The sequence below is a fragment of the Acartia tonsa genome, chromosome 2 (assembly GCF_053477335.1).
Source record: "Acartia tonsa isolate MP-2025a chromosome 2, ASM5347733v1, whole genome shotgun sequence".
NCBI classification, from domain to species: Eukaryota; Metazoa; Arthropoda; class Copepoda; order Calanoida; family Acartiidae; genus Acartia; species Acartia tonsa.
This window is the reverse complement of record NC_137261.1, coordinates 53,852,015-53,996,193: the sequence shown is the minus strand read 5'-3', so window position 1 is coordinate 53,996,193 and position 144,179 is coordinate 53,852,015. Positions and strand designations below refer to the sequence as shown.

The 144,179-nt window shown below is 34.4% G+C and overlaps 3 protein-coding genes and 1 long non-coding RNA gene across 4 annotated transcripts; 1 reads left to right on the top strand and 3 right to left on the bottom strand.

The window, feature by feature from the left end:
- Positions 1–40,288: 40,288 nt before the first annotated feature.
- On the bottom strand, positions 40,289–47,908 carry LOC145312614 (uncharacterized). Its single transcript, XM_080151873.1, has 8 exons — positions 47,803–47,908; positions 47,100–47,156; positions 46,403–46,467; positions 45,294–45,331; positions 44,636–44,679; positions 44,288–44,336; positions 43,212–43,337; positions 40,289–40,409 (listed from the first exon to the last, which is right to left on the bottom strand). The coding sequence occupies exons 1-8, from the start codon at positions 47,906–47,908 to the stop codon at positions 40,367–40,369; spliced, it is 528 nt and encodes a 175-aa protein (XP_080007999.1). The 3' UTR covers positions 40,289–40,366.
- A 1,731-nt stretch (positions 47,909–49,639) lies between these two features.
- Positions 49,640–87,551, bottom strand: LOC145312613 (uncharacterized). The gene is made up of 20 exons (XM_080151872.1): positions 87,423–87,551; positions 74,418–74,491; positions 74,202–74,255; positions 73,889–73,942; positions 72,203–72,277; positions 71,403–71,491; positions 70,590–70,674; positions 69,918–69,959; positions 69,152–69,196; positions 68,423–68,500; positions 67,275–67,387; positions 65,957–66,118; positions 61,050–61,150; positions 60,261–60,350; positions 58,324–58,404; positions 55,054–55,098; positions 54,418–54,470; positions 52,466–52,573; positions 52,093–52,167; positions 49,640–49,803 (listed from the first exon to the last, which is right to left on the bottom strand). The coding sequence occupies exons 1-20, from the start codon at positions 87,491–87,493 to the stop codon at positions 49,640–49,642; spliced, it is 1,659 nt and encodes a 552-aa protein (XP_080007998.1). The 5' UTR covers positions 87,494–87,551.
- On the bottom strand, positions 62,650–65,433 carry LOC145312172 (uncharacterized). Its single transcript, XR_013876933.1, has 2 exons — positions 65,059–65,433; positions 62,650–63,949 (listed from the first exon to the last, which is right to left on the bottom strand). It is a non-coding gene; the product is annotated as an uncharacterized LOC145312172 (long non-coding RNA).
- LOC145312336 (uncharacterized) lies at positions 75,227–81,324 on the top strand. Its single transcript, XM_080151580.1, has 3 exons — positions 75,227–75,335; positions 75,636–80,012; positions 81,314–81,324. Exons 2-3 carry the CDS (start codon positions 75,914–75,916, stop codon positions 81,322–81,324), a joined length of 4,110 nt encoding a protein of 1,369 aa, XP_080007706.1. The 5' UTR covers positions 75,227–75,335; positions 75,636–75,913.
- Positions 87,552–144,179: the final 56,628 nt, after the last annotated feature.

Genomic DNA, 144,179 nt, shown 5'->3' with positions numbered 1-144,179 from the left:
GGAGTGTACTATCTAGGTCATGTCCTTAATATATATTTTTGTTTTACAATTTTGTCTTGTCTGTCTTAGGGTGAGTCTTAGTGTAAAGTTTGCTTCACAAGTAATGATAGTCTTTTAGACAAAGTCCCAGTGGTATTTTGGCACTGTTGATTGTTCAGGACCTTTTCTTTTGTCTACACGTGAATGTATGAAGATTTTAGAATTATGCCATAAAATATTAGCTATATTATTATTCAAGTTTCTCTCTCTTTTTTTTTTTTAAATAGTATTGTGTGAAATTTTCAATCTTGACCATACACCTTAACCTAATTTCTACATCATCATCTATATGTTCAATGAATTTACTGTATTCAGGAGTAGATGAGACTGGAGTTTTTATTTAGCATTAAGATGATAATCAGATTAAGATCACTCATGATATGTGAGTGCCCTGTTTGATAGCTGTATGAATTAAAGTGTATCTATCAGCTTAATAAGTTAATCAATGTAATAATTGATTTTGTGTTTCAGATTGGTATAAGAGTATTATTGGGTTGGCTACTAGTAACTAGAGTGATCTAATTAATAGCTGGCGTGTTTCGTGCTATGGCAAGTTGATCCAATTCATCATCAGATTCGTCTACTTCTGGTAGCATAGGTAGTCCATATATGAATGATCCTGAGAAGTCAAAATCAACGACTACCTCTCTGACAATAGATTGGTCGCTGGACTCTATGTAACCAGTGATAACTGTGTTGGTGATAGTGTGATCGGAGTTGTTGATTATTAAAGCTCTGCCACTGAGTTGTCCATCATCATTGATAATGAGTTGTGTTTGTCCAGGTAAGATTTTGATGCCTGCATTTTCGTTTGAAATATGATCGTCGCTGAGGATTACTTGTGTTCCAGGTGCTAGGTTGAAAAAGTGGTTGATATTCATTACTATCACTTGGGTTTCTTTAGCTTTGATCTTTTTAACTACTCCTGTACAGAGCTGGAGCTCAAGTTCAGAACAGAAGATACTGCTCAGCGGTCCTTCAGGGTGAAGAATAGAATACAAACACGGTGTTAACCGGTATTTATCTGTGACAGGCGTCCATGTTAGCTGTAGGCTTCTAATACCGTTTAGTCCAATTATCATAGGTGCGACATCCTCATGGTTTTCAGCTACAATTGAGAAGGGAATTGGGTAGTGACGGCTTGAGAATGATGTGGGGCGAATCATGAGAGTTACTTCTCTGGGTTCGGGGATCTTGTGATCTGCACGTGTAACTGATAGATCATGACTTTCTTCTAGCTGATTTTCATCATCGTTCATTACTATGCCGAACAACTTGCTATAGTACCTGGCTGATATGATGTTTTTATCTGTTGCTGAGTCAAGTAAAGCTGTCATGCATACATCATAGTCATATTTACAATCTATTTCTTCTGGCATACAACCAGAGCAATGAAGGTACAATTTTCTTTCTTCCTCTTTTGCTGGTGTAATGTTATCTCCTATTTGATCTTTAGGCTCATTGGGAACTATTTCTGCTGTGGCAGCTGTGATTCCACTGAGGTTACAATCTCTAGATGATTCCTCCGCATTGGCTTTAGCCCAGTCTTCATATGTTTGCCTGAAGACACCACTAGGTCTCACCTTACCACTATGGTATAATTCCATCATGGCTGGCCTTCCAGGACATAAGTGTCGAGAATGGTATAACTCTTTACCATATGTCTTATAACAGTTTGTACAGAAAGCTGATGTCAATACAGTTGGGTATAATCGCCCTGTATCATCACATAATAATCTACATCCATCAGATATGTCGTGAGAATATTGTCCACATGCTACACAGTAGCGTCCAGGTGATAACCTATAAGAAGCCTGATAATCCCGTTTGGTATTCCTCTGAGAATGCCTGTCCCTGTTATCCCTGTGATGAGGTTTGGGATTGGGTGACTTTGTAGCCATTTCTTTAACGGTGGATTTTCGTCTATGATAATTTGAGATGGCCTCTATTTTGGCAATTTGTCTGTCTCTGTAGTTAGCTCTTCTCTCTTTAGATTTCGAAGTGTTGGTGGTGTGGATTCTCTTGTGTTCTATACTCGTTGTACAGTTTGTGCAGAGATGCCTTCCAACTTCGAGTGAACCACTCGTGTTAGGTCTACCAAGTTGTATTGTGTTCAGTTTCTGTGAGAGTAGAAGTTCTTCTGCTGGTTCTGCTACTTTTGTCCGTCTGTGGGAAACAGTTTTCCATGAGTCTGATAAGTTAGCTTGTGTTGATAGTGAGGCCAGAGATATCGCATTCACCTCAGGGCTCATATTCCTCTTGTCAATTTGTTCTGATTCTTCTAAATTGGATATTTGTATTTCCTCATAAGCATCGGAATCTCTAATGTCTGTATTAGCTGAAGGGGTGTTCACACCAGGTGTTGTCGAGCGTCCCCGACAAGGAGTGGTTTCCTTACCAGCTTCATCATCCTGCTGGCCTTGCTTGCGAGCAGATGACATGATAATAGTTGTAAAGTCTTAGAACTAACTGTAAGTTCTTTTAGATGCCAGTGGAATGTTGTACTATTTTTATGATAAAAATAGCGGAAGTTCGAGAGGATTACAAATAATGGGTATAGTTTAAAACAATCAAGAATCTGTTTAAGTTAACAATTCTTTGCTTTAACTTGTGTTTAGCTATAGATGGGTATGATATATGCTTCACCTATAGTTGTTTCTACGTCGTATATACGTACGTGTGAGCTTTTGATTGATATTCTAAAGATGTGCGCTAATGCACCCTTATCCTTAATTAGGCTCAACTGTAGAAACACTTCTACTTAACTTTTATATAGTTTTATTTATGGAGTCAATTTGAGCTAGTTAGCTATTCAAATTGGTTATTAAGTTAAGTAATGTTTGCAGCGGAGTTAATTTGGGTATGCTTATATACTATCACAAATTAACTTTTAGTTTGCTCAGGAGTCGACTTTCCTAGCAAATTATGGTTGTCGAGAAAAGAAAACAGCAATTTATAATCCTTGTTGAACTCTTACTTCACTCCAAGGATATGTGTTTATAGCTTACGATCTACTTATTCCTGTAAGGCTATTATGAATATAACTTACTAAGGTTCACTCCCAAAGGATCGTCTATATTCTAATAATATTGCAACAATTTTGCCTGAATGTCAAAGATCTCGCCACCTCTTACTTATAGTTGTATTAGGGGTTTCCTTCCAATCCTATAACGTAATTTGCGCAAAATTGGGGCTTCACTTATGACTTCAATTCTTATAACTGTAGTGGGATATACAATTTAGATATACCTATATTTATATATGTAAAGATTGTTTTCAAAATTATCTGACCGGATGTAATCTAATTATAATTAGTAGTATTACAATATTCAAGTGCAAGTTTACTCTGAGGAAGTGTGAGATCCTACACTAGGTGGCCAACCTATAATGTGGAGGTTGTCAATCAAACTTCAAAGGAGCCTATCAACTTTGAATTAAGCAGTACTTATACTTTTTTTTCTGAAAACTAATCTGACTGATTTTAGTGCACTTTTTTTTCTTAACTTATCTAAAAGTAATTTGTTAGGTTATAAAAATTCTGGGCTATATGTAGACACACTTTTATGTTACTTGGTTATAGTCTATGTGCTAGTAAGCCTAAGTAAACATACGTTTTCTCGATATAAAATTTTATGATTCCGGATATTTAAAGACAGTAGGGTACTTTTCCGTAGTACTTCTGCTACTTCTTTTAGAGACGTCCTACTCTCCCAAGGTAGGCTGCTGCAACCTCCTGCTGCGTTTGGTGTATAGAACTTTGTCTCTTAAAGTGTGCTATTCAGTACATATAGGGCCTATATTGTTGACTATACTTTTATATCACTAATGGTCACTATCACTAGTAATTAACTTGTCTTCACTTTCACTGCTGAATCCTGGTGGTACATGAAATAGAAATGTTAGCATTAGCAAAGCAAGTAAAAATTTAGTTTTCATGTCCTACTTATTGTTGAGTGAACTGTTTATTGTATTTATGTATGTGTTTGTAAGGAACATACAAACAAAAAGATTTTCTAAGTTAAGATTGAATTAAAAACTTTCTAAGTCAAAATAAAATAGAATCACTCTAAGTCCAAAGTTGGAAAATTTTGACTAAGTCCAAAAAGTTTCTAATGAAATTATTCTAAGTACAAAATCAATAAATTTTGGCTTGGAAAAAAAAATCTAAAAATATCTTAAGTACAAAAATTAGCACATTTTGACTAAGTCAAAAAAAAATTTTCTTATTGAAATTATACTAAGTACAAAATTAGTGAATTTTGACCAAGTCCATAACCTTTCAATGAAATTATGCCAAGTACAAAATTAGTGAATTTTTTCTTGAGGCAAAAGAAATAGAATTACTCTAAGTCCAGACGTGGAATATTTTGTCCGAGATGAAATTTCCTAACAGTTCATTCACAACTCTACTTTAGAGATTGCCTATAAGTCAAAAGAAATAGAGTCACTCTAAGTCCACTGTTGGAATATTTTGACTAAATGCAAATCTCGCTAAGTTAAGGATTTTAAAATTATAAAGTATTAGAGTGTTAAAATTATCCTTCACCAAAAGAAATAGAATCTCTCTAAGTCCATAATTGGAATATTTTGGCTAAGACAAAAATACTCTAAGACAAAATTTTCTATTAAGTGTGGAAAGTGAAATTTGTTAATCTAGTTGGAAAAATCGTAATTATTACAAGTCCGAATTTTTGGTAAATTTCCAACCAAGTTCACAATTTCATAAAAATTACTATAAGTCCAGAAATTCGAGATTCTCTCTGTAACAAAAGAAATAGAAACGGTGCTAAGTCCAAAAGTGGAATATTTTGCTCAGAGTCTCAGGAAGTCTCTTGAGTTATTTCTCTGATTGCATACAGCAATTTGTCTACACTTATATCATTCCAACCGATCGATGTTGAGAATATCTTTGAGACTTTGAAATATTTTGTTTAACTCAAAATTTTTGGAGGCTATGGTTATTTTGATACATCCGCATATAAATCAGAATTGCATTAAGAATATAAGTCCTAGGCATGTATAAGTAAGTGCAAATCTCAGAAAATCGGTTCTAACGGCACCAAAGTATTAGTATAGTTTAACTTGAGTATAAATGCTACAAGTTTGTACTAATCTTTTGGCCCTTTACTACGACTCAAGAGTACTAACTGCTTTCGGCATATTGTTTCAGAAACATGGCTCCAAAGACAATATGTATCCCAACTAACAGCGTTTCCCGTGTTCTATAGGATTTGCTCCTAAGTTTTCATTTAATAAGGCAGTTCAAAATGGTCCTTTACAAGTAGTATTTTGATAGCTTATAAATGAAAAGTTACTCCATGCTTGATTCTTAATAAGTTCTGGTTTAAGTATCAAAGATTCAAGTATTTCAACACTTAGAGAATTTCCGAATAAGTAAAAATCATACTAAGTCCGAAGATTTATATATATACTCCGCCACCTAGCACAACTCCCAAATTTCAAAATTCTGACCAAGTCCAGAAATCAAAATTTTGCACATAGCTCAATCATAGATTATTCCAACCCAAGTGTTTTACTAAAGAGAGGCGGACATGGAGGTGCCGGTGTGCTGGTATTCTCTAGGGCCTCTAGAGTGTCAACCAGTGCGAGTGTCCTTATAGGGCGGCGACCAATGGCCACAAATATGCTAGCATTCTCTAGGGCCTCTAGAGTGTCAGCTAGTGCAACTGCTCGTACACGAGGCTCTCAATTGCATTTGTGTCGTGCCTTTCAGTCCCTATCTCTTCAAACGCCTCATAGTCCTAACCTTGCTCTCAAATAGTATCACAGGTTTTGGTAAATCCGATTTTGCCATAGCTACAATTATTCGATTTTGGTAAAAATACTTGCCTTAGGCGGTTCGGGTACAGTAAGGAAAAAAAAGAAAAAAATTTATGAAGTAAAATTTTTCTAAGATACAACCGGTAAGTTGCACCATTGTGTGTGCGAATGGAGTTTGTCCAAATTTAGGTATGGAGACCGCTCTTCTATGAGTACTACTAAAACCTAATTTTAATGCAATACACATAGACATTCTCATCGTCGGTTCGCTTGTTTAGAATGCTTAACCCTCTATTCCCACAAGTATAATACGAATTTGGTTGAGCTGGTGGAAGCTCAACAAAAGACCCACGCGAAGTATTATGTTGCTTTAACCTAAGAATAAATGGTTGGTTTTGATATTCGATCAGAATCATATAAGTATATTAAGTATTAAGGAAGGAAAATGTTTTTATAAAGTGTATTTATATCACAAGTGCATAAGTTAAGTATGGAAATATTTACAGGATAAGTGTTGAATTATAAGTAGAGTAGGACAGAAATGTGCCCTAAGTCCCAAGCAGTGAATTGTGCTAAGTGTTAGAGTTCTAACATAAGGCCTGAGCTCAATTCATGCTAAGTACTAAGGGGCCTAAATTTAAACTACAATGCATGCCAAACAACTAAGTCATTACCTTTTTAAAGCCAGAAAGAGAAGTTGATGGTAGGAGAGTTAGTAAATAACTGAATAAATTCAAGAGGTACATGCTATAACATTAGCTCTGGACCAGGATTTTAGTGTTTGTCTGTGCAATTAAATATCTGTGTGTTAATATGTGACGTAAATCAGGCATAGTTGTAGGCATACATATATGTACTGGATGTTTATATGATTACATTAACTATAAACATAATATCTTTAATAAACATATACTATTAGCAAATCACATACAGATTACCATGAATAGGCTTTCGTTACCCATATATGGTGTCATATAGGTAGAGACAGGCCTATGAATGCATAAATTGATACAAATAATGCCTTGGGCCTAGCTAAAGTAATTGTGTCTTGCCCCTGAGTGCTACTAGTTAATTGCAGGGCACGTGTCAATCAAAGGTTCATAATATGATCTATATAGTGTTGATTTTATATCAAGCATAGATAGATAGTTGTGGATGCGAAGCATTTCTGTAAAAGTCTCATATGTACGTTCAAAGAATTTGAAAATTGAGGATCGCATCTCCACCCAGGGGGCTAGGTGGGTGGCCCGCAGGGGTTAAGTGCATTCTTCCCAATATATATGTTGTGATACATCAAATTATAGGTTTTTTAGGTCAAGGAACTCAAATTCAGAGCTAAAATAAGCATTAGACTAATCTGAAGCTAGCCCCAGCTGGCTAGGTTGGTAGCCCGCAGGGGTTAAGTGCATTTTTTCCAATATATATCTTGTTATACAAGGTGTTTCAGAAAATACTGCGTTTTCCAGATTTGGGAAACAACCATTAGAGTACAAAAAAAATAATTATATGTCCATATTCTCTATAAAAATATGCATCAAATTTGTTACAGGCGTTTTTTAATATCTCTTAAAACAACAGCGCATTTTAGAGCCCAAAGAATTCAAAATGTGTGTGTGTTATTGTATTCTTACAGAATTTTATGCTATAACATTGAATTAAAATCCTTTTTTAACTTGAAAACAACATTTTAACATAAACATCAAAATAATCTGATAATTACATTTAAAACTTAATTTAAAATGCCTTTTTTTAAACCAAAAATCAATATTCTTTTTGCTTGGATTTTAATTCTTAGTATTAAAATTCTTCATATTCGTTCCTCGCCCCTCCCCCTTTAATCTCTTAATTTTGATTGACAGATTATAAGAGATCATCTTATAAAACATGAGTAATTAAAGAAAACGCACTTTTTACAGACAATTTCAAACCATGATAACTTGCTTATTTTTAAGTTATTGAAATGAAATAAAAAGTGACTTGTTTTATTTGTCAATGCACAAAGTATTAAAAGAGATTTTTTTTCTAAAAATGACTTTGTCATAGAGAAATAGAAAAAACTGAAGAACCTAAAAAGGTCTTTTCATGGAGCCAGAAAAGAAAATATGTAAAAAATTTCATATGGGGACATTGATTTAACCTTTTACTACTTTGATATTGTACTTTTGAAACAATATGTTGCAAAATATACAAGTTATTTCAATCTAATTGATATCTCATATTCACCATCAAGCATTTTTCCCCTACATGTACCAATCAGTACAGCCACATTTTTAGAGATATCAAAAAACACCTTAAGTAAGTCCGATGTACATTTTTACATAGAATATGAACTTATAATCCTTTTTTCATATTCCTTCTGGTTGTTTCTCAAAACCGGAAAACACAGTTTTTTTTGAAACACCGTGTATATCAAAATATAAGTTTTTTAGGTCAAGAAACTCAAATTCTGAGCAAAAATTAGCATTAGACTGTGGTATTCGGCAGCTCTGGACCATGCAGAAACCAAGACATTATAGTGATGCTACGCACCTAGTTAAATCCTGTTATTTTACAATTATGAAGCCACCTGAAAAGATGTCAGATAACGGTACTGATTTTATCCCTCAGTTGTCCTGCAAATGGAGGGAGGGGTGTTAACCCTCCCTCTCCCATCTTAAGCACCGGAACCTTCCCCTTCAACCACCAAGTTATCAGCACCACCTCAGCCCTGAGGATAAAGGATCTAAACCTGCCCCCACACAGACTGTTGTTGTCACAAGTAATCATCCAACCTTCCCTCTTTAGTACCCAGACCTACCACTCAACCCCTCTATGCTTATCTACCTATTGTGCTGCTCCATGGGCTATCCTGCCTGCCCCAGACAGGGATAGCCATCTACCTACCCATTGCAATTATCTATGTTTTACTGTATGATTTATCTTTAACCATCCTTATTCCTAATCCATATGTATTTATATTATGGTTAACTGTATTCTTAATCCCCCCCACCCTTTCCAGGGATGGGGAATCACGATTGCCCAAACTGACTATTGTATATGTATTATAATGCTTTTATGTTATGATCATTTATTCCTATCCATGTAGTTATTGTTTGTTGTATATAACTTTAGTATCTTACAACCCTTCAATAAAGTGACAACTGAAATAGATGTTGATCATTATCTAGTGAAAGCTAGAGAAGCGTAGCTTCTCTATAGTAAGGTGTCCACGTCTGTCACACTGCCGTAGTCTTTATTCGAACTCTGGTGTCTGCCATTTACCCTAGGCGGATACCACAATTTTGGTGACAGCTGTGTGAGATTACGGCGAACCACAAGTGTAGAGCAGACGCGCATCTGAGGCGAAGGTACTCCCAGCAGTGAATCTGGCAAAACTGACACAAGCAACCTGAATTACCCACCCTGGATAGCAAAGTTTAACTCTGCATCCGGCAGTTGTGGAAGCAAGACAGCGAAATTTGATGAATAACCGCGAGCAGCGCTGATATCTAACGGAGAATTGAGCGCCAAAAGGGCTGAAACAGGCCTGCGGACCGGCTGAAACAAGCCAAAGAAGTGTAAACGGCTGAAAATAGGCCAATTTTACTGCAAGAAATAGCAGGATCCGAACCAGTGGCGCTAGTAGGACGGGACATTCCCTGCCGCCATCAGCTGGATTTGGATAAGCGGCGCTAGCAGGACGGGACATTCCCTGCCGCCGATAGGCTGAAACATGCCACATAGCTGCAAGCTGCGAGCCAACATACGAGTGTAGTGCACCAGAACAGAGAAAAACTACATCAACTCTAAGTGTCCTGAGAGGCTACAACGCAGCCACCCATCTAGAAAAAACAGATATTATATTACAGTGCAAGGATTACCACCCTGGTGTTATGGCCAAACAATAGATTTATGAGCAAAGCTTGGCAAACAAATTGTTGTGTTGTGATAAATCTAAGAATAGAACAGGCTTGGATTATTGGGTATTGTGATAACAACTAAAAATAGGACAGAGTTGGTAAACAAATTTGTTATGCAATTGTGATAAGGACAATAATAAAAGCTAGATGCAATATAAACAAGGACCCTGATACACAATCAAAATATCTCAAGCCCACAGCACAATAACAATACACCCCTTATTCCAAGGGAAGGGGAGAAGCCCCTCTCCATTGAAGGCAAATACAATCAGGGTGATATAATAGATAAACCTAGGATTAAGAAGAAAAGGCAATATTACACCAGCCCACAGTTACCCCTCTCTCTCACAGGGGGAACGGACGGAGTTACCCCCGTCCCCTTGCGCGCTTCCCCCTTCCTACCCACACTAGATTAAGTCCGTCTGTAGTGTGGGGCTAGCGATCGGACACACAGAGCGCCATTCACGGGTAGCGCAACAGAGTGCGGAAAATATCATAAATCCAACGGACGAAGCTGACCAATGAGAGAGCGAGTTGAGGGGTGAGAGCGCGTTTTCCCCGTGTGCGCGGATTTGACGGTGCGGACGCGCGTTGCAAGGACAGGAGATTTCACGCACACACACACACACACACACCCACACAGGAGAGGGGCCATTCTATAGCATACATCAGAGATATTTTTTTAGGAGAAAAACTTGCAAGCTCCTCCCTCCCTGTCTACAGTGTGATAAGGAAAACTAAACCAGTTCCTTAAACCCGCTCAGACCCTCAACATCTTCCTAGCCTGCCAACCCTACTTCAAAGCTGAATGGTTAGTGAAGCAAATATATGTATATATAAATACCCAAGTGATAAATAAGGTTGTTTTTTTTGTACCAGGGGTACAAATAAGTGAATACTAACCTCACCAAACAACACTGGAAACTGATATGGTAACTGAACGAAAGTACGCCCACCCTGTGGACATAGCCTGACTTGCTGCCCCACACTGGGCAGTGGTGGTGTGTACCTGGACCATCGACCTTCATAGTTGTGAACTATATACAGAGGAAGCGTGATTTTTTTGGAGCAAGGAGGAAAAGCTAGCTAGCTCTGGGGATATTCCTATACACGTATATATATATATATGGGCATGTAGCCATGTATATATATAGATAGCCTACCTATCCATACATCTACTAGTGGATACGCTCCTAGAGACATCTGGGGATACCTAACATATTCCCTGTTACCTTTAAGCTAAGATCCGCTGGTTACCACTGAAATCAAGAGCTATACTGGAAAGGAGAACAACTCAGGCTCAACAGTTAAACAAGACGCTGGCACAAACAGACCAACCCCCTGCTACTTATCATGGGGGCGCGCCAGCCACAGAAACTCTTGAGCCAGGAGGACCGAGCCTACGGCTACGTGGACTACCACCCTAATTACACAGCTATAGTATTTATACTAGGGGTGAGCCGGCTCGAACCTCCTTGCGGTGCGGCTACTCTACTCTGCTCCTATATCTACAAGATACTGCTTCTGTTATTACTTTGGCCTACTGTGTTGAGTACAGTGAACATCAAACACATGCTAGGTCACAGACCCCTGGTCCCTGAGATGCCCTTGTCTGGAAGGATGACTGAATGTCCGCTGCACAGCTCCTGTTCAGTTGGTGCTCAATGTACGAGAAATAGCAATACTGGACTGGGGATTGCTGAACCTGTAGGTGTCCTCCTGGGGGTGTTGAACGATGCAACTGAGCCTAATGAGAAGGTGGCAAGCTTCAGAAACTTAGTGGCCAGCCCCAAGATGGACACTATTACCAGAACTGAGATTCCAAAGGGGCCCAGCCCTAGGGCCAGTACCACCTGTTTCTGGGGTGGAAAGGTCCTCCCTGGCACTGGCCTCCCCAATCTGGAGGATGGGGAGCTGTCCCAGGGGAATAGGCCCTTCACCCAGATGCCCGACGCGTACCTGGGGGTGGGGGAGCCGCCACCCAAGCCTCCCTGGGAGCCCCCAGGCATGGAACGACTGGGGACCGGCCTAAGGATGGGGAATGGTGACCTGCCGCAGTGGAAGACTTTACCCAGCACGGAGGGAGCAGGGCTGACCCGCAGCAGTGAGGCTGTCCCCCCACACTCCAAGACCAGATGCCGCTACTTTGTTGAACCACTGCACATGTCCCAGCCAAGTTCCCCCATGCTACTGAAGATGGAGGCCCACCGGGATGCAGAGCTCAAACTAGGGGAGTCAATAAGAAGGCCACCACCTGCCAAAACCAGAACCACCGCAGGGGCTCCCCACCAGCAGCTGACGGAGCCTGGCAGGGACGCACTACCAGCTGGCCACTCTGGCCCAACTCAGGTGGCTACCAACAGTCTGCTGACAGTCCGGAATACAGTCCAGGCTACCATCAGTATGGCATCTTCTGGGCCTTGCTGGTCCACCTGTGGGTACCTGTCCACACACTGGCCACAGGTACCCCCCAGAGATCATAGCCCCCCTTCCGACTGGCACCATCAACGGCCTTTGCTACCAACTACCTGGCATACCCAGAGGCAGGACCCCTCATGTGGAGAAGCACCTGCAGAAGCTAAGGCCGAGGCTGGCCTCGCCACCCAGGGGAGGAGAGCCGCTGTTGGATGGAAGGAACCTGTGTGTATGGGGAGGAGGCTGAATGTAACCAAGGAGCCACCACAAGCAGCCCAGCACCGCCTGACCCCTAGTAGGGGAGACCCTGTTTGTCAGCTGGTGCCCCAACTGGAGGAGGAGAGACCTGGCAGGTTGATACACCCTGGGGAAGCCGGCCTGATGGGACCCAGCTGGACGAAGGGGCGCTGCAGCTTCAACGGCCACACAGCCGCCAAGTGTAGAACCGGTTGGGACCAAGCAATGAAGAAACACCAGGCCGCCCAACAACCTGCATGCAACCAGTCTGCCACCCAGGTCCACCTGGAGGGAGATGCCCAGCCGTCACCCCAATTAGCTGCTGCCGCTGGGGCCGCGGCTACCCAGGAGTCTGTGTCTCAGATTGGGACCATAGTGGCCAGGATCAACGTGCTGGGAGGAGCGGCTGAACCCAACCGGGTTGGCCTGGACCTCAGCCTCAATCACAGGGGACCGGTGTCCGTAACCCCTGTCGCCCCCAGCAAGAGCCGAGGGGCGCTACCCAGCGAGTCTGAGTCGATGTATGGGACGCCAACCGGCGTCGCCACCTGGAAGGAACGAGAGGTGCTTCCCTGCACCACCAAGCTGATGTCTGGGGCGACAACCGTCGCCGCCACCTGTGAAGACTGGGGGGTGCTATCCAGCGCCCCACGCTGGTGCCTGGGGCGACAACCGTCGCCGCCACCGAGAGACCTGGACCCCTGTGAAGACTGGGGGGTGCTATCCAGCGCCCCCACACTGGTGCCTGGGGCGACAACCGTCGCCGCCACCGAGATACCTGGACCCCGGAATGAGCCCGCAGCCCCAGAGGAAGGGGTGACACCCGTCACCCCCAGCCAGCCAGAGCCCCCAGCCAGCAGGGAGAGTCCAGCTGTCCCTCACCCTCAACTGCATCCAGCTGTCTACCTCCCTCAACCAAGCCAAGGTGATTGTATTGCACTGGTGTACCAGGAAGTTTGGGCTGGGCCAAACTTGCCTGCGCCCCCTGCATCTGCCCCAGGAGCCAGGATATCAGCCATTACCAGCCAAACTGAAGAAGCTTTGACCGCTGCCTGGGGAGTAACACCACTAGATGTGCCAAGTGCCGAGCCTAACCATAGAAGTAGAGGATCCCCAACAATTATGTCTACCCAAGATGGAGACAATGTGCCTGGACCCCTTCAGGCTAGGGGAGGAAATCCGGAGCCTTGTGCCTCCAGTCTACCAGCAGCAGTGGCCGTGGATGGGCCTGTCTCCCAGCCAACTAGAGTGGAGCCACCCTTGCAGATCCAAGACAGCCTCTGGCATAAAGGATGGACTGTTATCTTTCCCTACCCCGCAGGTCGGACTGCCATGCACCACCCTGCCAATGTCCAGAATGAGCCTGAAGGAGGCAACGCTCCTACAGTATGGCAACCACCACCTGCCCGCGTTGACAGAGACCCTGGAAGCCGAATGAACCTGACCAGCCCCGAGGGCGAAGAAACTGCGCCTGCATCCAGTAGCCAGCCTGCCAGCAGCAAGGTGACCAACACGATGGAGACCACCAGCCCAGTGGAGAAACCTGAAGAGGTGTATACCAGGCGGCTGTTGGTCCAAGCCCCCTCAGGTGCTGTGCCACCCCTGGAGGTTGCCAGGGTGGCCTCAGAGGTACACATCCAACGGCCAGAAGATCCAACAGGACCAGCTACTCCAACAGATATAGCCGATTCCGTTAGACCTGGGGAGGGCTGGAGTCCACTACCGTCCAGCAACTGGTATCCTGGCGGACCCATTCCACAAGGACAACAAACTGGAGGCCGCAACCACTGTCGGAAGTCTGGCGGTGCAGACAACCCCTCCAGCCTTCCGAGGGGAGAGTTGTGGTATTCGGCAGCTCTGGACCATGCAGAAACCAAGACATTATAGTGATGCTACGCACCTAGTTAAATCCTGTTATTTTACAATTATGAAGCCACCTGAAAAGATGTCAGATAACGGTACTGATTTTATCCCTCAGTTGTCCTGCAAATGGAGGGAGGGGTGTTAACCCTCCCTCTCCCATCTTAAGCACCGGAACCTTCCCCTTCAACCACCAAGTTATCAGCACCACCTCAGCCCTGAGGATAAAGGATCTAAACCTGCCCCCACACAGACTGTTGTTGTCACAAGTAATCATCCAACCTTCCCTCTTTAGTACCCAGACCTACCACTCAACCCCTCTATGCTTATCTACCTATTGTGCTGCTCCATGGGCTATCCTGCCTGCCCCAGACAGGGATAGCCATCTACCTACCCATTGCAATTATCTATGTTTTACTGTATGATTTATCTTTAACCATCCTTATTCCTAATCCATATGTATTTATATTATGGTTAACTGTATTCTTAATCCCCCCCACCCTTTCCAGGGATGGGGAATCACGATTGCCCAAACTGACTATTGTATATGTATTATAATGCTTTTATGTTATGATCATTTATTCCTATCCATGTAGTTATTGTTTGTTGTATATAACTTTAGTATCTTACAACCCTTCAATAAAGTGACAACTGAAATAGATGTTGATCATTATCTAGTGAAAGCTAGAGAAGCGTAGCTTCTCTATAGTAAGGTGTCCACGTCTGTCACACTGCCGTAGTCTTTATTCGAACTCTGGTGTCTGCCATTTACCCTAGGCGGATACCACAAGACTAACCTGAAGCTAACCCCCTGGGCTAGGTTGGTTTTCTGCAGGGCTTAAGAGCATTTACCTAACCTAACCTATAAACTTACTTATATTTTTACAGGTTTTTTTCTTGAATAAACTGTGTCTATTAATGAGGACTTTATTTAAGATGATCCAGCAAGTCGGGGACTGACCCCAGCGGGCTAGGTGGGTGGCTCGCAGGGGTTAAGTGCATTTTTCCCAATATATATTTTGTAATACATCAAATTATAAGTTTTTTAGGTCAGTAACTCAAATTCAGAGCTAGAATTAGCTTAAGACTAATCTAAAGCTAGCCCCAGGGGGCTAGGTCAGTGGCCCGCAGGGGTTAAATGCATTATTTTCCAATATATACCTTGTTATATATCAAAATATGCATTTTTTTTTGCAATGTATAGGTTTTTTAGGTCAAGAAACTCAAATTTACAGCTAAAAAAAGCATCAGACTAATCTAAGTCTTGAGTGCATTTTACCTAACCTAACCTAGATCCTTACTTGTTTTTTTAGGTTTTTTTCTGGAATAAACTGTGTCTATTTATGAGAACATTATTTAAGATGATCAAGCAAGCCGGGGACCGACCCCAGCAGGCTAGGTGGGTGGCCCGCAGGGGTTAAGTGTATTTTTTAAAAGTATGTGTTGTCATACATAAAATTATAGGTTTTTTTAGGTCCAGAAATTCAAATTAAGAGCTAATGATAGAATCAGACTAATCTGAAGCTAGCCCCTGCGGGCTATGGGGTTGCCTGCAAGGCTTAAATGCATTTTACCTAACCTAACCTAGAATCTTACTTTTTTTAAAGGATTTTTATTGAATAAACTGTGTCTATTCATGAGATAAAAAAAAATTGAGTTTCTTTACCTAAAAATCTAGGTATAATTTGATGTATGACAACACATACTTTAGAAAAAAAAGCACTACACCCCTGTGGGCCACCCACCTAGCCTGCTGGGGTTGGTCCCCAACTTGCTGAATTATCTAAAATAATGTCCTCATTAATAGACACAGTTTATTCAAGGAAAAAAACAAAAAGAAGAAGTAAGTTTCTAGGTTAGGTAAAATGCACAAAAGCCCTGCGGTAAATCTACCTAGCCCACGGGGGTTAGCTTCAGGTAGGTCTTATGTCAATTTTAACTTTGAATTTGAGTTTCTTAAAAACCTATATTTTGATATAAAAGAAGGTATATATTGGAAAATAATTCATTTAACCCCTGCGGGCAATTTGATGTATCACAACATATATGTTGGGAAAAATGCACTTAACCCCTGCGGGCCACCCACCTAGCCTGCTGGGGTTGGTCCCCGACTTGCTGGATCATCTTAAATAAAGTCCTCATTAAAGGACGCCTGCAAGAAATAACACGTTTTAACTGCTGAAAGACTGCCACAAGAAGACCCAATACCCCAAATTTAAAGCCTTCAGCTTCAATAACAAAAAAGTTCTAGGCATTTCAAAATAGCATTTTATGTACAATGGAATTTTTGAAAGATTTCCAATGCTCATAAAAGAAAAAACAATATTAAATTACGTTGCCTAGACATAAAATTATAACCTTATCTTTGTCAGAAACTTAGATTGCCTGTAACTGATTACATTTTTACAATAAAAACACCACATTTCATAGTCAAAATCTATGAAAAAATTCGATTTAAATTGCATTTTTAAACGAAAATCATAGCAGAAACAAAGGGGTAAACTAATACAAGCTTAGCTGTGATTGGTTGTTAAGCTGATTAAGCCTTCTGATTGGCTACAGTACATTCGGTACAACGCAAGTAAAACTTAATTTTTTTTAATGATTTTGACTATAAAAATGAGTATTTTTATTGTAAAAGTATAATCAGTTACTGGAAACCTAAATTTATGACAAAAATAAGCTTATAATTTTGTTTCTAGGCCACGTAGTTTAATTTCAAAGTTTTCAACATGAGCATTGCAATTCTTTCAAAATTTTCATTGTACATAAAATGTCATTTTAAAATGCCTAGAACTTATTTGTTATAGAAGCTGAAGGCTTCAACTTTGGGGTATTTGGTCTACTTGTGGCAGTCTTTCAGCAGTTAAAGAGTGGTATTTCTTGCAGGCTTCCTTTAATAGACATAGTTTATTCAAGAAAAAAACTTGTAAAAATATGAGTAAGTTTATAGATTAGGTTAGGTAAATGCTCTTAAACCCTGCAGAAAACCAACCTAGCCCGGGAAGGTTAGCTTCAGGTTAGTCTAATTGTAATTTTCGCTCAGAATTTGAGTTTCTTGACCTAAAAAACCTACATTTTGATATATAACAAGATATATATTGGAAAAAATGCACTTAACACCTGCAGGCCACCAACCTAGCCCTTTGGGGCTAGCTTCAGATTAGTCTAATACTTATTTTAGCTCTGAATTTGAGTTCCTTGACCTAAAAAACCTATGATTTGATGTATCACAACAAATATATTGGGAAGAATGCACTTAACCCCTGCGGGCCACCCACCTAGCCCCTCTTGGGTCGGTCCAAGACTTGCTGAATTATCTTAAATAATGTCCATATGAATAAACACAGTGTATTTAAGTTAAAACCCTAAGAAAAAACAATTTAAGGTAAGTTTCCACATCAAAATAGACCAAAAAAAGCCTAAAAACCCCATTTCCGCAGGGTTTTTCTTACCTAACCTAACCTAAAAATAAAAATTTTTGGATTTTTTTGCCATTTAGATGTAATACCTATAGGACTAGGCTTATATACCAAGTTTGAAGGGTCTAGCTAAATATTTAGACCATTTTGCTCACAGTTTACGAATAGATGTCATTACGAACCCCCCCCCCACCCTTAATTTTTATTCATTTTTCCCTTCTACAAATGGCAATATGTGTCACAAAATTTTGGTCTTTACATTTTTAGAAATGTCTAACCTTCAGTTATAACATACTAACAGGTCACAGTTCTAGTTGAAGGTTTAAGGTTCGAATCCCTGCATTGAAAGTAGAAAATGGCTTAATTTCTTGTTTTTCTATTGAGATATTGAAACCATTTATTGTGCATATACAGTAACCCTTGTCAAGCGGGAGAAGGTTAGACTACTCTACTCTTAACCCTCGCCCAGTTATAGGCTCCCTTTCCCTACTTAAGCGCAATTAGACTACCATAATCCAGCCTAAAGACACTCTTCCTTAACCCTTACAGATCGGGCCCCAATTCCCACCTTAATAGATCGAGGGGGGGGGCTCAAAGAGCCCCCCCCTCTATCTCGGCTCCTGGTACAGATAAAAACGTAAAATTTTTTTCTGGTGGTTCATGTGTATTTTTAGAGAAAATTACTTTTTCTAGTCATAGCAGTCAGACCACTCCTTAGCCACTTTTTAGCGGCCAGCCGCTAAATTTTAAAACAGCTGTAGAGCGGCCAATTTTGCAGCTAGGATGACCAAATTTTAGGACGAACTTTTATTTTTCATAACAAAAAAATTACTTTTTGTGATCATCGCCGAAAAACGGCAAATAACGGAAACCGCCATTTTCGGCGGTTACGGCGGTAAAACGGCGGTTGGCGGCGCAAAAAAATATTTTTATCTGTTTATTATTGCTCAAGGATTTACCAAAAAAAATTATAGGTCTCTAGCTGTAATAGAAGCCACGATATTCATGATATATGTCTGTAGTAAAAGCCGGACAAAAATCGGTCATAAAGTCGGTCAGGGAGCGGTCAAACGGTCATAACACCACTTTTCTCAGATGGTCATTGATATCTAAGTATTCACCAAAAAAATTTTAGGTTTCTACCTTATACACAAAAGTCATAATGTAGAAACTAAGATTTATTTAGAATTTTTTCAAATTTGTTTGCTACCCAACCGACTTTGACCGGACTCCACGACCGACACAGACCAGATATCCTAATAAAATCAACTCTTGCCGACGTATAATTACTAAACTTAAAAAGTCATGAAGTTACAGCTCTCCATCTTACCTACAAAAAAAATGAGATTGAAAAAACTAGAGGGGGGGGCTCTTTGAGCCCCCCCCCCGATCTGTAAGGGTTAACAGGACACCAATACCCAGGTTATCTACTACCCAGCTAAGCCAGGGTATCCCTAAAGTAGTCCTCTGGAAGCTAGAACCAAAGATCTTTAACCGTTGTTAAGACATCTCCAACCGTAGTCTACTTATAAGCCTTCTATACTAAGCTAAGAGGGCTCTATCTCCCTTCTAAAGGACAGTTTTACATCGTAGACTAGCTTAGTAGACACTTTTGTGTTGCCATCTAACGCTAAAACCTCCACCAAGTCCATAAAGGTTAACCGTGGACTTTCCAAGATAGACGCACATCATAGTTCCCCAAGAAAATACACAGGATTTCAAAATTACACTTATAAATGTTTAAAAACATTAAATACCAAATTGACAAAATCCATGTTTCTTCGATAACTAGCGAATGAATTGAGCTAGAATCGATGTTAAGGTGTCTAAATGACCGTCTCGACCCCACGGACTTACATAAAAAATTCGGTTAACTTTGGACAACTTTTAGGGGGGTAGACCAAACGATGTTTGATTTTTTGATGCAAGTTTTGGCTCACTAATATCCAAAAAATCAGTTTTTCCTAGGAAAACTTTTTTGTTTCTCAACCGATTTTGGACTTCAAGGTGGCAAAATGTTCGTCTCAATATGCTACACATGTGTACAAAATTTGGGGTCAAGATTCCAACTCAAAGGGGGCTGGACCACGACTTGTAACTTCAATTTTAGTGAGCCAAAACTTGTATCGATGGACTTACATCTTGTGGTCCGCCTATCTAAAAATTGTCCTAGGATCTTCATCTTTGGAGGGTGAATTCTACTCGGTGAGACGCTCATTTAGACACCTTAACATCGATGGTAGCTCCATCCTAGCCCAAATGGTGGAGAAAACTTAGATTTTTCAATACGCGAGAGGCCGAAATTAGTGTAAGTGAGCCAAAACTTGTATCGATGGAAGTTACATCGTTTGGTCCAGCCCCCTTAAAAATGGCCTAGGTTCACCAAAATTTGTGTGCTTATTCTACTCATTGAGACAAACATTTTGCCGTGTTTATATCTTATGTAGCTCAATCCTAGCCCAGATAGTGGCCAAAACTTTAATTTTTCAGCGGCACCTGTTTAGGTTTGAAAATTACTTATTTCTTCGATAACTAGCGAACGAATTGAGCTAGAATGGTGTCCTAACTTTTAAAATCTTTTTAACTATTATTTTAATTAACAGAAAGAGTGCAATTTATTTAACATCACTGAAGATCAAAATAAATTTATCATCCATTGTCTTATCCCTTTAGTACAAAGTTTTTTTTGTGCGAAGCTTAAGATCTTGACAATTGTTGGAATTTTAAGTGTCTTGTTGTGGTTTTGGGCTATTTATTTAATAAATGCAAGAAAACAGATAAAATGCTATCTAAATTGTAAATATTACAGTTGGAAAGGTTGAATTTTTTTCCTCTCTTAAAAATGATTGTTTTCTTCCCTCTAAACTTCTATTGCCAACTTGGCAACTACTGTTAAAAGCAGGGCATGGCAACTGTGCCTTCAGCCGTTTGATTTTGGCTGCATCTGAATTAATATAATTTATTAATTAAAGCACTATAAATCAATGGATGTATTATTACTTGGATATTACACCAGAATTTCATGTTCTATAATAATCAAGTAAACTCTGGATAAACGGCCCAACCAAAAAATGTAGGGGAAAATTGCAACCTAAATTGCAACAAATTTTTCTCCTTTGATTTCATCCACGTATATTCTATATCCATTATAAATCAGGGATAAGACTATTATCCCTTCTGTTAATTTAATTAGTGGTTGAAACATTCGATCACTCAACCTAATAAACCAACAGATCAAAATTCAATAAAAGTCCCCAAAGTTATTGAGCCAACAAATAACAAACTTTATTATAAAACTTTGGGGACTAGTATAACAACAGCATAATGTCCCCTCAGCTCTTTCTCTGATTACAAATGCACCCTAAAACCACAGAAAACTGAAAAGACAACTTGTTTTATCATTATTTCAAAAATCATTTATTTTGCTAAACAAGTTTTGAAGCATAATTATTGCAAATTGTTAACTCTAATTTCGGATTTAAAAAGGTATTAAAGAATAATTTATATTAAAGATAAGTGGGTTATAGTAAGCAATACTTTTAATTTAATAATTGATATTGGAGTTAGATATATTCACCCACCCAACTTTATTATCTGTACATAAATGTAATAGGTGACGTATTGTGGTGTAGCTCCTTTTTATTGGTAGAATAGCTACTCTATAACTTGAGTATTCCAGTACGTCCATACGTTTATGTACAGCAAAACAGAAAACTTAAGTTCATGTAAAATAAAAGAATTGTCCTATCGGTTATAAATTTTAAACAAAATTGTTTTTGATTCTGATTACAAAAAAGCTATCATTTTGGAAGCAAAACAACTCTATGGTTATAATCTTTATCTACGACAGTATGTATGTCCATTTGGAATTATAATAGCGATTATTCTATAAGGTAAGCAACTCTATAATTTGACCAAAAATTTTACAACCAAAACATAGTTACCTTGCTCAAAACTATAATTAAAAATTTGTTAATTTTTTAAGATCTGATTTTAAGGATGTTTTTAACTTTTTATCCTTGTAAAATAAAGTTAAAGTTGATGTACATCCCCAATGTTATTTCACAAAATAACCCCTTATGTAGATTACAATTAGTGGTTGAAACGTATGGACACTTAATTTAATTAACCAAACAATCAAAATTTATCAAAATTCCCCAAAGTTGTGAAGCCAATAAATAAGAAAACGTTATCATAACACTTTGGGGACTTGTCCCCTCTCTCTCTGTAGAATTCATTATTCAGTGGCGTGAACAGGGTTTTGCCAGGGAGGTGCGCTAATCATATACATATCAATATATATGACATTCAATATACAATATATCTATCTATCTATCCATCTGAATTAACAAATCAGAAATTAACATTTCTATAATTGTACATTTTTGCCTTTAGTCACCTGACTAACAGTCTCAGAGAATTGGCACAAAAAATGAGTCCTCTATCTTAATTATGGGCCGAGAAAATTGCGTTATCACCTAAACCTGACATACGGACGGACAGCCATAGTAGTTATGGAGAAGATTCAGCCAAAGTAAGATGAAGAGTAGCTGCAAAAAATGTGTCTTATTTTGTAAATTTCCGTTAAAATTAAACATTGTCTTTAACTTTGAAATAAAAAAAATTCACAGGGATCTAAAGGGATAAGATTATGGCTGACTAATTGATGTACATCCCCAATGTTGATACACAAAATAACCCCTTATGTAGGTGCTTGAAACGTATGGACACTCAATTTAATAAACCAACCATACAAAATTCATTAAGAGTACCTAAAGTTTTAAAGCCAACGAATAAGAAAATGTAATTATAAAACTTTGGGGAAATCCATGTTTCAATTCTTTTTATTTATGTCTTTATTAGCATGACTGACAGGGACAAATAGAATAAATAAATGCTAATTTATGAGAGGAATCTAAACAGATGCACCAAGTGTACATTGAAAACAACAAAAAATATCACATTTCATTTTTCTGGTAATGTTTGTTGTACCTCCTCGCTGTTCTGAAATAGTCTAGCGTCCATATATTTCATTGGTAACAACCTTTCTTGTTTTTTTGTTTATATGAATAAATAATAAGGCTTACAAAATGATTGAATGTGAAGCTTAGGATACAATTAACAGCAATATTTGCTAAAGGTTTGTCCCTGAAAGTTTGAACTTGATATGGCATTTATAACCTGCCTAAATTAACTACTGACGGACGGACGTACTAACTCTAATTATAGAAAAACATTTTTTTTGCTGTTTTAAAAGAACACTTATTTTAAAGTATTTAGAACATTTGGCAATAGACATAATAGGTTTAGATCTACAATTTCAGAATTATACCAATAAGGAAAATAGTATAGGAAGTTTTCGACCAAATCATTAATTTTGAAGGTATTATTACTCAATGTAACACATATGTCAATTATAAAAATTATCTTCTTCTGCCACAAAATTCTTTTTAATATGTGTTTCTGAATAACCATCTAGAGCAATAAATCTATTGTTTTTTAGCAAACGGAAACTTGTATAATGGGTATATTAGCCATAAACTCAGAGACTTAAAGGGATAAGCTATATAAAATTCTAAAAAATCCCTAAAGTTATTACACCTACAAATAAAAAAAACGTTATTATAAAACTTTGGGGACTAGAGTAATAAACAGCCTAATGTCTCCTCCCTGTAGGATAGAGAATGAAGAAAATCCTTCCTCTGTGGAACTGTTTAAAAAATGTACTGCCTTTCAATGAAATAGGTCACTTTGACATCCCATTCGATTAAAAACTGCAGCATTTTTTATTTACTTTTTTATTCGGGAAATATTTAGGTATTAATTAAAACTTTTAACAACAAGGCAGTATCAAAAGGCTACTTTTTCTAATAAAATGAAATATACTTTTTCAGATTACAACAGGGAGGGATTAGTCAATGCCGAAAAAATGTCCCATCTTATCATAAGAAAGTACCAACTGTATAAAGACAAATTAGACGATTTTTTTGGGGGGGAGAATTAACATTCCATTGTCTCCTCCCTGAATCCTAGTAATTTATATACATGCAATAATAAGCAATAAGCAAAAAACCCGACAAATTTTAAGTTTTCCTTATTTAAAGTAAGGAGGGCTAATTTGCAGCTACTCTATATTTCAATATTTGTGTGGTTTTTTTGAGATTTACTTTAATGAATGTTGTCATTTTAGTTTAGTTATGGAAGGTTAAGTAATGGTAAAGCAGTTCCCTACAAGGTTGAAAATAAAGACCTGTAGGATTGGAGCTTCCCGCAGGGTCCAGAAAAGGGAGGTTAGGTTAGGGTGTGTTTAGTTAAGGTTAGATTTGCCCGCAGTGTTAGGAGGTTTGGATTAAGGAATGCAGGGACTTACTCCCCCCCCCCCTCCCTCTTTCTCCGGGAGTTGGTGATGTCATGTGTGAAAGAATTTTTTTAATTGGTTAAAAAACAAAAATTAAAAAAAAAATTTTTAGGGGGGTGATGTCGCCCCCCCTCTCCCCCCTCAACCCCACTCGATACCTCCCCACCCTGGGTTTAGTGAAAGAATTTTTAAAATCCGTTCATAAATAAAGAAGTTGAATTTTCATTTGGATTTGAATGTTAAGTTTTGTGATTTTAAACCTACTAAATTTATATTTCTCTTTTTAAAAAAATTTTATTACCTCTATTATCAGACGTATAATCAATAACAATGCTTTCATGCATTCAAAGTGGAGATTTTTTTCAATATTGGCTGAATTTTCTAAGCCAATTTCTGTGAAAAATTGAGAAAAATGAAAGGAATTCTTAGTGTAGTTTTACTTAATAGACTTACTGTAATACACTATGATTTCCAGATTTTTTCAGCCACCTGGCTTTTTAAGCCGGCTTAAGGAAAACAAAGTGTTGCTAATTTAGGTTGCAATTTTCCCTGTCATTTATTGGTCAGTTCGTTACTCCAGAAAGAGGGGAGGAGATCGTTATTTTACTTGAGTGCACGTTAATCTGGTGAAAGATTAAAAGTTACAAAAAAAATCCATTGTTGGGAATTATATTATGTAAAGTTGGTTGCAATGGTTATTTGTTTATCTTCGAAAAAGAGAATTTTTTGCCATATTCTTTCGCAGATAGATGGTGTTAGTTTTGTTTTTAGCTAATTGCAAAATTTGTCCGCTGGGCAGCGTTTTTTTATTTAATTTATATTTATATAATCAATTTAATTTCTCTGGGGAGAGTGGTGGTACCCTTCCCCAAAATAGTTATAAACCTTTCCGGTACCTATGATAAGCTACCCTGTTAAGGAGAAACCTATCGGCGGTTAGCGGTTAGCGAGATACTTCGGTACAAAAAAACACACAGACAAACAAACAAACATCCTGTTACTTTATTATAAGGATTAATGATATAAATGTTGAAAACTTAAAAAAGAAAAAAACAAAATAATGTTCAAAGATTTTAAACAAGAAAATCTTGCCCAATAATAGATGCAAGGTTTAGTGCCGCTAATAATTAAAACACCAACCAAAATTATAGAAAATTCCTTGCTCTAAATTCCAGGGATCTAAAGGGATAATACAATGGCCGATTAATTGATGCACATTCCTAATGATGACACATAAAATTACCCTCTGTAGATTGAAATTATTGGTTTAAACGTTTGAACACTCAACTTAATAAACCAACTAATTAAAATTCAGTAAAAGTCCCCAAAATTGTTAAACCAACGAATAAGAAAATGTTATTGTAAAACTGTGGGGACTAGTGTAATAAACAGTCCGTTGTCCCCTCTCTCTTTCTCTGTCTAAATCCACACTTTATAAAATGAATAACTTTCTCCTGCAAAGTAATATTGACTGACTTGGGAATATCTTTAATATAAACAAATTTGTTTATACTTTTTCTTTAAATAGCACAGCGATTCACCAATACATGTATAAGTATAGATGTATAATCCAGAAAACTGAAAACTACATGGCCTAAGTGGTGGAAACCCTTTTCGTCTGTTAGCAAATTATTTTTTGTTTTGTAGGTACTCGGCATTATTAGCTGATTTCAAAGACCCACCAAAAATCATGATAGGGTCCTCGCCCTGTGGACAGAGTTACATATAGATCATGCCCCTCTATTCTTTTACTTTAATGATGCACCTAGCTACAAAGAAGCATAGTTCTACTCCAAAGAAGTATATTACTTTTAACAAACAAAAAAATAAAAACAGTTATAACTTGTGTATTTTTACAATCTTATTAATAACAATATTACACAAAAACTTTGTATGGTAGAAAATTTAAGTATAAAATAATTTATTAAACAATATATGTATGTCACAATTTGATTGCTCTATAGTACGTTTTATGTTAGGTTTGGTTTGGATCATTTATGATAAAATCTTTTGTCATACCTAATAATACCTAAAATATCAGGAGAAAGACACTTATAGAGATGTACGCATCTTAAAATTTAACGGTTAATTAATTGTGTGTAAAAGGTTGAATTAATTACAAAATACAATCTTCTTTAAATAAATACCCAGGGATTAAGGGATGGATAAATGGAAAATTTATCAGTTATTTTAAAATAAAATTGCAGAATTAGCGTAAATGGTAACGAACCAGCTTCTTGTTGATTTTTGGGTCTATTTATTCAAGGGCTCGGCATTTTGCAACCACTATAAAATTCACATACCCATGTTGAAGCACTGTGCACGCTCCCAGGAGGAAGAGATTAATATTTTGCGTTGACCTATCTCTGTCTCCTTTAAAGTACTGCACCTTGATTTGCTTGAAGCAAGTGAAGATTTAACAAGTATTTACAAATCCATAATCGAAGAAATTAACTTGAAAAATAACTATAACATTTAAGATCTTTTTTGTTTATATTACTTAACTATACAACTATATGATTATTGTGATTATCTATACATTTGTTTAAATTCTAAATAAAAAAAAGATTATTGGTTTTCAGATAGAAATGTATAAAATTGTCTTATTATGTAATGGTCTGAAATACCTACTAGTGTTTACAATAGTAATAGTTGAAGAAATAAGGAAGACAAAATCCATGAGTACCTAAATCTTACAGAAATTTAATGATCGTCACTGCATTACCAACGTAATGGTTACTTACTGTGTAGAGAATCTTCTCAAAAAATTTTAACCGTCTAACTTGGAAGTTGCATACGTATAACGGACAATTCAAATTTCAGATTAGCCTCGCCTTTATCCTATTATATAAAGAAGTAAGTTTTTTTTGTCTGAAGCTTAAGATCTCAGTAAGTAATGAACTGAGAATATGTTCTTTATTTTAGGTAAGCTTTACATAGTGATAGTTTAAGCTATTTTCCTAGCTCCTTTGTATTATGAGCCCCTAGATGCTAAGGGCGCGGTTACTAGTGAGTATATGAGTGAATTAAGAAATGAATACCAAAAATATTTATAGAGCAACTATGCAAAACCCATAACAAGCCGCATGGGTAAAATAAATAAGGGAAACAAAAAAGAGTGAGAGGGGGAGGGGGGGGGGGGTTATCGGTAATTAACTTAACGGGCAAAGCACTTTTGTATTATGAGAAAAAACCACAAGTATTTTAAAGATGAACTCACTTTTCTAAAGTTTTTTTTTTTAATAAGTCAAAGAATTTTTTTTCTCCGCTTGTAATATTTATGCAGCTCCTTTTTTTCCTTTTTGTGATATCATAATCTTAATGACAGCCTGTATAAGTGTGAATCATAAAAATTAATGGATGAGAATACGGATAACAGGATTTAATAGGTATTTAAAATTAGATTTATCACATTTCTCCATGTATAGTGTCTAGGACTGAATGAAATACAGACAAAGTGAATTATAGAGTAGCTTCACTACTAAAAAGTAGATATATATCAGAGCAGTTATTTTATCAACATATTACAATAGTTTAGTTAGAATAATGTCAGGTAGGAGGTATAACAACCAACAAGTGAAATAAACCTTAAACAATTTTTGGGGGGCAAATGGAGAGGTCGTCAATTTTACTACAGGTTGCCCCCCCAACGACAGCTGAACACTAAGTTTAAGTTTTAAGATTTTTTCCAAATTAATTTTGATATTGGTATAACAGATCTATAGTATAGATGTATACACAGACAACTACCTCCTTTCATTTTTCAAAGACCTCTCTCGTCTGCTTCTAAATAATTTTCTGCTGCTTAGCTGTGTTAATATAAGCGATACCATTGGTTGATTTTCAATGAACCAATAGGAAGGTTGAACAAGACGATTGCAATGAGGAGATACAGATATTTAACCCTTTCTCCCTCTAGTGTTTTACTTTGATATTAGTATAACTTGGAATAATGTTATAATCACCAATTAATTGTATCAAATCATAAATTTGAATAACAGACTGTCCCTCTTCAAGCTTTAATATAGGATGCGAAAAGAATTCTTGTGGCTTATAACATCTTTAGCATGTGTATAAACATTAGACATTAACAGGGAGGAAGGGAGGGGACAATTGGACTCTACATTTAATGTCCCCCAGCAAGGACGTCCATTAGGGGGGGGGGGGTAAAGGGGTGAATACCTCCCTATCAATTGAATCAAAATTTTTGAAATTTTTTTACCACCCCCAAAAATTAAAAAGCTTGGACGTTCTTGCCTATATGATATAAAAATTACCCCCCTCAAATGAATTTGAGGGTGCACCCAAAATTTTGAATTTTGAATTTTTACCCCGCGCCCCCCCAAAAAAATGAAAAAGCTTGGAGGCTCTTGTCCCTCAGAGGTTATACATTGATTCATAGCTTTAAAATCTAATTGTGTTGTAAACATTAACAGTGTTCAAACTTTTTCACCAATAGTTTTAATCTATATAAAGTTTAAGTTTGTTTCTTAAAGCTTTGTAAAGCTTATTTATTTTTAAAAGCGAAGCTTTTCTATAATTAGGGTCGGTCCGTCCGTACGTCCGTAACGGATAGCTTTTTTCGTTAATTTAGGCAAGTTAGAATTGTCCTATCGATTTCAAATTTTGCATGGTGATTTCTTTAGTAATTAGGTACGATTTAGAAAGCGTAGCAACTCTATATTCATTACCAAAATGTCCGTACGTCCATTTTAAACCTGTTGATTTTTTAACTTTTTTAACAATAAATTTTTGTATGTCAAAATTATCCGATTCTTCTAAATTTTTGAAAACTGATTTCTATTACAATAAGGTACAATGTTATAAGCGAAGCATCTCTATAAACAAGTCCCAAAAATGTTAGTATGTCCTTAAACAGTATCATCTATTTATGCAGTTTTGCAACAAATTTTCTTAAAATAATGTTTGTAATGATGCATTAATATTTCTATGTGATCTAATAATGCGATTGATCTGATTTTTGGTATACTGATTCCTGGGACAACAAAGTACAATATTATAAGCGAAGCAACTCTATAATCAAGTCCTAAAAATGTAAGTATGTCCATAAACATTATTCTGTATCAGATTTTTTAACAAATTTACTTACAACTTTGCTTCGACTCTTATACATTTATATTCTGATTATTCAGTTCTGACACAATATAAGTGTTAATGTCCGTTTGTCCTACCGTTTCAGTGCTTCGCTTTTATGGATAATGTCATCCTTGTTATTATATAACCTATACAAATTGGGATTGGATAATGCTGCATTCAAGCATATAAAGGCTTTTTTAGGCATTACGTATTATAGACAGCTTTCCGCGGATATCAAACTGAAAAATTATAAGATTAAAACCTGTTTTGTTACCCCGAGGGGCAGAAGGCCCGAGCTAAAAAAACTAGAATTAATTTTAATTTTTTTTAATGATGGTGGAAAATTGTCTGCAATGCTATGCTATACATGATTTTTCAGTACGACTGAGAACCGGTTCCAATCCAGAGGATATTAATCTGATTCGAAGCTATACTGGAATATTATATCCCTTAAGTTTCTGATAAGGGATGATCATTAATTACAAAACAATAATCTACCAACAATTAAGTAGTAATTAACCCCTTGTGTCTGAGCAGGTTCCTAAAGTATTTTCTGGTAGAAGAATAACAGTATATTAGCAAGATAGCTTGGGTGAAAATCCAACTGTGATAGTATGATGGAGGAATTTGTTTTGGTTGCTTGTAATTCATTTATCACGTTTAAACCTTATATAATAGAATTATATAAATCCCAGTAGCTTCGACCAAAGCATCTAGGCACTGTGTATTACTATTCAGTATTCAAGGAGGATAAATGGGTTAAAAATAACTTAAAACCATCACTGGACCAGTAGGTATATTCCCTGAAGAGTAGAGCCCAATAGGTTCAGCGGTTAATGAGATCTTAAGCTTCAGACGGACAAATTGTCAGACAGACATCGTTCTATTATGTATTATAGAAGGTTAACCAACACAAGTTTAATTTAGTTATATGAAAATTAAACAGGCAATAAATTAAAACTGTTCACCAGGGAAAAGGAAATGTGATTTTGACAAACAATTCTAAAGGAAAATTTCCCCACAACCCCCTTCCCCTTTTACTCCCCATCTTACCCACCTCTCTTCAGTTACATGACAAAACAAAATATACCCACACCTTGTAGAATTGATTGATAGAATAGCTATGCCTGACTGTTAAACTTTCCCGTACAACTAGAATAATTTTAGAGCTATTTAAGATTCGGGCCTGTATACCATTTAAACATTTTATCTGTAATTCTAAGAGACTAAAGCAGCGTAGCAACACTTAATGTAAAACTAAAGGTCCATACGTCCATGTTTCCTGATTTGGTCAATTAATTCAGACTAGGTTTTGAAATTAGGTCCAATTCAAAGAAGATAAAGTATAGAATAGAATCCAGGTAGAAGATTCTGCCTAGCTAGCCTGAAGTAAAATTGGAACATTTGAAAGACCAAAACGGCTATAAGGCTGTTAGTAAATAACGTGATTTCAGTAATTATTCAGAAAAAATATTCAAAATAAATTCCTTTTGCAATAATTTACTAAAAGCCATGTAGCCAAGCTTCCAGCTTTCTCTTCCCTATTCACAATGGACTAAAAATGAATTTGATGTGCATTTTAAGCCTTAAAAAATTTAATTATGTAAAAAATTTACAAAAAATATTGGTCTCAGTATTTATATTATAAAACTAGGTTGCGCTCTTATGTATGTTTTTAAACAGCTGATTTATACATGATTTTTCTAATTTTGTCCAACTAGTTATTGTGATTTGTATTTTACCATTATTGTCTTTACTGCGCAAGTCAAAGATTCCTTCTAATTTCCCAGAAATTTTTAGGGTTTTCACTTCTATTCCTTCTTATTCTATGGTCCAATTTGAAATGTAGTCTACTTTTAATTTCAATATTAAAAAAATCGGGTATAGACCCTTTCGTGGCAACGCCTCTTAAGGGGCGATTCGTCGTATTTTCAAAATGGATTTTGATAGGTCATTTTAGGTTAGGCTAGGTTAGGTTGGGTTAGGTGATTGCCACGCAGAGTTAGAGCCCCCCCCTCAGGGGCTAGAAGTAGGAGAAAAGATACTTTAAAAACATGAAGAAACGCCCCTTAAGAGGCCACGAAAGGGACTATACCAAAAAAATCAAATAATAATTTCAAAGAAATCAAACGAACACAGTATTAGTAATAGTGTCTGACTGATTATGACGTAACAAAAAAATTAGCCAATGAGAGGCCACTATAAATTTTACCATTGGCCAATAACGGCCTCTCATTGGCTAATTTTTTTTTGTTACGTCATAATCAGTCAGACACTATTACTGTGTTCAAATCAAACGGATCGAACAAGCCTGAAAAAAGACATCATTTCGAAACTAAGCTTCATTGAACTCACTTTTTCTTGACTAAAGAAAATGTACAACAAATTAGATGCATTGGTATTATATGAAACAAGGATGACAACATCCATAAAAGCGAAGCTCTGAAACGGTAGGACAAACGAACATTACGCTTGTATAGTGTAAGTACTGATTAAAAAAGTCGAAAAAAAAGGTAAGTAAATTTGTTCAAAACTGCTGAAATACAGAATAATGTTTTAGGACATACTTACATTTTTAGGACTTGATTATAGAAATGCTTCGCTTATAACATTGTACTTTGTTGTCCTAGCTGAATTAGTATTCTAAAAATCTGATCATTCGGACAATGATATCATAAAAAACTTGTTATTAAAAAAGCTAAAAATCGTAATGTTTAAAAATGGACGTAAGAACATTCTGGTAATAACTAAAGAGTTTCTACACTTTCTATAAATCGTAACTAACTACTACAGGAATCACCATGCAAAGTTTAAAATCGATAGGACAATTCTAGTATGCCTTAATTAACGAAAAAAGCTATCAGTTCTGGACAGACTGACCCTTATTAAAGAAAAACTTCGCTTATAAAAAGTACAAGAATATAAAATGTAACTTCTTTTATTCTAAATGGGACTTCATATACACAGAAAGTGATCTGCAATGGCTTTCAATTTGCTAAGAGGAATATATATTCTGATAATAAAATTGATCTTTGTCACTAAGCATTATTTTTCATTTTTAACAAAGTTTTTTTATAGTTTTTCCAGTTGTGTTGGTCCCAAACAAGGAATTAGTATTAATATTTTAAAATTGTCTATAATAAGACATGATACGTGATTTTTCAGTGTGGCTCAAAACCGGTATTAATCAATTAGAGTAAAACACTAGAGGGAGTAAGGGTTAGATAACTGTATCTCCCCATCGCAACTGCCCTGTGCAATCTTTCTATTGGGTCATTGAAAATCAACCAATGGTGTCGCTTATATACACACAGCCAAGTAGCAGAAAATTATTTAGAGGCAAACGAAAGAGGTCTTTGAAAAAGGAAGGGAGGTAGTTGTCTGTATACATTTAAACTAAATATCTGTTTTTGCTGCCACACTGTAAAAGGGTTTATTAATTTCTCAAAATAAAATCTTTTATTCTGGTACCCAAATTTTCTCCGTAAAAATTGTTTTCTATATTTCTTGTCTGTGTTTCTGGCTTCTGCAGTTTATGTTCACAAATCTGAGACATCTTAAAACCCCTTTGACTTCTATTTTTCAGGTGGGAGGGAGGAGAAATTAGGCTCTTTATTACACTAGTCCCAAAAGTGTTATGATAACGTTATCTTGTTCGTTGGCTTAAATACTTTGGGGACTTTTATTGAATTTTAAATAATTGGTTCATTATATTGATTTTTAAAAGGTTTCAACCACTAATTGTAATCTACAGAAGGAGGGATTTTGTGTATCATCATTGAGGATTTACATCAGTAATAACGTTTTCTTATTCGTTGGCTCTGCATCTTTGATGACTTTTATCGAATTTTGAATGGTTGGTTCAATAAGTTGAGTATCCAAACGTTTCAACTACTCATAGTAATCTTTTTTGGTTATTCCCCTAATTACATATTTGAAGAAAAAAAATAGTTTTCTAAAGATTTATTAGTAATGTTTTCTTCTAGAAAGTGGAATTTAAAATTTAAGAAAAAAAAAAATTTTCTCAGCAGCTATGAAAAGTTTATGATTATCTATTCTATAATTCACTTTGTCCGCAAGTAAAACCATTAGGAATATTTGATTTGTGTAGGCGAAATTTTGAACTTATGGATGTTATCATCCTTGCTTAATTTACAAATGGTCTACAACATAACAAAACAAAAAAAATAATTGGTATTGTATGTTTGAAATGTCTAGCCTATTTCGTGGTTTTAGTAAAGTTAAAGAAGAAAATCTTGATGAATATATTATTATGTCTCAACAAACTATATTTAATATATAATAAAATATTCTTTTCTCCAATGTTTTAGAGTAATAAATATAAAGTAGTAGATTTGCAGTAAAGAATTGTGTAAAGATTAATTTATCTCAGATTGTTCTATCCCTGGCTTATATTAATAGCAAATGAGCTAACATTTCTGTGTTTTATACCAGACAATTAGTTTTTACTTTTTGTACAGATTTGGCTCCATTAGGAAATATCTTAATTAGTATCATTTATTTAGCATTGTACCACGGATGTCTTATCATTAGGACGGTCCCGCAGAACAGGGATACACAATTACATTCTTTTAAATAAAATGATAAAGTGTGCAAATAATAAACAACCGCTTCACAATTATGGTTTAAAACTAATAAAAATGAATCCAATTCATGCTCTAACAATGACAATAAGAAAACAATATTGAATTGTGGATCTGCTCACCTCTCCAAAGCACTACAGCTCGAGACCTAGCCCTTATGAGAATTTTGCCGTACCAGGAGATAGCAATGCTTATTAGTAGCGAAGCTACTCTATAATTTGAAATGTCCGTCTGTATGTCTGTCTGAAACGTGATTTTCTCAGCTCCTACAAAAGATAGAAGGCTAAAATTTTTTGTCAACATTCCCATCATTATGGAGCATAATTAGTATAAAACATTGTTAGCGGTCGGACTGCTTTTAAGCAGCTTTTTAGCCGCTTTTAATTTTCAAAACTGATTTTCTTGGATCCTGTAAATGAGAGAAGGCTGAAACTTCTTGTCAACATTTCCATCAATATGGAGCATAATTCTGTATAAAACATCAATAGCGGTTGGACTGCTTTTAAGCAGCTTTTTAGCCGCTTTTATTTTTAAAAACTGATTTGCTCGGCTCCTGTAAAAGATATAAGGCTGAAACTTCTTGTCAACATTCTTATAAATATGGAGCATAATTAAGTTTGAAACATCAATAGCGGTCGGACTGCTTTTAAGCAGCTTAGAGCCGCTTTTATTTTTTAAATCTTATTGATATGAAGCATTATTAAGTATAAAACATCAATAGCAGTCAGACTGCCTTGAAGCAGCTTTTTAGCCGCTTTTATTTTTAAAAACTGATTTGCTCGGCTCCTGTAAAAGATATAAGGCTGAAACTTCTTGTCAACATTCTTATAAATATGGAGCATAATTAAGTTCGAAACATCAATAGCGGTCGGACTGCTTTTAAGCAGCTTAGAGCCGCTTTTATTTTTTAAAACTGATTTTCTCGGCTCCTATAAAAGATAGAAGGGTGAAACTTCCTGTTAACATTCCCAACAATAAGAAGCATAATTAGGTATTCATCATCAATAGCGGCCAGACTGCTTCTAAACAGCTCTTTAAACGCTTTTACTGTTTGCAACAGTTTTTCTCGGCTCCTACAAAAATACACCACTAAAACTTAGCAATATTACTGACTTTATGCCCCATATTTAGGTACGAAAAATCTTTGGTAGTCTGATTGCTTTTAAGTTGCTTCTCTTTTTAAAACTTTCAGATATAAACCTTAAATTTTCAAAGTTTCATGATTTTAAGTTTTTGCATATTTATTTGCATATATATCTCTTTCTTTTCTTTGTTATGAAAATAGTTAATGAGCTCTATAAATTACTTTGTCTGTTTGTCTATTATAGATTTTGTGCTTCGCTACTTATGGATGTTGTCAACCTTGTTTTTTTTTTATTACAAATATGCAATAATCAAGAAATAGAAATTATCATTCTTTTTGTGATAAAGAATAGACCCTGTTAGAACACTTAAAATGATGCTAAGATGGCAGAAAATACATTTTTGAAATCACAATTATGTGATTTTCATGTTATTGAATTAAAATAAAAAAAATAATATTCAAATAATCTTGTTTCTATTTTAAGATGACCTGATGAAAACATGTAAACAAAAGTAAATATTTTTCCGTTGAAAGATTTACCATGATTTGAAAAAAACATTTTTGATTAAAATCTAAATCTAAAACAAGGATGACAACATCCCTAAGTAGCGAAACTCTTAAAATCTTTGATGGATAAACAGACAAATTAAGTAGAGATAGAGAGAAAATACGATAAATCATCTAAAAAATCACAGAACCTTTGATAAAATAAGTATCCATGAATTATGACACACAGACAGACCAAGTGAATTAAAAACAGCATGCTCATTGGCAAAAGGAATCCTTACTCCAAATTCCAGACGTCCATTTCAATAGAAGCTAATAGGATCATTCAATTTTAGCCCTACGAACAGATGGTTTAACAGACGGAAAAAATAAGAAAATAAGAGAGTATCTTCGTCACTGAAATAACTATTTAGATACAAACACAGACTGTAGAGTTACCAGGGACAGAGCACAAATTTTGATTGGTTGGTTCAACAAAAGATCTTAATATTCAGTGATGGAATTTAGTTTATCATTATTGGGGATGTGTTGTACATTAATTTGATGTCCATTGTCTTATCCCCTACGATCCCTGATGAAACCTTGTTATTCAGATCAGCTGAATTAGAGTTTTCAATTGTGTAAATAGTTTCCTCAAAATTCACTGCTAGCTAAAAAAGCTTAAAACTTCCAAAAAAAAATATCAAAATTTGAAAAATTGAAATTTGAATGTATATTGTATAAATCGTTTATACATTATATCGCTTTTCCCTTCGACCGGAGTAGGTTAAATTGGTTCTGCAAGATTTGGGTTATCTGTTGTACAACTTCGGAAATTAGTGAAGAAATAGACTTTTAAGTTTCAGTTGATCCTTATTCAATGATAGATGTTTACATATGTAATTAATAGACATGTTTTTAAAAGCGAAGCTTTTCTATAATTAGGGTCGGACCGTCCGTCCGTCCGAGATAGTTAGCTTTTATTCGTTAATTTAGGCATGTTAGAATTGTCCTATCGATTTCAAACTTTGCATGGTGATTTCTGTAGTAGTTAGGTACGATTTAGAAAGCGTAGCATCTCTATAATCATTACCAGAATGTCCGTACGTCCATTTTAAACATGTTGATTTTTCTACTTTTTTAACAACAAATTTTATATGATCTAATTATCCGTTTGACCTGATATTTGGTATATTGATTCCTGGGACAACAAAGAACAATATTTTTAGCGAAGCAACTCTATAATCAAGCCCTAAAGATGTAAGTATGTCCATAAACATTATCTTGTATCAAGCAGTTTTTCAACAAATTTACTTACAATTTTGCTTCGAATCTTATACTTTTATATTCTGATCATTCAGTTCAGACACTATACAAGTATTAATGTCCGTTTGTCCTACCGTTCCAGTGCTTCGCTTTTATGGATGTTGTCAGCCATGTTTATTTAAAAACCTGCAAGTACATAATAATAAATAATCTTATAATTTATATTATGTAGGTTTGAATGGTTTTAAAAGATACACAAAATAATATTTGCATTGTTCAATGTTGTGTAAAGAAAAAGAAATGAGGTCTGCTAATGTTGGGTGTATAATTTTTCAAAACTATGCACAGATAATAGATTTATAGAATAGATGACCAATCCCTTTGTGTAAAATGCTAAGGACCGAAAAGACTTCGTAAAATCTATGCTCATAAAACTAATTATTTGTGTTTCATTAAATCATGTATGACAACATCCATACAAGCGAAGCGAAAGCTGATCGATTATTGACTGACGTACGAAACTGATTATAGAAAACGAGTGGATGACCAGCTAAAAACAATTTATCATTCTTGAAAACCCTGTACATGCAGGTTTGTCTTAATTCTTTTTTGATTTATATTCTACTCTTCAAGACGAATTAGGGAAGGTGCATAAAGTTATACTAAAAGAAGAAATCTAATCCCAACCACCTCCCAATCCCCCCGCCCGCACCCAAAAATAAAAAATAATTTACCCCCAAATTTTTAAATGCAATGTCGTTGCCCACAAAATGGTTGAAAATCAATCTTTTCATTTCAGGGTTTCTTCTATGATGTTATAACGGTGACGTTTTAATAGTAAATGTTAGTAGCATAATCCAATTCCAAAATCGATGCACTCTAAAAAAGATTAAAAATAACAATAAATTATAACAGGGACATAAAATAGATTGTAAAAATTAATTGTCTACTTGCCACACTCTATTGTGAACTATGATAATTCATCATTTTTTCAATCCTTTCTCTCTCTCCACAGATTTTCTTGATGGTGGTAAAAGATGCAGTTTTAAGAGCATAGCTCCTCTACAATCTTACAATTCCATGAAATATAAAAATAGATTATGTAAAACTATTCTTAAAACAACTAATAACAAGGCAAACTAAATACATTTAAGATAAATCTTGAAAAAATTGGACTTCCCTCTCCAACTAGATAAAAAAACTTAAAGTGACCTATATAAGAATCAGCAATGTCTAAAAGTACTCAATCGTTGCAGCCGTTAGCGGGATCTTTTATTACAGATAGACAGACACAAATGGACATCCTACCTACATAAATAAGGATTAGCGGCTACGCCCCTAAAGGCCAATGGGGTCACTTTAGACCACCAAAAAATCTTAATTAAAAAAAATTTCAACGGCACCCCAAAATTTGTTTTACCCCACCCCCTTGGAAAACAAGATTTAGAAAACAATGATTCGATGGACATCAACTGTTTTTGTTATTAAAATATTTGCTATGGGCTTGTGAAACTTTATCATTCGTAGGCACTAACAGGCTTGAATGGAATGAATGGATAGGTTAATTCTTTACAAAAATACTAGCGGATACGCCCCTACAGGCACTTAAGGTGGGAAGAGAAAAATTACCCCTCCCTCAATTTTGAATTTGAATTTAAAAAAAGAAAAAGAAAAAATTTGGGGGAGAAGGTTCATATTTCATTGGGAGGGTATAGATACCCTTCCCCCAAATAGTTAAAAACCTTCCCTGGACTTTTAAGAAGCTTCACTGCAAAGGCGAACTATATTGGTTAAATGGTTCGCAAGATCCTTCAGTACAGACACACAGAGATCCTGTTACTGTATTATAATACCAGTTAAACATCTAATCTCATACTTAGTTCTTAGTACAATAACTTTTATATTTGCAATGTAATTTCTTTCTAACCACTTGACCTACGGTTCTTCTTTACAATGAAGCTTCTTAAACACCAGGTTTAAACTATTTTAAGGGAGGTTAACTCATCTCAACTAAAAGAATGTCGCTCTGACAAAATACCCCCTCCCCCCCCCCCAAAAAAAAAAGAAAAAAGAAAATTGGGCATAGTCCCTTTCGTGACATCGCCTCTTAAGGGGCATTTCGTTGTATTTTCAAAGTAGCTATTTCTCCTACTTCTAGCGGGCTCTAACAAAGCAAAGCCCATCGCCTAAAACCTGCGGGACAATCACCTAACCTAACCTAAAATAACCTATCAAAAGCTACTGTGAAAATATGCCGAAACACCCCTTAATAGGCGATGTCACGAAAGGGACTATACCCAAAAATTTAAATTTTTTTCTAAACAAGATGTTCTTTATTTCTGTGCTTGAATCAGTGTTGCATAAAAATTCGGACCATTAACATCCATTAAAAAACTAGAAATTCATATATATTATGAATTCTAAAATATTAAGGATTGTCAGTATTTATATTGTCCAGGAAAAAACAAATAAGAGTTTGATTATATTGACTATGTTGTTGTTTTCCTTGTCAAACTGATTTTACAAGAATTTTGTCCGGACCGAACGAAGCACATTTGAAAAATTTTCAACTTGAATCAAAACCGAGTGGGGTTTTGTTTAAAAAAGAAAAAAAATGAACTTTTTTAGTGGTAATTTTTTTCTAGAGTTTTCTTGGGGGGTTGTTGGTACCACCCCTAAAATGATTAAAAACCTTCCCAGGACTAAAACGGTTCGGTGGTCAGCAAGATCCTTTGGTACAGACACACACATTTAATGTTCCTTTTATATACAGTTTCTTTACCACCTTTCAGAAACGTTTATAGAGTTGCTCCGCTTTCCAGATTATACCACACTGTAACAGGAATCATCGAGCAAGGCTTGAAATAAGGACTATTATAACTTCATCATCAGAGCAAACAAGTACTGGCAGGTAGTAGAGAAAGAGGGGACAATAGGTCTTTTTTATTACACTAATAGACATAGATTTATAAACGTTGATTAACAACTTTGGGAACTTTAGTGAATTTTGATTGGTTGGTTAATTAGGTTGGGTGATCAAAATTAATGTTTCCACCACTATTTTTTATCAAGAGAAGTGGTTATTTTGTGTATCATTGGAGATGTACATTGTACATTAACCTATCGGCCATTGTTTTATGCCTTTAGATTTCTGGGCAGGTAGACTGAACCCTAAATACAGAAAAGTCTTGCGGGTGGTAATACCTAAAAAATTGTACACATCCAAATCCAAAGTTTTCTCAAAATGTTTAAAGAATGCAAAAAAGTTGGAGGCTATTAGTCTTGTTATGAAATTATGATTATCAAATTATCTTTATCATATTATAACAAACTAGAGGCTTCGTTCCTAGCTTGAAATAGCCTTAACCCATCCCAAGGCTTTATTTAGTCGAACCTCCTAGTTTAATTTCAATTATAAACAGAATAAATAAGAATTTTTTTAAAAGAGGCGCACATTTTTTCTTTAGGCGATTTCTTTTCTATGAGAATAAAAATAGTTATAAACCTTCCCTGGACCTATGGGAGGCTTCACTGTACGTTAAGGAGAATCATATCGGTTTAGCTGGTAGCGAGATTCTTCAATCAGTTGCACTACAGAAATTAGTTCTATAGTATTAAAGGGGGAATGTCATGGCTAATACAATCCCAGTGCTATAGATAATTAGAAATTAAAAAGGCAGGGCAATCCAAAATCTATCTAAATGGATCATTAATATTTTCCAAAGATCCACTACAAAAAGTTTGTTCAGTTCAAATACTCATTCTTTATTAAAGTTGAAATACAATTTGCATGTCAAACATAAAAACTTTATATTGAATTATCTTGTATTTTCATAAATTTCTTCTCTCTTTACAGATTGCCTGAAATAGAAATGATATATTACATTTTTAAAATTCAAAGTTTATGGTTACTAAAGTTACAAGGATGACATTAGCCCTAAGTTGCTGAGCCAATGGTAAAGTACTTTAAAATTACATACAGCTTCATGTACAGCTACAACAATTATGATCGATAGCATAGACGTCCAAGGGGGGGGGGGGGGTAATGGGGTGATTACCCCCCCCCCCCAAATGGACATAGAATATAAGTGGATATTATGATAGGTTAAAATTGTCGTCATAACGTGGACATCACTTATTGGTCAGTTCGTTCATCCAGTTGGAAGGGAGTAAAGTGTGGATCGTTATTTTAGCCATCTACAAGTTTCACTTTATAAAATAATGATAATTATAATATAATAGCAACAGCTTGTAAAAAAAACTATAGACCAATTCATTTAAAATGTCATAGGCTAGCATAAGAAACTTTATACGATTTTTCTTTTTGTGTTTTTTTCTTATCCCCTTCTGTTAAGATATTTTTGAGTGTTGAAGTTAAATTCAGCATATAATAGTCATTTTAAGTCTGTAATAAAACACTAGCTTTCTCATAATAGAATAAATTTAGACTATTAGACAAGACAAGGGATTTATTTTGATATCAATGTTTGTTTGCCAATTAAGAAATTGTTGCTGGACCAATAAGGATCTCCATTTCAATGAATCAAAGCAGGTTTTATACTATTTTATGCAATTACTGGTCTAGAATCATAAGAAAGAATCAAATAAAAAATTTATGAAACTAAAAATTAACTATTGAAAAAAGTGCTTACATGATTCATGGCATGAAACATTTTTTTTCAGTTTTTATTAAAAAGTATCTATCTAGCAGTCTAAGATATTTTTATATCTAATTTAATATACAGTGCCCAAGTTTTGAATAATGACGCTTTTATGCATAATGGACATTGACAAGTATTTTCATAAACAAAGTGGAAATAGCTTTTATCTTCAAATATTCAATTACTAGCGGCTACGACCCTAAGAGTGGTCTGCAAAACGAAGGTGGGCAAATGCCTAGCTCCCCTACACAAAAAGTGCAAATATTGCAATATTGCCAATCAGTATATAAACATTGCCAATTATACACCTAATAATCATATTGTCAAAAACACAGTGATTGTACTTTTACTAGTTGTAAAAAACAAAGATCAAATTGTGTCAAAAATTATCCATGTGACGTCATAAAAATGAGGGAGATGAGAGGAGAAGTGGGAAAGAAAACCCCTAAAAAAGAGATAGATAATTTCTCCTTTTTATGACGTCACATGGTTATTTTTTGACACAATTTGGTCTTTGTCATTGTGAAAATAACAGCAAACTCAACATTCACCTTTATAAATCTAAGAAAATCAAACATTTTACGTATTTATTTCTAAAAAGCGATTTTATAGAACACATAGAAAATAGCCTACCATTGCATTGGTTAATTAAAATGTATACTGTCTTGGTAATATAGTCTGTAAATCGGTCATCGTTAGTCACTAAAAATTTGTATTGTATGGCGTCATTCTTTTTATAGGCACTACAGAGAGCTTCGTTTTTAAGAGTAATTATCTGTATGAATCTTTAATGCTAGTTGCAAAAAGGAAATGAAAATATTATGATTAACATTCAAATCTATCTCTACTTTTTCTGTACTGCCAACCATTTGTGTCTTTCACTTTAGTAAATTTTTGAAGATAATAATTTGTATGTATGTTGTTAATATATATATTTTTTTTATACTAGAGACATGAAAAAAGCTACCTACAGCTGCTATGACACCAATATTAGGATTAAGGGGAATGACTTGGCCCTTAAACAGGCGCAACTCATTACCATGCACAATTAGGGCTTACAGACAAAGGGTGTCCCATAGAGTAGTGGTTAGCGCACTACGCTGTGGTTGAGAAAATCCGAGTTCAAGTCCCCTCATAGACATTGCACTTGGATGACAAATGCTGTCGCAATTTGTCAGAATATAATTACGCAACCTTCCCTGAGATGCCCTTAGGTTGTAAGGAGGGAGATTTGTAGGAAGCTAGGATCCTACCTATCAAGCAACTGTAATCGTGCTTTCCCTCGTCCATGCTCCTCACTCCTATGAGAGTGCCATTAATTAGGGTGGCTTAATATGGAACACCTGCCAAAACTCTAGGCCAGGGTGATGTAATAATTGAGTAGCTTCCACGAGAATTGCGTGTCAGCTTGTAATGTAACATAGAATACACTCAGCTGTGCGCGAAGCAATTACCAATTTAGGATTTGTCAAAGGATTCTCACCTCCAATCTCCTCGTGCATCTGAATCCTAACTTCAGAGAATCAAGGCTACATACATACACTTACAGACAAAGATCATGCAATCCAAGAGTTTGTTGTCTGTTGGATAACCCAATATTCATCAGGAGTATGAACCCTTTACACCTCAATTATAAGTGTGTTTCAAGGTGTGTGGAGAGTTCTAGAATTCGAAGCGACACTAAAGACCCTAGAGGTCATCATCATCCCTGACAACAACCTAAATCAGGTCAGGAGTAACCGGATCATACCTGACAACAACCTGAATTAGGTCAGGTGTAACTGGATCATACCTGACAACAACATGAATTAGGTCAGGTGTAACTGGATCATTCCTGACAAAAACCTGAATTAGGTCAGGTTTGACTGGATCATACCTCACAACAACCTGATTCAGGTCAGGTGTAACTGGACCATACCTGACAACAACCTGATTCAGGTCAGGTGTAACTGGATTATACCTGACAACAACCTGAATTTAGTCAGGTGTTACTGTATCATACCTGACAGCCACCTGGATAAGGTCAGGTGTAACAGGATCATAGAAATCAGTGGCCTCCTCAAACTCCACAACTTCGTTAGGGGTGGGTTCATAACTCATAGCTGTTTCAAGTTCCACTGTTCCAGCCCTGTCAATATTATATGTAGTTATCATATCAACATAGGCTTTATTATCCTTATGATAAAGTAACAGGATGTTTGTATGTTTGTTTGTTTGTACCGAAGGATCTCGCTAACCACTGAACCAATATGTTTCCCCTTTGGGGTCCCGGGAAGGTTTATAACTGTTTATAATCGCTTCTAGAAAAAAACTAAAATTAAAAATTGGGGAGAGAAGGTCGAACCATCCCCACGTAAAAAATCCACATCTAATTTTTTAAAACTTTTTTTAAATCTAAAATATGAAGCCCCCCGAGGCCTATATTATTATGTCAGCTATGGTCACTTTTATATAAGTAGTTCTCCATATATTAGGGTAAACAGAATTATATTAAAAATCACCCAACCTGCTTACAAAAACTTTTTTTTGTAGGATAATCTAATCAATTGAAATATATTGACGGTGACTCAGTTATTGCGTTGTTTTTATGTTAAAAATTAATGAACAAGAATGGATGCTGTACGTATTTGTGCAAAAAATGGGGACAAATTTCAAATTGTTTTGGCGTGTGACGTCATACCCCCATCTCTTTTCTAGGGGGTTTCTTTCCTCCTTCCCTTTTCTTTCCCCTCACTTGTGACGTAAATAAACAGCCCCGTCAAATCAATTTAAAAATTGTCCCCATTTTTTGCACCAATACGTACAGCATCGATAAGTATAACATCCACGCAGGGTTAAGGTATGTGACGTTCAGCTAGACAATGACTACATGTACAAAGATTCGCTTCTAAATGTATAAAACAGAAGCAGCTAATAGTATAATGCCTATAAAAAATGACGACTTACAATACAAATAACCATTGTTAGTATACTTTTTACTATTGGTCAATATTAATGTAAACTGGCCTATCTTTGGTCATTTGTATTGAATGACGTCATTTTGTTCTAGGCACTGAAAGCTGCTTCTATACAACATACTTAGCCACTGAAGTAGGCACCACAAACATTGTTAGAGCTCGTTTCTTAAGGTATAATTCAATTTTCAATAACTCTTTTAATAAACTTCGCTAATTAATAGATTTTTAAAATAGATTCTTTCAAATTAATATTCTTCTTATTAAGTTTTGACACTCTACAAGTGTTAATGTTTTCATTTGTTCTATCGTTAGAATTCAAAGCTTTACTGGATGCTGTCATCATTATTTAGGCTGTCATACAAAGCCGCAAAGACAGCTGGCAGCTTAATTTTTTCCCAGTCTTAACTGCTCGGCTGAACTTACGGCTGTTAATCACTATTAAAAGATTAGGCAAATTGAATTTCCTTAATTTGTTGTCTGAAAAAGAATGTACCTACTCCAACAGAAATAATACTGAAAGAAAATATGAAAAGGATAATTAATTATTTGATTTAAATGCGTATAAAAATGTGTGCTTTTTAACTTTAAAATAAGAAGATATAAAAATACTATAACCCGTGATCGTGGCTCAACATATAGAGCATCCGCTCGTTGTCAGGTAGGAGATAGGTTCAAATCTCAGCTTAATACCTTGCTATAAGACGTTAAAAATGGTTTCTACTGCTGCCATGTCAGGTGCGCAACATTAACAGTTATAGAAAAGGGAATGCCTTTGCCCAGACAAAGGTCGTGCAATCAAAGAGTTTGTTCCCTAAAAAAAGTTGTAAAAATAAAGTTCTAAAAATGTATCCTAGCTTTCTAAAATAAAAAAAATGAATTAATAGTTATTTCTCGCATCGTATTATAAACGGCTTTCTGCGGATATAGAATGTACAATTAAAAGATTAAAACTAGTTTTTTTAGCTCCGGCACCTCGGGGCTAAAAAAACTAGTTTTAATCTTTTGATTGTACATTTTTATATTCGTAGAAAGCTGGATATAATACGATGCTAGACATAGTTTTTTCGTATGGATGAGAACCGGTTCCTATCCACCGGATTCGAATGAATACGAGAAAATAATTTTACCTTAAAACTACTATAACAATCGGTACAATAATGGTAACCTTAAATAAATAAACAAGGATGACAACATCCATAAAAGCGAAGCACTGAAACGGTAGGACAAACGAACATTAACACTTGTATAGTGTTAGAACTTAATTATCATAATATAAATTTATAAGAGTCAAAGCAAAATTGTAAGTAGATTTGTTGTAAAACTGCTTGATACAGGATAATTTTTATGGACATACTTACATTTTTAGGGCTTGATTATAGAGTTGCTTCGCTTATTACATTATACTTTGTTGTCCCAGGAATCAATATACCAAAAATCAGATCAATCCGATGATTTGATCACATAAAAATTTGTTGTTAAAAAAGTAAAAAAATCAACATGTTTAAAATGGACGTACGGACATTTTGGTAATGATTATAGAGTCGCTTTCTAAATCGTACCTAACTACTAAAGGAATCACCATGCAAAATTTGAAATCGATAGGACAATTCTAACATGCCTAAATTAACGGAAAAAGCTATCCGTTACGGACGTACGGACGGACGGACCGACCCTAATTATAGAAAAGCTTCGCTTTTAAAAATATATTTGCGTTTATGATTTTAGATTTAATTTTGAAATGTAGAATGAAGAGCTGATACATCTTACATCATAGGGGCTCAATATTTGATGATTAAAGAAATAGCATAAAACCATGCCAAAACTTGAATCGTAATATAAAATAGCATAAAACCACTATGAACTTAAGTCTTACAAAAATGGAGAACTCAATCGGTTCAGTAATCATCGAAAGCATAATTCTTACTTCTTCATATTATATTACCGGCTTCGCCCCTAGCCTCTAGGAGCTTTGCCCAAAGAGGTATAATTACATCTATTACCTCCCAGCCGAAAAAAAGTGCGAATGGATCGCAAAATTTTCGCGAATAAATGGGTGTCCCACCCTCCAAGAAAATAGTCTAAAACCACCACAGGACCAGTAGTTAAATTCCTTGAAGAGTAGAATCCGATCGGTTCAATGGTTACCGAGATCTTAAGGGACAGACGGACTGACGGACATCATTCTACTTTGTATTATAGATGGCAAAACAATTTAAGTATTTAATTTTTTTAATACCTGACTTAAAGATTTGTCAAAAACAGCTCCGGTAGCTTCAGCACTTGAACCATTTTTAAAACCCTTTTCACACATTATACATTTAATCAAATAACAACAAGGATGACAACATCCATAAATGCAAGCTCTGAAACAGCAGGACAAACGAACTCTATCTCTTGTAGAGTGTCAGAACTGAATAGACAAAATATAAATGTATAAGATTTGACAAAATGGTACTTAGATTTGTTGCCAAACTGTTAAAAACAGGATTCTGATTAAAGGATTATTGAGATGCTCGCTTATAATATTGCATGTACGTACGGACATTATGATTAATTATAACTGTCTGTTATAGTAATCCTCGATAGGACAATTTTGGCTTGTCTAAATACCCGAGAAGAGCTAACCGTCACGGACGGACTGACCCTAATTATAGAATAGCTTGGCATTTAAAAAGATCAACGAACATCAAAGAAAACAAGGATTACAACATCCATAATTACCGATCCCAAACAGTGGACAAAATGACAAAGTGAGTAATTGAGCAGTTATTCAGTTGTCATAGGAAAGAACGGGCTGAAAAGAAAAGAAAGATAGATAGGTAGAAGATAAAAAATCACGAAACCTTTGCAAATATAAGTATTCTTAGTAGCGTGACTGACAGAAAGGCATTATGTTTATTATTTAATCCTTAAATCTAATTTGTAATGTTCCTGGAGTTTTGTAAAATCATCCTTACAAAGTTCTGTTCTATTCCATTGCACCCACTCTCCTTAATATAGATAGTATGGGAATAAACAAGATACGATCATGAACAAGAGAAAGAAAGCAGGGATCTAAAGGGATAAGGAAATGGTTGATAAATTGATTAACATCTCCAACGATGATACACAAAATTACGCCTTTTGTAGATTACAATTATTGGTTGAAACGTATGGACATTCAACTTAATTAATCAACCAATCATAATTATTTAAATGTCCCAAAATTTGATAAGCCAACGAATAACAAAACTTTATTATAAAACTTTAAGGACTATCGTAATAAACAGCTCGATGTCCCTCCCTCTCTGGAAAGAAAGCAATAAAAGTCAGTTTAGTGTTAAAGATCTAAATCAATTTTATATAATCATTACATAACGCAAAACCCAACATAAAAAATAAGCAGTTTCCCTCAAAGTTCCTAGTTGAGCAGAGAAACAACCCCCAACCTTCTTAGTTGAAGAAAATAGATACGGGGTAGAGGTTAGTTATCCTTACTATTTAAAACCCCTGCGGGGCTATGCAGTACTCAATATAACCTCGCCTAACCTAAAGTAGTAAACAACCAACACAAAAAAATTTTAATTTTTAATTTTCAATAAAAAAGTGGGTGGGGTTCCATGCTCCAGTAGGTAATTTGAGAGAAACCGTGCGTACCTCCTTTTCTGCAAGACACTGCATCTTGGAGTTGCCTGAAGTTTTGAACAGTTATACTTTCTGTTTCATTGTTGCCAAATGATTCTTCAAACAATTGTCTGGTCATAATACAAATGGATGTAGAATATTCGTAGTTATTAAGACACGGGAAAAATTGTTGTCTTAGATTGCTATTTTCCCTTTCATTAATTGGTTAGTTTGTTCATCTAGTAGGAGGGGGGAGGATGGAGAAAAGGGGGTTGGTTTAAGGGGGGGGGGGTTATTATTGCCGGCTACCTAACTTTCACTTTTTTAGAGTACATGGTAATCTGGTGTAACATCCAAGTAATAATAAATCCATTATAATACATACAGGGTGCGGCACAAAAATCCGGACATTTTTTAAACGGCCATAGCGTCAAAACTACTTGACCAATCAGGACGTTTGACCCCACTATAGAAAGCTTAGGTAATGACCTTTAAGCACAAAAAATCTTTGGACGAAGATGGACGTGTACACCGAGCTGGCCGCGCATATGTTCAACAGGGCAGATTCCAAATGCGCTGGTGGTTTAATGCGCAAAATCACAAAACGTAGGGTCCGACAGGGAAGAAGTTGGAATCTTGACCCCAAATTTTGTGAGTGTCTTAGGCTCATTGAGACACACATTTTGCCGTATTTAAATCCATTTTAGCTCAATACTAGCCGAAATGAGGTCGATTTTTCAAGATTTTGAGCCTTAAGAAATCACAAACAGTAGGGCCCGAATTTTTTTGTGTGTCTTAAGCTCATTGAGACACACATTTTGAGTACTTAAAGTCCACTGTAGCTAAATCCTAGCCCAAATGAGAACAAAAACATGGATTTTGTCAATTTGGCGGTTACTCATGTTCATAAGGAAATGTGGCCTCCCAGCAGCCCGATCTTAATTCAATGGACTTTTGGGCCTGGGATACTTTGAAGCATGCACCAATAGACGTGCCCATACCACAAAGACCTCCCTCATTGCCACTATCAAGGAGAACTACGCCAGCTTGGACAGGTGCATTTTGACCTGGACCTGCCGGCGGTTGAGGAGGCCGGTAGAGGCGGTGATTGAGGCTGGCGGCGATTTTGTTGAATAATCTACTAGTCATATACCTATTTTGCTTCCCAGTTTTTAAAATTCAATAAAATCTTTAAAATTGACGATTTTATGTTCATTTGTTTAAAAATTAGAATTTGTCCGGATTTATGTGCCGCACCCTGTAAATGTAAAAAAATGTACATAGTAATTATATGAGGCGATTGCTTTATGTGAATAGATTAGCATATTGTTTAAAAATATTTGTTTTTTTTTTATTTATGATTATACTGTGTTTTTTTCCTGACCAGTTTAGGAATGCATATTATTTTTTTTTTCAAGGAACCTACTGGGAAAATATAATGGGTAATTAAATCCTCAATTTTATGATATAAATAGGATTTATTCCCCCCCTCCTAACCTCTAAGCACCCATCCCATAAAAATTTGTTGCGCTTTTTGCCATGGTTCAATGATTTTTTTATTTCACAACCAAAATGTAGGTTTATAACGCCCCCCACCCCCCTGTAAATTTTCACAGGGTAAACATAAATATTTTCGAAAAAACTTGGACGTCCTTAATATTGTTTCCATTTTAGTTGTTTAGAACCTTTTATAGGTCTTTGAAATGAAGCGCCCGAAAGTGTCATGTGTGATGTCACAAAAATACGTCTAAAAAGGAGCGATGAGAGGAGAAGTGGAAAAGGAAAATCCTAAAAAAAGAGATGGATAATAAACGTTTTTTTTATGACATCACACATAACACTTTCTGGCACCTTCCTTGAAATCTTCATGCTATTTAAGGAGATGTTCTAGTAATAAATATACCAGGAAAATTTTTCCATAAAATTGATTTTTAGCATCTATACTATTCGCATCCTTATTCCTGAAAGTTGGAGTAAGCGTAGCCAAAGAATCCTCCAGTCTCAACTCATCTGGGAATCCCAATGCTCGAGCCACTAAAATTATTAAATAATTCAAGAATAGACTAAAACCAGGTATCTAAAGGGATAGTGCAATAGCCTATAAATTGATGTTCATTCGATTCACAAACTTACCGCTTTTGTAGAAAACAATTAGTGGTTAAACACTCAACTCAATGAACCAACCAATCAAAATTCAACAAAAGTCTCCAAGGTTAAAGACATTATACAACTTTGGGGACAAAAGTAAGAAACAGCCCAATGTTCCTCGCCAGGGATAAGGGATAGGAAACCTGGCCATTAATTAGGTCTCGGCCTAGATTTTCAAGGGATATTGCAACTAATACAAATTCCTATCAAACTGGCGGACGCTCCCAAGTAGCTATCGCTCTAAACCAATAAGAATCGGCCAATTGGTGGAAATTTTAGAAGCAGACAATTCTAGAAAAAATAATGATTTCGTCTGCTACTAAAAAATAAATATAAATGGTGTTAGATCACATTAGCTTAATTATTAAATCTGCTTAGAGTTAAACATTAAAAAAGGGCCATATAGAAAAAACAAAAATAACGGGATTATTTTTTGAAAAGAAGGTAGCTACGAATTTTCATTTGGTAGTTTATAAATTAGATGTTGTATTTTGAATTTTAGAAATTTAATATGGAATTGATACAACACCTTACCCCTAATATATGTACAATACAACACAGTACAAATCTATCACTACATAATAGTATCCAAAGAACTTGATAGAATGTTACCCAAGTGCATATTAATTTATTTATTTTGAATTTTAATTAGCAATGAAATTTTCAAATAAAATTTTTACTCATTAATAAAAATGCAAATAATACAAACTAAAATCTGTCTGAGGGAAACCCAACGATAGCTTTCTGACAGTTCAAATTACCAAAGTAAAAGATAAAAAAAATTTGGGAGAGAAAAAACTTCATTTTAACAAAAGCCATTAATATATAGGTTTATAAAAAGTTATGTTTTTTACTTTAAACTAGCTATCTGAATTTTATTCTATACTTTATCTACACACACACACACAGCTTTTTCATTAGCGTTTTATACGAACCACTGCGCCATCCCAAAACTGGTTTATTTGGCTAGAAATTGTCCTAAGCTTGAAGTAGGCCTGAAATAATATTTCCTACGTTTCCCATCCCTTATCCCTGGTTCCTCGCCCCCAAGAACTAAAACCATAAACGCTACTAAAATGATTATTTGAAAAAATCTTTTTTAGGTAACATATTTTTGCATTTTTCCTTACTAAAACGTTTCTTAATTATTTTAAAAAGTACAATTTTGTGGTAAATATACAAAAAAAAGTTACAAAAATTTAATTTACACTCATATTAACTTCCTAAAATTGTTTACTATGTTGATTAAAATTCTAAGTTGTCAACATGAATAACATATACGTATACGTTTTAAGCGGGGCTTTTCTTTTGCTAAGGTGTGTACGAACTTTCTGATCTATAAGTGATAATTTGCTTTCGCAAAAAAAGAGTTCTGCAAGATGGTGTACAAAAACATGACATTCTTATTTTCAATTAAAACTTTGGGATCATGGAAAGAAAACGAAGTAGCGGGTTTCTTCGTATTTTTACAGTAGCTTTTCTTCTATTTCTAGCCCTTGCGGGGTAATAATTAACATTTACCTAACCTAACCTAAAATAACCTTTCAAAAGCTACTGTGAAAATACGACGAAACACACTACTTCGTTTTGTTTCCATGATCCAAACTTTGTTTTGCTGCTACTCATGGAAATAATTGTCCTTGATTTAAGTAGAAAAGTATAACAAGGATAAAATTGTCCAGGGTACTTTCGAATTGTAGATAAGATAATGATCATAGATATTATAGGTTTTAATATCTGAGGCTTAAACAACTACTGAAATGATTGTTTCTCCTTTTAGGAAGCTTCACATAGGTCCCTTGGTGGATAAAACTATCTTATTTTTAATCTAAGTCTTCGGTCAAATTTATGTCTCCTCCCTACCCTTTCAAATACAGAGCATCTAGATGCAAGAGGCGCAGTTGCTTGTATATTAAATAGGTTTTTTTTGCTTAAACCTTATAAAATTGAATCTCTATAAAGGTCTTTAGGTGGTTTAAGGCTATTTTCTAAACCTTCCGGCCCTTCTTTGAGTCGTAGGGTGAATCAATTAGTTGATGAATTAAAGAGCAAGGGGTAGGGGGAACTTATTTCAAAATAATCTCTGAAGTCAAAATTCAATTTGAATATAATATTGCAAAATATAATAAAAAGACTTGCAGTGAAGCTTCCTTACTAAATTAAACAAGAACAAACTTAGTTCACATGAGCAGCGTAGATGTAATTCCAAACTCTGGATGGAAAACTGTTCACATTGCAACACACTTTCATCTGAACACAAACTTTTGTAATTTTAGATAAGCTAGGGGTGGTCATTATTGTAATGAGCTATAATCTCTATATGTAATCCTTTTATATAAAAGTAGTAAGTGTTTTTGTCTGAAGCTTAGGATTTCTTTACCTCTTTTAAGGATCTTCAAATGTGTGACTTGGGTGTGTTTATATTTCCAACGCTATTGGCTGATATTCAAAGACCCCTATTGAAAATCCGAACAGGGTCCTCACCCTGTGGGTAGAGTTACATATAGCTCGTGCCCCCTCTATTCTTATACTTTAATACAATAATTACCTAGTTTAAGAAAGCCATCTTCAGCAGCGTGTATGATAACATTGTTGATAATAACTTCTTTGTAATTCAAATTCTCCTTCTCAATCACCTTAATTCTCTCAAATGCTCCTAAAAACGAAAAAGAATTCTTTGTCTTAAAATTGTTCAGAAAGCTAAACTTTAAAAACATAATCGCACATAAACTGCGAACCAAAAAAATAGACAAATCTGAATTTGCAGAATAGTGTAAATATAAAATGTAGATGCAGCTTTTGGTTACAAGTTTCCACCGTAAATTTTTTATTAATCAGCACCAATGAAACATAAGATCTCAAAAACAGCATTATGGTTAAAAACACCTGAGAAAAGTGCAAAAAAAACATTTTTTTCCATCGATTTGTTTTGGTTTTGCATATCTTTTTGGTTCTCCAGTCTTTAACCAAAATGCTGTTTTTGAGATCTTGTGCTTTATTAGTGCTGATTAATAAAAAAATAACGGTGGAAACTTGTAACCAAAAGATGCATCTACATTTTATATTTACAGTAAAATCATCCTAAATGTATATCAAAGCTGCTATTCTACAAATTCAGATTTGCCTATTTTTATGGTTTGCAGTTTAGCTTTGAGGCTTTTCAACAAAGTTTCTGTCAAGCACTGACTCCGCCCCCTACCCACTGAATTAAAAAATAAATAATAATGTGGTGGGAGGTAGTTTTTTTCCAATGCCTCAACACTGCAGAGCTACCCTTGATCAAATATAACCTTACTTAAACCTGACTTAATATACAACAAAAAAAATTCACCCTCCTTTTTAAAAATAATAAGGGGTGGGGGGTCATTTGTGCTCATCAAGACACTTTGAAGGAAAACACCATGGTTAAAGTGTCTAGAACAACTAAGATTTTATTTATTAAAGGATATTAATTTGAGTTGTTAATTTAAAAATTGTCTTATCATTTCCTAACAGTTAATTAAGTACCCAAGGTTTATTATTGCCAGCGGCAGAGAAATACATTCTATAAAATGATAAGTAGAACAAGATCAACGAACATAATGGAAAAAATATTAAATATTTTTTGGGAGGAGGTAATTTTTTTTCTCGGGGGGGGGGGGGGAGGACCTAAAGAAAATAGCTTTAAACCTTTGAATGGTCGATTGCTATAACGTAATGCTTAGCTGTTTAAATCACGTACTAACTTTATAATCGTTGCCAGAAAGTTCGTAAGCCATTTAAAACTTGCTTATTTTTAACTTTTCTTCAACTATTTTAAACAAAGCCTTTCTGTAAGCAATTTCTAAAAATGTAAGTTTGTTCTTAAACAGAATCTGGTTTTTACTCAATTTTGCAACAAGTTTATATGCAATTTTGTTTATATTTATAAATTAGAATTCTGCTTATACTCTATAAGTGGTCATGTTTATTTGTTCTAATGTTTAATTTCAGAGATTTGTTTTTATGGATGTTGTCATCCTCTGTTTCTTATAAAAGGATATATAAAGATACTTTTAAAAGATAGGGGGCATCGTGGCACAGTTGTAGCACACTGGGCTAGATAGGGGGCATCGTGGCACAGTTGTAGCACACTGGGCTACGGTTTGGAGAATTCGAGTACAATTCTCCATGTGTTGACTCAAATAATGATCACGCAACTTCCCCTGGTTGTGAAAGAAGAGGATTATTGTGTAAGTTTGGATTCCCAATAGTCACGTACATAATATCAGTACTACCCTTATCCCAAGCTCCTCTGCAAAGAGCGTCATTCATTGTGATAAAATTTGCCATACTCGGCGAGGGTAAGGTGATAATGAGTAGGTATCATGAGATAGTGGGTCAAGTCAGAGTGCTTAAACGTGGAGCTTGATGGCCCTAGTGGCTATACAAAAGTTTCTCAGTCTACTCCATTAATACTTAGGTCCAAACCCTAGGAGACTATGGCTAATCAATCAATCAAGATACTTTTAACTTAATCACCTGACTGTAAATGATCAATTTTTATTTCATCAAAAATCAAGGTTTCTGAAACACTAAACAATATATTCATTATTATATTTAAGTAACTGGATGTCCTTCTATCTGTCCTTTTGGGGTGATAGTGGAGGGTCGAATCCCCCCTCCATTACCCTCTCATTCCATTTCTTACAACTAAAGGCTTTTTTTCAAAGAGGTAGAAAAATAGCTTTAAACCATCCAAAGATTTAAATCCAAAACTATCTCAGGACCTAAAGTAAAGCTAATATGAAGACTCCAACGTTTCAGTAGTTATCAAAAACTTAAGCTATAGACAAAAACCTTACTGCTTTATATAACAGGAATGACATTAGTAAGCTAGTGTTAAAGAACTGGATTAAAAGTCATTAATTTTTACTGATATTTAGTAAGTAGGAATAAAAGTAATAATGAAATGATAGTTATTTATCTAATCGAATTTTAGACAGCTATTCGCGGATATTAAATGATAAAATATAAGACTGAAAAAATTTTGTTAGCCACGAGGGGGAAAATTGTCTGTAAGACGATGCTATACATAATTTTTCAGTATGGCTAAAAACCGGTTCTAATCCAGCGGATATTAATCAGTTTCAAAGTTATACTTGAAACTTTTTTTACCTTATAGCAATTGCTTCTGTAGCCAAATTATCCACAATATTATTTCTTAAATAAATATTAGGTTCAGATATTTATACTTTTGATCATTTTTAAGAAAAGATCATAAAGTAGTTTTAGGAATCAATATTTCAAAAAGTAGAATAATTATATGATACAAAAGATAAAAACTGTTAAAGAAGTCATCATGCAACTATGACGAACGGACAGACCGACACTAATTATAGAAATGCCTAGCTTTTAAAAAAGAGTAAAATTTTGATACACATAACTAACTGAAATATGTTTGCCTTACAAATTGCAAACTTGTTTGCATATCAAAAGCCAGCGAAATTTCAAGACAGGTAACATATTTTTCAAAAAATATAAAAATTGAAATAAAAATTGAAATGGGTTGGTGATTATAAATCAGATACCTATGCTTTAAGTTCATATAAATATGAATTCTTTGTTAAAAAGTTTTTGGTTAAAAGTTTTTCTATAATTATGGCTGTTCCGCTAGTAACGTATAACTCTTTTTTGTTAATTAAGGCATGTTAAAACAAAGACGTTCAAGCTTTTTCATTTGGGAGGGGGGGGGGGATTTAAAAATCAAAATTTTAGCACCCCCAATTTAGATGCCTCTAGGGGCACTTAAGAATCCGAAACCCCAATTTTTTATTTTAAATTTAATAAGAAAAAGTAAAAAAAAAATTTTTTCTTTGGGGGGGAGGGAAGGATTTTTTTTGGTGGGGGGTCAACCACTCCCTCCATTTTTAAATTTAATTAAAAATAACAAAAAAGTTTTGGTGGGGAGAAATTTTTTATGGGGGCGAATTCTCTTGGGAGTATTGTGGTACCCTATCCCTAAAAAGTTATAAACCTTCCATGGATCTATGAGGAGCTACGCTGTAAATAAAAAACCATATTGGTTCAGCGGTTAGCGAGATCCTACGGTACAAATATACAGACAGACAGACGGACATCCTGTTACTTTATTATAAGGATACATGTCCGTGTTCCTGCATGTTGTAAAATATTCGCTGAGCAAAAATACATTGATATTGCAAAATATTTCTAAAGATATAATTTATCTCGAGTATTGATCAGGGATAAAGGAATAGATAAATATAAAGAATTGACACCCCCCTTTCCCCAAACTAAAATCGAGGGGGGTGTAGGGAGTTGTGAGCTCTAAAGGGGTTAAATAATATATTAAAGTAAATGAAAAGGGGACGTGAGCTATAATATGTAACTCTTGGCCACAGGTCGGGGACCCTCTCACGATTTTGTATCGGAACAGAAAGCGATTTGCTAGCAAACGAAAAGGGTCTCCGTCACTTGGGTCATATAGAATATAGATGTCTAGATTATACGTCTATACTTATACATTTATTATTAGGAGATTGATACACCCAAATAAATTGTGTTGCCAACCTATATACTCAAAAGTAAAAAAGCTTCCTTTGATTGGTAAGCCCAATTTTTTTTCACATCCCACTAAATTTAAGGGGAGTGTAACTTTTTAATTTTACACACTCCTTTTATTGTTTTAGGGGGCTGTTAGTGTTCAGGGGTGTGTAGGAATGGTAACCATCCCATTTAATTTAGCCATATTTGAGTGGATACACTATCAACACCTTCCTTCTGCATGTCTCTACTTGTGACCGCAATTTGTTAATGTGTTTTGGCCCTTGGGTGCACATATTAAAGAAATTAGGCTTTCTGGATATAGCTGTTAAAAAAAAAACATATTGCGACTGCCAAGCCCTAATATCTCCATTCCTTGGAGCCTTGTTGACCCAATTTCCCGACTTTCCCCTCCAATGTTTTTTATATTGTAAAAATTGCATCAGTTCAATTTAGTGTAAGAAAGGAAACCTATTTCACAGTTTTATTGCTGGAGAGAAAGAAATAATCTCTCAAATAACTTTTTACCTGAATGCATTCAGGTAGCGCAGGTAGGTATACGACTAGGGGCTGTACGTCAGTTAGATGAAGTATTTTCATTTTAGATAAGATTTAATTGTCCCGTGTTATGAACTTAAGATAGGTACATGTGAGATGATTTATCACACTTTGTGGGGACAGCGGAAAGTGTCATGTGTGACGTCATAAAAATATGTCTATTATCCATCTCTTGCTATGGGTTTTCCTTTTGCACCCCTCCTCTCATTCTTCCTTTACAGACGTATTTTTATGATGTCACACATGACACTTCCCTCTGTCCACACTTTGTGTAAATGTAGATCAACCAATAAGGCTATTTTATGCATTTTTTTACATGATTAAAACACATATTTTCTAAAATTGCTCTTGTTTAACATTTAGATTTCTTTTATTATGTAGATGTTAGTTTTGTTTGTTTGTTTATTATTTTAGTTCAGATTATATATTTGATAATATTAGGAAAAATTACCAATCCTCAATTCACTAAAATAAATAATGGATGGGTGTCCAGTGTTCGAAAGGCACTCTGAGGGAAAGCAACAGATTTCTTTATCTGAAAGCTTCGCTTTCACGGATATTGTTATTCTTGTTTATTCAGTTTTACACATTAGATATTTTATTCAAATATTTGCCCTATTTTTCAACAATACTCTTTTATAATCTAAATATGTATGTATATAGATATCTTTAAACAACCATGTAGGTCGTTGGTTCGAACCCTTGCCTTATCATAATTAAACTAGGTACAAAAACATATGTAAAACTACAAAAAAAGCAGATACTTATTGTGTATGTAATTGCTGCGCTACTTATAAACATACTTGTCTTTATTTAATATCACTTGGTTTAATTGAGACTTTGAATTTGCTAATAATAGAAGCAGCGTATAGTGCCTAATAGAAATGACGTCATACATTACAATTGATCAATGATAGGCCAGTATACATTTTACTGTTGATCAATTAGGCACTAGAAACTGCTTCAAAATTAAAAATTACTTCATAACATTTTTATGTAACAGACGAATTGACGTACACATCCTTATAAAAAAGTAGCTGCGCTTTTAAAACAGAAAATTAGGGTTGGGCCGGATACTTTTTTGGCCGGATACCGGATACCGGATATCCGGTTCCGACCGGATATCTGTCCAACGTTAGATATCCAGAAAATCACCGGATATCCGGCCAGATAATCGGATATCCGGCGTCAAAAATCAGCCGGATAGTTTTAATATTCGGTATCCGGACGGATATTAAAAATTGCCGAATATCGGGCCGGATAACCGGCCAAACCGGATAACCGGCCAAACCGGATATCCGGCCCAACCCTACAGAAAATACTTACTTAAAAATAAATTGTTGTGACTCAACAACCAAAATATCCTCGCGATTTAAATTTAAACTGCAGTTAGAAATCTCGACATATCTGACAAGAAGAAAAAGAATTCATTACATACAACTTCAAAGAAAAACTTTTTATTTTACATGTAGAAAAAAAGGAATGAAAGCAAGGATGACAACTTCCACAGCACGTAGATATTAAAACATCTTGGCACTTCTCAAGATCTATACATTAAGATAAACACACAAATTGACATTTATAGCTTCTTTTATATTGTCTTTGCCGTCAGATCTGGGCTAGATTAATTCTCTTTTTTAATGAGAGTTTTTTTAGTTTTAATCGCCACAGAACTTACCCGTTGTGGTATTGTAATGAATTATAGAGCAGATCTGAGAAAGCACTTATATAGCAGCTATGCACTACACAAATTAAATGCAAAAATAGACGTCAAAAAGTTCTTACACCTAGACAAACTTAAAATCTCATTGAAAAAATTAAAAATGTTCAAAGTTTTTTCCCTTAGTTTAGGCATAATATTTTCTTTTGATGATTAGAAATAACGAACATTTTTTGAGTAGGTCTCTACACCTCCCCCCCCCTTTCATGTTTGTTTATTAAAGGAAAAAAAATTATGTGATAAGGCAGCCGTGTGTAGGCCTCAGTGAAATCGTCATATCATAACTTAGGAGCGGCTACCGATCCCTGGATGAAGAATATCCTTAATATTTTTTTACCAGCAATACTTTTAAAAAATTCTCTAAGAGGAATTTTTATCCAAAAATACAATATGTAATTAAACGAAGAAAAACCTAGAAAAAGTATATATGTAGGTCATTCTATCTGCATGTCAGTGAGGCAGTTAGAAATAGTAAGGGAAACAGGTATAGGTATGTGTTTCCATGCCTGTTGGAAAACTCTCGACCTTGGCTTAGCACGTATCCCATCCGCTTTTAGTCGAGGAGAAGATGAGTTCGAATGTCGGCTCAACTACGCGTCATAACTAAAGACGTTAAAATGGTTCCTACTACTGCTCAGTCAGATACGCGAAATTAATAGACAAAATAGAGGGAATGTCTTGGCCCATTACCATGCACATAAAGGACTTTCAACAAAGGTCTTGGAATCAAACAGATGGTTGTCTGTTGGGTGATACTTAATCTAATACCCAGAGTGCTCGGACAGAAAGCAACTGACAAGACGAAAATTATTGAAATTGTAAATTCCTAATTGATATTTTAGTTTTTACATATTTTATTTTAAAACATTTCTTTGTACATTAATCTATTAAATTAAAATGACAAATTCGCATAAATAGCCAAATAATTCTAAATTTTGTTAGATATGTAGCTAATTTGTTATTGCTGGGCTTTTTATGTAAATAATAATCATCAAGTATCAGCCTTGTGACGTCATAAAAATGAGGGATTATCCATCTTTTATGGGGGGGTTTTCTTTCCCACTTCTCCTCTCATCTCCCTCATTTTTATGAATTTACATGGCTGCTTTTTGAGACACTTTGTTCAGCTACGTTTTTTTGTTCTTATAATTACCTCTTTATTTCTGAATCTATCTTTTCCCTAATAAATCTTGCTGCCTATCTATACTTTTTTTTCACAAACTTTATTTGTCTGTCTGTCTGTCAGTTTTTCCTTTATTTGTTGTCAGTTTGTCAGTCTGTCAGGCAAATGCAAAAAAAGTGAGCCAAGGTTAAGACACCTTGATGCAACGGAATGGATAGGATAGACACAGTTTTAAAATATGTAAATTATTTGAATTTAAAATATTTAATCCTTATTTGGTTTTAAAATATTGATGTTATTATTTAATTTGAAAAAGAAGTCATATCTAAATATTTGTAAGTGTATTTTTTAATGTTCAATCGTTATCCATAAATAAACCATTCATTTTATTGAATTTTTTATGTTAGTAAGAAAACATACCTTGCTCTAACATCCAGAAACTTGAATTGATCCCCCAGATTTGTTTGCTTGATAATAACACTGTCTATTGGGGAGGCTGGAAAATTTAACCTAAAATAATTAGGAAACTTAATTCATCCATTCTTATTTGTAATGTAGGCGCCAGCTATCATTACAAAAGTTATGTAGAGAAAGAGTCAAATGCACTTGTGATATCTAGAAACAAAAAAGTAAAAATCTACATAGCTTTATTTTGGTGATTATAGACATCATTAAGATTTTTACATTCCGAAAATTTATTTGCCTTGGGGTAAAAATCTAAACACATTTTACTGCCCCTAGCCTCTAGGGAGGGCAAAGGAGTTCAAGAAAAATGCTTGAAACCATACCAGGAATATAGTAAACTTCCATGAAAAGAACAATCATTTCGATGCAGTTTTCTTCAAGATCTTAAGCTTCAGACAAAAAAAAAACTATGCTGCTTTATACTATACTAGCGGCTACGCCCCCTAGAAGCCTCTAGGGGCACTTGAGGAGGGAAGAGTTAAATCCCAAAACCATTTTTTAACTTAGATTTGAAGAAAAAATAAAAAGTAAAATTTTTGTGGGGGGTAATTTTTTCCAGGGGCGATTTCTCTTTGGAGGGTGGTGGTACCCTCTTTCCTCATAGTTATAAACCTTCCCGGGACATATAAGAAGCTACCCTGTTAAGAAGAACCCGATCGGTTGAGCGGTTAGCGAGATCCTTCGGTACAGACAAAAAGGCTTACTACTTTATATAATAGGATGATTAATGATTAATTAACTAACCTAATGAGGGAGGAAGCTACTCCACCGTTGATGACATTATTTGCTATTCTTACCACTCTTGTACAGTTAAATATCAAACCTTGCGGATAAGAATATATTCCCTGAAAAATATATGTGTATAAAGTTATATAAACAGACAAAACATTAAGCCATATCAATAATACAAAGTAGTACGATGTCTGTCTGTCTGTCTGTCTGTCCGTCCGTCCGCCCGTCTGTCTGAAGCTTAAGATCTCGGTAACCACTAAACCAATCGGATTCTACTCTTGAGGGTATATACCTATTGGTCCTGTGGTGGTTTTAAGCCATTTTCTACCCCTAACCCCCCAAAAACAAAAAAAATCCCCCCCTTATTTTTTATTTTGCTCTGCTACAGGCTGCCCTTTATTATTTTTTATTCCAGCATTTATTTTGAACGAAAGAATAGCAACATTCTCTCACTAAAAACAATAAATATTGATTTTTTTATCACCTCTTGGGGCAAAGCCGCTAGTTATTCTATAATTGAATCAGGACACGAAATTTTAACCTGAGGTGGATTCTTAAAAAAAAATTAGGCTCGCTACTCGCTGGTGAGGCAGAATTATTTTTGTGAAAAATCCTCCAAAATCACATAAAAAATCTATAAAAACCAAATAAAATCATAAAAGAGTTATTAACATAAGATTTTGTTTATTTTTTGTAGATTTTTAATTTAATTTTGGAGGATTTTTCACAAAAATAATTTTGCCTCACCAGCGAGTAGCGAGCCTAATTTAAAAAAAAAAGAATCCACCTCTGCAGTAAATATAAAGATAGCCAAACAAAAAGATAGACCATCAAATTGTAGATATTCATTTTACAAGAACAATATTGCTAAGAAATAGTGTTGCAAAAATAGACAAATAGACCACGAAGTATTAGTTTACTTCTTAATAAAGCGCATTAATCAAAGGTTGCTTTCACTCAAGCTAAGTTTTGGACCATTTGACCCCCCCCCCCCTGGTAGCTCTTTATAGTGCCTATGAATTTAAAAACTTTTGGCTGAAGTAACCTGAATGACGCCATATTAGAATAGTCTATTATAGCCAGGGAGGAAGGGAGGGGACAATGGGCAATTAATTCAATTTTATAGTTGTGACACTTTAAGGTTGAAAAACCAGATAATTCCAGATAAAACGAGTATTTCTGATAGTGCAACTTTTATTGGAAATTTATTCATTTTTTAATTAATTTTAATTCAAAATGCACCATCCCCCAAATTCTACTTTACTAATAGCCTCTGATTATCAAGATAAAGAACTTGGTAGCAATTCATTTACTAAAGAATATTAGTTTTAGAATTTAGCGTAGAAAAATAGCATAAAACCATCTTAAGATTTTAATGATAAAAACAGTCTAAAAGGATTTCAGGACCTTTATGCATCTTCCCTAAAATGTAGAACTTAATCGGATCGGTAACCAAATTCTTAAGCTATAAATAAACAAAACTTACTACTTTTTATTGGATATTAGCGCAGCTTACTATATGTGTATGAGCATGTTATAAATGGACGTACGGATTTTCTAGTAACAATTGAGTTTTTATGGTTTCTAAATCGTAATAAATAATAAACAAGAATCAGTTAAAACAATTGTATTAAAAATTATTAAAATAACAACAAAATCTACTTAAATAATACATATATGTATATATCATATCACAATAGAATTGTTAGGTAAATATAAAACAATTGAATCAAAAATGATTTATGGGTATAGTCCCATTCGTGGCAACACCCATTAAGGGGCGATTCGTCGTATTTTCAAAATTGCTTGGGGCTGGAAATAGGAGAAAAGCTACTGTGAAAATACAAAGAAACTCCCCTTAAGGGGGTGTTGTCACGAAAGGGGCTACCCTGATTTAATTACAACAAAATAATAAATAAAAATAAAATCAATTAGATTAACTTTTTAAAATCTAAAAAAATTGTCAGTTTAAGACGTACCTACACAGTTACACACACTAGGTATAAACAAAATAACTTGATTAAAATTTGTTTATGAATAAAAAAGGTTGCAGAATAGAATGTCTCAAGGATATTTTTAGTTTTGTATTTAGATTTATGGTTCTAATTCTTAATTATATTTGGTCTAGTTACAAAAAATTTACTTTTTATTAATTAAAGTATTAATAAAACATATTTTGGAAAGTATCAGATAAAACAAATTGATAAAAGTAAAATAAACTTCTAAATGACCCCCTTTTAAATAAAATTAAACAAGGATGACAACATCCATAAAAGCGAAGCTCTGAAATGGAAGGACAAACGAATATTAACACTTGTAGATTGTCAGAACTGAATTAGCAGAATATTAATGCTTCAGTGCAAACAATATTGTAAGTAAATTTGTTGCAAAACTGCATAAATAGATAATACTGTTTAAGGACATACTTAAATTTTTAGGACTTGTTTATAGAGATGCTTTGCTTATAACATTGTATAATAGGAATCAGTTTTCAAAAAATCTAAAGAATCAGATAATTTGTTATAAAAAAAGTTAAAAATCGACATGTTTCAAATGGATGTACGGACATTCTGGTATTGATTGTAGGGTTGCTACGCTTTCTAAATTGTACCTAACTATTACAGGAATCATCATGCAAAGTTTGGAATCGATAGGACAATTCTAACCTGTTTAAATTAACGAAAAGAGCTAACTCTCTGTGACTGAGGTACGGACGGACGTACGGACAGACCGACTGTAATCATAGAAAAGCTTCGCTTTAAAAAAAATAAAATTATGTAAATGTCAAACTACGGACCACCCCTACACGCTGCAGATACCCTCCGTGATGTAACTTAAATTCTTTCTTGCACGTTCGCACCATATCAATAACATCTTCTTTCAGGAAAGCTAATTTTCTCTTTGTTAGTCATCTGAAATAAATATTTTTTTTAGTATTTATAGGCTTAACTGAAAGGCAAAAATATTAATTCGGAACTAATATAAATACCAATGAAATTATTACCTACTGCTACCTAGTTAAACAAGGATGACAACATCCATAAAAGCGAAGCACTGAAACGGTAGGACAAACGGACATTAACACTTGTATAGTGTCTGAACTGAATAATCAGAATATAGAAGTATAAGATTCGAAGCAAAATTGTAAGTAAATTTGTTGATAAACTGCTTGATACAGCATAATGTTTATGGACATACTTACACTTTTAGGACTTGATTATAGAGTTGCTTCGCTTATAATATTGTTCTTTGTTGTTCCAGGAATCAATATACCAAAAATCAGATCAAACGGATAATTAGATCACATAAAAATTTGTGGTTAAAAAAGTAGAAAAATCAACATGTTTAAAATGGACGTACGGACATTCTGGTAATGATTATAGAGTTGCTTTCTAAATCGTACCTTACTACTACAGGAATCATCATGCAAAGTTTGAAATCGATAGGACAATTCTAACATGCCTAAATTAACGAATAAAAGCTATCTATCTCGGACGGACGGACGTACGGACGGACGGACCGACCCTAATTATAGAAAAGCTTCGCTTTTAATTACTTTTGGATATAGTCCCTTTCGTAACATCGCATCGTATTTTACACAGTAGCTTTTTTCCTATTTATAGCCCCTGCGGGAGGCTCTAACCCAACGGGCCATTACCTAACCCTGTGGGGCAATCATCTAACCCAATATAACCTAACCTAACCTAGCCTAACCTAAAATAACCTATAAAAAGCCATTTTAAAATACGAAGAATAGCCCCATATGGGGCGATGTTACGTAAGGGACTATTCACTATTCCCTTACTTTTCTCAAAATTAGGTACCTAAGAATGAAATGATAACCGAAAAGCAAACTTCTAACTGTTAATAATTAGTGGCAAAGGTACAGTATGATTAAAAATGTCAATCTGTATGTCTTTCCCTTCCTAACATTCCATTAATTACAACATATTTTCTTAATATTTAAATTTCTATGCTTTGGTAGTTGTCAACTTTGTTTTGATAAAAAATGTATATATACCGTAACCATTTTGTTGTTCTCCTGGAAACCTAGGCAGTATCACATTTTCTGCTTGTTTGCATTTTATACAAGATTTCATCTGAAAAATAATAAAGATTCTTATAGAGTTGCTTCGTTTTCCAAGTCATACCTAATTGTTATAGAAATCATCATGTAAAGTTTGAAATTGATAGGACAATTCTAATCTGTTTAATTTAACAAAATGAGCTAACCGTAATGGACAGACGTACGGACAGACCGACCCTTAAATTATAAAAAGCTTCGCTTTTAAAATTTTTATAAAATCATCACTAGACTAAATTTTATCTTGTAATGTAATTAGCGTAATTACTACTTTATAACTCATTTATTTTAAATTTTATTAATGAATGATATCTAAAACATAAAAGCAATTTAATTATTAATTTAAAAAAAATAAATACAATAATTTCTATAATCATAACTGCAAACAAATATTCCATAATTATTTTTTCATTATGATTTCAAAACAATTAAAGTAAAAATTTTCTGTCTGTTTGTTTATTGTTTACATTTTTATTATTGCGCTAGTTAGCATAAGAATGCCCCGTCATGTTGCATGATTTCTCGTGACGTCATTCATATTTTAGTCCCCAAAGTCAGTCAGAAACTGCTAAATTCATGCACATTCCCTTTAAGCCAGTCCCCAAAGTCTGAGACTCCTAAAATATGAATATTCGATCCATTGTCCCCTCCCTTCCTCCCTGATTATAGCGCTTATAAAAAAGTGCATAAATTAAAAAACTTTTGGCCTAAGTATCCCGAATGAGGTTATATTAGTATAATGAGCTATTCTAATATGACGTCATTCGGGATACTTCAGCCAATAGTTTTTAAAATTTATCCTTTTTTTATAGGCACTATAAAGAGCTCCATTTACCTGGACATAGTTATTAGTAAATACAATATCCTCTCCGCTGATGTCAATAACACCTCTCCTTGTCACTTCAAATGTAGAATTATCAATGAGAACCGCCCTGCTAGCTCCCACATACAGGGGAGCATTTAGCTTTCCCAGGACACATGATATTACACGGAACTCCTAGAAAATTTTTTATTTTAATATAAGGGTGCTTTACGAAAAAGTGTTGACAAGCATTAAAACTTCCCCCTCCCTTTTTTGAAACATGCTAGTGGGCTTCCAAAGTTTTGCCCCTGAGGGTGCTCTGTCATTACAGGGCCAATTCCTGCAGTGCCTTAATTTTGTGCGGCTACCTAATACCCAATTTCATTTAACCTAACCTAACCTGGTTTAAGCAAGAGACAAACAAACAGAAAACTACCCTTAATTGTTTTCAATTAATTGAGGAAGAGGGGGATTTATTTATGATTAACACGGAACTTTAAGGGAAAATACAAAAATGTAATTTGTAATCCTCCTATAAAAGTTAAATGATCTCTGTCTGTATATTTGTTTGTACTGAAGGATCTCGCCAACAGCTGAACCGTTACGGTTCTCCTTTACCGTGTAGCTTCTCTTAGTTCTTGGGCAGGTTTATAACTATTTTGGAGAAGGTTACATCCACAACATTAACGCCGCTTACGAAACATTTTACGTGCCACTAGAGGCTTCAAAGGGTGTAGCCGCTAGTATAATAAAAGCACATGGCCGGTTCACTTTAGTCGCAGTCTATCCTATTCTATTGCTTTTTAAAAGCGAAGCTTTTCTATAATTAGAGTCGGTCCGTCCGTCCGTCCGTAACGGATAGCTTTTTTGTTAATTTAGACATGTTAGAATTTTTCTATCGATTTCAAACTTTGCATGATGATTCCTGTAGTAGTTGGGTACGATTTAGAAAGCGTAGCAACTCTATAATTACTACCAGAATGTCCGTACGTCCATTATAAGAATGTTGATTTTAAACTTTTTTGACAACAAATTTTTATGTGATCTAATTATCAGATTGATCTTTTTTTGGTATACTGATTCCTGGGACAAAAAAGTACAATATCATAAGCGAAGTAACTCTATAATCAAGTCCTAAAAATGTAAGTATGTCCATAAATATTATCCTTGTATCAAGCCGTTTTTCAACATATATACTTAAAATTTTGCTTCGACTCTTATACATTTATATTTTGATTATTTACTTCAGACACTATACAAGCCTTAATGTCCGTTTGTCCTTCCATTATAAAGCTACGCTTTTATGGATGTTGTCATCCTTGTTTTATAAGAATTCTGCCATATCATTCACCTTGATTTGATGGTTATCAAATTGACTTGGAATAATGAAATCTTTCGGGGAAACAAAATTTTCTGTTGGAAATTGAACATTTTGTATATCAAACACATCTAGCCTTCTTAAACCTAAAATAAAATACAGAGCAAGCTTAAAAAGAAAAATTAATATAAGCGTACATATATGTCCCTATTGAACTTTAGGATGAAAAAAAATTAGGTAAACAAAGTAGGACCTACGCACAGATATACAGACAAAAGAATTTTGAACATCTAATAATATTACGGAAGCTTCACTTAGTTCCTGGAATGATTTTAGCCTATCTAATTTTTAGATTTAAGTCTAGGGATGGATTTAGCCTATCTTTCTGCTTTCTCTACCCCATCGAATACATAGAGACATACACACACACACTTACAGAAAATATATATTATATTATATAATGCTAGCGGCTTCGCCCCTAGCCTCTAGGTGCTTTGCCCCAAGTGGTGATAAAAAAATTAAGGCGAAATTCGTTAAAGGACCAAGGAAATCTTCTACAAAACATAAAGGACCAAGGAAATCTTCTACAAAACATAAAGGACCAAGGAAATCTTCAGCAAAAAAAAAAATGGGGGGGGGGATTTTTTGTTTTTTTTTGGGGGGGGGGGGTTGGGGTGTCCCACCCCCCAAGAAAATAGCTTAAAACTACCACAGGACCAATAGGTATATACCCTGAAGAGTAGAATCCGATCGGTTGAGTGGTTACCGAGATCTTAAGCTTCAGACGGACGGACAGACAGACATCGTTCTACTTTGTATTATAGATATATCATTCTGTGAGTATAACTGCTATACCCATCGAAATAAACTACACATCCTCCTCTAACAATACATCCTTATCTAAAAGTAACAGAATGTCTATGTCTGTGTGTGTCTGTCTGTACCGAAGGATGCTAAGCACTGAACCAATATCATTTTTCTGTACTAAGTAAGCTTCTTATAGGTCCTGGGGAGGTTTATAACTATTAGAGGCGAGAAACCAAGAGAAATCTTTTAAAAGATAAAATAGAAAATGGAGAGAGAGGGGCATTTTCTAAAGTTCCCCGACCTCAAGTGCCCCTTGAGGCCTAGAGGCGAGTAAGATATAAAAAAAACTAGTATAGAACAAATATTTAGTTTACCTGAAAAAGTATCTCTATTAAGGGTATGTAGAGTAGTTGAAACTATGTACAAAAACTGAATTCCAGCTCTTAAAACTCCTAAATAAAGTATTTCAATAGAGTAAAACAATAGGGGAGGAAGGGGTTAAAAAGTTGTATGTACCCACCCCGTGAACCCTGTACCGACTTTCAATTGGGCATTTGAATATCAACCAATATCATCGTAAATATTAACACAGCAAAGTCGCTACAAAAGAGCAGAAAGCAATTTGCTAGCAGACGAAAATGGTTCCCAATACCAGGACCAGGTAGCTGTCTGCGTTATTCATCTATACTTCAATGCTTTTGGATTTGTCATTTTTATCTAATTAATATATTTACTGTTTATTTAATATTAAATGTCCGTTTTTGAAATTCTTTGGGATATTATTTTTCCTATCAAATTAATTCTTGAGCTTATTATGGATATTTATTTTTTATACATACATTTTGAGCAAGACATGTCTAAAATAATTAGATTTAAAATTTAACTATTAAATCGAAGTTTACTAATTCAATGAAATTCTAGAGAAAATGCATTTAAAAGTAAAAAGGATTTCGATAACGTATCTAGATAAACAATTGTTAAAAATAGGAATAGTGCTTCAGTGTGTTAGGTACGTGACAATGATTTATAGGTTAATAGGATTTTCGCAGCAAATCAACTGAAAAAAAATTATAAGAGCTCCTTTTTCACTGGATTATACTCACCTCTTCCTATCTCTAAAGATCCAATTTGTCCAAAGAAAATAGTCTATAGCATTAATATTTAGCATTATTTTTTCATTTAACTTTTTTGTTAGTTTAAGTTTTTTTTGCAAGTTTTTAAATCAATTGTACCCTCCCTCCCTGCTTAGAAAAAAGAGCGCGAAGTACCCTCAACATTTTGATTTTAATTATTGGATGAGGGAGTGGGGATGGAGATTTTCGAATCATTCCAGCTGCTTACAAGATGAAAACAAACATTATTACAAACAGACAGACATTCTGTTACTCGATAGTATAGGATAACATTTTGTCTCATCATCCATTGGCTGATTATTATGAATTACGCGTAAACAAGAAAATCTAAAAGAAAAATATTATATAATATAATAGAAAATATTATAAATGTAGGTTGGAATATTCTTTCAACTCCCCCTTCCTAAAGTGCCCCTAGAGACCTCTAAAGCAATATGATCTCTGTCTTCTGTCTGTTCCAAAGGATATCTCTAACCCGCGCTGAACCGATATGTCTTTACTTTACAGCAAGGTTTTTAACTATTTTGGTGGAGGGTACCAACAAATTCCCAAGAGAAATCGCCTCTTGAAAAAAAATGACTAAAATTAAAAAGTTTTTGAAATTAAGATTGGAACTGGAATTGTTCGACCCCCCTCCCCCCACCACACTTAAAAGACCATTAGAAGTCTTTAAAGGCGTAGCCGCTAGTATATTGTATAAGGAAAAAAAGTCAACGATTCAATAAATGTTATTCCTGTAGTGTTCCAGCATTTCTTTCTGGTGCATATTCAACTCTTTCTAAATTAATGAAGTAGTTAAACCTTTGATTTTTAACTTAAACAAAGAGTTTTAAATTTTTTATTTATTATAGACTTTTTATTGATTTTATCAAAAGTAATCCTAATATATAAAGTAATAAGCGTTTTTGTCTGTCCCGAAGGATCTCACTAACCGCTGAACCGATATTGTTCTTATTTACAGTGAAGCTTCTTATAGGTCCTGGGAAGGTTTTAAACTATTTTGGGGAGAGTGTCTTCACCCCCCTTTTCCCCAAAATTTACTCTTATGAAACTCAAATCTAAAATTGGATGAGGTCGACTTTTCCCCCTCCTACCTTAAATGCCCCTAGAGGCTTCTAGGGGGCGTAGCCGCTAGTCTATTATATAAAGTAGTAAGCTTAAGATCTCAATAACTACTGAACTGATTGAGTTCTTCTGAAAAGGGAAGCTCTATACAGAACATTTGTTAAATTTTAGGATATTTGTGTTAAGATTTAAGCATATGGGTGGTTTTAGGCTAATTATGTCCCCCTTTTAATACAGAGCCAATAGATGCTAGAGGCGTAGCCGCTAGTTTTATTAGAAGATAAAACAATAAATTAATAAGGTTTATAAAAATCGGAATAAATGGAAAAAAAGTAATTATTACCTGTATTTAAAATAAAAACTTGTTTGATATTTTTCAATGGATAAAAAGACAGAATCTTGATTGATCTACATCCTCTCAAGTGGATCTAAAAATATATATTCAGCACACTCAGAAAGTACAAAAAGAATTGTTTGAACTTGGTTAAAATTTAATTTAGGTTATTGAATAGTTATTTCTAGCATCGTATTATAAACGGCTTTCCGCGGATATAGAATGTATTAAAACCAGTTTTTTTAGCCCCGAGGTGCCGAAGGCACAGGCTAAAAAAACTGGTTTTAATATTTTGATTGTACATTTTTATATTCGTAGAAAGCTGGATATAATACGATGCTAGACATAGTTTTTTCGTATGGATGAGAACCGGTTCCTATCCACCGGATTCGAATGAATACGAGAAAAGAAATTCCTATTAGAATAACCAAAATTATTCATACTCCTATATTAGATTCCAAGGTGATAGATTAATAGATCTTCTTAGGAGTGTTGCATAACGTTTAAAATATCTGATGGTTAAAAAATGTAATATTTAGTTTGAAAATCACATTTCCAAGTTACCTCCCCCCCCTATAAAATTATACATAACAAGGATGACAACATCCATAAAAGAGAAGCTATAAAATGAGACTCCAGGACAAACAATTATAGAGTGTCATGCAGAATGTAGTAAATTTGTTGAACATTTTTTTAAATATATATGGACATTTAAAAAAATTATTGTCCAAAAATTTATAAAAATAAAATAAGAGCCATCAATTACGGACGTACGGACGGACTAATCCTAGTTAAATGAAAGATATACTTTTAAAAACCTACTGTTTCAATAGTATCAGGAACCAATGCAATGACATCCTCACTCAGGGTCAGGGTTTGCGTTTTGGATTTACATTCACAAAATAGAACACCTAAAAAAAGGGTTCCAGGACATACAATTACAAACGTCTGATTGATCAAACGCAGGAGGGGCGAAAATATTAATTTAATTAAGTGTTTTATACAGGTTAGGTTTAAGATATCAATATACGAATAAGCGTCCCGCAGGGGCCAGCAATTTACAAACCTATATGATGAGTGCCCACTCCGACGTTTGTCACTCCGGCGTTATTAAAACCCTCAAAAACATATGACCATTCAGTGAAATTGTGAGTGAAATTGAGAAGAGAATAAACTATAAAAAAGTTAGATATACCCAGAAATAAGATATAACCAACAAAAATCACGAAACCTTTTTTTCCATCTCTATTAAATTAACAAAGTTGATGATTACACTGTAATAACTCTAATAACTTTATTACTGTAATAATACGCCTCTAGAAGTATCTAGGGGCTCTTGTAGAGAGGGGTTAATTTACCCCCCGTTTTAAATTTTATTTTTACTCATTTTTCTCTTGTGAGGGTTGGCGATACCCTCCCCCAAATAGTTATAAACCTTCCCAGGAACTATTAGAAGCTACATTATAAAGGAGAACCATAATGGTCCAGCGGTTAGCGAGATCCTTCGCTACAGACATGAAAATGTTACTACTTTATATAATATTTATTATTATATGTATAAACACATTTATTTTTTTAATAGGATTACATCTGTAAGATAAAAAAAATTGCTTTGCTGTTACCTTGGCTACAGCTACAGTCTTGATAAGAACACAGGCTTGGAGTTTCTGCTTGCCTTTCCAATTGGACGTAATTCACTAAAATATCATCATTGTATTTTGACTAGATACTAAAGCAGGGGCGTTTGCAGGGTTTTGCTAAAAGGATGCGCACCCGAAAATTTTGACACCCCCTACGTTTTTAAGACTCCCCTTAAATCAAAATCAAGGGGCGTATTTGGGTGGGAGCTTAAGGGAGTAAAATACAGATAACAAGAGGGGTGTTATGTTATTATAAATAGGGTAATACACCTCCTCCCCCCCCCCCCTACTAATGAAAATATTGTAATGTTTTTTTTACTTGTTACAGGGGTTTGGGTGATTTGTATCCACCACCTTTACTTATGCCAGGGGGGTATACACACCCTCCTGTTGGACGCCGTTGTTCTAAAGTTAGATATTTCATAAGTAAAATGAACAAAATCAAGCATGTTTGTCATAGCTTGAGTAATTTGCATTTTAGATAGGGAATCAAACCTAAGACCATTTGTATTTCAACTTTGAATGTATGTGGGATAATTTTCTATTATGTATGATTTTAATTGTGTCTTTTTATTAAAACCATACATATACAGGGTGCGCCACATAAAACCGGACTTTTTCTAAATTGTAAACACATTAGCATAAAATCGTCAATTTTATAGATTTTATTAAATTTTAAAAACTGGGAAGCAAACTAGGTATAAGACAATTAGATCAATGAATAAAATCGCCGCCAGCATCAATCACCGCCTCTACCCGCCTCCTCAACCGCCGGCATTCCCAGGTCAAAATGTACCTGTCCAAGCGGGCGAAGTTCTCCTTGATAGTGGCAATGAGGAAGGTCTTTGTGGTATGAGCACGTCTATTGGTGCATGCTTCAAAGTAGCTCCAGGCCCAAAAGTCTATTGAGTTAAGATCGGGCTGCTGGGAGGCCACATTTCCTTAGGATTGTGAGTAACCACAGGATCCAAATTCACCCAACTTTCAATCTACCCTTTGGCACGGAGGCCTTTATTTAAACCACAGTTGAGCTAGAAAGACGTTCTATACCTTTTTAGAAATGGCATGAAGATTCAGCTAGGGTTGTCAGCGCAACCCATAGTCTAAAATGAGTTTTTAAGTTCCATATGGGTCTTTAACGTCGAGAACCGAGAAATTTTCACAATTTTACACGATTTTTGACGTTTTTGACATCTCTAAATCTGCCATGTTTCACTTTGCCGGATTACTACGGCCAAGCCATTTTAGATAGAGAGCTCTAGTCTTTTCTAGTGTCTTACTTATGTATCTAACAGTATCCCCAGCAAGTTGCATAACTCTACCTCATCTACAGATGGGCTGAGGTCCGATTTAGTGGGCCCTAGTCGAGAATCCAGATTATATCACCAGCGCATTTCGAATCTGCCTTGTTGAACTTAAGCGCGGCCAGCTCGGAGTACGAGCCCATATTCGTCCAAAGATTTTTTTGTGCTTAAAGGTCATTACCTAAGCTTTTTATAGTGGGGTCAAACGTCCTGATTGGTCAAGTAGTTTTGACGCTATTACCGCTTTAAAAAAGTCCGGTTTTATGTGGCGCACCCTGTATATGAAAGGAAACCTTAAAAATAAAAAAAAAGGTTTTTTATATCTCTATAATTTCTATGTAGATACAAAGATATATTTTTTTACCTGAAACAAAAGTTTCTTCCTCTGGCCAGAAAACTGCTCCACTGTTAGAACCGTCTAAAAATGATTATTTGACATAAAAGTAACAGGATATCTCCTGTTTGTTTATCTTTGATTAATCATCATGCTAACCGCTAAACAGATATGGTATTAATTTACAATGAAGTATCTTTTAGGTTCTGGGAAGATCATTTACAATTTTGGGGGTTAGTAGATTCACCCTCCTAAGATAAATTTCCCATAGAAAATACCTTCCCCAACCCCTCATTTAATTAACAATAAATTTTCTCAATTTGAAAAAAAGATATAATATAACCTGAAACTTTTGGACCATCTGCATCTTTTTCTGAGGTTTCGGGAAGTTTGCCCACTAGAAATTAATAATTACAATTAATTTATGAATTTTATATTAATATTCGTGTAAAATTGTCTGTAATACGATGCAATAAAAAATTTTACAATATGTAAGAGAGCCGGTTCTTATCCAGCGGATAATAATCGGTTTGATGCCATACTGAAAATGTGTTTCTACCTGTAGGATCAAGTTGCCAAGCCAGAAGCTTCTCAAGTTTTACAGATAGGTCCACATTCTCTTTCAATATTCCACTAGACATATATAATCAAAGGCGTGCAAAATGGGGGTACAACACACCCAAGGGCGTCCAAGCTTTTTCATTTGGAGGAGGGGGGGGGGGTGTAATCTATATGTCATATAGGCAAGGACGTCCAAGCTTTTTAATGTTTTCCTGGGGGGTAGGCTAAAAATACAAAGTTCAAATTTAAAGAGGGGTGTTTTAATCATCCCTTTACCCCCTCCATAAGACGTCTCATGAGCCTCCTACATTCCCTTGAAAATCAAATGGGGTATCAAGATAAAATAGCGACACTCTTGTTTGACTCTTGATTATGTCAGAGGGGTGTATTACACGTTGACAATAAAAAAAAACACCCCTCTTGTTGTCTGTATTACAACCCCTATATTTTCCATAAGGGAGGTGTCTTTTTTTCGCACCCCCATGAAAAAACCTGTGCACGGCTTTAGACATGATATATTAGAATAAATTTACTTAAAAATTACTTACTAATGTATAAAGTAATGATTAGGCTTTCAAAGTAAGCTTTATAAAAGTCACATAGGAAGGAAGTTAAAGAATAATTTAGATTTTCTTTCTGTCTTAACCTCTTTCGAGGAAGCTTTGTGTTTATCAAGTTCGAAATTAAATTCCTTATCATTAAACCAAAAACAAAGCGCAAATGTCGTCTTTTAGGGCTTTCCTTTCATAATGTGGCGCGGCATAGAGTGTTTGTTTATTTTGAAGCGCACGTTCTTTACTTTTGAATGAGATATGAGAGTGTGAAGATTGCGGAGAACAAAATTGGGCCTATCATTGGTCTCATTGAGTGTGAACTACCCTAGTATATCAGGGATTTGAAACCATAAGAGCTTCAGGTAGAATTTGTTAATTTGATTAAGAAGTATGGTGTATAGGACGATTATATGTAGTTTTAAAAAGGCTTTAGCCAGCTAAGCATGAAACTTAATTATGATTAATATATGTTTTAGTAATTTTTTATGTGCCTTATTGTTGCATTTAACAATGATTTATTAAACCAAATAATTTTCCTTTAAAGCCAAAGTTTCCAAAGATTCTTTAAACATAAGAAAAGAAAAAGATTTTTTTTAGTGCTCAAAGTTTTAAGATAACGAATAATATTTTATTCTGTTTATTAATTGATCTTGTAATTTCAGGTCTTTTGAAATAATTTCATCAATAAATCTATATTCAAACCTGCTGTTGAATCTTGATGGTTCCTGGTATTGGGGGTTTTGTATGTTCGCCAACTGATCTCGTGAACTTCCCGCTAATTCGGAAGTCCAAGCTCAACCAAAGTGTCATGGTTGAGACAATTTCAAAATATCTGATGAATAGGCGTTAGCATTCATCAAGAGATCAATAGCATCTAGTGAATTATTGATGCAATAAACTGTGACAATTTTTCTGTGAAATAAGTACCTAGTGAATCAATATGCCACTAACCAAAAAGCAGAAAATTGAGCGAGCAATCGCTATTGGCAGTGAAAGGCTAGAAGTTTTTGATGAACAGTTAAAATTGTTTTATGACAATCTAAAAGCTTGCCAAAGTTTTAGTTCATGTGAAAATGTGAATGTAAAATCAATTCGTGACATTTTTAGTGAGGTCAAGGACCAATCTGACCTAATAAAAAGTCTAAAACCTGCCGTGGAGACTAGTGAGCTGCGCGAGTTCAAGCGTGATTTGGATGAAGCTAGTGAGCAGAAAACTGTCGCAGATAAAGTTTATGCGTCGTTGGAGCAGTGTACAAAAATTCTGTACTGGCTTGACAATGATTCAGATGACGCGAGGTCAAGCACTGTCGCCAGGAACCTCGACGTCATTGAGAAGGTGAAGATGGACATGGGAGTGCTTAAAATTTCCGTGGAGTTGCGCCAAGAAGTACGTGATATGTACAGAAGGCTTAGAGAGATGGAACGTCGTTCATCTAACCTGGATGAGAGTGGGACACCTGCCATGCTCTCCAGAAGTATGTCTGCCGTGGATATTCGGAGTTCCAACCCGCAGTATGGGCGCTGGGACAACAGTTTGTTGCCGTCGTTCGATGGTACTGACACGGATTACCCAAACTTTAAACAGGTCTTTAAGGATCTATGCTCTGGTTATGGATTTGCTGACCAGAGGTTAAGTCTGATGTTGTGTATGGAGAAGGTGATAACCAACCCGGAACTACGCAAGCAAGTGTCAGCGATTAGAGATCACAATGAGCAATGGGCGTTTCTTGACCAGATGTTTTTATCAAACACTCGCCGGTTCATGAGGATTTTAACTAAGTTGAACAAGATGAAACCTGTGGATAAACCTGTGGACGTGGTTAGCGCAATTGCTACCTTCAAGAGCATGATGCAGGAGGTAGAAGCCATCGTTGGTTCTGCTGCAAAGGATTACAACCACCTGACTCTTATTCATATTTTTAAAGACAAGTGCCCTGAAAATTTGAGAGACAAAATTATGATGGAGCTAGGTAGCATGAACCAACCTAACATCCCGAAGATTGTTGAACTGCTGGAGAGGACCAGGGGTGCCATGTTGGCCGGTGATATGTCTTATGATAATGGCGCCGGCAAGAGGAATCGTGATAGAGCTGCCGCCGCGCAAGTATCTGGCCGCAGCGACGATAAGAATGGAAAGGCTGGAAAGGGCAAGGCTTCCAAGTGGAACAGTGCATGTCCTGTGGAGAGCTGCAAGGAGAAACACCCGATTTTCCGTTGCCTCACGTTTAAGAAGATGGATGTGGTTGACCGCAAGAAAGTTGTCCAGCAGAAGAAGTTATGTGAACTCTGCTTGTGTGACGGCCATACTGCTGACAAGTGTAATAAATCTGATAAGCTTGGTGTTTGTGGTACCAATAATTGCGACAGATACCATTCCAGGTTACTCCATGAGGCTAGTGCTGGTGTGAATACAGTCTACAAGTCAAGTTCTGCACCCAGCCCCTGTACCTTCTTACTTCAGTTAGTTCCTGTTGTAGCACCTGGCGGCGGCACCTGCCACGCCACGGTAATGTTTGACTCCGGGGCAAATTTGCCACTTGTGTCTGAGAAGTTATCCAACAAGTTGAAGCTGAAATCTACTGGCAGATATACAACTATTTCTGTAGCTGATGGCAGTGAGTCTTCCTGCCGCAATGTTGTGTTTTATCTGAAGGATAGGGACGGCAATCTGAGGGAGTTTGAGGCAGCTGTCATGCCAACCCTCGGCGGGGCCAACGAGATGCGCTCGGTCCACCCCGAAACTGCCGCCGAGATATTTAAAATGCCGCCAGAAAGGTTTACATATGTTAGTGGAGGCTTAGATATCATCATTGGAAATACACATCCTGACGTGTTTCCTTCAACCTACCAGAAAGTGGGCCAGTCTATGTTGTGGCGAACCATTTTTGGTAGTGGTTTTATCTGTACGAGTGCTGATGGTGGAGCTGGAGATCAAAAGTCGGCTTATAAGGCTGTCAGTGTCAGTGGAGGCACCTTGCCAGACTTTTTGACGTCTGAATCGTTTGGCATACAGCCGCAGGCACTTTGTCCTGGATGTACTGCTTGTCAAGAGTGCAAGGCTATGGCCGACGGCACTACCTGGGACCAGCGTGAGAGGCAGAGGATAATTGAGGCAGGTTTAACACTAGACTTGCAGTCCAACAAGTGGACAGGTCAATATGCTTATATTGAAGATCCTCACACTTTACCCTACAATGAAAGTTTAGCCCGCAAAATTGCTGAAAAGGATCGTGCCAGGATGGTCAAGGAAGGTACCTATGGAATGTATGTGGAGGTATTCAACGACGCCATAAGAAGAGGCGTTTTCCAAAAAGCCACGCCTGAAGAGTTGCAGTATGAAGGACCTAAGTCTTGTTCATCAATAGTGGTTGCTTTCAAGGAGGATTCAAGTTCCACACCCATGCGATTGTGTGCAAATAGTTCTCTGACGTTCAAGGGTACCAGTTTTAATAACATAATGCTGGGAGGCCCGCCGCCAATGCAGAAGATATTTTATCATTTGATGCTTTTCCGCGGTTACAAGGTTGGTATAACCGCGGATATCTCCAAGTTTTATAACTCCATCCTGGCCACAGAGTTCGACAGCCAGATGAAGAGAGTTTTATTTTCCCCGACGCCAGATGGTCCACTTGAAATTTACCTGACCAAAGTTGTAAATTTCGGCGAGTTAGCTGCGGGAAATTTGGCAGTTACAGCCCTGAAGTTGACGTCCCGCCTGTTCGGCGGAAAGAGTGAAGCAGAGGTCAAGGAGATGTATGGAGAGGGACAAATAAACGGTAGTGAAATTGTTGCCAAACCTGAATTATGGAAGGAGCCACAAATACCTACCTACCCTGATGAGGAGTTCAAGTTACCTCAGATTCCAGTTGCAGTCAAGCTTGAGAAGCACAGCTTCATAGATGACGTTATTTCGGGAGCAGGATCGAAGCCAGAAGCCAAGGAGATGATGAAAGAGGCCGACAGGATTATCGGTAAAGGTAGTTTTTCCTTCAAACAAGTCATTTATTCTGGAGATGATTGCCAGCATACCAAGGTTCTCGGGCTGATATGGAAGCCAGCCACCGATGTGTTGTCCATCGCCACAAGAGTCAACCAAGATGGTAAAGTCAAGGGAAGGAAGGTGAAAGAGGATGCTGATTTGTACAACCTCCAGGACGCCTTGGACGAGAATCTGACAAAGAAGATGGTCCATAGGTTCGCCGCCCAAACCTTCGACCCGATCGGGCTTTGCAGCCCTATTCTGTTGAGAATTAAACTTGTCCTGCGGAAAACCTGTTTGCTGAATTTGGGCTGGCAAGATTTCATTCCAAAAAGTCTACGGGATGAACTTGTTCAGTCGCTGGAGGACAGAGCTGAGGTCGCTAAATTGGAATTTGACCGTTGTGTGGTTCCGGATGAACCAACTGGCCTTCCATCCTTGATGATGTTTTCGGATGGGTCATCAGAGGCTTATGCAAGTAATGCATATTTGAGGTGGCCAACTAGACAAGGATTTGAAACGTTTCTGCTAGCCACCAAGTCAAGAGTTGCGCCGGTCAAGTGTGAATCAATTCCACGCCTTGAGTTGATGGGGTGCCAGATGTCCACAAGGTTGGCAAAGTCCGTCAGAGATGCCCTGCCCTTTGATATTATCAGAGTGATGTATTTTACTGATTCATCGTGTGTTTTATCACAAATAGTTTCCAACAGTGCTATGTTGAACACATTTAATTCTCATCGTATTGGAGAAATTCAATCTGCGACCAACAAGGATGACTGGAGGTGGGTCCCGGGGACGCAAAACGTTGCAGATTTGGGCACCAGAAGCACCTGCAAAGTATCAGATTTGGGACCAGGTTCCAGGTACAGATTGGGCCCAGAATGGTTGCGCCAGGATGAAAGTGCGTGGCCGGTGAAAACTGCCGAAGAAGTCAAGCAGGTTTTACCCCCAGAGGAGTTGAATACCAAAATGGTTAAGTTATGTTCAATGAAAGTTGCCGGAGAAGCCGCTGAAGATGTCTTTAGGTTTAAGCACAGGAGATCATTTGGACAGGCCAAACGTATTATGGCAGCTGTCCTGCAAGTTGCGAACACCTGGTTGAAGAAGCTAAAGAGCAGACAAGAAGGTAAGGCTACAGCCGCTGGTAGTCATGTAGCAGCCGCAGATTCTGTGTACAAGCCGTCTTTGTACAATTTTATGGCGGCGGCGGAACTTTTCATTGTGTCACGAAGCCAAGAGGATGAGTGGATAAATGATGCTAAAGGCAATTATGCGTCATTAAATCCATTAGTGCATGAAGTATCATTGACCTGGCCTGTCGTTGGTCCCGGTGGAAATTATGTGACCAGGGAGATGAGGATTCTTAAAATGGTTGGTCGAGGACAGCCAGTCATTGACGCCATTACTGGCGGCCGTAAAATGATATTTGAAGACATGCCAGGTTTAATAATTTTGGAGCCTGGTAATTGGTTAGCTGCTGTTTTTATGAGAGAAGCGCATGTTGAGCTTCACTCTGGTGTCCGTGGAACTTTAGCTGAGAGCCGCCGTTGGTGCTGGATTGTGAAGGCAAGGAGGTTGGCCATCATGGAAGTGAAGAAATGTTGGCCCTGCAGTGTTGAGAGGGCTAAGGAATGTCGTGCTACCATGAAGGAGGTGTTACCTGACAAGTTGGTCCCGAGCAGGCCTTTTGAAGCTGTGCAAGTCGACCTGATGGGTCCGCTGGTTACGAGGAGAGCTGCCGCCAAAACGAGGAGTCAGACAGCAACGAAGAAAGTGTGGGTGTTCGTGGTAGTCTGCAGATTCTCAGGGGCGTTGTGGTTAGATGCCTTGGAAAAGTATGATACCAGCAGTATCCTGTTGTCCCTGCGCAAGTTGGAAGCTGTTCATTGTCTGCCGAAGATCATAGTAAGCGACATGGGCACACAATTATCCGGTGCTCGCAAGGTTTTAGAGCAGAAGTTGGGCAGCCAGGTAGAGTTTTCTTGGTCTCAGATCCCGGCCCGAGCCCACCATTATATTGGGCAGGCTGAGAAAATGGTGGGATTAACCAAGAAATTGCTGTCCAAGAAGTTGGTGAATAGTTCTGTTAATTTCAACGAGCTCCTGGTGCTGTTGGCGGAGGTCAGCAAAATTATGAATAGCAGACCACTGACGATTGAAGCTGCAAACGACGTGGAGAATTGGCGGCTGATTACCCCTGGCCAGCTGCTGGGAAATGTTGACCGCCAGCCGTTGTGCAATGTGGCGATGAAACCGGAGGACCAAATTTCCTCCAGGTTGAAGTTGTTGGAAGATTTATCTGCCCAGTTTTGGACTGCCTACCGCCAGGAGATCCTACCGAAGATATTACGGATGTCCAAGTGGAAGGATGAGATGGCAGAGCCACTAGCTGATGGAGATGTAGTTCTGGTTACGAGTACCAATCCGCTGATGAGATGTTTGAGGATGGGCCGAGTGACGAGAATTGAGGATGGAAGAAAGACGGCAAGAGTCTTGTTCAGACTGACAGATAAATCTCCCCTAGAAGAACATGCTGTATCAGTCAGGCAGTTGTTAAAAATTATGATTAATAATTGATTCTTATTTTATGGAAATTGAGATTTTTTTTAGTAAAAAGCCACATTTTTCATATGCCTATTTTTATGCCTAAAATAAGAATCAAATGAAATGCGATTAAATATTCTTCTATTTCATATGCTCAAATTTAATTTTATTGAGTTTAATTTCTTTTCGAAAGTACAATTCATTTTAAAACTTACCTGAAAAGTTTAACAAAAAGGAATAAATGTGTCGAGGTTGCGTGATTCGATATTTATTCTATGAAAAAAAATCAAGTATTTTTTAGCAGATTTTTTTTAAAAAATTATATATGAATTTCAATCAAGTAAAACATTTTTATTCAGATCAAGGAATGATTGAAAATTCATATTTAAAGTTTTTTTTTACAAAGAAAAAATTGGTATTTTTTTTATAATTCCGATGAAAATTCTAAAGAAGATATTATTATTTTGCTATTCTTTAAGTATTAAAAAGTTTTATTGTTGATTAAGATATTACAGTTCTTATTCATTAGGTTTGAAAAACTTTCTGCCCAAGGATTTTGAAAAATTTTTTCTTACTACTCTTTTTGATGCTTAACAAATTTAGTTTTAAGTACCTATAAATCTTAATTTTCTTGTCTAAGATTTATTTCGTTTTATTTTTACCATTATTGTTTACATTTACATTTCAACCTGATTTCGTAGGTACTTATTGATTTATTAATAATGATTTATTACCTATTGATTATGAAATGATTATTTAGTATAGTTGTTATATTACAACATCATGATTAATAGGATTATCCATTTTAGGATTGTGTATGTGATCTTGTGATTGTCATGTGCATGGAATGTTGTATGGTACAAACCAATCCCCATCCTTCTATCCTAAATGTGAGGTATTATGAGTCCTAGTGAGGAGTATAATATTGTGTATGCATTTCACGGGGTTTCATTTAGTTAGGAGCAAAATTGTCACGTTTTCGGGATGTGGCCATTCTCATGTGATTATGGTGAGTTGAGTTTAGTGAGAAATGTTGCTAGTGCTCAGCGCGAAAAAAACCTTGAATCTCGTTAAGGAAGTTAATTTGACTTTCAAACGGGGGGTGTGTCTTAACCTCTTTCGAGGAAGCTTTGTGTTTATCAAGTTCGAAATTAAATTCCTTATCATTAAACCAAAAACAAAGCGCAAATGTCGTCTTTTAGGGCTTTCCTTTCATAATGTGGCGCGGCATAGAGTGTTTGTTTATTTTGAAGCGCACGTTCTTTACTTTTGAATGAGATATGAGAGTGTGAAGATTGCGGAGAACAAAATTGGGCCTATCATTGGTCTCATTGAGTGTGAACTACCCTAGTATATCAGGGATTTGAAACCATAAGAGCTTCAGGTAGAATTTGTTAATTTGATTAAGAAGTATGGTGTATAGGACGATTATATGTAGTTTTAAAAAGGCTTTAGCCAGCTAAGCATGAAACTTAATTATGATTAATATATGTTTTAGTAATTTTTTATGTGCCTTATTGTTGCATTTAACAATGATTTATTAAACCAAATAATTTTCCTTTAAAGCCAAAGTTTCCAAAGATTCTTTAAACATAAGAAAAGAAAAAGATTTTTTTTAGTGCTCAAAGTTTTAAGATAACGAATAATATTTTATTCTGTTTATTAATTGATCTTGTAATTTCAGGTCTTTTGAAATAATTTCATCAATAAATCTATATTCAAACCTGCTGTTGAATCTTGATGGTTCCTGGTATTGGGGGTTTTGTATGTTCGCCAACTGATCTCGTGAACTTCCCGCTAATTCGGAAGTCCAAGCTCAACCAAAGTGTCATGGTTGAGACACTTTCATATATTATCAAGTTAGAACATTTTTACACAAATTTATTTATTTTAATCCTACGAGAAAATGTGTAGGTAAAAACATTGCTTCTTTAATTAATCTTAATTTATAAGGTTCTGGGCTAGAGACATAGAGTTCAAGTACAGCTAAGGTACAATTTCAAAATAAATGACTATATTTAAATTTTTGAAAACAGACTGATCCAGAACCAATTATATTTTTTAGCCACTCTAAAATTCAAAATGCCCGTCAAGACTTTCCGTCAGTCTGTTAGCTACGTTCAGGGTAAATTGTGATTTTAACGTCTGAAATTCAAAATAGACGGCTGAAATAACTGAATTTGTTTTGTGAATATTCCCTTAACCAATTGATTATATAATTTGGTCTGTCTAATATGCGCTAGAGGATATTACAGAAATGTGTTTATCTCCTGCTTTTTAATCCTTATAATAAAGTAACAGGATGTGTGTTTGTCTGTCTGTTTGTCTTTCTGTTTGTTTGTCTGTTTATTTGTCTGTCTTTTTGTCTGTTTGTTTGTCTGTCTTTTTTGTCTGTCTGTTTGTCTGTACCAAACGATCTCGCTAACCACTGAACCGATCGGGTTCTCCTTAACAGGGTAGTTTAAGATAAAAGGTCTATCTTTTTAATAAAATTATATGAAAAGCCTCTTTTCTATTCAAGGAACATGTGAAAAAGGGGAAAACCACAGGGCGGGAGGGGACATTGAGCTGTTTATCACACTAGTCCCCAAAGTCTTTAATAACGTTTTCTTTTTCATTGGCTCAACAACCTTGGGGACTTTTATTGAATTTTGATTGGTTGTTTTACATATTTAGTTGAGAGTCCAAAAGTTTCAACAACTAATTATTATCTACAGAAGAGGTAATTATTTTTATCACATTTAATGTGAGAATGTTGCTATTATCATATTCAAAATAAATGCTGTAATAAGCTTTAAAATATTTAAACACTAGTCTCTCATTGGACAAAAAATGACGTACAATAAGAAAAAGGAATAAAAATATTGGAAAGAAAATTATTTTATTTCAAAATTAATTCTTGGCATTTTGGAATAAAAAATATAGGGGAAAGAAAATTATTTATTTCAAATTTATTTCTGGTCTTGAAATAATATTCATTATTTTATTTTAATTCGAGTGTCAACCAATAAGAAATAGGCATGCTGTTTTAAAAGTTTGGAATAAAAATTATTATTTTTTGTCAATTCCTTTTTTCAGAGTATAAAATGAGAATAAATTTTCCAACATTATTATTGATTTCTAATTTAACATTTCATACAGTGGGTAATATTTATTTCAACATTTTTTGTCATTCAAAATCAAGTGTCACAAAAATAATAATATTTAACATAAAAAAGAAATTTTTAAAATAATTTTGTTTTCTTTATTTGTTGAAGATTTAAGCCCAAGCTTTTTCTGAGGGGGGAAACCCCCCTCAACCCCCCCCCCCTGACGCTCTCTTCTTTAAATCTTTCATTATTTCTGTAATTTATTCTAACTATCTTATAAATTTCAAAACATGAGATAAAAAGGAAATAATTTGCTGTACATTATTAAAAAATTTAAAAATTGTAAAAAAAATTCCAACATGATTTTTAATTTTAAATACAAGAATATTTTTTCCTATATGATATGTTAAATTTAAATACAGGAATAATTTTGTACTGTGGAATTGAAGAAATAAATGCTGTACATTAGAGTGGCTTGATTTTCAATGATTTTCTAATTTTAAATGTGCTACATACACTTTCTGTCTGAACATCATATAAGAGACCAAAAAATGAAAAGAAAATATTTTGAATAATGGGGAGGCTCGCTGATGCATGTAAACTTTTAGAAAGACACTTGTGGGGAGAATTTTTTTTTTTTTTTTTTTGGGGGGGGGGGGGCAAATATTTTTCTTTCAAAGTATAGCTTTATGCACCTTCCCAATTTTGTCTTGAAGAGTAGAATAAGAATAAAAAATCTGTTTTTAAAACTATTGATCCTAGCAAGAAAAATCCATAAATAAATTTAAAAAACAAGAGATTTTACATTTAATTTAAGATTTTTCATGCTTGGATGAATATTTTTTAAAACCAATTTGATATTCTTATATTAATCAACAAGACAAATTCAAAAAGATGCATAAAGCAATACTTTGAAAGAAAAAAAGTTGCACCTCCAGAATAAACTTCTAAAATTTTTAATGCATGGAAACACCTTCCCCCCATTTCCCCTCAAGGACAAAATCAATTTTTTATATTTAGGTTTCTTATATGACGTTTAAACTGTAGATGTTGATTACAAATTCAATGTCCAAAATTGATCCACTCTACTGTACATTGTTATAATTTAATATTTGATGTGGGTATAAACATTAGACATAGATGGTCAATCTGACCCCATTTTTTTCTTAAAAAGAAACCTTTGTTCACTTTTTGTTGTATATGAAATACAGCCCTATAGGCAACATTATTTGCAACTAAATTATGCAATGATATAATTTTTAGAAAGATAACTTTATTATAAGAAATTAAATTATTTATGACTAACTTATTATATGTTGTGTCATACGCTTCACATTATATGATGGAAGAAATATTTTCTTCAAATATTTCACCCAAGGAAAGCTTTAACCTAAGATATTCAACAATTTATAGCTGATACATAATGTAAACAAAATTCCCTTGTGCTGTCTCTAGGTTATCTCTATTGTATAAATGAACGTACAAAAGAGGAGGAGAGAGAGAAGGAAATAGACAGAAAAGTGAGGGAGGGGGGAGGGGGAAGAAATTTAGAGAAAAATAGACAGAGATATTTATTGTTCACCCTTAGATGATGTAAATTTTTTAATAGACTTTTTTGAATTTAAGAAAAAGATAGAGAATGAGACAAAACCAAGTATCATATTTTATTAATATTGCTTATACAAGAAAGGTCATTCAAAGTTATTTCACCAATATTAAGGTCAAGTGACAAAAATTTAAATTTCCACCTACTTCGCCCCCAGAGGGGGCAATAGTAGAAGGAAAATTCAAATTTTGATCACATGACCAAAATTGTTGAAATAATTTTAATATCCTTTCTAGCATTCACAATATTACGAAAATATGATAAATAACTATTATCATCATTGGGGATGCAAATCAATTTATCGACCACTGTCTTGTCCCTATAAATCCCTGGGGAAACCAGCATTAATTCTTCAACCCATGATGCGAAATTTCATAATGAAAACTCAATTTATCTTTCATCCTTTGTCTTGAGCTAATTACTCATGAATAATAGTTATTTCTCGCATCGTATTATAAACAGCTTTCCGCGGATATAGAATGTACAATTATAAAAATATAAAATCAGCTTTTTATCACTTAGATTCCGAAGGCCCAGGCTAAAAAAACTGGTTTAATCAAATGTTTGTACATTTTTATACTAGAAGAAAACTGGATGTAATACGATGCTAGACATATTTTTTTGTATGGCTACGAACCGGTTGCTAATCCACCAGATATAAATCGGTTTCGAAGCGATACGGAAAATTTGTATTCATATATACATTGTTAGATAATTTGGTTCAGAAATAATATCAGGTTAATGAATAGATTATGTTTAACGCAACACAAAAATATTTTTTTTCCGTTTATAAGCCAGGGATCTAAAGGGAAAAGACAATAGCCGATAAATTAATGTACATCAACAATGATAATACATAAAATTACCCCTTATGTATATTACAATTATGCCACTATGAAAAGTATTAAAGCAAAGTTGCTCAGAATTAATAATCAGCAACTGTACCTTCCATGCAACTAATTTAATGCAAAAATAGTTATTTATCACATCGTATTATAGACATCTTTCCGCGGATATTAAAATGAAAAATAATTATTAGCTGAAGGCCCGGGTTAACGAATTTTTTATTTTTATTTTAATATTCGTGAAAAGTTGTCTGTAATAAGATGCAATACATGATTTTTCATTATGGCTGTGAACCAATTCTAATAAAGCGGATATTACTCGGTTTCTTTAAAAAAAACTTATATCCTAACCTAACCCCCACCCTCAAACTGAAAAGGGTAAATACCTGAGAAAAACACTGTTAAAGTCACTATAACAACATTGAAATGAAAGTAGCAATAATGCAAGGTAAAACATTTCAATGTATTATTAATTGGGTTACTGATATCTTATAAGGAAGTAAGTCTCTCTTATCAAGAAACTATAACAATTAGAATGAGTATATACCAGGACATTGGGCTGCCTATTACTCAAGTCCCCAAAACTTCATAATAAAGTTTTTTTATTCACTGAACTTTTGGGACTCTTCTCGAATTTTGATTGGTTGGTTAATTTAGTTGAGTGTCCATTCGTTTCAACCACTAATTGTTTTCCTACATAAGGAGTAATTTTGTTAAGCAATTTATCGGCCATTGTCTTATCCCTTATATACAAAAAAAAGATATTTGACATCTCTTACAAATTTTCATTTAAAATACCTTTTTTGAGAATGATTAATATTCATTTCTAACTTCTTAATCAAATCATTTTAAATCAAATCAATTTTAATGGATATAGAGTATACTGGATATTATGACAGGGGACAAATTTTCGTCAATTTAGGTTGCTAACATGGAACACATTTTTATTTATTAGTTTGTTCATCCAGTAGGAAGGGATGAGATTGGATAAAGAGGTTAGATGGGGGATATTGTTATTTTAGCCTACTGCGAATTTCACTATATTATAGAACAGGAAAATCTGGTGTTACATCTAAGTAATAGTATGTGAATTATGACTGTATATAAAATGTTAAGAAATTCTTTTTTAGATTTTTAAATGCATTTGAAATTATTTTCCAAATAAAATCTACAGTACATGTGTACTGAATATTCAACTTGGAATTAAATAGATTTTTCTTACACCAAAGTAATTTCAAAGTAGAATATGTAAAACACGGAGCGTTATTCAGAAAAATAATAGTTATGTCAATGTATTTATTATAACTTGTAGCGGGCTAAAATAACGATAACCTCTCTTTATCTCATCCCCTCTCCTCCTACTTGATAATCTGACTGACCAATATATGACAGGGGAAATAGCAACCCAGTTATAATATCCACGTATATTCTACATCCATTGTAATGTCCATGAGCAAAAACGTACACAATATTTTATCAAAATAAAATAGCAGAACAATTCGGTGTTCAATCTATGTCCGTTTTGTATATTAATTGGGGTGCTAGATCGATTCCTAGATTTTAAAGTTTTTATGACTTTTTCGAACCTTACTGAAGATAGACGGCTGAAATATTCAGAGATTTAATAAATTTACACTCTTCATACTTCCATCAAATTTCAGTACAATTTGCTCATTGGTTAGGGTGCTAGGGCCAAATTTTCGTGGTTTTCTCGACTCCCGTTCAAGATAAACGGCTGGAATTTTCAGGGATTTATTGAGTCAACATTCTACTTATTTTCACCAAGTTTTATAAAGACTTGCTATTGGCTGGGTTGCTAGATCGATCAAGGAGGATCAAATAAATAATCCCTAACAAAAAATGTTTGCGCGCTTCCCGCGCATTTTTACTACTAAATATTTCATTATTAGGTACGTACCTTTTTACATTATAAAATTACCCTTCCCAAAAATTTTACCCCGGGGGTAAATTTTAAGGGGGGGGGGGTAAAAAAATGTAAAGGTGAACCTAATCGGTTCTGCTGTTATAGATATGTTTAGCGACACACAGAGTCAGACAGACATCCTGTTACTTTTGAATAAGAATAATACATGTCCCAGGTTTATAGCATACAGAATGTAGAAATGTGTTTGTTGTTAAAGAATAAAACTAAACAAGATTAAGAATGATGCAATTAAAACTTAGATAATCCCCAGGAATTCAGGGATAGGACAATAATATTTTTTACAAACTGGATCTTGGACAAAGTAGCCTCGGACAAAGTAGCTTTGGAAAAAGTAGCCCCGGATAAAGAAACTTTCAGACAAAGTAGCTTCTGGGACAAAGTAGCCTCCACTATCAATAAAAGTAATGACTGCAGCGCTTGGCCCCCTGGCCTGCCTAGACGCAGGTGCTCGGCCCCCTAGCCTATAACCTAACCTAGAATTTCGTGGATTTTACAAAATTTGTTAGTTGATTTTTTTTACAATTTTAATATTGTTTTTACAATTTTTAGGTTAGGTTAGGTTATAGGCTAGGGAGGCCGAAAGCTGCGGCAATGACCTTTATTAATAGTGGAGGCTACTTTGTCCTAGAAGCTACTTTGTCTAGAAGCTACTTTGTCCGAAGCTACTTTGTCCAAGCTCCAAATAAATTTATAAATCCTGCCTCTAGTAGCTCATGATAATTAGATGCATTAAGAACTGCAAGATTAATCAAGTTCTTATTTAATGTTTACAAAGTTGAAAAATGACAACAACAAAAAATCTTTATCTCAGGGTTACTTTTGTGTATTGTAAAGGTTTAGGCATATTTTCTTCATGTTATCCTATTATATAAAGTAGTTAACTTTTTTGTCTGTAACGAAGGATCTCGCTAACCGCTGGTTCTCCTTAACAGTAAAGTTCCTTATAGTTTTTTAACAATTTTTTTAACCGCCCCCCTTCTCATGTTTCCCAAGAGGCCTCTAGGGGCGTAGCCGCTAGTGTACAAAAAAAGTATAGGTACCTTTTTGTAGATATTCAAACCTATCACTTTTTTGACATTTAGCGGATTTTTAATACTTTTAAAGTAATGGATTTATTTTTTCTGATTACCCATCCCTTCCCCTGATAATCCCTTTTGGCCTAAAGTTTCTCCTCTTCAGACCAAACCATGGAAGGATTAAGTAAAGGGAAGGTAAGCTAGGGAGGGAGGAAACATTGGAAGGTTTATTAAACAAGTCCCCAAAGTTTTATAATTACGTTTTTGCATACGTTGGCTTTACAATTTTTGGGACTTGAATTTGAATTTTATCGATTGGTCCATTAAGTTGGGTGTCCAAACGTTTCAACCACTGATTGTAATGTACAGGAGGGATAAATTTGTGTATCGTCAATGGGGATGTACATCAATTCATCGGCTATTGTCATATCCCTTTGAATCCTTGAAGGGAATACACATTTATCAAGTTATAGAATAGGGGAGACTTGGGTTTTAATAAAGATTCAACGAACAACAACTGTTGTATTTATTTTCTTTTAAAGTTAAACTCAATTTAAAATATACCGTGCAGAAATCTTAAAGGACGAGAAAATGTTACAACCCCAAGTATGATGAACAAAAATACCACTTCTGTAGATTTGAATTATTATGTAACTTTTAAGGGGTTGAATGGGAATGGACACCTAGTAGGGTGTATCCAACCCCCTTAACTTTGCCAAGAGGTTAAACACTCCCACTTCTGCACGCCTATGAGCAAATCAATGAATAAGTTTAGCAATACATTTAGTTTTTGTCAATTTTTAAATCGAAGCTTTTTTATTAATAGGGTCTTACGTCCCTTCGAAACGGTTTAATTTAAGCTTGTTAGAATTTTCATACTTATTTCAAACTTGGCATGATAACTCCTGTTAGGTCCGATTTAGAAACCGTAGCAACTTTAAATTCGTTAGCAGAAAGTCCGTAAGTCCAATTAAAAACTGTTAACTGTTAATTTAGGCCTTTTAGAATTGTCCTATTGATTTCAAACTTTGAATAGTAATTTCTGTAACAGTTAGATAAGATTTAAAAAGATTAACAACTCTATAATTGTTACCAGAAAGTCTACAGGTTTAAGTAAATCTTGTTGAGTTTTTATGTTGTTCACTCCAATTTTTATCTGATTTTTGGAATTATGATCCCTTTGACAACAAAATACAATGTTATAGGCAAAAGAAAATCTATAATCAAGTCCTCAAGATGGAAGTATACCCCTTGAACAGTATTCTTTATCATATTCAAATGTTTTTGGAAACATTTATTGATTCCTAGGAGACATGGTACATTATATATTTTAAGCAAGTCCTAAAAATATAATTGTGCAACAAATATACATACAATTTTTTAATAATCTCATATTCTGCTTATTAAGTTCTGGCACTCTACATGTGTTAATGTTTGTTTATCTTACATTCTGATTTTAAAGCTTCGCTTTTATGGATGTTGTCATCTTGATAAGATCCAAATTGATGCTCTACATACGGATATAATTGTCTTTGTTAATATAATATACACATTTCTAAGCAGAAAATGTAGGAGAGATTTTAGCTATTTAATGGGCTGACAAATAACTTTGTCTGGCAATAAAATAAAGATTTTCATCCAGTGATGGGGGAAAGAACTATAAGAAAACAATGAATATAAACTGTATACTATTATTCAACCACCCACCCATTTTTATTTTAGTTTCATAACAAATGAATAACATTTTTTTGGGGATTGCGGGGGGGATTGGTATTATCCTCCCCCAAAATAGGTCCAAACTTTTCCAGGACCTATGCAAAGCTACTCGATAAAGGAGAACCATTCGGTATAGACAGACACACTTCCTGTTACTTTATTTAAGGATATAAAAAAAGGATAAATATTATTAACCTGTAAACTGTAAACTTCAGTTGGTAACATTTTGTTGTATCTCCTAACCAAAACTTGAAAATGATTACGTTGTTAAACATAAACTCTTTGATTGCATAACCTTTGTCTCATAACCATACTCACATAAAGTTATATATTTTAAAAGTTTCATTTTTTTTTCAAAGAAGTAAAACCATCTCCCTAGAAGCTGTAAATGAAGCCACTACAAATATATAATACAAAGTAGCTTGATGTCTGTCTATACGTCCGTCTGTCTCTTAAGATCTTGGTAACCGATCGGATTCCACTCTTCAGGGAATATACCTACTGGTCCAGTGTTGGTTTTAGGCTATTTTCTTGGAGGTTGGGACTCCCCCAACCCCCACAAAAAAAATCCATCTCAATATTTTTCCTGAAATTAGCAAGAGCATCTTTAATTTTTTTTTTTTTTAAATTACCTCTTAGAGCAAAGCCCCTAGATGCAAGGGGAAAAACCGCTAGTAATATATAAAAAGTAACCAAATCCTTTGATTTTTATAATTATTTTTATATTATTTGAATTTTTGTCAGAATCATTGTTTGCATCGAGGTCAAGTTGAATGTAATTGTGCGCCATTTGTTTCAGTTTTTGTAATAAAATATTTGTGTATATTTCAGAGAGAGAGAGAGAGAGAGAGAGAGAGAGAGAGAGAGAGAGAGAGAGAGAGAGAGAGAGAGAGAGAGAGAGAGAGAGAGTGAGAGAGAGAGAGAGAGAGAGAGAGAGAGAGAGAGAGAGAGAGAGAGAGAGAGAGAGAGCGAGAGCGAGAGAGAGAGAGAGAGAGAGAGAGAAATGGTACAATGGGCTGGGTATTACACTGGTCCCCAAAGTCTTATTAAAAAACCCTGTCTTAATCGTTGGCTTAACAACTTTAGGTGCTTTAGTGAATTTTAATTGGTCCGTTCATTAATAGAGTGTTTAAACGTTTTAACCGTTAATTTTGATCTTCAGAAGTGGTAATTTTGTGTATATTTCAGAGAGATAGGGGACAATGAGCTGGGTATTACACTGGTTCCCAAAGAATTATAATAACATTGCCTTAATTGTTTGCTTAAAAACTTTGGGGACTTTAGTGATTTGATTGGCCCGTTGATTAAGTTGAGTGTTCAAACGTTTCAACCATTAATTTCAATCTAGAGTCGAGGTAATTTTGTGAATCATCATTGGGGATGTACATCAATTTATCGGCCATTGTATTATCCCTTTATATCCCTGGTATATTTTAGATTACAATTATCAAGAGCACAGCAACTCTCTGTCTTTGTTTAACAATTCTTTCTGTCAAAATTTCAATGTGTTAATTTTTAAACATCAATTGCGAAAATATGCAATTTTGTGACAATTTAGTCAACTAAGCTAATCAAGTAGTTCTTTGCTCGATCTTTCTACTTGTTAAAATCGAAGCTTTTCCATGATAAGGGTCGGTCAATCCGTACGTCCGTCCTTAACTGATAGATTTTATCGTTGATTTAGGCATATTAGCATTTTCCTATCGATTTCAAACCTGGCATAACGATTCCTGTAGAAGTAAGGTACGATTTGGAAAACGTGGCAACTCTATAATGTTTACCAGAATGTGTGTACGTCCATTAAAAATAGGTTGATTTTTAACTTTTTTTCAATTAATTTGATATTCATCCTTTTTAACTTATTTTCTTAAGAAATTTAGCGACAAATTTATGTACAATTTTTGTTAGACTTACATATTATTGTTCTCCAAGAGTCATTGTTTGTTTGTCCTTCCTTCTGATTTTAGAGCTTTGCTTTTATGGATCTTTGTTTTAATTAAAATGACAGACAAAACAACTCTTTATCCAAACTATAATAGTTATTTCTCGCATCGTATCATAAACAGCTTTCCGCGGATATAAAAATGTACAATTATAAGATTTTCTTATTTTCGTAGAAAACTGGATATAATACGATGCTAGACATAGTTTTTTGTATGGATGAGAACCGGTTATAATCTACCGGATATTAATCGGTTTCGAATGAATACTAGAAAATAGTTTTAAGCTCATGGCATTCTTACTTTTAACATTTATAGTCTTATTTTAAAACGTTTTTGTAGGACCCGAACTTATTTTTGTTCGTAATACTTGTTCCTTTATTCTAAATGTTTACAATAGTCTTTTAATTGTTGTTAAAAGCATAAAGACAATGTGAAAACTTTCTTCAGATTTGTGTTTACAAATTTTCTAAACATTTAAATACTAAAAACTTTTTTCCAAACTTGAAATGGAAAAAGTTTTAATAATGGAGCTACAATTTATATAAGAAAATTCTTTTGAAAGCAAATGATTTTTATTCCTTTGTTTATTATTAAAACTCCTGAAGGTAATTTTTATAATTGCATCAAAGAAGTGAATTTATCAATTTCAATTTTGGATGATGCTATTATTGCTTACTATGTCTTACTAAAGACGTGGAAAGGTTAATAATACTATAATATAAAGTTGTAAGGTTTTTTTGTCTGATGCTAAAGATCTTAAAAAATGCTTGCCCAAATTGTTACTTTTAGGGAAAGATTTTTAAATGAATTTGGCTGGTTTTATGCTATTTTCCAGATTTTCTCAGTTCTTACCTAGGAGCTAGGGGAGAAGCAACAGATATTTGTATGTAATCCAAGTTACAATATTGGGATCATGGAAAGAAAACGAAGTTGCGGGTTTCATCGTATTTTCACAGCAGATTTTTTCCTATTTCTAACCCCTGCGGAAGGCTCTAGACCTACGGGGCCATAATTAACATTTACTTAACCTAACCTTACCTATAATAACCTTTCAAAAGCTACCTTGAAAATAATATACTTCCTAGAAAGGAATATGTAATTGAATTTGTATTTTTGAAGTACCCTTTGTTTTTAAAAGTTAGTTGCCATTCCTTTCCTTCTTTCAATGTTTAACAACATATGCTTTGGTAAGGTCAAAGTCTGAATTTTATTCTGCTTCTATATTAAGAAAAACAAGGATAACAAGACAAGCCAAGATAAATTAAAAGATCTGTAATACAAATGTAATTAATTATAAGAATTAACTTTACAAATTTCAAAATCAAATTTCATTTAGTAAGTAAGCTACCCGCTCCTTCATACACAAACTAGTTGTTTCGCCCCTGGCGCTTAGCCTAAAACCACCACAATGCGTTTTTGAATCTTCCCTTAAAGTTACAACTCATACGCACCAGCAATTAAAAAAAAACAACTTAATACTTCATATTGTAAGATAAACAAATATTAGAACAACTAATATAAGATTTTGATGTTAATAGCCTAAACATTTTTAAAATCAGGAAAAAAAACTACTTGTACTTTCACATATAGACAAAAGAATTCTAATTAACAAGGATGACAACATCCATAAAAGCGAAGCACTGAAACGGTAGGACAAACGGACATTAATACTTGTATAGTGTCTGAACTGAATAATCAGAATATTAAAGTATAAGATTCGAAGCAAAATTGTAAGTAAATTTGTTGAAAAACTGCTTGATACAGGATAATGTTTATGGACATACTTACATCTTTAGGGCTTGATTGTATAGTTGCTTCGCTTAAAATATTGTTCTTTGTTGTCCCAGGAATCAGTATACCAAATATCAGATCAAACGGATAATTAGATCATATAAAAATTCGTTGTTAAAAAAGTAGAAAAATCAACATGTTTAAAATGGACGTACGGACATTCTGGTAATGATTATAGAGTTGCTACGCTTTCTAAATCGTACCTAACTATTACAGGAATTACCATGCAAAATTTGAAATCGATACGACAATTCTAACATGCTTAAATTAACGAATAAAAGCTATTTAAAAAAGTAAAAAAATCAACATGTTTAAAATGGACGTACGGACATTTGGGTAATGATTATAGAGTTGCTACGCTTTCTAAATCGTACCTAACTACTACAGAAATCACCATGCAAAGTTTGAAATCGATAGGACAATTCTAACATGCTTAAATTAACGAATAAAAGCTAACTATCTCGGACGGACGGACGGACGGACGGACGTACGGACGGACGGACGGACCGACCCTAATTATAGAAAAGCTTCGCTTTTAAAAATTGGCATAAAAACCATCGAAGGTCCAGTTGTCTATTCTCTGAAAAGTACCCCTTAAGTACAGTGGTTAGCGAAGCCTTAATGGACGAAGGGACAGACAGCGGTCTTTTTTTTGTTTTTATAGATTTATACATGTCCTTTATTATATGAATAAGAAGAAAAATGGGGCATAATATTTTAAGCAAAATATTAAAAACAGTTTGATTTAAATTGGTCTATCCTAAAGAAGCTGATTCCCGCCCCTAAATATAAAAAAAAAGATATAATCATTCTGAAGTTAAAAATAAATATAGTTAAAGCGTCATTATTAGGATAGCTTTAAAATCTAAACTTTTAAAATTGTTATCATAAGAATTATTGAAATGTTTCCAATAAAAATCTCTAATGACAGCTTATTATTTGCATATATCTACACTTTAATACAATTTTTGTAACTTTACAAAGTGTCTCAAAATTAGCCAAGTAACGTCATAAAAATGAGAGAGATAATAGGAGAAGTAGGAAAGAAAACCTCTAAGAAAGAGATGGATAATCCCTCATTTTTATGACGTCACATGGCTGATTTTTGAGTTACCAACTTTTGTTTTTTAGAACATTTGTCTCTAAATATCTCGAGGATGTCGGTGGTTAGATTCTTTAATTTTGAATACAGATGCATATAAAAATAGAATAATAAAATGCTATGGGCAATATTCAGAGATAAGAGAATCAGTTTAACTTCAAAAGTTTTTATGTTGTAGTTTTTTGGAGCACACAAACTCTATGTATCCTTATATAAAAGTAACAGGATCTCTGTGTGCTAATCGCTGAACCCATATGGTTCTCCTTTACAGTGTAGCTTCTTTAGGGCATAGGAAGGTTTATATAGTTTTTTTAGAAAGATTACAAACACCCTCCCTCAAAAAAATATCAGAATTGTGGTGTTATCGTCCCCCTTAAATTTTGGAATGTCTAACCGTTCTTGAGATATTACTATAAACGCACACTGTAACTTTAAACTATATCATTGTTTAGATAAAAGATCTGAAGTATAGATCTATATACAGACAACTGCCTCCCTTTCTTTTATCAAAGACCTTTTTCGTCTGCTTCAAAATTATTTTCTGCGACTTGGCTGTGTTAATATAAGCGAAACCATTGATTTTCAATGACCCAATTGAAAGGTTGCATGCACACGGCGGTTGCAATGGGGAGATACAGTTATTTAACCCTTTCTTCCTCTTGTGCTTTACTCTAATGTTTAGGTGAATGTTAATAACAACTTCTATGTTACTTATCTTCTTTTCCCTGATTATATTTCAATATGAAAACACAAGAACCAAGGATTCACCACCAATTTAGACTACCGAGTTCAGTGTTTATGTGTGTGTGTGTGTGTGTGTGCGCGTCTGTGTGTGTGTGCTATTGTGTGTTTCTAAGAGTAGACAGTCTAAGAGAAGGATAAAAGATCACCTCTAATTTCGACTAAAGATAAAAGCTCATTTTTAATGCTGGTTTTGGGCCGTTCTTTTCTAAAAGTATTAAGATAAAGAATGATTTAGTCTTCCGCTAAATAGCATATTTGGTCTCGAAGCTGTTCTATAAGTATTCGTGTCAATCCTTATAACTGAAACGTCAGTATGGTCATTGCTAACATTTAGAAATAAAAAAAAATCGGAAAACTTTCTATTATACATATTGATATATTTACAATATATGCCATATTCTTTTATTTTTATACTACATATAATTTCAAACAGCTCCGACACTATTTGATTTAATCCTTCTTGTTGCTATACAACTGTTTACAGATGACTTTATCTTATCATTTTTACCCTAAATAAATAGTCATTTTTTTATTCCTTGCGATTGTGCCCAAGCATCCAGGTGATCTTTATTCAAAGGGGAAGAAATGGGCTAGAAAATAGCTTTAAACCATCCTATGACTTAAGTCTTAAAATCTTAAAATTAAGTTGCCCATATCCATCATTGGACCTATGTGAAGAAACCAATCGGTTCAGTAGTAATCAAGATCCAAATCTTCAGACAAAAAAATGAATTTTTACTCTATACTTCTACTCTTTACGTATTTGCTCCATGCACAAATACCACAATTTTATGAAGGTATCAAAATGTGTTTATTCGTCACTACTTCCAAATCAGGACGGAGGAGGATAACATGTAGATTTGAAAATTATATATGATGAGAAAGGATTCAAAATTTTTTTTTAGGGGAGAGAGGGGAAATTGGGCTGTTTTATAATAACGTTTTCTTATTGACTGGCTTCACAACTTTGGGGACTTTTATTGAATTTTATTGGTTGGTTCATGAAGTTCAGTATCCAAACGTTTCAACCACATATAGTAACTACAGAAAGGCTATTTTAGTAAATCATCATTTGGGAAGTACATAAATTTATCGGCCATTGTCTTATCCCTTTAGATCCCTAAATAGACATACTTACAGGCGTAATTTTAGGAATTATAAAGTAGCTTTGCTAAATATAAAAATTCTGGTGTATATGCGTTAAAAACTGTTAACAGTTATTTATCGCATCGTGTTATAAACAGCTTTCCATATAAAATGTACAGTTATAAGATTAAAACCAGTTTGCCGAAGGTTCGGCCTAAATGGTATCATTTTCAATATTTTTTATTTAATATTCGTGAAAACTTGTCTGTAATACTATATTAGTCGTGATTTTTCAGTATCGCTGAGAACCAGTCCTAATCTAGCGGATATTGATCGGTTTCGAAGCGCCATACTGCAAATTATCATAAATTCTAAATCTGATCCTTTTGATCCGTGAGCCAATTGGTGTGATGATCTAGATTCAGATTGGAAATGCCAAATATGTCCAAAATAATATGCAACACGGGTGAACAGACTACACCGCCTCGGTTGCGGACATTCGCGTTGTGGTGGTCATACAAGGGTTTTTACATTTGTGTGCACCATGACGGGAGGGGACATTGAGCTGTTTATTACACTAGTCCCCAAAGTTTTATAACAACTTTTTGATATTTGTTGACCCTACAACTCCTGGTACTTTTATTGATTTTTGATTGGTTGGTTCAGTAAGTTGAGTGTCCAAAGTTTGAACCACTAATTGTAATCTATTTAAAGGGTATTTTTGTGTATCATCATCGTTTTTACATCTAAGTACACTCGGGGTGGAAGTATGGGTTAGCAGGGATCTAAATGGATAAGACAATGGCCGATTAATTGATGTAAATCCCCAATGATGATAAACAAAATAATTCCTGCTGTAGATTACAATTTATGGATGAAATGTTTGGACACTCAACTTAATGAGCCAACCAATCAAGATTCGATAAAAGTCCCCAAAGTTTTTAAGCAAGCAAACAATAAAACGTATCATAAAACTTTGGGGATAAACAGCCCAATGTCACATATTTCCCTGATGGGTTAGACTTTATTGTCATGTTACAACAGAGAAAATGTTGAACATAACTCTGACTAATTTGCGGATAGATTGACAACAGGGCTGGGCAGCCACAGACGCGTGGCTAAAATTTATGGTCAGCCGTGCGACTTTATTAGCCACCAATTACGCTTAAGCCACAATTATCATAACTAGTCTAAGCCACCAGAAGCTGCTGCCACCCAACTCCATCCAACTGTACAGCTGCTAAAATACTCATTCAAACAGCTTAGACAAAGCTGAATAAGAAATAACAAATAATTGCGCGGATTAGAAAAGCTCAGACGCATCCACATTAAGCAACGGCAACCCTCAGCCACAGCTACTCAAAACCCGCCATAAGAAATGAATACTTTTTCTATTTTTAAAACATAACATATCCTGCGATTTGGAATTATTTATTCAATAAATATTTAATATTGTAAACATTGTATAAATGGGTAAACAGTATATTGTGACAACTCATATCTTAGTTAATTTGGTCATAGGATTCTCCAAGGATTTAGTTTTATTAAATTCATCATTTAAAATCAATTTGAATTCAATTCTAAGAGTATTCATTGGAAAATAGAATAATTTATTTATCTAAAAGGAAATTATGGATATATCCGCAGGAATCTAAAAGGATAAGACAATGGAATATAAATTATACACAAAATTACCCCTTCTGTAGATTACAAGTAGTGGTTGAAACGTTAGGACACTCATTTTAATGAACAAACAGATCAAAATTCAATAAAAGTCCCTAAAGCCAATGAAAAGAAAACTTTATTACAAAACTTTGGGGACTAGTCTATTAAACAGCCCATTTCCTCTCCCTCCCAGATATATTCGCGACCTTTGTAAGGACAGGCCCAAACATAATATTAAATGAATGATAGATCATCATAGTGTTTTTTTTTTAAACTTTTGTGCTGATTAGGGTAGGGCCGGATATATGGTTTGTCTGGATGTCCGGCATTAGATATCTAGTATCTGGCTAAACCCTAGTGCTGCTGATCTTATATCAAAGTAACCCCTCAAAGTAGTTAAAACTCTACACCTTTAAGAAGTTTCCGGTTAAAGGAGAACCATATAAGTTCAATGGTTAACGAGATCCTTTTCCACAGACATCTTATTACAACATATAACATACGAGCGGCTACGAACATAAATGCCTCTAGGGGCACTTGAGAGCGTGGGGGAGGGGAATCGATCCCAGACCATTTTCAATTTTTGTCTTTAAAAATACTATTATTAATACAACAAGAATGACAACATCTATAAAAGCGAAGCACTGAAACGGTAGGACAAACGGACATTAACACTTGTATAGTGTTTAAACTGAATAATCAGAATATAAAAGTATTAGAGTTGAAGCAAAATTGTAAGTAAATTTGTTGAAAAACTGCTTGATACAGGATAATGTTTATGGACATACTTACATTTTTAGGACTTGGTTATAGAGTTGCTTCGCTTATAATATTGTTCTTTGTTGTCCCAGAAATCAATATACCAAAAATCAGATCAAACGGATAATTAGATCACATAAAAATTTGTTTTTAAAAAAGGAGAAAAATCAACATGTTTAAAATGGACATACGGACATTCTGGTAATAGCATTCGATAGGACAATTCAAACATGCCTAAATTAACGAATAAAAGCTATCTATCTCGAACGGACGGACGGACGGACGGACCTACCCTAATTATAGAAAAGCTTCGCGTTTAAAAAGTTCTTATATGCAATTTGTTTTAAGACTGTTTGTATCTGCTTCAAAGAATTTTATTTTACATATTATTCTTTTATCTAATGTTAGATTAAAGTAAGATATTCAGGAATCTAAAACGAGGTCAAATTAATTTTTGTATGAAATATTCACCCCAATTTATCCTTTTGAATAAAGCAAAGATTTTTTGTTTATTCGTTAATATTTCGGTAACCCCTGAGGCTTTGAGTTCTTTATTCAAGGGAAGCTTCACACAGGTCCTTGTATGGATTTAGGCTATATTTTCCTATTTCTTTCAAATACAGAGCCTCGAGGTGCTTATAATTTTTTTACTCGTGTATTATGGCTAATTACAGATTTCTAAGAATTAATAAAATATGGATTAGAAACCTATTAACCCTTAACGGTCGGGGGGGGGGGGGGGCGTTGAACGCCCCCCCTTCCGGTTTTTTCTATCTCATTTTCTGTGTGTGAAAGATAAAGAGCCCAAACTGCTTGACTTTTTAAGTAAGGGTATGACACATAACTGAGAGTTGGAATTTTTTGAATATCTCCATCCTGGCGGGCACAGGATGCCAGCAAACCTGGCAGGGTCATCCAGGTAAAGAGCAAAAATATTTTTTTGACTAAAACAAAGCATTTTATCATACCAAAATACTAAAAAATCCTCTAGTAGTACATCCTTATATGAAATACAGGTGTTCAAGTAACTTTCAGGTTCCAGGTATGATCCTGCAGGTCTTGATCCTCCAGGTCTCCAGAAATCTTTAAAAGGCTCCTGTGGACGCAATTTTTGACTTAGAGACTTCAAATTTTAAACTTAAGCTTTTCTTACATGTCTACATAACGTATTAAAATTTCATGAAGATCCGCCGCCGTTTTCCCGCCGACCGCCGACTGCGGCGGCTGGCAGCTGCCAAGTACAGCTGCGGCCGCTGAAATTTATATTTTGATATTTCTAATGTAAAATTTACACAAAAATAAACATTTTCTGCAAAAAAAATTTCTTCTAGCTTTAAAAATGATAAAATTACAGCCGTTTGAAATTTTTAAGTAAAAAAGGACCTAAAAACAAAGGTTGTTAAATAAAAGGGTGAAGGAAGCGAAAATTGACTTAGACTTATAAAAGGTCGGAAATTCATTATCAAACAGGGGACTTGCACAAAAAAATTTAGCCCTCTAGCTCTAATAGGAACTGAGATAATAAGGGGGGGCGTTGAACGCCCCCCCCCCCCGACTGATTAAGGTGCGGCAAGGGGCCCGACTGTAAAGGGTTAATATCCGGTGCAGTGGATTAAAACCGATTCTCAGCCATACTGGAAAAATTATGTCTAGCATCTCTGTGCTAAAAAAATGGTTTTAATCGTATAATTGTACATTTTTATATCCGCGGACAGCTGTTTATAATAAGATGCGAGAAATATCTCTTCCAGTATGGCCTCAAAGCCCAGGCTAACAAAACTGAAAATAATCTTGTAATCTTCATTTTACTGTCCACGGAAAGCTGTCTATAATACGTTCAATAAATAACTTGTATTATTTCTTTTTTCACTGTTATGAAATATCAAAATATACAATATTATAAAAGTAATTGATACTATAAAAATCAATAAAATGCAAGTAAAAACAAAAGAAAGTTTGTCCAAGATATGAATAACCTCTGCATGTAAATAAAAATGCATATTTTTTCCATAGATCTTATTTAATTAGACTTAGATCCAGGTACTTTTAATGTCTAGCTGCTAGACCATATATCACAATCAATACTACACTAGTCCCTAAAGTCTTACTATAACGTTTTCTTATTCCTTGGCTTAACGACCCTGAGACTTTTATTGAATTTTGATTGGTTGGTACATTTAGTTGACTGTCCAAACGTTTCAACCTCTAATTATAATCTACAGAAGAGGTAATTTTGTGTAGTATCATTTGGTATGTACATTAATTTATCATCCATTGTCTTATCCCTTTAGATCCCTGTAAAAGAGGATATTGCAGCTGATAATACACGTCCTTATTTCCCTGAATTTAAGGGTGCTTTCCCTCAAAGTGCCTTGTCGATCATACAAACCACCTTCCTGATGCACCCGGAGACTGAAAGTGAGAATCATTTGGCCAATCTTAGATTCGTGTGCATCTGAGTCCTAACCTTAGAGAATCAGGGCTACAACAACAACAACAACATCAACCTTCCTGATTTTGTAAAAAAAATGTTATATGGGAGAGGATTAGCATTTTGTTTGTTTGTTTGATTATCTAAAACAGGTTAGGTTATATAAGTAGTAGTCTCGCAAAGTTAGAGCCCTCCCGAAAGGTGTATGGCATAAGAAAAGCTTACGCTTAGAGAACCCATCGAGCGTTGAACCTACCCTAAAACCTTTTTTTTGAAAAAAAATTAAAAGGGGATTATACTTATAAAGCATGGAATTTGTCTATAAACCCATGCGAGAAATATATATTTTTAAGATACTATTCTAATTACTCTTATTCTTAGATTTGCCCACAAGGAAAAGTATTTAATGTTCATAGAATAAAGTACCATTCCTAAAGTCCTTCTCTTATATTCATATCAACAAACTGGGTCACATAAGGTTGTTCTTTTACTGTGATGTCATGGTTTTCAATGTATTTATGTCCATCTGAAAGTGTATGTACGTAAGATGCACATTTCCTTGTGCAGTTAAAGTTTTGGGGTATTAACCAGCAGTAATATCTATCTTCTTGGTTTGTACTGCTTGTTACATGTACATTTTAAATCAAAAGACGTTAAATTTGTTCAAACTGCTGATGGCCAAAACAGTCGTAACTCATTAACATGCAGAGTTAGTACTTATAAACAAATTTCGAACAATCAAAGGGTTGGATTTCTGAAATTCTCGTATATCCTAAACTCTATATGATATCCGAGGCTTTGGTTTTGTAAAAAGTAAGTACATTTAGCTTTTAGAACTCAACCTTTACAATTAAACATTTTAGGATAATTAGTTTGAAAATTAAGATCTAAATTTATGTGATAAACCTTGTATTCTATGTAAAATAAACTATTACAATTATACCAATACAAACTGTATAAATAAAAAAATTGTAAAACTGTAAAATTTCATACATATTTGAAAAACAAAACTATTAAAATTCTATTTCTGAATATTTTAACTCTATCTATAGGTAAAAAGAGAAAATTATTAGAACATAATTATATATATTTTTTATTCCTATATCGATTAAGCATAATATGATGTTATACTATAAAGAGTATGCAAAAATGCGGACATTTTTAAGATTCTAATTGCACGGCTTGTGTTAATAGTAGAAAAATACTACTCATACCGACCGGAATGAACTCTAGTTTTTAGAAATATAAGAACGGTTCCTGTGCTACGTACAGTTAGGAAGCTTTGTAGTAAAATGGTATGCATAGTATTTTTCTACTATTAACACAACCCGCGCATAAAATGTCTGCATTTTTAAACTTCCTATATATGTACTATCGGCTACACCCCTAGGGGCCTCTAGATGTTAAGATCTAGAAAGTTGGTGGTACTCTCCCCCAAAATAGCTATAAACCTTACCAGGACCTATGAGAAGCTACACTATAAAGGAGAACTATATTGGTTAGGCGTTTTGCGAGATCCTTCGGTACAGACAAACTGACAGAGAGACAGAAATCCTGTTACTTTTATAGAAGGATTATGCTTTAAAATTTTACAATTACATTTAAAGCAACTTATATCAAATTCAAAGAGCGATTTTTATTTCGTTGTAATATACTGTTATGATTTCTATTTTTTTCTGTGATTCGTTGAGCTATGCTATTATGGATGTTGTCAGCCTAGTATTGCCAACAAGCAACAGCTTGGACCCTAAAATGGCCAAGTTTTATACAGGATTTTTCATTATTAGAAACAATGTCCTAACTATAAAATTTAACATATATTTGTGTTTTTCCTTAATAAATAATGGATATATCTTAAAATTAATGAAGGAAACAAATCAATTTTAGCATTGTCAAAAAATTATAAAAACTGTAAAAATTTGGACTTTCAGTAAAATATTTTCACTTCAAGCTGCTAACAATACAATCATTTCGGAAAGTAGATATCAATGCCAATTTTTAAAAATAGCAATATTAAGGTTCAAATTAAAATCAATATAGGTTTAATTTGTTTTTAAAATATTTTCCTTTTGAGGGGGCTTTTAAATGTTTTTCCCAGTAATAGATAGATAACTTTCTTCCTTTCCCCTTTCCGAAATATTAGAACTGTCCGTAGCTCCTACGTAGCTTCTGCGCATGTCTATTTATATATTTATATATCTATATATTTAGTAGAGAAGCTACTCTATAATTCACTTTGTCTATCAGTAAGTCCGGTTTTTTTCAATGAATTAAATAAAAATTAACCTGTATTTGACTTTGATAAAAGGATTTTACATCCTATTAAATATATGTAAATCATTGCAGCTCTTTTATGACTCTATACATGCCCTTCTCTTCTTTTTACATCAGCAACCAAATGAATGTAATTATTTTCAATTCCTGAAAATCGTAAAAATCTGTACATTGCTATATTTTCAATATTTTATTCATTAAATCAATTGATTTTAGAAAGACATATTTTTTAAAATGCTGCTACACTTGATATTATCATCCTTGTTATAATGTTCTAGAGTATTTGAATAAAAGGATTATTATTTTTTGTCAACACTTTTTTAGCTAGCTTTGTAATAATTACGTTTAAATTCTGTTAAATATTTTTTCAAGGTCTTACTATTCCAATTATATATACATTATTATGTTTAATAAGAAAATCCCGACATTCATCTCAGTTTATTGTTTTTAAAAAAATTAGCTATCTTTGAAATATATATTCAAATAAAATAACACAGTACAAATAATAATAAAACAGGGTTTGCTTACAAAACACAAACAAATTAATGGAAACACTTTTGAAAAGATAGCATTGATTTTAAATGATAAATATGCTCAAAATTTTTTACAAAAACTAGGCAAAACATTTTTTTTGTCGTTGATAACAATATCTTATTCTTTAAAAATAGTTTTACACTAATATCTTTTGATTTAATTGTTTTAACTCTTGTACAATTGGGCAGATGACTTTAATTTATAATAAAGGTCCCCCAAATCCTTATACCAACAAGTTGGTGATTTTGATTATTTCTTCAAACCTTATTCCAATGACAGCATATGAGCTTTCTAGCAGCTAAGTGAGAAAGCAAAATTTCTATCGATAAACAACCTTCTGCAGAGCTTTAGGTCTTTGCTTAAGGAATGTTTGTAGCTATCTGTTTATACATCTATACTCTAAATTTATTCATAAGCCTCAAATTAAAACACGCCTGAGTGAGAAAAAAAATCGAATTCTAAAAAGATAGATTGTCTGTTTAGTTATAGGTTTAGACATCCAGCCATAGACGTCCAAGGGGGGGGGGGGTAATGGGGTGATTACTCCCTTCAAACGAATTTCTCCAAATTTTATTCATTTTACCCACCCCATTAAAAATTTATCCCTTCCCTGGGATTTAGGAAGGGGTATTTAACCCCCCAAAAAATCTCTAACAAAAAAAATTTTTGGGCGCTTCGCGCGCATTTTTAATACTATATATTTAATAAATACCCCCCCCCCCTAAAACGAATTACCCCCCCCTTAAAAAATGTTTACTCCCCCCCCCCCCAAAAGCAGAATTTTAAAGTTATGATGTAACGATTAGTGTAATTTTGCTTAGCATTTTAGGAGAAAATAAATAATTTTTTCTTTCCTTTTCTCTCTCCCTCTCTCTTTTATATTGTCTATGAACATCTATTCTATAATTTCTTTGTGCATTTACCCATCCATCATTTTTATATGATTCGCTACTTATGGATGTTGTCATTCTTGCTTCTAATGGCCTAAAAGTAACTTTAGCTGTAACTCTTCCTCAAGGTCTATGGTTTAGATGTAAGTTTAACAAGGACTACAACATCCGTAACAGTGAAGCTCTAAAATGGATGGTAAACGAACATTAAGACTTGTAGAGTGTCAGAACTTAATAAACTTAATATTAAGTTTATACAAAACTGTAAGTAAATTTGTTGCAAAACTGATTTAGTACACAATACTGTTTAAGGACATACTGACGTTTTTAGGACTTGATTATAGAGATGCTTTGCTTGTAATATTGTATCTTGTTGTAATAGGAATCAGTATTAAAAACTCAGAGGAATCGGATATTTCTAACACACAAAAATTTGTTATCAAAAAAAGTAAAAAAATCAGCATATTTTAAATGGACGCACGGACTTTCTGGTAACGATTATAGAGTTGCTATGCTTTCTAAATCGTATCTAAATGTTATAGGAATCATCGTGCAAAGTTTTAAAAGCGATAGAACAATTCTAACCTGTTTTAATTAACGAAAAAAGCTAACCGTTACGGACATACGGACGAACGTATGGACGGACGGACCGATCCTAATTCGCTTTTAACAAAAATAACGATAACAATAATTTTGAAAGTAGCTAGCTAATATTTATATTTTAAACACGTGTTGTCGATTAGAACTGTATTCAAAGTTTCCTAATAGTTTTTAAAATTAAAATCATTAATAAATCAAGGATGACCATATGCATATGAACAGAACAAAATTAATAACTAAAACTTGAAGATTAATAACAAAATTAATATGCTTATATTAATGGACATTTAAATATTTGGGGTATAGTCCATTTCGTGGCAACGCCTCTTGAGGGGCGTTTCGTCGTATTTTCACAGTAGCTTCTCCCCTATTTCTAGCCCCTGCAGGTGGCTTAAAACTAATTGCCTAAACATGAGGGACAATCACCTAACCCAACTTAACCTAACTTAAACTAAAATAACCTATCAAAAGCTACTGTAAAATTAAGACGAAACGCCCCTTAAGAGGTGTTGCCACCAAAGAGAATATACCCAATAATTCTAGTATATTCTAAAAACTTTACATGTCTTTTATAGAAATTGCATTTTACCCCTAGTTAGATAGTTAGACGTACAACGTAAGTTGTAGAATACTTTTGATGATAAATATTTTACGATATTAACGATATTGATATAAGTAGTTTAACCGTACATGATATTAAGATCAAAATTAGATGCATAAAATGGTCATTTTTTAGTTGAAAGGTTTATTAATATCAAGTTATTTGTCGGGTCGACTTCATAAAAAAATATTCTGATTGATTACAAAAGTATTTCATTTGATAAAAATAAATTATAAATCATGAGAAAAAGCTCACTCCACCCTACACCCCCGTTGATTTTAAAATGAGGTGTCAAAATGGCAATACCCTGTGCACGCCACTAATACAAAATTTGACATAAAGGGGGGGGGGGTAGGTTGTGTTAAAATTCCGTAAAAGTGTGAGTTTTAAGGCTTAAAAGCAGTAGAAGAACGATAATATTTACTAAATAAGAATATTTAAATTTTTTTGTATATGGTTTTATTCAATAAAAAATACACATATTTAGTGAAAATTATCGTTCTACTACTATTTTAAAGCCTTAAAACTCACACTTTTACTGAATTTTAGCAAGCCTATCTCCCCCTTTCTTAAATCTAAAGCATTAGATCAATTCATGAAGCTACTGTTAGTAATCTGTAGAAATGTTTAGCCAAATGTTGCATAGAAATTTTGAGGATTAGTATGTTGGTTTTGCAGTGATTTAAATTAAGATTGTGTGTGTATGTAGGTATGTGTGTGTGCGTGTGTGTGTGTGTGTGTGTTTGTTTGTGTGTGTGTGTGTGTGTGTGTGGCAGGGAGGGAGGGGACATTGGGCTGTTACACAAGTCCACAAAGTCTTCTAGCAACATTTTCTTATTCGTTGCCTTAACAATTGTAATCTACAGAAAGTTTGATTTTGTGTATCATCATTGGGGACGTACCTCAATATATCGTCTATTGTCTTATCCCTTTGGATCCCTGGGTTTAAGGTAGCTAAATAAAAAGAATATTTAATGTGTAAAAGTGTGTAAAGAATATTTTCAAGGAGAAAGATACAGAGAAATATGTCCGCTTGTTGCCGATGGGTCATCCGGGAATGTTTGAGTCTAGAGGGACAAAGTTTGGGTATAGTCCTTTTCACGACATCCCTCCATAAGGAGCGATTCTTCGTATTTTTCACAGTAGCTTTTCTCCTATTTCTAGCCCCTGCGGGGGGCTCTAACCCTGCGGGGCCAATTACCTAACCCTGTGGGGCAATCACCTAACACAATATAACCTAACCTAACCTAAAATAACCTATAAAAAGCCATTTTAAAAATACGAAGAATCGCTCCTTATGGAGGGATGTCGTGAAAAGGACTATACCCCAAAGTTTTTCTATAATTAGGTTCTGTCCATACGTCCGCCCATCGGAAGATACATCAACTTATCATCCATTGCCTTTATCCCTTATTATATTTAAACCATTGAATTACGTCTTCATTCCTGAAATATTGCACTACGTAATGTATGTATATTGAAGTTTATGTAACAACTAAGAATTCATTGCATCTTTTTTTATTGGAGTAAAAATAATCCTATACTCAAAATATATCCCTCCCTTTACTGTGAATATTAGAGAAATAGTTAAAAACTGTATCTACCCATGGCAGCCACCTTGTTCAACAATTCTATTGGGTCATTGAAAATCAACCAATGGTGTTGCTTATAATAACAGCCAAGTAGCAGAAAATAATTTAGAAGCAGACGAAAGAGGTCCTTGAAAAAGAAAGGGAGGTAGTTGTCTGTATATACATCTATACTATAGATCTGTTCTGTGAATCATATTTTAAAAAAATAGATTGGCTCCTATCAATTTCAATCAAGGGGTTAGGTTAGTGCTTTGCAGAGTTATAGTATCGCAGGGTTAGGCATAGTTTTTAATTGCCACCTAATAAGATGATAAAAAAGGGGAGGTAGGTTCTCCTAAAATTCCGTAAAGGTGTGAGTTTTCAGGCTTGAAAATAGTAGTAGAACGATAATATTCAGTATTATGTTTATTCCTTATTGAAAAGAACTATAAATTTTGTTAAAGTTAACATAAATTCTATCGTTCTACTACTGTTTTAAAGCCTTAAAACTCACACCACCTTTACGGAATTTTAGCACAACCTACCTCCCCCTTTTTACATTCGGGACTTTTGTCGAGGGGGGTCTTTATTCCTTATACTGGGAAACTATAAAAAAATCATTATTTTGAATACTTGCATTTTTACAGGTTTAAGGTTTAATAATACAGGGATAGATTAATAGAGAATTTTAAATATTTCAAGTTAAATTTGGGGATTTGAAAGAATCTAGAGAAATTTTGCATACCCCACATTATTCAAATAAATTTAAAAAGTACAGAATAGTTATTAATCGCATCGTATTATAGACAGCTTTCAGCGGATATTAAAATGATAAAAAAAGGTAAAAACCAGTCTTGTTAGCCCCTAGGGGCCAGAGTCATGGTCTAACAAAACAGGTAATAAAATTATGATTTTTATTTTGATAGACGTAGAAAATTAGTTGGCTTAGAACCGGTTCTAATCTAGCGGATACTAATCGGTTTCGAAGCCATACTGGAAACTGCTTCCTAATTGTTGATGTTAATTGAGCTATGGCAATTGAAATTATAAAAATCCTAATATATGGTTTTTGAACTACAAACATCATACTAAAATAATTTTTATGTTTTATGTAAATTTTTAAAAAACACATGACATAATATGTGGAGTACAAATTGCATTGTCACTGGCATAAAATAAAATGAATCAAAACAACAATAAATTTTCAAACATTTATGAGAGCAATTAAGCTGCTTGCAACCAGGAACATAAACAAGGAGTAGATACTATTTAATTGGAAATTAAGCTTCTTGCAACCAGTAACATGAAGAAGGAGTAGATACTATTTATTTGGAAATTAAGTTGCTAGCAACCAGATACATAAACAAGGAAAACAAGGAGTAGATACTATTTAATTGGAAATTAAACTGCTTGCAACCAGGAACATGAACAAGGAGTAGATACTATTTGATTAGAAATTAAGCTGCTTGCAACCAGGAACATAAACAAGGAGTAAATACTATTTAATTGGAAATTAAGCTGCTTGCAACCAGGAACATGAACAAGGAGTAGATACTATTTGATTAGAAATTAAGCTGCTTGCAACCAGGAACATAAACAAGGAGTAAATACTATTTAATTGGAAATTAAGCTGCTTGCAACCAGGAACATAAACAAGGAGTAAATACTATTTAATTGGAAATTAAGCTGCTTGCAACCAGGAACATAAACAAGGAGTAAATACTATTTAATTGGAAATTAAGCTGCTTGCAACCAGGAACATAAACAAGGAGTAGATACTATTTGATTAGAAATTAAGCTGCTTGCAACCAGGAACATAAACAAGGAGTAGATACTATTTAATTGGAAATTAAGCTGCTTGCAACCAGCAACATAAACAAGGAGTAGATACTATTTAATTGGAAATTAAGCTGCTTGCAACCAGGAACATAAACAAGGAGTAGATACTATTTGGTTGGAAATTAAGCTGCTTGCAACCAGCAACATAAACAAGGAGTAGATACTATTTAATTGGAAATTAAGCTGCTTGCAACCAGGAACATAAACAAGGAGTAGATACTATTTGGTTGGAAAACATGAAGCAGCTTACAGTGCCTTATAAAAAACTACGTCATACAATGCAAATGACCAATGATAGGCCAGTATACATCTTATCATTGGCAAATTACAATGTTTACTGGCCTATTATTGGTCATTTGTATTGTATAACGTAATTTTTTATTAGGCACTATAACCTGCTTCAGAAAACTTTAAATTTTTACCATTTAACTTGATGTCACATGCAAATTGATAAATAATAACCTTTGATTTATTTGTAAAGGTTGCTCCTACTAATTAATAATAAAAACACATTGTTTTCATACAGGTTTTCATAAGTAAGACAAAAAAAAATAGAAAAAAATAATAAGCAATAGATAGAATCATATTGGAGAGGAAAGAATGATAATAGGAAGGATTGATTAGGGAATACAAGTCTCACACCATTATTACAATAATAAATTTTTAAAAAAAATTTCAACAAATAAATTTTTTTAAATAATAGCTAGAAAAGATAAGTTATAAAAGTTAATTAAACCTAATCATTACATGATTACAACTAAAAGTAATTAATTACACATTTCTTTATGTATGTAATATTAATGACCAACCTTAGGTTAAAATTTTCATGCACCTGACTTTGAAGTTAAATGAGTATTCACGATATTAATTTAGCATGGTAATCAATTTTCATACACAAAATTTATCCACCTATTTTAATTGTGAAATATCCCCCTAACATTGACGGTGGACCACTAATCGGCCATCCCCCTCTCATCTGGATTATTTTACAAATATTAAATTGGAAAGGGGGGGGGGGGATGTTGAACCTGCCAAAATGTTAACAATCATGAACTTTGGTTAAGGTTTTTTATCTTGTTTGAAATCAGGCCAGGTTAGGTTAATGAGGGTAAAGCTGATTGAAGTTTCAAACTAAATAAACTTTTTTTTGTTATGTACATTTTGTGTCTTTACGTGCTCCAAGAATTTAAAAGAATTACAGCAATGAGCTCCAAAAGAACTACTCAAGAATGGAGGGTTCTAGGAGTTAAGAACTATGTTGAACCTCCAAAATTGTTGAACGCGTTAAGCAATTTGTTTTTTGAAAACTATATATTTTTTATTGTATAACAGGGTCCAATCTATCATAAAATTTATTTTAATCTACACATTGGGGTAATTTTGTTTATTAATAATTGAGAGGTACAGTAATCTATCATCCATTAACAAATATCCTTTCGTCCTTTTGATTTTTATGTAAATATATTTAGGGGGGGGATGTATTTTTAACATTCTGTACAGAAGAGAATCTTTTGTCAGGTATTTTAATTTGTTTAATCTAAAATTGTATAGCTTATGTCATGCAAAGTGAACTAAAGGCTTTACACATAGTTTAATGTTCCTCAAATAGTTTCAGAGAAAAAAAGGAAATGGATCATGGAAAGAAAACGAAATTGCGTGTTGCGTCGTATTTTAGGTTTTTTCCTATTTTTAGCCCCTGCGGGTCAATTTTCTAACACTGCGGGGCAATCATTAACATTTACTTTACAAAACCTACCCTATAAAATCATCAAAAGCTACTGTGAAAATACGACGAAACCCACAACTTCGTTTTCTTTCCTTGATCCAAGGAAAATATTTTAGGAATTTTTTTTCTCGTATTCATTCGAATCCGGTGGATAGGAACCGGTTCTTATCCATACGAAAAAACTATGTCTAGCATCGTATTATATCCAGTTTTCTACGAATATAGAAATGTACAATCATAAGATTAAAACTAGTTTTTTTAGCCGGTGCCTTCGGCACCACGGGGCTAAAAAAACTAGTTTTAATCTTATAATTGTACATTCTATATCCGCGGAAAGCCGTTAATAATACGATGCGAGAAATAACTATTCTAAAATTTCATTTAAAAGTAAATATTTTGATTTTTAAATTAAAGCTTTATAATAAATCTTCCTAATGTTGGTCTGTCTATTTTACTTTGTACAGTACTAGCGGCTTCGCACCTAGAGGCGTCTAGAGACATATGAATAATTGTAGTCAATTTTAGGTTGCTATTTCCCCAGTCATTTATTTGTCAATTCGTTCATCCAGTAGGAGGAGAAAGAAGGATATAAAGGGATCGTTATTTTAGCCTGCTACAAGTCTCACTTTATCAGAGTACATGAGTTTAAAGGAATATAAATCCATTTATTCCTGGAATAGTTTACACTTTGCTTGTATTTTACAAGCATAATTAACTCAAATATTTTACAATATGTGTTCACAAAATGGAAAGGTGCAACTACTTATTTAGTTTAAAATTATACATTTTGCAGGGAGGGAAACACTTGTCCCCCAAAGTTTTCTTATTCGTTTGCTTGAATACTTTGGGTACTTTAATTGGAGTTTGATTGGTTGGTCTATTAAGTCCGTACGTTTCAACCACTTATTGTGATCTATAGAAGGGGTAATTTTTATACTTACACACATATACATGCATAAATTCTAGTACAAGGTCTTTAAACTAATTTGAAATTAATCGCGTACCAATGAATACATATTTGATATGAATAATTTAGTATATCCAAGAAGAGTGATATATATTCATCATTACGGACAGACAGACAGACAAATATCGCTCTAGTTTGTATTATACTAGCGGCTTCGCCCCCTAGAGGCCTCTAGGGGCACTTGAGGCGGGGTTAGTTGAATTTGATAACCATTTTTTAGATTTAAGAAAAAAATTGTTTTTTTTGGGGGGGGGGGGGAGTAGCTGACCCCTCCTCATTTTCATTTTTAGTTAAAATATTAAATCATTTTTAGGGGGGGGTTTGGGTATTTTTTTTTTAGGGGGGATTTCTCTTTTGAGGGTGGTGCTACCCTCCCCCAAAATAATTATAAACCTTCCCGGGACCTATGAGAAGCTATTCTGTTAAGGAGAACCTGATCGGTTCAGCGGTTAGCGAGATCCATCGTTACAAACAAACAAACAGACAGACATCGTTCTACTTTGTATCATAGATATATTGCAAAAACCCCTATTAGTATAGTATAGGAATAGAGGGGGCATGAGCTACATGTATCTCTCACTTCAGAACAGGAAACGTGTCCCGATTTTGTATTCGGTATTTGAAATAAGATAATAGCGTCGGAAATATAAACACAGCCGAGTCCCTACAAAAGAAGAGAAAGCATTTTATAAGCAGACGAAAAGGGTCTCCACTATGTGGTTGTCTGGGTTATATATCTATACTTATACATTTATTAATATAGTGTCTAGCAATACAGATTTTCTTGATAACTATTTTTTTCTTCAAAAGGGGTAATTTTGTTTGTCTTGATTGGGAGTGTACTTATCTTCTGTTTACTTAGCCTTTAAGATATTTAATGTCCTCATAATGCTTGTAAGTATACCAGGGAATTTTTTTGGGGGGGGACATTTATAACTAGTCCCCAAAGTGTTATAAAAGCGTTTTCTTATTTGTTGGCTTAAAAACTTCATTGAATTTGAATTGGAAGGTTTATTAAGTTGAGTGTCCAAACGTTTTAACCACTAATTGTAATTTACAAAAGGGGTAATTTTGTGGTTTACCATTGGGGATGTACATTGTACATCCATCTATCGGTCATTGTCTTATCCCTATAGATCCATGATAAAAATCTCTGAATGCATGTCCTGATTAATGACAAATTTAAGTAGGATATAGATCAAATTTGATTTAATTTATCATATTTGAACCATCTATCATGGTTTACTTATATCATGCTTTTATTTACTAAGTATATTTGCGATAACTTTTATTTAATGAAATCTTCCAATTTTTAACATGTACAAAACGGCCTGCTTAATTGCTTCAAGATCCATGTCAGATCTATATAGGAAATAAATGTCTATAAACGAGCTCAAGTTTTCCAAGGAATATTTGTTTAAAACTCATAGTGCTCCAATAATCCATAATAAACTCTCATTGCCCAGAACGATAAGCCCCATTATTTTACTTTATTAAAAATAAATTCCTTTTTTTAATTTCATGTTGCTATTTACCTTATATCAATGTATTTAATTTCTAATCATAAAAAAGAAAATTTAAATTTATAATATACTAAATTTAAGAAAACTCTGTTTTAAAAGAATTCGATTGTGGCGACACTTTGTGTGTTCAAATATTAAACTAAAATTGTAATCATCATCATTAACCCTTTGGTGATGGTAATGTAAAGAAAAAAATATAATTTAAAAAATCTTTTTAAAATCATTTAGATTATTAAATATTTACTTTCTTTTAGATAGTAATGCCGGGTGAGGAAAATAGATTTATTGAGAAATAGATATGCATATAGAAAACTAGCCAATAGGGAGATAATTATATCGAGCCAACTCTAGTATAATTATATAATTTACATTTAGTGTGGAATTATATTTACTTTAGGTATATTCATAGACATCCAAGGGTGGGCTATAGGCGTTTACCCTCCTAAAACCTTGAAAGCTTAGGTATATCTATTTAATAAGTGTTTCTTTCATTTTTAAAAAAAAAGTTTATGTTTTCAACTATGTATTTTTTTAAGTATATAAGTTATTGCTATATTTTAATTAATTAAAGCAAGAAATTTAGTTTTAAAGAGGGCTTTGTTAAAAAATATTTATTTTAGCTGTAAATTGAATGTTAAATAATAAACATAATTATCTATTCGCTTATTCTATATAATCGACCCTTTAAGATTAGTTTGTCTGTCCTGCCTTCTTTATAGAGTAGTTGTGCTACTAATACTCATGAAATATACTTGAAATATGTATGTTTATTGTCTATAGCACTTAACATACATAGAACATTACTATAAGGTTTATATAAGTAAGTATGAAAGATGTACAATTCACAGCTTACTTGAACATAATATAGGTATTTTTGAAAGGGATTCATCTCAATACAGTGATGGGGACCCTTTTTGTCTGCTTGCAAATTGCTTTCTGCTTGTTTGAAGTGAATTGGCTGTGTTAATGTTTCCTGAAGCTATTAGCTGATAAATATTTAAAGACCTAATTCAAGTCGGCACAGCCCCCCCCCCCTCCCCCGTGAACATACAGATATTTAACCCCTGCTCCCTCTATTCTTTTACTTATCAGTTTCAGTTGTTGACGAAAGCGTTGTTTCGACCATAGCTTGCTTACTTTAGCTGCTACTGAAAATCCTCTTATTTAAAACTAATTGAATAACCTATATTTAACTGAAGCTAACTGTGTTATTAGTATAAACGCGAAGTTGCATAAATAATCACTTAAACAAATTGCTAGGTAGCTAACAGCTCAGTGTTTTATCAATTCCGCTAAATTATAACTAAAAAGCTGTTTTGGGTTACACCATTGACACCTTTATTTTTTTGTGCTGTTTTTATTCTTAAATCTAAGCAAGGCAGCTACTCTACACTTACTTATGTTGGTACTCCAAACCAAACTCGCTTCTTTTTCAAAACTGCAAGTATTTTACATTTAAAACAAGGATGACAACATCCATAAGTAGCGAAGCACAAAATTTTGTGGATGGGACTGACAGTCATTGTTGTTTTTTTTCAAACGACGGGAAATTTAATTTTGATATCTTTAAATGAAAAAATTTTGAAAATCGATTAATAAACACCAAAGATGTGGAGGAAAATGTAAAAATATAAAAATAGCCAAAAACCTGCAAAAAGGCAGTCTGACCGTCATTGTTGATTTCTTCAAATGACCGGAAATTTAATTTTTATATCTTTAACTGAAAAAATTTTGAAAATCGGTCCATAAACACCAAAGATATGGGAGAAAATGTAAAAAATATAAAAATAGCCAAAAACCTGCAAAAAGGCAGTCTGACCGTCATTGTTGTTTTCTTCAAACGATTGGAAATTTAATTTTGATATCTTTAACTGAAAAAAGTTTGAAAATCGGACCATAAACACCAAAGATATGGGGGAAAATGTAAAAAATATAAAAATAGCCAAAAACCTGCAAAAAGGCAGTCTGACCGTCAGTGTTGTTTTCTTCAAACGACGGAAAATTTAATTTTGATACATCTAACTGAAAAAATTTTGAAAATCGGACCATAAACACCAAAGATATGAGGAAAAATGTGGAAAATAAAAAAAATAGCCTAAAACCTGCTAAAAAGCCGTCCGACCGCCATTGATGTCTTATAGTTAATTGTGCTCCTTAATGATGGGAATGTTGTCAAAAAATTTCAGCTTTCTATCTTTCATAGGGGCTGAGTAAATCCCATTTCCCCCATAGCGTTACGGACTGACGGACGGACGGATTGACGGACGGACAAAGTGAATTATAGAGTAGCTTCGCTACTAAAAAGATATTATACTAGTGGTTGCGCTATCTTAGTTACATACAATAAACCTTACTACTTTATATAATAGGATTGAACGTCTTTGAATTAGTATAGCAATAAAAGACAGAGTACTTCACACTAAGAGTGGGATGATTTTCAGTAATAATAACATATTATCATTTTTGGCAAACTTTTTAAAAGCGAAGCTTTTCTATTATTAGGGTCGGTCCGTCCGTCCGTTCGTCACAGAGAGTTAGCTCTTTTCGTTATTTAAACAGGTTAGAATTGTCCTATCGATTCCAAACTTTGCATGATGATTCCTATAGTAGTTAGGTACAAATAAGGTAGCGACTCTATAAACAATACCAGAACGTCCGTACGTCCATTTTAAACATGTTGATTTTTAACTTTTTTGACAACAAATTTTTGTATGTTAAAATTATCTGATTCTTCTGATTTTTTAAAAATTGATTCCTATTACAACAAGGTACAATGTTATAAGCGAAGCATCTCTATAAACAAGTCCCAAAAATGTAAGTATGTCCTTTTCAGTATCATTTATTTATGCAGTTTTGCAACAAATTTTCTTAAAATATTGAATGTACTAATGCATTAGTATTCTGCTAATTCAGTTCTGACAATCTACAAGTGTTAATGTTCGTTTGTCCTTCCATTTCAGAGCTTCGCTTTTATGGATGTTGTCATCCTTGTTGTAAATAAGAGTAGTGTGGTAATTTATTAATATGATTGTCTGCGAATTCAAAGTTGAAAGGATGAAAAGCATTTCCTTGTCTTAAAATTTAGCATAGGATTTCTACATGATTTTTGTTTTATACTACTGAAAGCCAAAGGAACTTTTAATGTTTAAAGTATTTGCAAACAAAAATTTAGTTTTTTTACTAAACTTTTTAAATAAACAAGGATGACAACATCCATAAAAGCGATACACTGAAACGGTAAGTCATAAATGTATAAATGTCGAATCAAAATTGTAGGTAAATTTTGTGGACTTGATTATAGAGTTGCTTCGCTTATAATATTGTTCTTTGTTGTCCCAGGAATTAATATACCAAAAATCAGATCAAACGGATAATTAAAACACTTGAAAATTTGTTGTTAAAAAAGTAGAAAAATCAACATGTTTAAAATGGACGTACGGACATTCTGGTAATGATTATAAGGTTTCTACGCTTTCTAAATCGTACCCAACTACTACAGGAATCATCATGCAAAGTTTGAAATCCATAGGGCAATTCTAACATGCCTAAATTAACGAATAAAAGCTATCTATCTCGGACGGACGGACGGACGTACGGACGTACGGACGGACGGACCGACCCTAATTATAGAAAAGCTTCGCTTTTAACAATATACAAATGAGATAGACAATAAATTAATTATTATTGATTTACGGACAACTACCTGGTTTAAGTGTTGGGGACCTTTGCTTTCTACTCTTTTGTAGCGAATTGATAATTCCAGCGCAATCGCTTAATTTTCAAAGACCCATTTGAAAGTCGGCACATGGTACCCAACTCGTAAACAGATTTACATATAGCTCTTAACCCTTCTAATGAATTCAAGCAAACTATTAACAAGTACACTATTATCCATGGGAGCATAGCTAGCTACTCTATAAGTAAGTCTGTCCCACTATATAATTACCAAAGGAAATATGCAATAAATATGGTTTAAATAGTAGAAGAAGGAACATTAACATTTCCATTGATTTTTCTATGTGTATTAAAATCTATTATTATAATACGTTCTATTACTATGTAAGATATGCATGGAGGGAGGGGACATTGGGCTGTTTATTACACAAGTCCCCAAAGTCTTATAATAACGTTTTCTTATACGTTGAGTTAACAACCTTGGTAACTTTTCTTGAATTTTAATTGGCTGGTTCAATTAGTTGAGTGTCCAAACGTTTTAACCACTAATTGTAATTTACAAAAGGGATAATTTTGTGGTTTACCATTAGGGATGTAAATAAATTTATTGACCATTGTCTTATCCCTATAGATCCTAGAAGGTATGAGAGAAAGGTATCCTTAAGAACAAACAGAATGATATTTTAGATAGTAAAATTAAATATTATTAGTGAATGTAAATTTTCCACTTATTCAGGCCTAGCTATTGTAAATATCAATTCTACAAAAAAAATCACGAAACCTTTGGAAGTTAGCTGAGGGTATATCTTATTTTTTTATATAACTGAAGAGGGGTGGATAAGAAGTTGGGGAAAAGGGGAGGGAGTTGTGGGGAATTTTTTCTTTATAATGGTTTGTCAGAATAGCATTCCCTTTTCCCTGCCTCTTACTGAAAGCGGACTAAAACTTTAAATTTAGCACAGGTTATAAAGTGTAAATATTCAAGTTTACTAACTAATGAAAAACTTTAAGAAAGGGTTTTAAGATTGTTTTGGGGTTGGGGGTTGGTCATCTTTTTGGGTGGGGTAGGGATGTCGACAATTCCCCAAGTTCAATTCTAATTAGAAATTTTAAAAAGAAAAATTTAAGAAAAAGAAAAAATTTAGAGAGGGAATTTTTTTCTAGGGGATAATTCTCTTAGGAGGATGGGGGTGCCCGCCTTTAAAATAGTTATAAACCTTTCCAGGAGCTATGGGAAGCTACATTGTAAAGGAGAACCATATAGGTTCAGCGATCCTGTTACTTTTTCATAAGGACCCGTACAATGTTTTTTTCAATTTTTTTTTCAGTAAAAGCATCCATATTCCCGTCACATGTACACACCCTAATAGTAGATTATTCAATTATTTGATTAGTTTTATGACAAATTGCGCAAAGACAAACACAGATAAATGATAACAAGGATGACTGCATTCAAAATAAGTTTGACATTTCATTCATGTAAAAGCAAGTTTTCGATCAATTATATGACATATTACAAGTATCGAAGCTCAAAAAATTATAAATGTTTAACTCCGGAATAAAATGAACTATAGAGCAATGTGATAAAAAAACATGAAACACAAATAAATCACGAAACCTTAAAAAAATAATAAAAATGTTAAAATCTAGGAATCGATCAAGCACCCTAACCATCAAACTAATTTTAATGAAACTTTGTGGTGGAACTTTGTGGGAATATATAAATTGTAAACTTATTTAATACCTGAAAATTTCAGCCGTCCAATCTTGAATAGGAGTCAAACCAATAAGCAAATTTCAATGGAACTTGTTGAAAATATGAAGAATGTGAATTTATGTAATCCTTGAAAATTATGGGCGTCTATATTGAAAAGGAGCTGAGAAAATTCGCGTTTCCCCCCAAACTTTTCAGACGGACATTTCAAATTATAAAGTAGCTTCGCTACTAAAAAAGATAAAAACAAGAATAAAATCAATCATAAGTTGTATGTTATAGGTTTTATCTGTTAACAATTAACATCCATAATGAGTTGACATAAGTTAGTTTATAGTCATCCGGTTGTAATAACCCACACCTCCGCATTCCCACCCCTTATTTTTAAAATAAATTAAAACAAGGAGGGTTTTTTGCCCAATGCTTTAACCTCATCAGTTTTAAGGATTGAACCATCCTTGTCCCTGATGTGTGATCCTGATTTGTGTACTTTACCTGCAATGCTCTTAGTAATCTCATAGACATCTTTCATTCTATTTTGATTAGCAGCATTTTCTGCTTGCAAGGCAAGGTTTTCCAAGTGTTCTTTTTTGTCAATTCTGACACTTTTTTGGATTTCCCTGCTGAGCCTCTTATACAGGTCTGGAGAGTTTCTAGAGAGTGTCTTTTGTCTTACCTCTCTTCTTTGATCCATGAGATCAATGGATCTTTGAGTGATCCACGGCTTTTGGTTAGCCTTTTTGAAACCTAATTTTTCTTGGCTAGTATCATTATAAACTTTTTTGATACCTTGCCAAATATCTTCCACTCCATCTTCCTCTTGAAGAGTCAACAACTCAAATCTATTCTTTAGAGTGAGCTTAAACTCTTGTAACATTTCAGAGTTTTGAAGGGTTGTTAAATTATATTTCTTCCTGGGGTTAGAATTTGTGTCCTGCTTATTAAATCTAAGCCGAACTTTAGAAGATAGAAGATAATGGTCAGAATTAACATCAGGTCCTCTTTCAACCCTGACATCAAGGAGAGAACCTTTAAAGCGTCTAGATAAACATATGTGGTCTATCTGGTTAAAGGTTCTTTGATCTGGTGATCTCCAGGTGGCAGTATGAATCTTTTTGTGTTTAAAGATGGTTCCACCAATGACAAGTTTGTTTTCAGTACAGAAACTTACAAGTCTATCACCATTGTCATTTTCCTTGCCATTACTTAAGCCGAGGCCATATCTGCCCATGACTTCTTCTAAATTCTCATTATTACTTCCCACTTGAGCATTGAAATCTCCTAGGAGCATGGTCAGATCCTTTTCTTTATGACCATTTTTAAATACAGAGTCAAGCTGGTCATAAAATTCGTTTTTGACCTCTATATCTGCTTGTTCTGTAGGAGCATATGCTACTATAATTCTCAGTTTGATGTTTTTAACTGAGGATTTGAAATAAGCCTCCATAATTCTAGGACCATGGGGTTGCCAACTGATCATGACCTGCTCTGCTTGCTTGGTTAGCATAAGAGCCACCCCTTGATTATGGCCTAGATCCTCATTCATATGGCCTGAGTAAAGTATTTTCAAGCCAGAATGATGTTTAAACTCTCCATTGTTTGTCCACCTTGATTCGGTGATAGCCAGGATGTCAACCTTGGCTTTTAGCATTTCTCGGCATATGTTTTCTGTCTGGCCTGACTGAAACATTGTCCGAACATTCCAGGTGCAAATTTTTGCTGGTCTGCGGGAATTCAGAATCATCCGCCTGACTGGTCCGTTAGCGGTTTCCCAGCCAAACTTCATATTGTTGTTTCCAACCTCTACTTCGTTCCCGAGCCCAAAGTTAAATTGGTCATTACTTTGTGCGGGTTGAACATGAGCAGGTTTTTTTCTAGGGAAGGATTGTTAGCCCTACCCAAACCCCCTGGACTGGGGGAAGTGACCAGAATTCAGTCTGGCATCTACCCTGGGACCTTTCCAGCACAGTAGGACTCTTCTGGTGTAGCTCCTAGGGTCATTGATGCACGGTGCAGGATGGACGGCGAGCACGTACCTGGTCTCCCATCCCAACACATTCGCATTCCCACCCCTTATTTTTAAAATAAATTAAAACAAGGAGGGTTTTTTGTCCAATGCTTTAACCTCAGTGCTCAAGAAAGAACTAACAAGGATGATACCATTCATAATTAGCGAGACACAGGTTTAGTTTTAGGGTACTTTCAGATAAAATAAACAAAGATGACAACATCCAAAACAAAGATCGTCATTGATTTAGTTTACAAGTCATAGGTCTAAGATTTAGGTTTCGTTAAAAATAGATCATATTTTTTTGTTTACATTTAACATAAGTATAAATGTTGGTTTTATTAATTGAAAACGTGTACATTATATCAGGGATCTAAAGGATAAGACAATGGCCTATAAATTGATGTACATCTCCAATGATGATACACAAAATTACCCTTTCTGTAGATTACAATTAGTAGTTAAAATGTTTGCATTCTCAATTTGATGAGCCAACCAATCAAAATTGTACCCAAGGTTGTTAAGCATAACGAATAAGGTAACGTTAATATAAGACTTTGGGGACTAGTGTAATAAATAGCCCAATGTCCCGTCCCTCCCTGACATTGAGTACTCAAGATATAAGTACTGTAAAAATTTGATAAGTCATTAGAGTAAAACACTAGAGGGTCAAATAACTGTATCTCCCCATCGCATCAACCTTGTGCAACCTTTCTATTGGATCATTGTGTCGCTTATATTAACACAGCCAAGTAGCAGAAAATAATTTAGAAGCAGACAAAATGAGCATTGAAAAAGAAAGGGAGGTAGTTGTCTGTACATACATCAATACTATAGATCTGTTAATAAGTCCAATAAAAATGTATTCATATGAAATAAAATTTTTAACTAAGATTTTTCAATCGAAAACTAATATTACTATCACTTACCAATGAGCTATCAGTTAATTAATGTAAAAGAATAGAGGGGACATCAGCTAAATGTAACTCTGTTCACAGGGCAGAGACCCTGTCCCGATTTTGTATTGGTTCTATGAAATCAGCTAATAGCGTCGGAAATATAAACACAACCGAGTCCCTACAATAGAACAGAAAGCAATTTCCTAGCTGCCAAAAAAGGTCTCCACCACTTGAACCAGGTAGTTGTTTGGATTATACATGTATACTTCTACATTTATTATCCGTTATGAGGGGTACAAGGCCCCCTGATTTATTTACTGGTTTTCTTCGCCCCTAGACCTTATGGTCACACATGATACCCAAATGAACCAACCCATGACATTTGTAAAGCTTCCATGAAAAATCCAACCAATGTGAACCATTATTTTCTATAGATCTTTAACATTAAACAAAAAACATAGTAATTCATATCATAAGATAAGATAAGAACAACAAATGTCTTTGCATTGCAAAAAATACAAAGACTTTTTAAGAGTGTATTTGAAAAGTTAATCTACATTACATAAACACGCGTGACACATATAACAATACCAAATACTATTGTTTCATCCTATCTTTGCTGGGGTCTAAACAATTATGGGACAGTAAAATAACATCAAACTATGAAGCTACTATAGGCAGAATTCTACTGTACTTTAATAGAATTAGAAAAAAATCTGGGAAGTTCCACTTATCTTTATTAAGGAAGAAGAGTAAAACAAGGATGTCAACATTCATAAGTAGCGAAGCACAAAAATTTACTTAAAGTGAAAAAATTTTAAAAAAGAGCTAAGTACATAAGAATGAAAGATATTAGGAATGATAAAAATCACAAAACCTTCAAAAATCAAGATATTTCTTTTGTTGCTTGACTGACAGACTAACGTACAAAGTAAATTGTATATTGGTTGCAGGACAAAGAATCCTTTAAAAATCAGTAATCGATTTTAATAGCAGAGGAGAAGTTCAAAAACATGTAAAAAAAATGAAAAAAAAAAAAATTGTTCTTTCATCTATGAACACAAAATCACGTCGAACAACTTCGAATGACAGATAATTTTAAATGAATATTGAAAAAACCCATAAAATTAATACCAGTTTTATTGGCCCGGGCCTTCTGTCTTAACATTTTTAATTTGATAACCACGGAAAGCTGTCGATGCGATAAATAACGATTACAATATAGATCTTGTTTTTTTTTGCATAACAAATGTTTAAAAAATATGTTTTTTTCTGCGGATTGCAAAAATAACATGATATTCCTTCCTCACGTTTAAAATGTAATCAGGACTAGTGGGATAAGTTAATTGCAGAGAAAAGTGTGATTCAATTATCTATTTCTAGACAGAGGCAAAACTGGAGGAAAACTTAGGGGGTGTCAACACTCCTCACAAATTGAAATTTAGAAGACTTACTTTCCCCTTTCTCATCCCTTAAGTCTGCGCACGCCGCTGTTTCGAGACAAAAATTTATATTTAAGCATCATTTGGTTCTTTTCCTCAAAGTACTTAGCGATCAAATAATCCCTTTCCCCCGCTTTAAAAAATGAAAATCATTGGGATTGGGGGGGGGGGGAGGGGGCTGGTTAAGTATGGAAAGTTTTTTTTCTTCATGCCCTACTTCTGAGGGGTTATCCCCAAAATAACCTAACCTAATTTTAACTCTAACCTTAGGAAAAACTCTAACACACGAAAAGCTACCCGTCCCCTTATTTTCAATCTATTTCAAAATTGTGTTTGCTTGGTCCCTAGGTAAGGACGTCCAAGCTCCTTAATTTTTTTTTTTTTTTTGGGGGGGGGGGTGGTTAAAAATTTTAAAAAATGAGTTTAGTTTAAGATTTTATTGTGTGTTTGAATTATTGAGTGTCACAAATCTTGTACACTTATATTTTCCAGTAAATTTAGCTGTTCCCTCATCCCTGAAGACAATTGAATGAATGGTAAAAAGGTTAAAGTAATAAGAGTAATAATAAGATGCAGACATGGAATAATAGCATTTTTCTCAAACTCACGAAACCTTTTGATTTTTTATATTTGATAAACCTATTATATAAAGTAGTAAGCCTTTTTTCTGAAACGAAGGATCTCACTAACCGCTGAACCGATATGGTTTCCCTTTGCAGTGAAGCTTATTATATGTCCTAAGATGTTATATGCATATTTTTCTGCCCTTCGATATCCCGTCGAATATATAAACCCTAGATGCTAGGGCCGCAGCCGCAAGTACTTTCAAAAGCGAGGCGTTTCTATAATAACGATAGGTCCTCTGTCATTACGGCCGTCAGTCCGTTATAGCTCTTTCGTTAATTTAGACATTTTAGAATTGTTGTATCTATTCCAAACTTTGCATGATGATTTTTAAGACAGATAAATTACAATAGAGGAAGGTTGCAAATCTATAATCGTTACCAGAAAGTCCATGTGTCCATTTAAAACATGCTGATTTATGAAATAATGATTCCTAGAACAACAAAGACAAATGACGGGTGTTTTCCGTTGTTCATTATAGATAAGGCCGTAAAAATTATTAGAGAATGAAAGCAATATTTTATTTTTATACGATTTAAGGATATTTTTTTTAATTTTGGTGGTTTGTTCTTTGAAAAAAACAGATCTACAGTATAGATGTATATACAGACAACTACCTCCCTTTCTTTTTCAAAGACCTCGTTCGTCTGCTTCTAAATTATTTTCTGCTACTTGGCTGTGTTATTAAAAGCGACACCATTGATTGATTTTCAATAGCCCAATAGAAAGGTTGCACAAGGTGGTTGCGATAGGGAGATACAGTTATTTAACCCTTTCTCCCTCTAGTATTTTACTCTAATTTTGAAAACAAAACAACAAAGTCATATGTTAATAGATGAAGATAGATAGATAGTGAATTGTAATATCTGTATTGAAATATTGAAGGGAGGATTATTAAACTATTTATGTATATAACTATACGAACACGTAATTCAAACCCAATCCATAATGGTTTCATCCTGTCAACACGGATGTCAGAATTATTTTTTTTTAAAGTGAACATGCATAATCGTAATTAATCAGTTAGGGAGTTGAATCCATTTTTATAGAAGCAGAAATATAATCTATGATTATGGTTTGGACCCTCTAAAACTGAAATCTACCCTTCCACTTTCCTCTCTCTTGGTGAAGATATCTTCAATTTATTTAACCCTTTTTCCCTCTAGTGTTTACTCTAATCGGTAGACCATTAACAGTTAGGGAGTTGAATCCATTTTTATAGAAGCAGAAACATTATCTATGATTATGGTTTGGACCCTCTAAAACTGAAATCTACCTTTCCACTTTCCCCTCTCTTGGTGAAGATATCTTCAACGCCGATACGATTTTTGAAATGTAAGATTCTACTTTCCCTTCTCTTGGTGAAGATATCTTCAACGCTGATACGATTCTTGAAATGTTAGATTCCACTTTCCCCTCTCTTGGTGAAGATATCTTCAACGCCGATACAATTTTTGAAATATAAGATCCACTTTTGTCTCTCTTGTTGAAGATATCTTCACCAAGAGAGGCAAAAGTGGAATCTTAAATTTCAAAAATCGTATCGGCGTTGAAGATATCTTCACCAAGAGAGGGGAAAGTGGAATCTAACATTTCAAGAATCGTATCAGCGTTGAAGATATCTTCACCAAGAGAAGGGAAAGTAGAATCTTACATTTCAAAAATCGTATCGGCGTTGAAGATATCTTCACCAAGAGAGGGGAAAGTGGAAAGGTAGATTTCAGTTTTAGAGGGTCCAAACCATAATCATAGATAATGTTTCTGCTTCTATAAAAATGGATTCAACTCCCTAACTGTTAATGGTCTACCGATTAGAGTAAACACTAGAGGGAAAAAGGGTTAAATAACTCTACCTCCCCATCGCAACCATCTTGTGCAACCTTTCTATTAGGTCATTGAAAATCAACCAATATGGTTGCGCTTATATTAACACAGCCAAGTAGTAGAAAATAATTTAGAAGAAGACGAAGAAGGTCGTTGAAAAAGGAAGAGAGGTAGTTGTCTGTATATACATCTATACTATAGGTCTGTTGTCTACCGGTAGACTCTACCCCCCAAATTTTCAAATTTAGTTTTAAATGAAAGTGTTTTGGGGGGTTGTCATAATTTCTCAAGGGGCGATTTCTCTTAGGAGTGTGGTGGTACCACTGACATATACACTGTAAAGGAGAACAATAATGATCCAGTGGTTACATTACAGACAAACAGACGGTCATCCTATTACTTTATATAGAACTAGCGGCTACGCCCCTAGAAGCCTCTAGGGGCACTGGTAGGAGAGGGATCAGTCGACCTCAACCTATTTTGAATTTGAGTTTAAAAAGAGTTTTAAAAAAATATTTTAGGAGGGGGGATGGTAGTGAAGACACCCTCTCAAAAAATAGTTTAAAACCTTCACAGGACCTATAAGAAGCTTCACTGTAAAGGAGAACAATATCGGTTCAGGGGTTAGCGAGATCCTTCGGGACAGACAAAAACGCTTACTACTTTATATAATAGGATGAAATTAAATTTCAATAAAATGACCAAAAAATCAATACTCTAACATGTTACTAATAGACTAAGCGCTTAGTCAAATAGTAACATGATCCAATTTATATAAGTGCGTCTTAGATTTTTATATGCTAAAAACTACCCCGTAAGAATTTTAGAGGTTTGGATATGATGAATTGATCATTACTAATCTGCTTAGGAATAACCACATAAAATCAGGGCAATAAAAACATTACGTCATGTAAGAAATAATATAAGAATGTTATATGTTATACTGACTTAACCACATTAAATCAGGGCAATAAAAACATTACGTCAAGAAAGAATTAATATAAAATATTAGGAAATTTTAAGTCAACAGGACAATTATACCATACAAACAGACATACCCTAATTGTAGAAAAGCTTAGTTTTTAAAAATAGCATTTTTCTGTAATGATTGTTCTGTCATCCGTGTCGGCATAAATACATAAATGGTGCGAACCCATGGTTCAGATACTTAAATACATACACAGTTGCCTATTTGGCTTGGGTTGGTGTATAATCCACCCCCCCCCCCCTAACCCCCCAACCCCCTCCGCACAGTCTACTTTTTTATAGATGCTTAAATACATCTAAGTATAGCATTTTATCTAATTCATTTAATGTTTGTGTGAATATATCCAGGATAAGATAATGACCGATAAATTGATGTACATCCCAAATGATTATAAACAAATTTCCCATTATGTAGATGATTAATAGTGGTTGAAACGTTTGAACATCCAACTTAATAAATCAGCCTATAAAGTCCCCAAAGTCAACGAATAAGGAAACGTTATTATAAAACTTTGGGGAATAGTGTAATAAACAGCCAATTGTCCCCTCTCTCTCTCTCTGATTAACTTTCACAGTTAATGCAAAAAGTCGACCAACGACTAGGGCTATCTGTTACGAACTAACGGATGGACAATTTAGCTTTATAAAAATTGGTTGTATATGATGGTTTATATGAAGTAAAAGGGATAGTTCCAACATATGAGTGTGTGGGTGTTACGCATAAGAACCAACTTGGGGGCGGGGGGGAGGGGGTGGTGGGTGATATATGAGGGCTGGAAATTATTTTAAGGGGATGAGGGGAGGGGTGCAGGGGACGGGGGTACATTATAATAATATTATAATGAATATACCGTGAATATAATTATTCATTATAATGATGCACTCATAACCTTGCAAACACACGCACCCCGTTCTAACATTAATAAAACCGTATAATCACAGTAGATTAGAGCATATTGGAGTAAATTGTACTACTGTAACAATATTATGAAAAAGTTTTCTTAAAACCCGTCACAACAATTGAAAACCAAAGGGTGCGAACATCTTACTTGTGTACTCAAAGGTTGGAATGCATATGATGAAACATGTGGGATCAAAAGGGATAAGACAATGGCCGACTAATTGATATACATCCCCAATGTTAATACACAAAATTTCCCTTTCTGTAGATTACAATTAGTCATTGAAACGTATGGACCCCCAATTTGATAAACCAACCAATCAAAATTCATCAAAAGTCCCCAAAGTTGTTAAGCCAACTAATAAGAAAACATTGTCCTCTTTCTCTCTCTCTGGGTAATCAAACACAAATAAGTAAATCAATACAGAAAAGAATTTGTTCTCTATATCAAATAGAAGCCGAGAAAATTTTTCGCAGTAAAACATTATGCCCCATACATCATTACTGAAATACCCAGGGAAGAAGGGGATATTGGGCTGTTTATTACAATAATCCCCAAAGTCTTAAAATCTGGTTTTATTATTAGTTGCCTTAACAACCTTGGTGACAATTTTGATTGGTTGGTTCATTAAGTTGAGAGTGCAAACGTTTCAACTACTAATTGTAATCTACAGAAGGGGTTATCTTGTGCATCATCATGTGTGTAAATTTTATCATTAGTTGTCTTAACAACATTGGGGACTTTTATTGAATTTTAATTGGTTGGTTCATTAAGTTGAGTGTTCAAATGTTTCAACCACTAGTTTTAATCTACAGAATTTGTGAATTATTATTGGGGATGTACATACATCAATTTATCGGTCATTGTCTTATCCCTTTAGATCCCTGGAAATACCAAAGGATGAAATAAGTTGGTTGGGGAAATATTTTCATTAAAACTAAAATCACTAAAAGAATCTTAGATCGACTAGTTTCAAATTAATATGACGATTCCAACGAGTCTCTAAAATTTTAACTAATTAAAAACCTTTTTGTAAAATAAACCTTGTAAGTATGTATTAACGCAAGTGCTCTGAAGTAAATGTTGTATCTTAATAGTAATTCAAATTAACATATCTATATTTTCAGAAATCATAATAAGAAAAAGACGAAATATAAAAAGCTTAATAAAATTACAATAGAATGACAAAGGGTAGTTTAAAAAGGTCCGAATTATAGAGTAGATTCGGTAGTTAAAATCATAGATTCATAATACAAGTAGAATTATGTCTATTTGTCTTTCTGTCCGTCTGTCTCATGCAAAAGATCTCGCTAGAATCTCCCTTCTGAAAAATACCCCTCTTAAATAGTTAAGAGATGACCCTTCTAGTAAAAAATTCTAAAATAATATTATATTATAGGGGCTAACCCTATAAGTATACACTCTCTTTCAGTGAAGACCTCAGAGGCTAGGGTCGAATTGATTATAGTATAAAGGGTATCTGAATCAATCCCCAAGGAACATTTGTTTAATGCTCTTCATAAATAGATATCTTTATAAATAAAGGGTTATAGAATCTATATATTTAATGATTATATAAGCTCTAAATACCTAGTGTATAAGGAATAATTTAGATCTACTAAATAAATATTCTAATATAGATAATTAAAAGAGATTCTTTTATATAGCTCATGCGTGTTCTTTCGTTGGTCGTAAGTAGTAGATTTTCTGACGTTATTAAAAAAATTAGGGTCGATCAGTACGTCCGTCCGTCCGTCCGTTCGTCCGTCCGTCCGTCCGTCCGTCCGTTCGTCTGGAAGAGATAACTTTTTTCCTTAAATTAGGCATGTTAGAACTGTCTCATCGATTTCAACTTTGCATGGTGTTTCATGTTGTTGTTAGGTACGATTTAAAAAGCGTAGCAATTCTATAATCTTTACCAGAATGTCCGTACTTACATTTTAAACATGTTGATATTTTTACTTCTTAAACAACACTTTTTTACGTAATTAAACAATCCGATTGATCTGATTTTTGGATTACTAGTTCATAGGACGGCAAAGTATAATGTTATAAGCGAAGCATCTCTATAATCAAGTACTAGACATGTAAGTACGTCATTAAACATTATCCTGTATTTATTCAAGAAAGTCTCTATGTTGTAATTATATTATGTGTTGCGCTTATAACATTGTTATCATCCTTGTTATATGTAATTAAGTCTGTATGTTGTATATTATGGATTTATATGTATACTGTGCTGCGCTTATAACATTGCTGTCATCCTTGTTATAGTTAATTAAGCCTGTCCGTTGTATATTATTGATTTATATGTATACTGTGCTGCGCTTATAACATTGTTATCATCCTTGTTACAGTTAATTAAGTCTGTATGTTGTATATTATGGATTTATGTAGACTCATTAAGAATCATTATACCCATATTAAATGATATTATTGTAAGCAAAGATAGGATTAGGCAAGAAATCAATCTTCTCCGAAAGTTTATAATAAGTTACTAGCAGCTACGCCATTAGATCTAGGGGCTCTTTATTCGAAGGGGCATTGGGATCTAGGAAAATAGCTTAAAGCCATTCGAAGACTTAAATCGGAAAATAAAATGGCCTAAAACCATCACAAGACCTATGTAAAGCTTACCTAAAAGAGGGTTCCCAATCGGTTCAGTAGTTATTGAAATCCTAAGTTTCATACAAACAAGGATGACAACATCCATAAAAGCGAAGCACTGAAACGGTAGGACAAACGGACATTAACACTTGTATAGTATCTGAACTGAATAATCAGAATTTAAAAGTAAAAGAGCCAAAGCAAAATTGTAAGTAAATTTGTTGAAAAGCTGCTTGAAGCAGGATAATGTTTATGGACATACTTAAATTTTTTGACTTGATTATAGAGTTGCTTCGCTTATAATATTGTTCTTTGTTGTCCCAGGAATCAATATACCAAAAATCAGATAAAACGGATAATTAGAACACTTGAAAATTTGTTGTTAAAAAAGGAGAAAAATCAACATGTTTAAAATGGACGTACGGACATTCTGGTAATGATTATAGAGTTGCTACGCTTTCTAAATCGTACCCAACTACTACAGGAATCATCATGCAAAGTTTGAAAACGATAGGACAATTCTAACATGCCTAAATTAACGAACAAAAGCTATCTATCTCGGACGGACGGACGGACGGACGTACGGACGGACGTACGGACGGACGGACCGACCCTAATTATAGAAAAGCTTCGCTTTTAAAAATATAATATGTTTAGATTATAACCAGGGCTCGTCAGCCGCGACTAAGCCTCAAATTAAAATCCGGTTGGAAGAGTTGAATTTAAAAAAGAGAGGGATTGATATATTTTGGTCGGTTTTAGACTTTAAGCTAAATTTTTAAGATTGTAAAAGGTTGATTTCGCTGAGGCTTACTGGCGACTGCCGAGCCCAGATTATAACTATTTAAGTATTACAAAGAATATGTGTTTTAAAAGTGACTTTTATTATTTACTTGGCTTAAAAAAACAAATTACAGTTAAAGATTTAAAATTTGAGCATTTTTTTTAAAGCAAAACTTTTAAAAATAACAATATACTTTATTCGTTTAGCTTCCAGAATTATAATTTTTTGACAAATAAATTTTCTAATTACAAGGTTTTATTAAAATTTATAGTAGTGCCTTCTAATGCATTTAAATAAGAGGAATGTAAATTGAAACCAAAACAAATAAGTAATATATATTTTTAAAAAATAATATACGTGATGAATCATAAGAATGGGTTGATATTTTACAAAAGAAAAATATATGATATTTTTAACACGAGTGTACAAATTTGTAGCTTCTACCAACAATGAAATTAATTCATAAAAACCACGAAACCTGTTTTTCAGCTGTCGTTGGGGGGCAACTCATCGTAAAATTTACGACCTCTCCATTTGCCTCCCAAATCTTATTTTAGATTTATAGCGCTTGTTGGTTATACCTTATTCCTAACCAATTTGTCAGGATGTCCATGCAAATCCTATGAAATTTCTTTGGCCAGCCTGGATATTAGGGTTTTCTTATTCTTACATATTTCTTTATATCTATGTTTGGCTTGGAAATTTTGATAGGATTAGGATGTTACTAATTTTGTCATTAATATGAGGGTACTTCATTAGAGTAAAACTGTCCTTGTGCCGACTCTCAATTGGATCATTGAAAAACAAACAAGGGTGTGGTGTGTATGAACACAGCCAAGTAGCAGACAACATTTTGGTAGCAGACCTAAAAAGCTCATTGAAAAAGGAAAGGAGGTAGTTATCTGGTATTTCAAAATAATAATTTCCAAAACTAAATAAATTGCCCTAAAAATACCTACAACTAAAATAAAACCCTAAAATCGCTGTCTTCTTTTAAATGGTTTACTATTTGCTACCACTAAGCTATGTGGTGTCATTAAGGATAAGGACAGACATTGTTAAAAAAAGATAAACAGGGCAAATAGTAACAATACTTTTACTAGCAAGGCCTCTACACCGATTGATATCCAGTGGATTAAAACAGGTTCTCAGCCATAATAAAAAACATGTATAGCATTGAATTAAATTTTCCACAAATATAAAACAAAATAATAAAATTAATAACAGTTTTGTTAGCCCACCCTTTCTGCCCCTTATTTTCATATTTACGAAAAGCTGTCTGTAATATACGCAATTTAAAACTATTTTTGCATGTGCAACATTCTGTAGACGAAGCCCATTTTGTTCCGAATTTGTATCACTTTTGAAAAGTGCGACTCCAGTTACGTCATATTTTTCTTTCCCGAAAAAGGGAAGGGGGAAAGAATAAAAAAGGGAAGGGGGGAAGAAAAAAAAGATGAGAGAAAAGGGTTTTTTTTCCCATCTCTTTTGAAGAGATTTTCTTCCCCCCTTCCCTTTTTCGGGAAAGAAAAATATGACGTAACTGGAGTCGCACTTTTCAAAAGTGATACAAATTCGGAACAAAATGGGCTTCGTCCATTCTGTAATTATTAAACTAATACATCCAAATGTTTATCTATCATGATTATTTGTTTTTGGGTATATTCCTTTTCGTGGCAACGACTCTTAAGGGGCGGTTCGTCGTATTTTCACAGTGGCTTTTCCTCTATTTCTAACTTTAACTCTGCGGGGAAATCACCTAACCCAACTTAACCTAACCTAAAAGAACCTATTAAAAGCTACTGTGAATATACGACGTAACGTCCCTTAAGAGGCGTTGCCACGAACGGGACTACACATTTTGTTTTATACAATATCTGTCTGTGTCCACAGCACTTTGGTTCCCCCACTATTGACCTAAGTAATTAACACGTCTTAAAACGAGGTTGCATTAACTTTATGGCTTTTTCGTCAAGGGGTTTACTTACAAAAAGTTAAAAAGATAATTTGCTTATGGTGATATCTGTAAAAAAAACTTTTAAAACTTTTAGGTAAATTTTGATGAGTTTCAAAATAAAAAAGTATAAGAATTACATCTAATTAGGGCTCGGTAGCCAGAGCCACACTCAGCCACAGCTATTGTATGCGGCAGCCACCATCTGTCCGCATCCAACCTTTGTCACCACTAGCCGCAGCCACTCTCAGCCGCAGCAGCGTTTCTAAAAACTGCTGACTCATGCAACTGTGTAACAAAAAAATTAGAAAATCCTATAAAATAGTAAGTTTTTTTATTGTCTGAAGCTTAAGATTTCAATAGTTACTAAACTTCTTGAGTCTACCTTTTTAGGGAAGCTTCACATAAGTCCTAGGGTGGTTTATTCTATTTTTATATTTAGTTTGATTTTAATATATTTTCCTACTTTCTTTACTTCTTCACAGAGCTCCAAGATGCTAGAAGCGCGACCGCTACTCTATAATAAAACATTATATATACCTGAACAAACACTCATAATATAATAGCTTCGCTTCTTAAGCGTTGCTACAAAAAACCTAATCCTACAAAAGTTTAGGTATTTTGTAGGATTAGGTCTTTTTTAATTAGGTCTTTTTTTAGGGTTATAGTTTTTGTAGCAAAAAAAGGAATGTGTTGACCAACCTCAATTTGAGACCTGATATAGATAATCCTTGTTTCTCGCATTGGTATAACGGTTACCCCCCCCCCCCCCCCCACCCATAATCACAAATCATAAAATTAATTGCAAACATTTTAAAGGTATCATTTCAAGTAGCTTCACAAATACTATCTATCTAATAATATACTTATATATATTTATATACTAGCGGTTACGCCCCTAGTAGCCTCTTGTAGACTTTCAATGATTTAAAAAAAATTATACGATACTTTTCTATTGTTGCTTTTAAGTCTCTACGATACCTTGCAATGTTGCGTTCAAGTCATACGTAAAAAAATAGATTTTTGTGATTTATAATATTTAAAAACCTCACCTATGAGAATCTACCCTGTTAAGAAGAAACCGATAGGTTCAGCGGTTAGCGAGATCCTTCGTTACAAACAAACAGACAGGCAGACATCGTTCTACGACAAAAGTTAATGTTCGTCTGTCATACCGTTTCAGGGCTTCGCTTTGATTGATGTTGTCATCCTTGTTCTTCAATGAATGTTTGTAAAGTAATTTATGTCAAATATTTGAATTTTATGAACTATATTTAAAACCCCTTTTTTGCATATTAAAAACATTTTTTGAACAAGAAAACTGCATTAATTACTTGAATCTTTCACACACAGAGAAAGATAAGTTTTACGAAAAACAAGGATGACAACATCAATAAAAGCGAAGCACTGTATCGGTGGACAAACTTGTATAGTGTCAAAACTGAATAATCAGAATATAAATGTATAAGAGTACAAGCAAAATTGTAAGTAAATTGGTAACTAAACTGGTTGATACAGGACAATGTTTATGGACATACTTACATTTTTAGGAATTGATTATAGAGTTGCTTCGCTTATAATAGTGTACTTTGTTGTCCCAGGAATCAATATAATAAAAATCAGATCAATCGGATAATTAGATCGCTTAAAAATTTGTTGTTAAAAAAGTAGAAAAATCAACATGTTTAAATGGACGTACGGACATTCTGGTAATGATTATAGAATTGCTACGCTTTCAAAATCGTACCTAACTACTACAGGAATCACCATGCAAAGTTTGAAACCGATAGGACAATTCTATCATGCCTGAATTAACAAAAAAGCTATCTGTCTCGGACAAAACTAGATATGTCCAAGCTTTTTAAAATGGATTGTATGACAAGTTGCTCCATAACGTTATTTTCACTAGATTAAAACCGGTTCTCAGCCGTTCGTTGTCGGGAAGGTGAAAAGTTCGAATGTCGGCCCAACATGCAACGCTTTTAGATTAATGACATGTCAGGTGCGCGAGTTAAATAGTTAGTGAAGGGAGAATGCCTTGGCCTAAATCAGGTGCAACTCATTACCACGCACAGTTAGGACTTACAAACAAGCTTCGTGCAATCAAAGGGTTGGTTGTCTGTAGGACGGTTGACGTGGATAGAGAAATTCGCTTACTATGACGTCATAAAATGAGGGAGATGAGAGGAGAAGTAGGAAAGAAACTCCCTAAAATGAGATGGATAATCACTCATTTTTATGACGTCACATGTCTAATTTTTGAGCGACTTTGTCCATTTACCGGTTGACCAAAGAAACATGCACAGCAGTAAGCAAGTAAGCAAAATAAGATCTCATGGTGTTTCCGTCCTCAATAGCTATCAGAGGCTAACTTTAACTTTCCTAATACCCATATCTGTTCTGGATTATGCACAGGGCATGTAAATTAAGAAATCTTTGTTGACTGGAGCTCATGCCTAGATAATCAGGGAGGGAGGGGCCGTGGGGCTGGTCATTACACTAGTCCCCAAAGTCTTATAATACATTTTCTTATTCGTTAGCTTAATAACTTTGGGGACTTTTATAGAATTTTGATCGGTTGGTTCATTAAGTTGAGTCGTAAACGTTTCAATTACTAATTGTAATCTACACAAGAGATAATAACTTTGTGTATCTTCATTGGGGAAGTATATCAAATTATGAGCCATTGTCTTATCCCTTTAGATCCCTGCTTGATAATGCTAGAGTTTCAACAAAAAAGGTCACTTTAGTTAAATTGATGACAGGCTATACTAATCTAAAACAAGAATTAAGGAATAACATCCAAACTGACCAAAGAAATTTAATATTGGACATCATGTCGATGATAATGTTATTGTAGACCTGAAGGCATGTGATCAAATTTAATATATTGACTGCTTTTTTCCCTCAAAGTGGCTAGCGACGCCAAGAACCTTCTTATTTTAACCTGACTAAAAATTAAAAAAAAACTCTCTCATCCTTTTTATATTTTTAATTCATTTAAAAAAAAGCTCTGTCCACAGGGCGGGGACCCTGTCCAGTTTTTATATTGGGACTTTTAAATCAGCTAATAGCGTCGGAAATATATCACAGTGTCTGTAGTTGTCTACATTATTCATCTATGCTTATACATTTATTGTCCTTATTCTATGCAAGTAGGCGAAGAAGAAGGATCACACGCAAACAATTTTGAAACAAAGATTTATAAAAAAGAATTAGGTAATAGAATTAATTTATTTATGCATTTTATTTTCTCAATGCTGTATTTTCAATTTCTTAAGTTCAACCTAGCGAACCCTTATGTAAACAAGCATGACAACATCCATAAAAGATAAGCTCTGAAACTGAAACATTAATAAATATATAAATGTATAAAAGTAGAAACAAAATTGTAAGTAGATTTGTTGGAAAACTGCTTGTTTACAGAATATTGTTTAAGAACATACTTACATTATAGAGATGTTTCGCTTATAACATTGTACTTTATTGTCATAGGAATCAGTATATCAAAAATCAGATCAATCGGATAATTATATCACATAAAAATTTGTTGTTAAAAAAGTTAAAAATTAATATATTTATAATGAACGTACGGACATTCTGGTAACGATTATAGAGTTGTTACACTTTCTAAATCGTATCTAACCACTACAGGAGTCACCATACAAAGTTTGAATTTGAATCTTAACATTCATAAATTATCGAAATAAGCTATTCGTTCCGGACGTATGGACGGACGAACGGACCGACCCTAATTATAGAAAAGCCTCGCTTTGAAAAACCAGGGAGAAAAATTGGACCGTAAATCATAATGGTACCCAAAGACTGTCTTGGCTTATGAACTTTGGATATGTTGGTAATAAATTGGTTGGTTGGTTGGTTTATGATCAAATTTAGTGTCCTAACGTTTCAACCACTAATTGTAATCTTCAAGAAGGAGTATCATTTGGGATATACATCATTATATCGGCCATTGTCTTATCCCTTTATATCTCTATGATAGTTGACAAATATAACTTCTGTAAATCAGGCAAGTGCTTGTTTCTTGGAAACAATGTATCATTGCTATAACATCACTATAAAAGGGCATCCAGGGTAGCAAAATAAGTGTACCAACAAGGAAAAAAACAACCATGGAAACTGCAGCAAGACGTGCCTAGGAAAAGGATGAAATGGTATATTTATTTAAAGGATAAAGGATGAGTTTTTATGTATGCGGAAATAATACATTTCTGGGATAACACGGATCAGAAATAAGCTTAAAAAATACTTTTAGAAAACATCATTATGAAAAAAATATTAGGATCTCGCTAACCACTAAACCGATATGGTTCTCTTATAAAATGTAGGTCCTCATAGGTCCTAAGCAGGTTTATAGCCATGTGAGGTCTTAAAAATGAGTGATAATCCATCTCTTTTTTTAGGTTTTTTTTCCACTTCTCCTCTCATCTCCCTAATTTTATGACGTCACATGGATGATTTTTGAAACACTTATTCCAGTCACAATAAAGTTCTTTTTGTTTACATTTCTCTGTTGTATGCTAAACATACAACTAATGGACATACAGACATCATATAACAACCATAGAGTTGCTGTGCTACAAATATTGACATGCAAAAATCTCAATTCCTGAAATTAGAATGGTTGAGACATGATTCTAAAAATCATTTAAATTTATCTGCAACAAAATCGTTTAATAACTAAAATCTACAGTATTCATTTCATAATCTGTTAACAATGACGCCATACAATAAAGTTGACCAATGAGAGGCCAATGGTAAAATTTACTTGACCAATTGTAAAATTATACTTGCCTCTTATTGGTTATTTTAACGTATGACGTCATTTTTTTGGTGCCAATAACAATTAATAAAGGTTAGAAAATAAATAGGCATAATAAGAACATCAGAGTAAAACAATAGAGTGGGAAGGGGTCAAATAACTATATGTCCCAACCTCAAGGACCCTGTACCGACTTTCAATTGGGTCTTTGATAATCAACCAATATCGTTGGGAATATTAACACAGCGTAGTCGCTATAAAAGCAATTTGCTGCTATACAAAAAAAGGTCCCCAACAGGAGGATCAAGGTAGTTGTAAATAATTATCATTGGTAAATCCTTGATATATTTTTTCAATTTAAGAAAATTATTAATTTCATTATTTTGGCATCAACGTTTAGATTGTAAATTAATTTACGCCTCTTTTTAAAACTCTGTTTTTGTATTGATTTAATTTTAAACAACCATTAGTCCATTTTATAATAGCCTATTAAAAATACTAAGAATATGGACGGGCTTTCTAAAAAAATTGTCATGTGTTAGAAAAATCGTATGATATAAAAAAGTACATTTTTTGTTTGCACATTAAGATCTCGTTTAACACTAAACTAAAATGTTTGGATGGGTTTATACTATTTTTCAGCACCCTCCAAGAACATCCATGTAATTATTATTTTGGGATGGGGAAAGGGGGGGGGGGCAGTATTATATATATTGCAAAGGAATTTTTTTTATTATATTTGTCCCTCTCTGATTTTTGTTAGTTTAATTGATTAGCAATTCATGTGCAAATCTATTTTGCGAGGAAAGTAAGTCTTTGTTTTTTCTCTAGTACAGAATGCACAGCCATCGTTCTATTTTGGAAATAGCGTAGCTTTAATAGTTTGGGTCCAGTCGGCGGTCGGAAAGTAAGTAGTAACATTATTTTAAGCTGAAGGGTTTGGTTTAAGATCGGCAACGTTTTGATAAAGATATAACGAGTGTGTATATTAATGCAAAATCAAAATGAAAAAAGCAAAAACAAGTGATATATGAATTTTTTTGAAAAAAGTCAAAGGGCTGGTTGTCTGCTATGTTAAACTTCTGATAACCTTTTTTAGACCACAATTTTTCTAAAACCTGGCTTCAATTTGATGGCACTAATATAAAATTTCACCATAATGAGATCAAAATTAAATAAAACCTCTTTTTTGTACTTGATTGTGGTGCAACGTTTTGGATGTTTTGATTCTTGTTTATGCTGAGTTTGCATTCATGGAGAGGATTAACCTTTTAATGAACAAATAGATTTAGTTTTGCCAGCCAATTTCTTTGTATACAATTAGTTTGTTGCATCTTGGAGCGGGAAAAGGTTCTCTGAAAAACAAAATGGCTGGCATGTTAGCGCCATTGTGACACATTATTAAGTACTAGAGGCTGCGCTCCTAGCACATCGAGGATCTTTATTCAAAGTTGCAAAGTTGCCTAAAACCAAGACTTAAATCTAAAAAAAAATCAAATAGTCTTGAACCATCACAGGACCTCTGTGAAGCTTACTTAATTCTTAAACTAGAGAACGTAATCAGTTCAGTAGTTATTGAGATCTTAACCTTCATACAAAAAAACTACTTTATATAATAGGATGATTAATTACGAATTCTTCTATCCTATTGTATATTCTTTTTAGTCTGTAGCTTAAGATTTCGATAACTACTGAACCGATTGAGTTCTCCAGCTTAGGGAGACATCAGATAGGTTCTGGGATGTGTTTTAGGCTATTTCATTTTTAATTTTTAGCTATACAAAGCACATAGAAGTTAGGGGCGAAGTTAAGATTTGCTGTAAAAATTATCAGTTTTGCAGTAAACTATTTCTGTAATTTAAAAATCTCTTTCCTAGATGCATTACGTTTTAAATTAAAAAGCACAGAAAAAGTGAAGACCAAATGTTATTGATACTGTTGTCAAAAGCCAAAATTTCCTACAATTAGGGCCTATCTGTGATTTGGGTTTGTCTGTAACTGATACGTTTTTCTCGTATTCATTCGAATCCGGTGGATAGGAACCGGTTCTCATCCATACGAAAAAACTATGTCTAGCATCGTATTGTATCCAGCTTTCTACGAATATAAAAATGTACAATCATAATGTACATTCTATATCCGCGGAAAGCCGTTTATAATACGATGCGAGAAATAACTATTATCAAATTAAATTCTAGTATATTGGTATTCTAAAATAACAGGATGTGTGTGTCTGTTTAAGGATCTCACTAACCGCTGAACCAATATGATTCCCAAGAATATCGACCCTAAAAGTATTCCGATAAAAAATATTGATTGTGGAGAGTCGGAAAGCCTCTAGGGGCGTAGTTGCTAGTTTATGTTATCGCGGTATTGAAAAATTTTCCATGAACTATTATTTTGTTTTTCATAAGTAGAGGTGTACGTCTATTTATCGCCCATTGTCCATCCATTAAGATTCATGATTCTGACAGTCTTTGATCTAGTTATAATTCTATTATATAAAGAAGAAGTAAGGTTATTTTTGTCTTAAGCTTAAGATCTCAATAACTACTGAACTTATTGGGTTCTCTAGTTTAAGAATTAAGTAAGCTGATTGGGTTCTATATTTTGGTTAAGCATCATATAGTTTCTGTGATGGGTTTAGACTATTTAATTATCAAATTTAAGTCTTTGGATGGTTTAATGATATTTTTCTAGCAACTATCTGCTTTTTTTGAATTAATATAGAGTCCGTAGATGCCAGGGGCGTAACCGCTAGTGCACATATATTATCTATAATACAAAGTAGAATGATATCTGTCCGTCAATCTGTCTATCTCAGTAACCACTGAACCGATTGAATTCTACTCTTCAGAAAATATACCTACTGATCCTCTGGTGGTTTTAAGCTATTTTCTTGGGTGGTGGAAAACCACCTAACCCCCCCTCAATTTTTTTGGTAGATACCACATTTTTAAATTTAAATTCCCTCATGGGGCATAGCCCCTAGAGGTTAGGGGTGAAGTATAAAGAGTACCGATCTATTTGAAACTCTATTACACCGGTAGTTGTTAAAAGAATGTTTGGTTAAGAGAAAAAGCCAACGACGATATAAAATTCAAATAACACAATACAATATACGTACACTAGTCCACTACAGTGGTGTGATACAGCTGAAACAGTGACCCTAGAATCTGCCATAAAAGGAAGATTTTATGGTTTCAATGCGTTTATAAAACCAAGACAGAACAAGGGCGCACACAGGAAAAAAAATAATGGTATACTGAAATAGATTTTCTTTAAGATAGTACTATGGCCCCTAGAGGCTTCTAGGGGCCCTTGAGGGGGGAGGGGAAGTCGACATCCCACTTTCGATTGTAGATTTAAAAAGAAAAAGTTTAAAAAAATTTTTTTGTTGGGGATGCCGTGGTCATTTTTTTTCTGGGGGTGATTTATCTTAAGAGGTGGGTGGTACTCTTTCTCAAAATAGTTATAAACTTCCACAGGTTCTATGAGAAGCTACCCTGTAGAAGGAAAAACATATCTTTCAGTGGTTAGCGAGATCTTTCGGTACAAACATACAGACAGACATACACAGATCCTGTCATTTTGTTATAAGGCTAGTTCGAGGCTCGGTCGTAAAATATATAAAAAAGAAGAACAACAAATAAAATAGGTAAAAAATACGGTGTAGACCCCCCCCCCTTTTATACGCCCTGTTGTTAAAACCCTAGATAGCTTAAAAACAACCAAAGCAACTAAATTTTGATGAGTTATTTCCATCATGGTTTATCTATCTATCTCTATAATAATGGATTTATTTTTACTTGGATCTTACAACAAATTTCATGTTCTATATTAAAGTTAAACTTGTAGCTGGCTAAAATAACGATATCAACCATCCCCCCTCTACATTATCCCCTTCCTTTCTACTTGATGAACGATCTGACCAAAAATGACAGGGAAAATAGCAACCTAAGTTTGACGGCAATTTATTCCCTGTTATAATATCCACGTGTAATATCCATTCATATTTTACATCCATTTCTATACTACTCTTTGTCTAGAGATCTTAAGTCTAGCCTCCAAAGTTTTATAATAACGTTTTCTTGCTCGTTGGTTTTACATTTTTATGGACTTTTATTGAATTTTGATTGATTGGTTCAATAGGTTGAGTTTCAACACGTTTTAACCACTAATTGTAACTTACAGAAGATTAGGGATATACAATGATA

Bases quoted from the DNA above. Each gene is read 5' to 3' on its own strand.
- LOC145312614 (XM_080151873.1), bottom strand. From the start codon at position 47,908: ATGACCAGACAATTGTTTGAAGAATCATTTGGCAACAATGAAACAGAA. The intron at 46,468-47,099 runs AGGAACATTACA...TAATGTGTGAAA, and splicing joins GGATGATTTTACAAAACTCC to AGGGTTTTAAAAATGGTTCA. The intron at 44,337-44,635 runs TTAAGGAAATTC...TTGAATTATACC, and splicing joins ATTCTTTTTCAGACAACAAA to TTAAGAAACGAGCTCTAACA.
- LOC145312336 (XM_080151580.1), top strand. From the start codon at position 75,914: ATGCCACTAACCAAAAAGCAGAAAATTGAGCGAGCAATCGCTATTGGC.
- LOC145312613 (XM_080151872.1), bottom strand. From the start codon at position 87,493: ATGTTTTACCTTGCATTATTGCTACTTTCATTTCAATGTTGTTATAGT. The intron at 72,278-73,888 runs GTAAAAAAATAT...ATGATATTTTAG, and splicing joins GGAAGAAACTTTTGTTTCAG to TGAATTACGTCCAATTGGAA. The intron at 55,099-58,323 runs GTAAGTATTTTC...TATTTATTTAAG, and splicing joins TCACAACAATTTATTTTTAA to AAATAATATTGTGGATAATT.